Below are 144,179 nucleotides of genomic sequence, written 5' to 3'. Positions count from 1 at the left end.
ATTTTGTTTGTGTCCTAAAATAAAGAATAGAACAAAAGACATATAGATAGTAGCAAGGAAGGCAATGGAATTTATGAATGATGGGTTTGTCAATGTCAGTAGGGCAAGAACAAGAGCTACAGCACTACACTGCCACCCACAACACCCTGAGTGTTTCCAGAGTCCTCCATTCAGAGGAAGCCAGGATTCTTGTCTTTACTACAGAAAAACAACTCTAAAATGATCAGAGCTAGAATTTATTAAAAGAAATTGTAGCAAAGATTTAAACACAAGGGTGGATAGAGAGGTTCTCAAGTAAGAGACAAGACTCCCACTTCCACATATGTGGTTTCCTCAAAAGAAAGTTATGCTAAGTTGTCTATTCAAGACCCACACAAGTGGTGTGATGGGTTCTGAAGTTCTCCACTCAAAAGGATGCTAAGGAACTTAAATAAAATTATAGGCTGGATCCTGGAATACATCTGAATAGGACTGTGACCTACATCTAAATAGGACTACAGTGGAAGAGGAGAAATTCTAGCTCATGAAAGTTGCAGAGGAAGTTGAGAGTTTTCATTTTTGTAAACAAAATTTTATGATCTTTTTTTTGAAATGCCCTGAAAATTGCATATTAATACCTGGGGAATGTACAAGTTCCTTGTTTCTTAGCTGGAGAGAAGCTGCAAGCTGATGCCAGGGCCCTTTTCCTGTCCACATCCTGGTACTCTCTCTGCCTTTCTGTCACATTTCAGACTTCCTTCCAAGCAGGGACAGTTTATTAGAAGACAGGAGTAGGCACTGGGCCTGAGCAGCAGCTCAATACCACACTGCATTAAGATCTGGAGTTTCAGGGTTTGATATGTAGTGTTTGTGTGTGTATTCATGAGCCATGGCATGTGTGCAATTGAGAACATGGAGAAGTTGGTCCTTATCTCCCATCAATGACTGAGCTCGGAATGTCAGACCCAGTGGCAAATGTTTTTACCCAGGGTCATATCACTAGCACCCCTGCCCCTTTAATTTTTCAAGAGTTGGGAATTTATTTTTCTTTAGCATGGGCTTTTTTTATTTATGTTCACAAAGCGTGCTTTTCTGTGAAAAGTCCATGTGTTACATATACATATGTGTTCACAGGTCTTGTCTCCTTAGCATCTTAAACCCCACCCATGGCTTGTGTGCTTTTTGTACTATAACATGAGCCACAGGATGTCTGGCACACTCTGGAGAGCCAGCCTTTGCTATTCTTGCTTTCATATATTTTATTTCCGCAGTATTTTCCTAATGCTTTGTAGACACATTCCTTACCCTACTCTCTTGCCTCACGAGGGGTATGTATTTTACTTGGTGCTCCTGCCTCACCTTGTGTATATCTCTGTCTGTCTGTCTGTCTGACTGTCTTATTCCTTTATGCCATTAGGTGAGCAGTTTCTACAACAGATTTCCACTGCCACGAAAGTTCTCACTTCCACAAAGCCAGGGGAGGCAAGGACTATGTACTGAAATCTCCGAAATCACCAACAAAAATTAACAACTCATCCCCCATCCTTTAAATTGTTTCTGTCTGGTGTTTTGTCAGTGATAAAAGCTGATTATCACACCAATGAACCCTGAAGCTATGAGATACAAGTACTTTTGTGGGTATTATCACAAGAGCCTTGCCACACAGGCAGCTTTCCAGGAGAAAGGGTAAAGATGAAAAAGTACCCTACATGCTTACTGTATTACAACATCAAGACCTAGAGCTGCTATAAAGTAATTATTGCCTGATTAACAGATGCTGCTACTCGTATTTCTATAGGTGAATCACTTGTCTACTGTTTACCTCGTCACTATCAGCATCCTATGTTTCCTACACACTCTCACATGGGTAGTAAGTTTTAACATTGTACAGTGTTACTGTGGGATATCAAGAACTATTTGTACAGCTGGCAGAAAGGTCTAATCACTCAAACGATGTGAGCAAAAGTTATGTTTTCCTCTTGAAGAACCATCTCTATGAGAGTGTTCGTCCAAGACCCTTTCACCTCTGACTTTCCTTAGCCTAGTAATTAGGATTTATAGAAGAAATACTGCCTTGGAAAGTCAAACAAAAATTAAACAGGGCTTCAATGTGGGAGAAGCAGGATGAGTTTGGAACACTTGGCTAGATGAGTAACATTGGGGGTTTTGAGAGAGATAAGACAGTAGCCTGTTTCTGCAGGCTCCTTGGCTGGCTTTCTTATCTAAAATAACTGAAAGTGTCGATGTCCCTCACATTTCCTCCAAGATGGAATGTGTAATTTCCACATGGTTCCTACAGTCCTTGAATGTGAAAATCCAGGAATCCTATTACAGAGTCTCTCTGTAAGCAGGAAATCTGTTTAGCACCATGTTCATTTTATAAGGCATAATTTAAAATATCTGTTTGCAAATTAAAAGACTTTCCTACCACTAATTAAAACATACTCATTAGCTTTTGGCAGGCAACTGCTGTTCTTAATTTGAGAAAACAAATCTAGAAGAATGGTTTAGAAATATTTAAAGAGGAAAAAAGGACTTCACCAGATTAACTATACTCATGGGGTAAGAACACCAATTATGCATCAATCCTATTATATTAGCAATAACCTATTAGTAACTTAAAATAACACTTTTCTGACTATTTCCAGGTTTTAGATAGTCTGAGTTTGCTGGCTATTTTTCACTTGCTTAGAAATATGATGAGTTCTTTGGATCAAGGATCCCACTGACAGACAACAGATTTTTCTTCAGCTGTTAGGAGACATGTCATGCTACTAATTGGTATGCTATCTTTCTAGGGCACCCAAACTTTCTGAAATTATGGGACAATAGATCTCCAACTTTGAATCTTACAAACTATTGACATGGACCCTCTGAAAGTTAAAGTTTGATTTGACATAAAGTGGGTAAAGGTGCTCATTGCTTAGCTTGGCCACCTGAACTTGATCTTAGGGCTCTCGTGGTAGAAGGAGAGAATGGAAACTGAATCTCTGATATTTAAATGTGTTCCATGGCACATGTAAATTCATTAACACATACAAAGGAGAGAGAAAGAGAGACAGACAGAGAGACAGAGAATAAATGTAAACACTGAAAGTTGTGGTAATTGTGTCTCCATGAAATATTTAACTTATCAAAAATAAATGCTGCTTGTAAAAAAGGAAATATTTCAGTTATAAAAATAAAGTATGTATGGCTACAACTCTCATTTAAAAGGTTTTTTTTTATTATTATTTCATCTGAGCTATGAAATTCATCTCAGGAAAAGCCTATACTTTAAACTTCAAAATAGTAAAGTGAAAATAAACTCTTGAAATACATTTGCTTTGGAAGAAAAAAATGTATGTGTTTTTTAACCAATATGCTTTTCTTTAATTTAAATATCAGCCTTCAAGGATTATTTACAAATAGTTTCAGTATTCATTCATGCATTTCTGTGATTTCATTGTGAATAGTCCCCCACAGACTTATGTGTTTGAACACTTGGTCCCCAACTGGTGGTACTTTGAAAAAGTTGTATAGTTTAGGAGGTGGAGTCTCACTACATGGAGAAATTCACTGCAGGCTTTCTGAGTTCATATGTATTATGACCAGCCAGCTTCCTGCTCTTGCCAGCCTGCCTTGCCACCGTTGTGCCCTGTGTCCTCCAGAATTTATAGGGAAAAATAAAAGTTTAAGTTGCTTTATTAAGGAATTTTATAACAAAAGGTAAAGCAAATAAGAAAGATGTTAGCAATGAGAAATGGGTCAGTTGTTGTGATAAAGTTAAACTGTGGTTCTGGGCCTTTGGAACTAGTTTGTAGGAATAATGTGGAAGAGATAATGCTCGTCTGGAAAAACCCTAGCATACTGGAAGCAGAACTATGTAAGCCATTCTTTTGGGAGCTTAGAAGACAGGAATGAAAGAGAGAAATTCAGACATTGGGAAATTGGTTCCTGAGCTTCTAAATGGGGAGCAAGGACTCGATTTTGCTAGAGTCCACTGAGATTACATTCATTATATTAATGGCATTGGCAGAGAAGATTTCAAGGCATCTCACTGTTGTCTCTCTTGTGTAGTTATTAGTCATCACTCTTATGATGATCTACAAAGAGGAGGGGCATTCTGAGCTTTAGAGTCAAGGAACAAGAAAGAGATTCTAGAATTTCCCTCTGCAGCTATAGAATGGTACTGAAGCCAGGTGTATGTCAGGGGTGTCCCTGCATGAAGACTCAGAGAGTCTATTGCTAAAGCTATAGAGGTGAAGCCTAGATTTCACTGGAGACACCAAGATGTTCAAAATGCCATAGTCATGGGATACCTACCAAGGATAACTTAGAACCAGGTGTGAAACCAGCTCAAAAGAGAGAAGTGTTATGTAGTCAACAAAGCTGAAAGGAGTTGGAGTTCTGAAGAGTGCTTTGATATCTATCAGGCTTTGCGATGTAAAAGTTGGAGTTTACTCTGCTGGTTTTAGGTCTTGATTTGATGCAGTTTTTTTTCTGATTTTGCTCCTTTTCCTCCCATTTGGAGTGGTAATAAATATTATGTGGTATTGTATGCAGTACGTGATATGATTATTTTGATTTTACAGGGATTATAGTTAAGAGATTTACAAGAGTCTCAGAAGATACTCTGAATTTTGGACTTTTAAATGTGTTGAGACTCTTGTAGACTATAGAAACTATTGAAATTCAACTGAAAGCATTTTTATATTATTATGATTGGCTGCAAGTCTATGGGGTGAAGGAGTAGAACATGCTGGTTTGAATAAGAATGGCCCACAAAGGCTCATTTATGGAACAAATTCATCAACTGCCCCATTTAGATGCAGCCATGAAAAAAAAGACTATCAACTCGAGAGTTGGAAAGGCAGATATAGGGCAACAACTTGAATCTCCTAACTTACATCCTGTGGATTTCCATGTAGCACATTATGTACTAATAAATAACTATTAGATGAATGAAAAGCCATTGATTTAGGAGGATAAAGATGAATTTTGACCACTGGATTACTAAGACTTTATGAATGTCACAAAGCTCAAGAAAACTTGAGATGAAGCAAATTTAAGTCATGCCAAGAAAACACACACACATACCACATGTAGTCAAGTCACACATGCACACAAACCATATATATACATACCACAACTTCACACACATACACTATACATATACCAGGCACACATATGTACACCAAACTCAAACCACATATATACACACAGACACAGTATACAATATACCACACATATGCACACAAACATTCTTCCCATGATAAGAATGACCATAGCTTTTGTGGACCACTGGGGACTTTCTTTTAGAAGATAGACCTTTGTGTATATCTGTCTTCAAAATGCAATTGTAAGCTCCTTTGGTTTGAAAAATCATCATTGTTAACCTTTGTTCATCTCCATTTGCTAAACAAATGACCCCAAGAAAAGTGATACATTCATTCATTTCATAATAATAATGTGTGGGCTCTTTTGAATCTAGGCATTTAAACAGCATGGAATACTTCCATGTAGAGATAGGACAGAGACATCATTGGTTCTGTGACCCTCAGCAGAGACATGACATTTTAAAAACAGTGGCAGAACCAGGGAGTTTTCCTTTGATGATATCATTGAGAGTGTATAAAGCTAATATGATAAATCTGGCCTTGGCTTCACAAACAACAAATTTGGTCCGGCTCTAAATAGTGTTGAGTGTGTGGAAACCAGACACAGTTCTAATGGAAAGAACTATGGAATCCCATATCAGAATCACAGAAAAATGTTTCAGTTGTTGCCAGAAGATACACAATAGTGACTCAGAATTTATGAGTAGGTAAAGAGCAAAGGAGGTAAGAAGAGCAGATCTGGCCCTGGCTCTGTAGTCACATGGAAGTTACCTGACCTGGAGAACCTCTGCTGGGGACAATTGTAAAGCATGGCTGTCTTTGACATTCTTGCAAATCTTCATCATCATTCCTAGTGGCACTTTCCACTATGGTCCTGCCCTTTTTTGCCATAGGTTCAGGCCTGTTTCATTGCAGCTCCTTTATTGGACTCTAACCTCTGGTCTACAGACACCCAGCATGTGTTTATTGGAGTTTCCTAGTATCACAGGCAGCTATATGCTCAGCTCTGCATGCCTATCCACTTTGTCTTCCATCTTGTTCACAAGAGCTTCTCATCCCAGCTGACAAGAGTGTCCACAGCTTGATGACAGGATGTAGATGGGAATAAAGTGACACCAGATGGAACACCAAACAGAATTCCTTTCCCACAGGAGCTCCAGTTTAGTTTTACTCTGCTTGCTTTGCACCATTTACACTATCCCTGTACACTATTTACACTATCCCTGTACACCATTTACACTATCCCTGTACACCATTTACACTATCTCTTCCTTTTCTGTTGCCAGGCAAGATCAGCTAAGTGACCTCACTTAGTCATTTCTGCTGTAAGTCACTGAATATCCAAACATGGCCTTTTCATGTAGCTTAAACATTTCTAAACAGCTTTAAATTTTTTGGATAAAGGTAGATTAATTAAAAAGGAACAGAAGGATTGAGGATAAATAAAAGAACACAAAGCAAAAAAATAATGGTATTTCTCTCCTCCCTTGTGTCCACACAAATTTGTGATTATGTAATTGATAACCTTAGAATGAGGTCACTGTCATACATAATTTCACAGTCTTACTATATTCTTCAACTGGGACTTCCACATCAATCTGACACACTTGTTAATCTTTGGCAAACTCAGGAGAGGAGAGTCAGTTTCAACAAGAGTCTTAGCCAATGTATTTGTTTTTAGGTTGTCTGTGGTTGTTGTGTGTCTGTGTCTGTTTTTATGTCAATTCTCATACTCTGGAGTTTCAACTGTTTTTGAATTGACATTTTATTTTCAACCCACAAAAAGCTTTCCTTGGTATTTTAAGACCTGGAGTTGTTTTACCCATTGCAGAATTTAGATGTATTAGTGTTTTTTCAATTCACCTTCCGGCACTGATTGCACATAGTTCAGGTCTGCCTCACCTAAAGGAGCTCTTCTCTCTTACAAAGTGCTGCTTAGTCTCTCAGGACTGTGTTCAATTATGAAAGGGCCACCTGGGGGCAAACTGTTTTCTGGTCTTTTTCCACAGATGCTTGCCTGTGAGCCTTGCCTCTTTGGCACACTCTTACCCACAGTTAGTGGGCCCTTCATTGCATGTGTACAAATGGTTATGGCAGGGTGTTGGGGTGCTTGCTGTCTCTCTAATTGCTCAACTTTTTCTCTGGTATTGCAATTGATGTGTGTATTTACATACTTATCCAATCCAGTGTCTGTTTTGCTTCCTGTTATATGCATTGCTGGTGAGTCCTGATGCATCATTTCCTGTTGCGTCTTTGAAAACAGGCCTATTGAAACTTGTGTCCTAATTTAGTATCAGGTACAATGCTCAAATATGAAGCATATTTTCATACCTACAGAGGACAATCACTCACATTAATTACCACAGACTTGTTTTTACATAACCATAATTTTAATAGTTCTTAGGCTTATTCTTTTAGAAAATGACATGTGTTGTTTTCATAATTTTGATATAGATCTTGTTAACTTGAAAGATGCTAACCTAATTGCTCCACAAACACATAGATGTAAAAACTATTTTTACTGTACATGTATGTTTCCTAAAGCCCTACTTGTTCTTGGGTCTACTGCAGTTAACCTCATTTTATATTAGAGTTTATCTTTTCCTTCTTCTGGGAAGTGTGGTTGTAAATAAGATCTAGGCAGTGGTTCTGATTGGCTTAAGCACAAGAGCAGATTCCACTCATTGTGGGTCATTACTGACTTGAGGTTAAGAAAGCTATTAGAAGAGTCACAGGTAGACACCTAGGCTTTGGCATCAGAAAAGTCTTACTTTCTTCGGTAAATCTTTCATGATACTGTACATTAGGGTAGGAGATCTAAAATTGTTTTGCTGATTTTTCAGAGCTCTGCCAGCATTTAAGCTGACATCAAGAAGGGCTGACTGAGAAGACAGAAAGAACCTGGAGTCGTTTTTGTCACTCCTGGATCAGCCTTCACCTGAGCTCCAAGACTGGCCATATAATTTACTACTAAAACCTAGTTGTATTGCATTTCTCATTTAGAGAAGAGAGGAAAGACAGATGCTTATAGGTATAATGCTTACAGAATGGTATGGTAAGAACTGGCAAAGCATTAATATATAGAGTTTTATTAACCCTGACATGCTGAGTTGATTGGAATTGAGGTACTGTAGAACTTTGGGCAAGTTACCATGTTGTGGAAGTAAACAAAACGCTTCACTCTGGAGCCTAGTTGAATGAAACTTCTCCCCAGTTTGAGAACCAAGAATTTCAGAACAGTCAGCAACATTTGCTGTGAAGAGTGCTTATATAGAGACAGTATTTATTTTATATGGAGATATTTTCAAATAAGGATGCTAAAATTCAGTGAACTACTCTTCCCAGGTCTCTTCTGGGAACCTCAAGAACTAAATGTTTGTATCAACTTTAGTTAACAGTGCAGACATCCTGACTCCCTGTCCCCCTGTGACTAAAAGATTCTCCCTATCTGTGCATCCTGCCCATTGCATCTCAGGATCCATTCCACAATCTCTTTAGACTCCTAAGCATCTCTTTTTAAGCAATATTTCAGAACTCATCAAAATCATACAAATGAGTGTTCAAAAGGCCTTAATGAGAGACTCTCCTCTGAGAAGCCCACACCACATTTGGGGGTACTGCATTCTTTCCTTGAGTGCCTTTATTTTTATTAAGTTAAGAATATATTTTTGCCGGGCGTGGTGGCGCACGCCTTTAATCCCAGCACTCGGGAGGCAGAGGCAGGCGGATTTCTGAGTTCGAGGCCAGCCTGGTCTACAAAGTGAGTTCCAGGACAGCCAAGGCTACACAGAGAAACCCTGTCTCGAAAAACCAAAAAAAAAAAAAAAAAAAAAAAAAAAAAAAAGAATATATTTTTAATAAACTCCAGCTCTGCCTCATACTGGCTCATCCTGAAATTCTTTTCTGTGATAAAGTTGAATACTTAGCAGATTGCAGAGGATGCACCATGCAAATGGTTCTGTAGCATCTGGTCTGTATCAAAAGGCTATGGGCCTGGTAGTGAGCTCTTGTCCTTTCTCTGATGGTCACTGGTAGTTATCAAATTCCACTGGGGTATCTGTTGCTATCTACATCTTTGTAAGTTTTATAAACTATGACCATCAACAGAGCTTGAATTATCCCCATTTTTGGACACCACATATTTTTCCCATAAAGTGTCACAGTATCCCACAAACCTCAGTAAAGATTCAGTCTGTTCACAAGAAGCTATTATTTCTGTATGGTTGTCACGAATGCTGTGGGTTTGAAATGGATCAATCTTTCTTCTCTTTCAACTTTAAAAGTGATAAAAATCACCTGAAATTTGAACTGACTGGAAACTTTTCAGATAAAAATAGAAAACTTCTTGCCAGTCTCAAGTTTCCATTCTCCCTTCATCTCACCTCCACAGAAGCTGAGACGTTTTGAAGCCAAATGCTGTATTTTACTGGAAGAGGAATGAGGTTGAACAAACGAAATTATCTTTGAAAGTCTGGGAAGACACTTTTTTTTTTCCTGGAGAATCTTCTAGAATATATCCTGGGGTAGCTAAGTACCAGCCTTCAGTGGATGTAATATGCAATAATGTCTTCAGCTTGCCACTGGTGACAATGGTTCTGTGTTGTCTGCTCTCTATCAAAGGGCTCTACCTAGATCGGAAACTGAGCTGTTGTATTCTGTTCTGTTGATCACTGACACCAAATTCCACTGGGGTATCTGTCAGAAATGGAAGGAAGGGTAGGGTGCATGCCTCACTCCCCCCATACACATACATAGTGAGAGACACAGAGTCAGAGACAGATGACTGAGAGAGACAGAGAAACAGAGACACAGAAAGAGAAAGAGAGTCTAAAACAAAGCAACTAGAAATAAAACAGAAGCAAAAAAGAATGTGATGGGATACAATGGCAGGTACATGATGAGACTTTTCTGTGTACCTGTTTTTCTTGCCACAATTGCACTTTCTTGGTTTTTTTTTTTTTAACGATTAGTTATGTGCAAATGTGTGTTCCTGTGTATGGATTTGTGCATATGGGTATAGCTGTACGCAGAGACCAGAAAAGGGTGACAGACTCCATGGAACTGGAATTGCAGGCTCTTGGAAGCAGATCAACCTGTGTACTGGACACCATACTCTGGTTCTCTGTAGGAGCAGTACATATCCTCAACTACAAAGAAATCTCTTCATCCCATTGGTCAGAATTTTTAAGGCTGCAAAAATTAAGGCTAAATAAACTTTCTGTTCTGTAAAATTCTTGGCATCCTGTTGGAAAGTCAACTTTCTGGGAGAAAGGACCACAGCTATGCAGCAGACAAAGGCTTTTATGAAGGACTCCCCCTGTGTTGATAAGGCTTAGCAAATCTTCCTTGAACAGCAGGGTTCTTAATGGGATTATCTGGATTAATAATTAGCTGAGTCAAAGAATGGCTTCTTTTATCCTAATTAAAATAAAAAAAATAAAACTATCCCTCCACACATACCAGCTATAATATGCACAAGAGTTCATCTGGTAGGCATGGGAGAACTGTCCTTGGTGGCTTGGGTGTAAGAGAGCTGACTTAGTGATGTGGGCACAAGATGTCCAGGAGTACTGGCCACACCCCTCACAGGGAAGCTCTGGACCCAATGGTGTAGGTATAGGTTTGGGCATGGGAGAGCTGATTCATAGCTTTAAGATGGCCCACCTTAACATCTACTCCATCTATAAGCTGCTGGAGTTTGTAAAGGGACCTGTCCTACATATTCAAAGCTGCAGGATCTCCATGACATAGGGGAACAACAGGATACCCAAGAGGCCAGCAAGATTATTTTGGGAAGTTCTTTTGGGTTTTGTTTTGTTTTGTTTTGATTTGTTCTTTGTTCCTTTTCTTATTTTTCATTTTTTAAATTTTCTTTTGTAGGAAGGTTACAAGGGATGAGGATGAATATGGAAAGACTAGAAAATGAGTGGGATTAGGGTGTATGATGTAAAATTCCAAAAGATTCAATAAAAAATTATGTTAAAAATTTAAACCTGGGCAGAGCTGAGTCTCAGACCCCTGTGCACCTTCCCTGCCAGAGGAGAGCTTGCCTACAGTGAGTGCCCAGACCTCCAGGAGTAAAGTGAGCTCCTCATCTTCTGTCCTGGGTCTCTCAGAGGCCAGTCTGTGCAGGAAAGCACATGGGTTGCAGAAGCAGCAGAGCTTCTTGGACAGGGTCTCTTCGGGCTTTCATCCTCGGTTGGGAGGCAGAGCTGTGTCTCAGACCTCTGTGCACCTTCCCAGCCAGAGGAGAACTTAACTCCAGTGAGTGCCTGGACCCCCAGGAGTCTGGAGAGATCACAGTCTTTTGTCCTGGGTGTCTCAGAGGCCAGCCCACACAGGAGAGCTCCAGGTTTTAGAAGCCACAGAGCTTCTTGGACAGGGTCCCTTGGGGCCTTCAACCTCAGCCAGGAGGTAAACTCAATCCTCTGTGCACCTTCGGTGCCAGAGGAGAGCTTGCTTTCAGCTAGTGGTCAGAAAGAAAGTGATGTCCATGAACATACAAGAAGCCTACAGAACTCAAAATAGACTGGACCAGAAAAGAAGTTCCTCCTGACACATAATAATCAGAACAAAAATTTCACTAAATAAAGATAGAATATTAAAAGCAGTAAGGGCAAAAGGTCAAGTAACATATAAAGGCAGACCTATTAGAATTGTACCAGACTTCCCACCAGAGAATATGAAAGCCAAAAGATCCTGGATAGATGTTACACAGACCCTAAGAGAACACAAATGCCAGCCCAGGCTATTATACCCAGCAAAACTCTCAGAGATGGAGAAACCAAAGTATTCCATGAAAAAACCAAATTCATACAATATCTTTACACAAATCTAGCCCTTCAAGAGATAATAAATGGAAAATTCCAATATAAGGAGCGAAACTATGCTCTAGAACAAGCAAGAAAGTAATCTTTCCAAAAGCCTAAAAGAAGATAGCCACAAAAACAGAATCCCAACTCTAACAACAAAAATAACAGTAAGCAACAATCACTTCTCCTTAATATCTCTTAATATCAATGGACTCAATTCCCCAATAAAAAGAGAGGAACTAGAGAAAGTACCCAAGGAGCTAAAGGGGTTTGCTATAGGACTAACAACAGTATGAACTAACCAGTACCCCCCACCCCCAGAGCTATGTCCCTAGTTGCATATGTAGCAGATGATGGCCTAGTTGGCGATCAATGGGAGGAGAAGCTTTTAAATTGTGAAGATCATATGCCCCAGTACAGGGGAATGCTAGGGCCAGTAAGCAGGAGTAGGTGGGTTAGGGAGCAGGGCAGGGGAACAATATAGGGGATTTTGGGGATAGCATATGAAATGTAAATGAAGAAAATATCTAATAAAAAATAAGAAAAAAGACATAGACTAATAGACTGGCTACATAAACATTTTGCTGCACGCAAGAAACCCACCTCAGGGACAAAGATAGACACTATATCAGAGTAAAAGGCTGGAAAACCATGTTCCAAGCAAATGGTCTGAAGAAACAAGATGGAGTTTATAAAGGACCCTGACTAGTCAAAGCAACCCTAAGCAGAGAGATCACTGCTGGAAGTGTGTCACAGTACTGGATTTCAAGGTGTATTTTACAACCCAAATGTGGAAAACAGCATGTTACTGGTAGAAAGCAGACACGGAGACCAGTAGATTGGAAAGAAGCATCCAGAAATAAAAACTATGCACCTATAGTCACCTAATCTTGATTAATGTGTCAAATATATACACTGATAGAAATGGAATGTCTAGGACTGATGGTGCTTTGGATAAGGGAGTTCAACATGTAAAAGGATGGAAGTAGATCAATATCTCTTATCGTTCCTGAAAAATAATTTAAAAGAGATCAAATACCACAATGTTAGCCAGGAATTTTGAAACTGCTAGAAAAACTTAGGTAGCACACTTTGAGATACAGGTGAAGAAATAGCATTTCAGAGAAGTATTTTAATAGAATAGAGAATTGTAGAATTGATTGACAAGTGGTATCCCATGACTTTGTGTAGCTTACATACAGAAAAGAAATTAGCAGAGTGAAGAGATGGTTTACAGAGCAGTTGAAGATCTTTTCTAGCTAGTCATCACATAGGAGATTACTATGTACAATAATAAGGAACTTAAAGATTTAAATACCCAAACCAAATCATTAAACCAGGGAAAGAGTTTTTAAAGGAAGGAAAAAAAAGCAGTAAATGCATGAAACACTGTTCTCCATCATTAACAAGTAAGGAAATGTAAATTAAAATCATGCTGAGATTTCATTTTACCTCATTCAGAATGGCTGTCACCAAATAACCAGATATTAACAACACATTACACAGGAAGTGCAGAAATGTAAATTACTTTCTATCATTCTGAAATTAGCAAAGAGGGTTCTCCCCAAACTGAAACTTCAATACTATCTTGCTATATATACCTTTCCAGAATTAAAGAAATTCAAGCCAGCTCACTACAGAGATGGCTTCATGTCCATATCTAATGTTGCACTATTCATAATAGCCAAGATAAGAAACTGACACAGTCTAAGGCATCATGATCAAATTCATTTCCTCTGCCACCTAGAGAATGAAAACTCAGAAAAACAGAATCCAAATCTCAACAAGCAGCAGAGAGATCTTTTGCACTACAGGTAGAATCAGTAATTGAAGAAAGGTGTTAATGACATGCAGCAGACACACAGGGCAAAGACCCTCTGTAAAGCAGAGAGGGGGACTTGAAAATCTGAAAAATCCATCCTTTTCTCAGGTGCTGAGGATTAGATCCTCTGAGGAGCCTACCCCGAATTTAGGCTTGACTAGTCTCAAGAAAGCTAGGATGATTGAAAGATCTGAAATTGCTGTGTCATTCTGATCAGGTTTTGAACTTGCTGAGCCAGTCCATCAACAGGAGCCATGTTAGTGGAAGACAAAAGCAAACAAGTCCTTGTTTTAAGCTGCAAGGCTTTTACTTAGGTCAGGAGAGCAAGAAGGAAGTGTGCCATTTTAGAATTACAACACTCTTATTATCTAACCATGGTCCATCTCTCTGTCTGCCTACTAGGGAATCTTTGTAACTCCTAGTCTCTCAAAAAAATCTTATCGAGCCTTCAGTAGGTGAATAGATAAATTTCACACACACACACACGCACACACACACACACACACACGTACACACATGTACACACATACACACACACAAAAACAAAATAAACCAGGATTACAAAGATAAGAATTGCACTTGGAATGTGTGTATGTGTGCATCCTTTAGGAAGAAAGGTATTACCTGGAGTACTGGAAAGGTGGGAATAGGAGTGAGTCATGTGGGGAAAATAAAGAGAAGTTTTGCAAACTTTGTCTCATATGCAGAATATAAATAAGGGAAGCAGGAGGATGTGGGAACATGCAAAATAAGGGCAATACAATGATATATGTATATGAAAACATTATAATGAAAGCCATTATTTTGTTTGCTAATTAAAAATGCTATTCACAAAAATGGACAACGCAAAAAACGAATTATGGTGGACGGAAGAGTAGGTAGAACTATCATTTTGAGTACATTATGGTCTAAGGGAGCCATTAAAGGAACAAAGTAACAGTGATTGTTAAATAGTGAATATCAAAGGTAAGATGTTCAAGTGTCCCTAATAGCATAAATAAATGCTTGCATAAACACATATAACAGGGAGGATATGTGATCCTTTGTTGAATTCCAAGCACTGTGTAGATACTCTCGTCTTCAGTTTCCCCTTAGGTATGGACTGAAGCTGGTGATTTGTTTCCAGTGAAAAAAGAGAATGGAAATGGGAAAGTCATAACTGCACAGGAGAGAAATTGGCCTGACTCTTTATGGACTAATGAGAGTTACCATCCTCATCATAAGTCATGTCAAGTGAGTTATCATGGAGGAGTATTCCCTGTGCCCTGAGTTTGACAAGTCTTCTGCCTTTATATGTTTCTTGTCAAAAATTGCACAGTTCTAAATTAATCATGGAAAAATTCTTAGAAAAAGCCAAATTGAAGTAGATTATACAAAACATCTGCCCACTGCTATTCATGGATCAAGGCCATAACCATAACAACAGAAATATGAATAAAGTCTCCAAGATTAGAGCAGATTAACAGGATATAATTATTGACTGCAAGGTAACAGTTGGTTTGGAGCTACATATAATAAAAAGAAACTTCTTGGGCAAAGAAAAGGAATGGGGACTGTTGGGAGCATGAAGGTCCTTGTGCCCATGGATCTCCAAGGAGATCAGAATGTTACACACCTGATTGTCCTTCCAAAAGGAAGGACATAAAAAAACCTATTTGGTTCCCAGAAAGCTGGGAACTGGAGATCTGCATTACCTGTTTGGTCAGGCCATATCAAGCTCCTACAACCACTTACATTACCTGTATAGCTAGGGATACTCCAAGTGCCCACAATAAGGATCAGAGGTGAATGATTACCCAAATATATAGATAAAGATAAACTCTATGCTCTCTGTGTGATGAGACCAGGCCAGCTTCTTCCTTAGACCTTTAAGCATGTACAGGTAGGTTATCTCCAGAACCATCTTCTTGAAAGAAAATGTATGTTCTGAGCTGCATTTCAATGCAACTATGCTTCCTGTGTTTCCATGATTGTATTGCACCAGGAAACCTTTTTCCAGATTATATTCTGTTCAAATATACTGGCAACAAACCACCTAACATTAGACTCCCCAAAGTTTGATGCAGGTTGACAAAGTGAATCTGAATCAATTTTTTTTTCACCTCTACACATCCCTGTCTGCCTTGACATCTGCAGAGACCCCTGCATAAAAATCACATTAGCCAATTATAAAACTCAAATTTTTCCATAATTTAATTTTGAAAAGGTTGCAAATTCAAAATCCTATAAATAAAATTAGACCTAAAAAAGTTCTAGTAGTAATTCAGTAATTAAAAAGAAAGTGTTATGTACAAATATGACATATAATGATACAATCTATTATTTTTGTATCTTACTTGCATATATCTTCCCAATAAAAACATGGAGGTTCAGTTCATACTGTGATACATTTTGATTTAATGTCTCAAGTAACCATTTTCTTCTTGACTATAACTCTCAACTTTTTGTTTTGTTTTAGAGACAAGATTTCTCTATGTAGCTTTGACTATCCTGGAATTCTCCAGGTAGGACACACTAACATCAAACTCCCAGAGATCAGGATGCTTTTCCCTCCCAATTGAAGGAATTAAAAGTGTGTGCCACTATACCTAGCTAAACTACCTACCTGAAGTGGTTGGCAGATAGTCAGTACTGGCAGTGTACCAAATAGGGGGAAAGTCAGAAATGCCTGCGATTATCTAAATATTCAGTTTGTTATTTTGATGAACAAGAACTTTATTTAATTATGGCAGCTTAGTTTAAAATACACAACTAAATTTGTTGCAGACTGACATATATTAACTCATTAATACCCACTGACTGCTTTTTCCTCTTTACAGAAAGTGGCTATAGTCAGGACAGTCCTGAGGTCTTGTGGCCCAAGAAGGAACAGGTTGTACCATGTAACAGGTGACTGCAGTTATAGTTCCTGCTGTCTTATGAACATGAAGAACCTGAAGAGACACTAGACACAGAAGGTATAGATATCAATAAAGGTACATATGACTGTTTCAGGATTCAGTGAATTGATCCAAGTACTAATAGTTATAATGTGTCACATGTGACCTATGTTCTCCAAGCAACCAGGGAATGGAGCTGGTTAATGTAACCTCTCCATCCAGATGAACCTAGGTCTGTCCATTACCACCTTAAGGAGATAGAATCTTAGATGAGTTTAATCACTTCTCTGTGCTTTTCTTTATTCAACCATCAGGAGATGGATTAGTGTAGTATGAATATCAGAGTGTCGATGACTTGAAAGACAGCTTGGTGCCTGACACATAGGGATGATAGCTTTTATTATTTTGTACTATGTCTTGATTTATGTAACACAGTGTAGTCTTGAAAACCATTTTATCATATTGAGTCTTAAAAACAATGCACTTCATCTTACTTTGAAAACCAAATGTTAACCCTTTACACAGCAGCATTTTTGTTTGTTTGTTTGTTTGTTTGGTTGGTTGGTTGGTTTTTGGTTTTTGGTTTTTTTTTTTTTTTTTTTTTTTTTTTTTTTTTTTTTTTGAGACAGGGTTTCTCTGTGTAGCCCTGGCTGTCCTGGAACTCACTCTGTAAACCAGGCTGGCCTTGACCTTGGAAATCTGCCTGCCTCTGCCTCCCAAGTGCTGGGATCAAAGGCATGCACCACCACTGCTGGCTCAGCAGCATTTTTGTAATACTCATGTGGCTTTAGAAAGAATATCTTGTCATTTTTATCCATTCCTAAAAGACACCTCTGGTTTGAACATGTGATAGAGCATTCCAGCCCCTCTTCCTGAACAAAAATCATGGATTAACTTGGGGTTAACAGGTGTTTTACCCTTGAGTGTATGGGCATGTGGGAAAAGCTAGAAAGATAGAGATTCTAAATTGTGGCATCTATTAGTTAAGGATTGATCAGAAAATTTATTCAACTACATAACATGAGCTCAGACACTTTTCTATGAATTGACAAGCAGTTACAATTAAATCTATCATCAAATGAGGTCTTCAGCTTAAACTAGCATTTCAGATAGTCACTAGAGGTTCCAGACCATTTAATCTATGGTTCAGTTTGAGTCAAGTCTAATCTTGATTATGTCAGGTTGAATTCAGCAGCATAATTATGCTGGGTTTATGAAGGCCCATAGCTTCCATATGTTTTCACCATCATCTTCATAAGTGTTAAACTTAAGGTGCAGAACACAACAAAATAATAACATCTAAAATGACAACAGCAACAATGAGGAGGAGTTGACTGCTGACTCCCAGTTCCTTAGGGCAGCACTCAGACACTTCTTTAATTTACCTCCAGTGTAGGCCACTGGCTTTTCTCAAGATTAGAAGAGCAAATGCCTGGCTCTCTAAGCCAGGGCCTCAGTTTTAGAAGTGTTCTCAGGGAGCTTTTGGAAGCAGAAGCTGGCATATACCCAACCCAGGTTGGAACTCTTAAAAAAAAAACCCAAATATCAAGGAAGATATGTTGTTTCTAAGAGTTCAAGATAGCGAAGCTAAGCAGGATCATGTTAGTTGTCAGTAGCAGAAGTCAGACTCAGGAAGCTTTTTCTCATATGTGATATGTAGGTTACATATATGCATGTGTACACAGAACAAAAGAAAATAGAAAGGAAGCTATTTGGCAATAAAAAGGAACTGGCAGAAGAAAACGGGGAAGATGGAGGGTGATGGATCATGAACATGATCATTTGCATGAGATACTTAAGTAAAAGTGTCATAATTAAATTCATTTTGCACAGTGAGCATACATGCATATATCTTTTCAGAAAAACTGTTATATGGTCAATTAGGATGATATGGACACTGTAGCCACACTACTCACAATGGGCAAGAAATGGAAACAAATTTAGTGTTTATCAACTGAAGAATGTATAAAGTCAATTTGACACAAATAAACCCTGGAATGCTATTCAGCTATAAACAACAACAACAAAACCCCACCTTGTTGTTTGTAATGACCTAGATGGAGCTAGGGCTCATTATGTTAAGTGAAACAAACCAGGTACAGAAGAGCAAGCTCCATGAGATCTTGTTCCCAAGGAGAATCTTAAAGTGTTGATCTCATAGGACTGGAGAAGGGAGTACATCTGGAAAAGCATGGGTAGAGAATGCAGTGAGAGATATGTCTACAAAGGCCACCTTGTGTACTGCTGCTCAGCAAGTGACTACAGAATGTGGAAATTGAGTGTTTCAAAAGTGGAAAGATAGAATTTAGAATGTTTCAGCATAAAGAAATGTTCAGCTTTTGAAGAGATGGGTACATTTATTCTGATTTGAACTCATACTGTGTACTCATACAGCCAAACACCACACTGGGACCCATAAAAACATATAGTTTTATTTGCCAGCCAAACATTTTTTAAATTTTTTGAAAAGTGGAAAATATAAGTAACTTTAATCTCTCTGAACATATTCATAATATAGTATATAAATGTATGCATTATGAAGTAGTAAGAACAGTTATTTCCAAGTGATGAACTTTAGGAAGACATATTTTCTTATTACATCCCATATTATCATTTTCATATTCTAGAAGATTCGATATCCCTAGTGTTTTGTTGATATTGTTTTATTGAGAGGGAGTTTGTTACACATCTCATGCAAGCTGGCTTTCAACTTACTATATTATAGCCCAGGTTGATATTGAACTCAAGATTCTCTTGGGCAGCCCACACTTTTTTTTTCAGCCCACATTTGTTATACCTTCAGCTTAAAAAAATTACTGTACATTTTTAATTACATGCATGTATGTGTGTCTGTGCAGGTGGTATAAATATGTGAGGGTAAGTGGCTACAAAGGCCAGAAGTATTACATCTCGCTGGAGCTGGAGTTACATGTGGACGAGAGCCACTAGGCATGAGTGCTGTGAATTGAACTCATCTGCAAGAACAGAAAATACTGGAAACTACTGAGCCATGTCTCCAACTCTTTCCTCAAAATTTTAAACACTGATCTTATTGTCATTTTGCTTTATTCATTTGGGAGCAAATTCATCAGCACATCCAGTTTTCTGCCATAATATGGACCATGTTGCATGATGACTGGGTCTCTCTCTAAGAGGTTTCTGGTGTCTCTAGGGCTTCTGTTGCTATGTGTAGAGATGGCTGCTGAGATTTCCCTAGCAAATTCACTTGAGTGCATCTCTGGTTACACAGGGGCCTGTCCTAATGATGAGGCTTTTCTTGCTCTTTGAGGGGTAGAAGAAAAAATCCTCATGTACAAGCCTGGTGAGAATTTCTAAAGCTATTTATCAAAGGCAAGATCTTGGACCTACAAACTGAGCCCATCTGTACTGGGAATGACTGAAACCGAACTGAGAATGCCCCTTATTTATTTCAAACGCTCTACTCTTAAAAGCAATATTCTGATTGATTATTAGGAACTTTGAGCCCTGAGGGAAATTCTCAATGAATCTGGGACAGAGGATAGAGTAAGAGTACAGTGTGAATAAATGCAGGGCATGCAGATAATTACAGTGTTCTAGTGATCACAACACTCTCCTCTTTAGCTATCTAGCAGGTCCATTCATTTATCATTTTGTCTCTTTGTCCATATACCTACATGGATATGCTATACTTACTTCTCAAGCATCCATCCTGTCCAGAAGTCGGAGGTAGACTGATTTAAAAAACTAAAGATGCTCCTGAAAGCTAAGGATGACACAGACAGGCAGATGTGGTGTTGAAGGCATGGAGGGGTCAATTGCATTTTCTACTACTTTTCTCGATTGCTACAGTGAAACCTTCCAAATGCCCCATGGTTAATGATCAGTTACACAGCTTTCTGGATTGGCCTTAGTGAGATAACTGAGTCTGTGAAGAAAATAGTCATTTTCTTCTCAAGGTCTTGGAGACAGAGGATCCAAGAGCAAGGTGCTGACAACTCTAGCTTACAAGGTCTCTGATGCTCCTTATAGATGGCCACTTCTTCCCTCTGCATGCCTCTTTACTTTGTGAAGGCAACTGCCAGGTCCAAGGCCCTATTTTCCCTTAATTGGTGACTTCAAGTCTCTGTTTCTCAATATAATCACATGAGCTGCTACCGTCCAGGTTTCCATCAATAACCCCTGAGAGTCACAATTCACCCCACAATATACAGCAGCAGTTGTCCAGAATGATCTGAAAAAACAAAAAAATAAAGCCATGTACATGCTGTTGCCTATTAGAATATTAGAAACAAGGCTATGCCCTCTGCCACTGCTAAACAGAGAAATCTGAACTCCCCCAGTCAGTCACCCACAAGGAGAGACCATTGTTCTTGCCTGGGGCCCCTTTAGTCTCCCAATTGCACCTCATATGCATGGGAGCACAGCTTGTGCCATGGTGTCAGAGAAGGTTTCTCAATAATTACCTGAATCCCTTGTATAGCTCTTGGTCTCTGTGTCTGCCACTTGTCTCCTACAAAGCTAGGCAGACAGCAAAAGAGCATGGGAGATAGAAGAGGCACAGAGCCTAGGTGGTTGGGAGTTACACCTGACCCTGAGTTCAGATGACTCTGAAACGGTTTCAGGATTTGCTCTCAAACATGTTTGTGAAATGAAAATAAGTGTTGGGAAGAGAGGCCCCTTGGTCTTGCAAACTTTATATGCTCCAGTACAGGGGAATGCCAGGGCCAAGAAGTGGGAGTGGGTGGGTAGGGAAGCAGGGTGAGGGGAGTGTATAGGGAACTTTCAGGATAGCATTGAAATGTAAATAAAAAAATATCTAATAAAAAAAGAAAAAGAAAATAAGTGTGGCAACTAATTGATAGGAAATCAGAACTCAAGCAATGTAAAATGGTGAAAGGAGTCTCGGACAATCCTTAAATATGAGAAAACTTTAAAGGTGGAGAATAAATCTACACTTCCCCTTTTGAAAGTATGCAACAAGTTTGAGTGGTTTATCTACTTAGACCAGTACTGTACCCACAGTAAATTAGATACAGCTAGCTCTGTTATTATAAGGGGAGCTGTTATTAGAGGGTAAGTGTGCCCTGGCATCCCATTCTGTGAAAGGCAAGATGTGCTGCCCTTGCTAGAGAAAACATCCAAGCATCCAGAGGGTGTTGCTGCATTTGCCCACCACACATGGAAATGTTCTCAGTGGGGAGTGACCTGACTACTGCCAAGCAATATATTGATTATACCTTTGTTGATACCCTAGATAAAACCTGAGAATCCAGGGTTGTCATTCTCATAGGTTAGAGTTAAAAATACTTTTTTAAAACTGCCACTACTTTTTAGTATAGTTTAAAATTCAAGAATTAATAAAACTAAAAGTGCCTTAAGTAGGTGCTATGGCATTGATAGAGTAAAGCTATTTGTGCACAGCTGGCCAGACTTCAACAGTGCATGCTCCCTCCTGATCTCCCTGGGATGTTTTCTGGCTCTTATTTTACTCATCTGTAAAGTGAGCCAAGGAATACTATATACTCTTGAGGGTATAGAGATCCTTGTCCTCATAGATAAGCCCAAATAAAACAAAAATATTAAATATGCAGGTGGTTAATAGCTTGGTAACCTTTGCATTATCTATATGACCAAGAGCACATTAGCTCTTCTCCCAGAACCTTAAGATGCTGCATGCAGTTAATCTATAAAATCCATCTTTAGGGAAGAGGGCACATGTACTTTACAAAGAGTCTCAATGTAGTCATGTGTAAAATTTTACTGTGCACACAGGACTGAGTTAATTATCCTAGGGAAACTTTTCTCAAATTTATGCTTAATTATGGCTAAAATTCTCTGCTCAGTGTCAGACTTTTGAAGTTTGTTCAACTAGCTTTTGAGTTGTGCTGAAGTGCATTTCCTTCTTGCCTCAAGCAGATCACTATTCTGTGGGTTCTGATGTTTGCAGATATTTTTCCCCAACATATACACAATATACTTAGTAGTAAATGTAAGAACTAAGGACAAAAGAAACAAGACTTTGTACTAGGCACAAGAAATGTCTTATAGAGAATATGGGAGTCAGTTGTCTTTATTTGTGACTTATCCATGGATCCCTCTGTCCATATTTAAGCTTGAAGATACCAGTCTTGTTGATGGTAAAGTGGTGGAAATGTCAATCTGGTTTGTCTCTGTAGAACTGCCCTGCAGGCAGTACCTTCCTGAGATCATCTTTCTTTCTATTTTACATTCTGTCTAGTGATAGTATCTGACTCCTCAGACATTCTGTTAACAGGCAAGGGTGTCTGTGGAATGAAAGGCTGTGACAGAAGACCTGCATCTTTTCTGCAGAGGGAATGCAGATGATCCCAAGGAATCTGTGAGTGAAACCATCTAACTCCTAAGAACCACTCTAATTCCTACAATCAATGGCATTAACTCAAAGGACAGCTTAGTATTGGCTTAGTCAGTAGCCAGTTTTCTGATTTCCTCTGTTTTATAGATGCTTAAGAAATATGCTCAAGAGAGTATAAGGGTTTGGTTTGAGCCCCAGGGAAAGCTGCAATGTGCTGTTCAAGGCAACTTCTTAGGTAAGATCTGGAGACTGGCTGTCATTCAGTGTCTGCATACGTGCAAGAAGAAAACAAATGCACTGACCTTTTTCTTTTTTACTAGTAAGTTGCAGAACATTTGCCAGACTTGAAAGGGATATACATCATGAAGTTGATTAACTCACTGCTAGCACTGAACTTGGGGACAGCTTTTAAAAAACAATTATGAATTTCCTTAGAAATCCCAGTCTCAAACTTAGAGCACCACTGAGCAGAATTGTTGTTCAATGTGATTATTCTCTAGTGCCTCACCAATTTTTTTCCTGGCTTTTGAAACTCAGTTGTGTAATATAAATATGGAGATAGAAAGGAAGCAATGAACTGAGAGAGGGGAAAGTGGGAGGAGGGAGTGAAAGTGAGAGAGAAATAGAATAGAGAGGAAGAGAGAGGGAGAGAAGAGGATGAGAGGAGAGAGGAGGCTGGGAAAGCAAGAAACTCCTGGTTTCTTTGATGCTGAAGAAGTTCCATCAATACATTATCAAAATATATTAGAGTTCTCTCTTCACTGTCACTACTCTGAAAAAATGGAACTCTCTGTCCGTTTTGTAGACTTGAAAGACTAAAACATAACGTTCTTGAGCTAAAAGAAAAATATTGTAGATCCTGGATGGGTCTTTGAATGCATTCTGGACCAATTCGAACTGCAGCATACAGATCTTCCTTTCTTGGGTTCTGTTTCATAACAGACCTGTGGGAGTTGAGCTTGCCCCTGTATTAGTTTGCTTTTAATTGTTTATTTTTATTGTTGTTCATCAAAACAACATGAGCAGAAGGACCTTGGGGAGGAAAGAGTTTAAAGATCGACCCACAGGAAATTTAAAAACAGATGTGAATCCCCAAAGCTTCAAGGCTTTCAATTTCTGTATCTGTGAACTGGGCAGATAAGACTCTTCCCAGGACTCTCAACCGCAACACTGTAGGAAGTCTGCCTTCAGAAACTGAAGAGTGATAAGCAGAATCTCCCATTTCATCCCTCTGCCAGTAAGCCAAGAGACCGACTGTCTAAAAGACACATCAATAAGAAAAATGCAGGGCACTCTACACTGCTGTATGCTTGGTGATATCAGAGCAAGAATTACTGTGGGGAATCAGATACAGACATGAAAAAGAACACTGCTCACCCTGCAGACTATACAGAGTGATTACAATTTGTCCAAGTAGTACTGGAAGGCCTATCTTCCATTATGTAAGTTTTTATCACTTTTAAATGTGTTCTAGTTGAGTTGGCATGTTTTATGATTTGCTTTGCTTCAGAGATAAGCACATTGTCAAAGATTAGATTAAAATTCCAGGGGCATTTTTTTTTTTTAATTTAAAAGGTGGAGGTTGAGAGAAATCACAGACTTTCCAGTACTTTAAATATTACTATTTAATGTATTAGAACTTCAGATGCTCTGTGACTAGGACAATAATATGGAAGTGAATTTCAAAAGTCTTCCTGTTGTTCACTGTGAACAGGAACTCCTGCAGAGCAGTGGGAAATGAGACACAGATATAGGGTCAAGACTTCAGGTTCTCAGGTAGCAACTCTTCCACTCATCACCTCCATACACTGTTCGCCTAGTGGGTGGACATCGTAAGCTCTAGCAATGGGGTCATTTCCCTTCTGTTCTGTCACAAATAGACATGCTAATCTATTACTTTAGTTGTTTTATTTGATTTTTATTACCTAACAATCCTCTATTCAATTCATGGACATGTAAATTAATGTTTTTCTTTTTGGAGTACGGAAGACACTATAATCTGACAATCTACATAGAGACATCACGGAGGGGAGTTCCTGTTAACCTGTGGTATATCTCTCAATTCTACATGAGGAATTGCAAACCAAATGTGTGGTTATTTAACTGTTTTTCATTTCTTCAAGTATAGTATGTGACTCTTCTCACCAAGTCCTCAGAGACCTTTCCTTTATAAGACCATTTATTGGACTAATGGATTGGCCACGAGGAAAATAACCTTTCATTATTAAGAGCATGAAGATGAACTTGGAAGGAATGATCTGGAATGGATTATCTTATCCACCTCTGGAAGATTTTCCAAAATGAATGTGACTCATACATACAGATAAACACACAATTCTTTGTTAAATTTTCAAAACTGTTAGAGCTAAACCTTTATTGCCTCTTTCCAGTTAGCACTTACACTGCATTTTAGCATTGTCCTCCAGGCGGCGCTGTCTCCTCAGTATGGGTCTAACTGTCTCCAAACCAAAGGCAATGCAGGCCATCTGACTTTAGTCTCCCTGGATACAGCAGTTCTAGGCCCACAACCCAAGTCTCACATCTGAGAGTTATCTTTGTGTTTTGGCTAGACTTCTTGGGATGGCTAAAGACGGTGTGAGCACACAGTGACCACTGCTCTGAGTGTCTTATTGATTTTTTCAGCAGGCCTTTCAACAGACTATGGTTACAGTCAGCACTCCAGGGCTTCAAGGGGATGAAACTGAGCGTTGTCATCCTGAAGACAGTATCTTGTAGGTTAGATAGGGCCCTGTGCCTCACCTGGGGCACTCTAACTTCTTTCCTCGGGGGGCCTTATACACAGAAGTTCCCCTCTGGTTTTAAATGGAATGGTCATGTAATTTTCTGTAAAATAATGTGCCGGAGGAACCAGCCACCTTGTGTAGTTGTGTCTGTGGCAGAATGGCAGGACATGAATGTATGTCATGTGCAGAAGCATGCAATTGTCAAAACCCTCAAAACTTAATATTGGTGCGTATGCTATGCTTTCCAAAATATAGAAGTATCTCATAGGGTTTCAGAAGCATTAGTTAAGATAACTTAGAAAACTACTAGTGCATAGTAAGTGTTCCATAAGTGGCATGGGATAACAGATTATCACATTCTTCAGTCTGAAGTCACCATAGGGTTGGGACTTGTATCTTACTCTCTACCTTCACTTCCACATCTTTGTCCCTATGCTCCCCTGGCTTTGACCCTTCATGCTTACTTGACACATTCATCCTAAAGCAAGCAAGCAAGCAAGCAAGCAAGCAAGCAAGCAAGCAAGCAAGCAAGCAAACAAACAAGGCCATCACTCCTCATTACAGAAGTCAAAATGTGCTTCCAGTATCTCTGCCCATAGTTGAGACAGACTATCTCCTTTGTGTGGCACATATGCAGGAGTATATAGTAACAAAATTCATTCAACTTCCTGTTGGTCATCTTAATCATGTAAACTCTGCATTTGTAAACCAACTTGAAAGGATTATCAATGAAATACCTCTATTTAGAAAAGACCTGGTTCACTGGGCAGTGGTGGCACACACCTTTAATCCCAGCACTTGGGAGGCAGAGGCAGGTGGATTTCTGAGTTCGAGGCCAGGCAGGTCTACAGAGTGAGTTCCAGCACAGCCAGGGCTACACAGAGAAACCCTGTCTTGAAAAAAACAAACCAAACCAAACAAAACAAAACAGAAAAGACTTGGTTCAAATTCAAGCTCTGATGGCTGGCTGTTGACTGGACCTCTGTTTTATATGCACAGGGCAGTGTTCCCTTTTTCCTCTGGTGGTGAGAGGTATGGACAGTAGCCATATCACTATAGCCACACAGTATTTCCGCAGAGGAAGTGCTTGCCTCCTCCCCAAGCCTAACTATTTCTGTATTCACCACACATTCCTGCCCACCAAAAGGCAATCAGGAGGATAAGATTCATGACATTTTTTACTTTCCCATTTCATCCATCACAGAGTAGAAGCGTGTTTTGTTTTTTCTTGCTAGACCTACCCATTTTGAAAAGTAGATGCTTGTCAGCAGACATTCTAATACACTCAAGTCTTCGAGAAATGCATCTGTATAAACATCTTGGCTAGCTAAATCTGGCAGATTCTTAACTGATCAACAATTTAGCTCTGGCTCCCCAGACTGCAATGAGGCTGAATGACACATCATCTTTTAATGAGATAGTATTACTGTCACAGGGCTGTCTGTTTTACTTCAGTACAAGCGCACTGACTATATTGTGTCTTAACCAATAAGGTACACTGTTTTCCATGGTTCAAAGTTAAGCTTTTATTCAGTTTTAAATTAAAAAAATAAATTTCATTATTAAATAGTGAGATGGGTCTAACTAATGTTCAGAGAGTTTGTTACTCAGGAACCAGGGGTCACAATTAATGGGGGGAGATCACCTAAACTAAAATTATTAGTGTTGTTTGTGTAAAGTTCAACAGTGGCATGATTCCAAAGAAACTAAAATACAGTTTTAAATGTGTACAATGAAGGGAGAAATGAATCACTTATTTTACTACAAACAGAAGCTCCCTTCCCAGTGCCAGCCAGCATGGTTACTATACCACAGTGCTAATGTCATCAGGCTCATCTGCCTTCTTTTGCCTGCTTGGCAGGGATTTCAAGTATTCAAGGTGTCTCCGGGCATCCTCCTGATTCTGCCTCACATAGTACACCACATAAGAGATCACCATGGTGAACCAGCCAAACATGGTGACGAGCATGGCATAGTCAGTAGTCTTTTTAGGGAGGTTACAAAGGTCAGCGTCATTGGCAGCATTGAGGAAAGGTCTCCCAGCATGCTCATCCAACACTGATGTCTTGCAAATCACATTGTGTGCTGTCTCATGATTGGATGCCATGCTCCTGAGAACTTGCTGGAGAGTACAGTCACAATGCCATGGGTTGTTAGCAATCCTAGCCCTAGCCTTCAGATTATTGAAGGCATTTTTGTGCACACTTTGAATCCTGTTGTCAGACAAATCCAGGGTCTGCAGGGTTTCTGCTACTCCTTTGAATGCATGCTCGTCAATAAACTCGATGCCGTTTTTGGACAGGTTAAGAACTCTCAGTTGATGGAGGTCCTTAAAAATCTCATTGGGGATGGATGTGATCTGATTGGAGTCCAAATACAGCAAAACTGTTTCAGGAGGGAGATCTCTGGGTATTTCCTTGAGATTTGCATTGCTACAGGTGACATTTAATCCCCCAGAGGAAGAGCAAAGGCAGCCCTTGGGACACATACTGGCAGAATGAAAACACAGTATCATCAGTACAAAGCTTTGGAGGAGGAGACACATGGAGAGGGAGCGGGACAGCCACAGGTCGACCAGATTCATCCTGGAACCTCTGCATAATCACGAGTCCATTCCTCATTCACTCCAAGTGTTGCATGTGTTCTGCCCCTGACCACACTCTGGATTTCCTTCCTGGGTGGTTCAAAAGGATGCAGCTAGCACACAGCCTTCTTCATTATTCCTGTCCTTGCTTGGGAACCTAAAGGAAAGGAAAGCAGATGCAATTAGCTTTTCTGTGAGGAGACATGCATGGCAATTAAAAAGTGCCCTCAGGAGTCTGCCTAAAGTAGGGGCAAGAAGGTGAGGTAGGCAGGTAATTTCCATCAAGGCCACTGGGAATTTCCTGTGTAATGGGAATCTCCAACTGAAAGTCCCAAGGCTGGGGAGAGGACTCAACAGAGGCCAACATTTCCATATCCCTTTACCTTGTTTTCAGCCAGGGCAGAATTAGAACAAACTTCTACGATCTCTTCTACTCCTCTCCTGGACCCTTCTAAGGCAATAAAATTTAATTGTGCCTTTTATGCTTCCTACAGTACCAGAGGCATTATGCAAGCCAGTCCTTCATGTGGGCAGAAAGGAGAACTGATACCTGTATTTCAAGGCTAATAATCACAGACAGAAATGTCTGTTGTGGGCTTTCAGAAGATATTCAATGTAGAATATTGTCTCTAAAGAAACATCTGACTTAAGAAGTGGGCAGTGCTTCGGAGCTTCCCTGCACAATATTGCCTAAGGCAAACCAACAAAAGCCTTTACAGGAATGGCTTACTTCCCAGGCTCCCAAGACTATACTGTGCCTGGGAGGATGCTCACAGTGTATCCTAAAGGATTCTCTGTCTGTTTCCTAAACAACACATATTCAGCTCAATTGAAACAGGGCAAATGGCTTTAAGGCTTTTTATATAACAGAAGATAATTAAGAAATACTGGCTTCTAGGACATCCATAATAGGATATTTATTCTTTTGCAGATGCACACACACACACACACACACACATACATGCATGCACAGGCAAATGCACACACATATGTGTGTACACATACGTGTCATATATGTTTATATATAGTATTATATACTGTGTGTGATTAACACACATATGTTTATATATAGTATAAACAAACATATGCACACACATGCACACACACAGACACACCCATTTTATTGTTAGTAACAGCCATGGAAATTACTCAATAGATGATTTTCTTTCATATATGTATTATATATTGTATATGTATGCACACATACATATACACACACACTGTTGGTTTTGAAAAGAGGTGTGGGAATTTCAAAAGTAAGTGGTACTAGCAGTATTATACAGTTTCCTCAACAGCAGAGAGCAGAGGAGAGAACAAAAGCCAGCATATAGAACTACCCTATGATAGTAGTTTACAGAGGGGTGAATGGATCTTAGAGAGACTATGTGAATTGTCTAAGGTCACATAGCCTGTAGGAGTAAAGCCAGAAATCCTGCCAGGACCTTTGCTCTGACTCATCCATCTCACCTCTTTTTCTACAGCCCCCACAGCTTCCTCCACTCCCATCTGCTCTAGGAGTGCAGGCAGGCTCCACAGAATATCGCCTTTGAACTTCTCAACATTATTATGTTGCAACTAGAACCTCTATGCTCTGGGTCTTGCTCTTTGTTGAAAACCTCACTGAGCTCAACTGAGGGGCCCCTGAATGGTGAAGAAGCCACACTTGACTTCAGACCTTTTCTTTCAGGATCCAGGGAACACTCTCAGCAGAGAGCAGCAAATAGCTTCTTAAGTGAGCAACAAATGACTGTGTGAATGTATCTTTTATAAAGATCCCAGATGGATAAATTCATAGACAAATGACTGCAAATGTTACCAAACTCCCAGAAAAGATGATTAATGTGATCTGGAAACATAATGAACTGAGTTGTTAATCATGAGAAAATTCGCTTAACAACAGAAGAGTGGTGTGGATGTGCTTTTGGAGTCCTGCATGCTTACAGTGTCAGAAAGTAAGAAGGAAGGAGCCCAGACACACTGGGCAATGGGCAAGTTCATGCTTTCCTTGAATCCATCAAACACCAGAACACATAAAGGAAGGCTACTCAGATGCACCGATCCCTCTGCCAATAGCTGGTTTCATTTGTGGTCACGAATCCTTGCCTCCCTCCCATATACACCTCTGAAACTACACTGTGACATTTATTAGTCTCTAATATCTATCTGTATGGGAGAGAAACCAAAAGAACAGGGAAAGGAGGGGCATGCAGACAAACATACGGGGGCCCAGAATTACAGACTAGGGATGACAGGAGGGGAAAAGATAAGAGAGTTTGTTTGGTGAAACTAGAGGAAGTCCACATCAACCAGGTGACTTCCTTCAACTCTGTCTCAGATACAGATTAACTGAAAGGTGGCAAACTCTGCAGGGCCTTCTTGCGTTTTTCTTAATTTGATTGCTTTCTGAATATATGTGTTCCCTAATTCAGAGTATAAGTTTCTTGAGGATATGGAGTGGTGCCTTTCTTATGTGGGAATAACAATAAATAGTGTACAAGCACTGTGTGGTCCAGCTTTAGTCTTTGTTAGCATTATTCGACCCCTTTAAATATCATTCTTTGTTATTGATTCAATATTACAAAGGCATTTAATTATGAAGTTGATTTGAGAATTATATGAGGTAATCGATCGGCAGTAAGAGTGCAGTACTTGTCAGTTATAGTTATTATCACCCTTCTTGGATGTGTGCCCATTATCTACATGGTGACTGGCACATGGGAAGATATAAATACTGTCACTGAGTGAAGCAAGGTGATTTTTAACTAAAAAACCATCTCATTAAATATCTATTGGTTCTACATGCTAATGTAGCAATCCTTGGAAACACTGTGAGTACTGGCACTAAGGAGATGGAAGAATGGATCTTTCCTCAATAGACTCCTCTAGACTTGGTCATGGTTTCTCGAGAATTACCATTCCAATATTGATGGTCACACATAAGAAACAATTCTGAAACACACTGAACACACTGACATTTCAGCAGAAGATTGCCCTCCATCTTGAGATAGGATCCTTTGTCTCCTAATGATCTATCCATGGATGGAACATCTGCTAGGTAATTAACACAGAACATCTCTTTCTTTCAGAGATGTTGGCTCCAAATAAGTGTCTCATTTTCTAACTGTGATATTTAAAAACTGAAGAACAAAGCCATTTGAGGTTGCCTAAATGGCTCAGCTACTGCAACTTGGTTTACTACCCCCATCTGGGATATAGTGACAAGAGATTCAGGATGTGGAGAGCTGCCATAGCCTGAAAATTTAAGAACTCTGATGACTCATGTGTTGAAATCTAATACTAACACAAAGGTAACATAAACATGTCTGTAGAAAAGTGATCTCTGTTGTGTAGCATTAGCACCCCTGTAAGCATGACTAGAGAAATTCTTGTCTCTGCATTCCATGAGGACACATACCAAGTACCATCTTTGAACCAGGAAATGAGTCTCCACTATATGCAAATCATTTTGAGACTTTGATCTTGGATTTTCCAGAACCATGATAAGTCAATATTTATTAAGTCACTAGAAAAAATGGACTAGTATACTGTTCAGGAGATACACACAACAGCTCAAATATCCAATCAAAGTGAGATAATTTTCACAAATGGGGGTGGAAGGGGTGTGATGCTGATTAACTGCTTCCGAATGATTGCCAGCATGGCCTGGCCTTAATATAGTGTACAAATGGACAACAACTGGAGAACAGACGATTCTCCAAGAAAGAGGAAAATATTCTCTCATTGGTTATCTCCCACAAGAACAGTGTTAACAGGAGCATAGAAACATGACTCAACCCCAGGTCTATTTTGAATTAGCTTTCCATATAAAGGCAGAGAGAAAATAAGCTGCAGTGGTAGAGACAAGGATACCAGACTGACATCAAAATGAAAGTTCTTAAGAGAAGGGCTGGGGTTACAGAGGGATAGCATGGCCAGCATCACCAGATACCAGCTGTCTATGAAATAGACCTGAATTCACTGACAATACTTTTAACAAGCACCTTTCCTCACTCAAAAATCCTCCTATGAAGGCCCTAATTCACTGGACTCCATTGTCTTTATTCATGTCTCCCCTTGCTCATGTCAAACAGGTATCCACAATATTTCCAAATGTGGTGTGTAGGTATGACCTACTGTCCTCATGCTTTCCTCACATTTTCTAGCAACATATACCTCTGAGCTACAAATTGAATGTGGAGATTCGGTGATGGCCGTCAAACACTCTTTCCAAAATTATAGAAACTAAGTCTACTTAGGAGACAGAGACAGTTCACTCAGCAGCAGAATGACAGTCATTGTCTTGTTCTTGATTTCTTTCTTTTTTGTTTTCGTTTTCAAGACAGGGTTTATCTGTGTAGACCTTGACCGTCTTGGAACTCACTCTGTAGACCAGGCTGGCCTCAAACTCAGAAATCCTCCTGTCTCTGCCTCCCAAGTGCTGGGATTAAAGGTGTGCGCCACCACACCCGGTTATTTCTTTCTTTTTGTGATTGAGGGATAGACAGGACCATTGAGAAATGCTAAGCTAGGTATCAGTAACCCTGTGGGCCACAGAATGGACCATTGCAGAAAAGACAGATGTACTAACTCCATTCTGAATATATCAGCTACTACCCAGAAGGATTTGTTTAAAAGGCAAAATATTACAAAACAAGAAAACTTTAAACTCAAAGTCTGTATCAAAACACTGGGAGAAATATCTCACAATTATATACATTGATAATTTTTATGTGTCAGAAAGTAAGAGCATACATATAAAATATATACCATATATATGCATATATAGTATATATGTATATATACACATATACAAAATTCATATATGTACACATAAATGTGTATATGTACATATGTGTGTGTGTGTGTGTGTGTGTGTGTATGATATGCCATTTAAACCATAGGATATCAACACCAGTAAAGCAAATTTAAGTTGAAACATCTATGACCTTTTCTAAAAGTAGAAAGAACATTTAATGTCAACATACATGAAAAGAGCAACATGTTCTCAGCCCCTCGAATGCAGAGAGCAGTACACTTTTTCCACAACCAGTTTCACCCCAAACTTAGAGATAATCTTTGCTGATGTAATGATAGCAAAAGATCATCTCCTTAAGTATGTTGGTAAAGAAGCTCCTTACAGTGGAATCACACATATGTGCAATGCTTATAAAAGGGATAAATATGCAAATGGAGCATACACTTACAATGCTTCTGCAGGCACAGGCAATTTCCAAAATGAATAAGAACTTGAAGCAGATAGTGGGTTCAAGAGGCTACCAGAAGGAAAGACTATACATTGCCTACTTCTGTATAGACTACAATTCTTATGGCATAAAACTACTATTATAAACACTGAAAAGATAGTAATACAAGGATACCATGGAGTAGCATAAAACTAACCCAATTCTGCTCATCTGCAAGTAACTGTTCTCCCCAGACAAGTACTGGACTATGGCAGCTCAGAGGACAAAGGCAGATCACATTTCAGGATAAGAGATTGAAACATAAATGAATAATATACAAAATATTTTCTCTAGTTTTTGTACCTGCCTGCTATCCAGGGTCCGGGACAGAAAGCTACATGTGCACACGACCCAGCAGCTCCAGAGGATGTCCAAGTTTGCTCAGACCAGAATCAGGTCCAGTGGACTCTGTGAAGGCTCAGATAGAGTCCTTTATTGTCTTCACACGTGCACACTTGCCTCTTTGTGTTTGCCCAATGCCGGGGCTAGTGGCTGGCTCGCTGGCTATGTGAAAGAATTCCAAATGGAGAATCCTCACTTATTCTTGTTTGCAGGGCTTCCAGTTACCAAGTCTAAAGTTCATCAACTGCATCTTTTCAAAGCTAGATTTCTAAGAAAAAAAATTTTTTGTATAGCCATGCTCAATATGACTGCATATTCAATTTTGAAAAGAGTATACATAATATATATCGTAATCTATTTAATTTCTAGATTAAAAAAAACTGATAGTGATGAACAGATTGCTTCAGGACCTTATTTTGCATTACTGGGATCATATTTGCAGATCATTTCCATCAATGTGTTCTCCTATGAATTTTACTTTCATCCTATTCACAACCACACACATCACAGGAAGGTGCAGGGAAGGCATCATCTGAGGAATCTGAAAATAAAATTGTACTTTGCAGCCTTCAGCTTCATCCAGCGATCCCCCAGATCTAGCACAAACCATTAGCTCTTTCCATTGCTATCACCTGCACCCTGACATCCATCGCTGGTGTAAACTGCATTTCCACGGTATTTTCCCAGGTCACATGACTACCTTTTTGAAACAGAGCAAAAGTCATTATCCTCAGCGGCCTGTACCCAGATTTTCCTTGCTCCGTCTCTTGTCATGCCAGGTTAAAGTGACCCGATTCAGGCCATCCCACTAATAAGAAGCCATAATGATTCCTTTCCACTCCTAACAGCCTCCTTTCCCAGCCGCTACACTCATTACACAGACAAAACCTGAGTTTCACAATCATAGACCACTTCATATTCAACTAACAGTATATGGTTATAGAGAAAGAAGCTACCAGAAACTATCACAGCTGAAAATCTCTACAGTGTGGAGTTGCCTCCCTGATTTCAAAACCAATAATGAAGCTCTGGGTTGAGGTCAAGCCAAGAGCTCATAATAATGACAGCTGGGACCGATTCTTCCACAAGGCACCAATCCTCCCTGAGACCGACGACTCTCCTGCAGTATCCCGATAGACACTCACTATCACATTCTGCATCATGGCTACATACTTATTGCGATTACTAGACTACAGGATCTCAGTGTATACTCAGTGTATTGCCCATTTTTACATTATTTACATTAGTATAAAAATTATTGAAAGGAATTTGGATCTGTTCTCTTTCATCAATCACAGCTAATGTTTCATACTTATTACATACCTGGCAATTGTTTAGAAATGCATCCATGTAACAGGGTGGTAAAAATTAAGTTCTGACCAGGGTTCTGGTAAAATGGATGTAGAATTCCCAAATAAGAAGGTAAGTTACTATATGGTACTTGACTAGAATATGCTATTGTATCTAACATTTCCTAACATACTTTAATAATGAAAAAGGTCCAAAGGCACTTTTTCATCATCTTCTCCAAGGGGGGTCTTTTACATGACCCTTGGAGTGGAGTGAAAGAGAGTCATCAAGAATCAGAGCCAGCCAATGTGCTGTTTGAAGGTTGAGTAAGCTGTTCTTCAGTGTGTAAACATGGATGAGAAACTGGTTCCTATGGATCAGATATGGTTACTGAAGGCAAAGATATCCTCTGAACCAGAACAGATAATATATAGTTTCTAATATAAAATTACTACTAACAAGAAAATAAGGGAGGATGCTGAATGCTAACAAAGGAGTATCTTAGATTTAGAGGTAGGAACATCTGGAATTAATATGGCCCTAGAATAATGGAACCATAGATGTCATGGAACCATGTCATGGAAGAGTCTTAGGAGGGAATCATCAGGTTAAGTGACCATGAATCTTTCCATCTATTTGTACTTTGAAGCAAAGCTTACATCTCACCTGACCTGGGACTGAAGTGAACAGAACAGAGGAGGAAACAATCCCCACGTTCTCTCTTAGCCTGAAACGAAAGAACGTAGAGGAAAATTGGATATATGATTTAATGTTATGATTAATCTTCTGGAATAAATTTCTACTTTGATTTAAATTAGGTTTTCTACTTAATTTGATAATCTTAACTTAGGCTAATCATGAAACTATGGGTCTGAATGATGTTCTCATTAAGAGACTGGGAACAGTCAAAGAAAAAGAGATTAAGAGGATACTGGGGAAGAAAGAGGAATGGCATTTTCTCAGGGAGGCACAAACATCCTCACAACACTCAAGGAGCAGTTAAGACACTGGGAGAACAGACTAAGGCTTCAAAGACTACAGCCTGTTCATGGTACATCTACTCAGGGTCAGAAGCAGAATCTTAAGTCCAGCTTTTTAGGCTTAGTGAAGCACAACACTGTAGCACACTTAATTAATAATTCTAAAGAAGTTTCCTTCTCATATAACTCCACTAAAATGGAAACACCAGCCTAGATGCATTTTGTTATAACACAAACTTCTCTGTGATGTAAAAATGATGGCAGTATAGGAGGAGAGAAGAAGCCTTTGAGGACAGAAGTTAGACAACAAAATGTGACCCAGGACCTTACATCACCGACACTGTCGGCACAGAACTCATGCCCCTGAATTACCCAAGTTAAAACCTGGACCCAGAAGTCAGGAAGGAAAGAACTGGGAACCTAATTTCCCTTGACAGAATCTGGATCCCCAAAGATCCTTGATAGCCTCCAGATAAAACCTGGACTTCAAGGTGTTTCCAGGTAAGAATTTAGGCTCCAGATGTTCTCAGGGCAGAAACTAGGCCCACAATATCTCCAGGACAGATCTAGATGACCTCTCATATGCACTTGCTTTGTTCTTTTTTTTTTTCTTTCTCACTTCCAGTGGTGAGAGTTTATTAAAAATAAAAAAAAAAAGTGCTGGATTTTAATGCCAAACCAGCTCTCCATGAATCTTCTGACAGAGTCAGGTAAAACTGAGACTACAAGGCCTCAACTTCTCTTGCAAGGTCCCATAGTTCACCCTGACATCACAGTGGCATGAACCCACTGTGGAACAGCTTTTTTCCTGCGTAAAACCTACATCACGAATGCATCTTCTGCTGGATGGTCTTAAGTCTACTTGATACAAGGTATAATCATCAGAGAGGCGGAAGCCTCAATTGAAAAAAAAAATTCTTCCATAAGATACAGCTGTAGGGTATTTTCTTAGTTAGTGATTGGTGGGGAGAGGGAGGGCCCAGCCCACTTTGAGTGATGCCATTGCTGGGCTCATAGTCCTGGGTTCTATTAGAAGGTAGGCTGATAAAACCATGAAGGGCAAGCCAAGAAGCAGGGCCTCCTCCATGGTCTTTGCTTCAGCTCCTGTCTCCATGTTCCTGCCTTGTTTGAGTTACTGTCCTGACTTCCTTCAATAATCAAGTAAGATGCAGATCTATAAGCCAAAAAAACCCGGCTCCTTTCCAACTTGCTATTAGTCACAGTTTCAGCACAGCAACAGAGACCCCAACTAGGACACATTTCTAAGTGAACACTTGAGATACTAAGCAAAAAATGGCACTTCTGAACATTTTGTCGCAGTCCTACATGATCTAATGGTCACAATATCCCCAAAGGATTTCAGAGTTCTTCTTGTTCATGAATTCACTGTAAAAATAAATAAATAAAGACTTGAAGACTCTTCTGGTTTTCAGCCAAAAACTTTTCCTGCTGTGGGTTCAGAGAACAGGGTAAATATATCCTCATATCTTGACTAATATCCATAATTACTAGAGAGCATGCCATAAATTTCTGAGATTAAGTGAGAACCATCCACCTTGGCTTCTCTCTGCTTCTCTGTTATTATCTCTCAGCATGTGCTTATACATTTACAGAACTGAGAGCTTTGGAAACTTTTAAAATATAACCTCCATAAATTCAGCTCTCCAAGTCTCACCAGCCTGCAGATTGCTTGAAGGTCGTCTTTACAAAGCGCTATCTTACACTGGATTCAGATTTAGCTCTGTGTTCATGATAGATTTTTACTTTCTAAAAACTTTTTATCCTTCTTAACCCTATCCCATACGTATTTTATATTAAAATGATAATAGTCATTGGCTTGGGCGGGAAAACACCAGATTGAGACAAACCAAGGTCTAACAAGATTCAAATCTCAGCTTTACAAGGAGCAGTGTCCAGGGGTTTAGCAAGTCACATATTTTACACTTCAGATGTTTCGGAACATCCCAATATACCAAGGATAAACCAAAACATCAATAACATACACCCATTGTGCCATCATAGTTCTCAGGATATTGAACTAAATTCAAGGGAAATACATTTCCAGAAGCTTTTGGTCAAAAAAGATAATTTTCTGTATTGAACTGCAGTAGTTGAGACAAAACAAATCAAATGTCTTTATTGGGGAATGTAAATTATTTTCTCATACATAAAGGAAATGGCTTTTACCTTATTTTGACAAGGGATACATGTCAGACAAACTCATGACCTGGCTGCAACTCAGATGAAAGAATCACACTGATACTGACTGGAGGCATTGTAGAGTGAATGGTTATGGAAGGAAAACAAACACAAAATAACACAAAGGCAACCAAAGCAATAGCAACAGCAAGACAGCACACCTAACTTCCAGTCATTTAAAATTTAAACTTTGCTACTTTCTCATCTTTCCACACCACATTCATTGTGTACTCTAAAACCCTAATGTTTTGGACAAAAGAGGAGTTCAAGGCCTTCCTCATCTACAATCTGATGTTGAAGTGACCTTGGACTACAAACCCTGTTTAAAAACAGAACAAAGCAATGACCACAGTGCTTTAGCTGGTCCTGATGGACATATGGATGCAGAACTGCAATCTCAATTACTTCTGGATGCCAAGGCAGAAAGGTCACAAGTTTAAGGTCACCTCAGGCTATAGAATGGGTACAAGGCCAGCCTGGGAAAGTTAAGGAGACTCTGAAATTAGAAGGTAAAATAGAGCTGTGCACATAGCTCAGACGGCTTGCCTAGCGCTCAGCATCATTCTTTATTGAACCAACTAATAAGATGACAAAATATGGTAAAGTCAAAAAGAGCATTTGCATTAGAATGGTTTTGCATCTAACTGTTTTGTCCCACCACAGCAGTTATTAGTGATTTAGAGTACTTTGCTAGTTAATAGTTTTGTGATGTTTAGGGTGCCCTACTTAACAGTTCAATTCAGCATCTCTTTCTGTGAAATGAGTTGAGAAACACATTTCTAATGCATATCCCTCCTACTGTAATAGTCATGCTTCTTATATGGCCTTAGGTTTCTTCATATCTAGAAGTAGAGTCTTGAATCTACTTGGCTAGACTTGCTTTTGGCTACACTAGTAGGAAGCAGTAAGGAGGTAATAGGTCTGGTTGGAGTCCCTCTGAAATGACTTCTATACCCTTGCTTTTCTTCTGAGGACCCAGTCAACACACATTAGCATATTCCAAGGGGCCTGCTACTTGATGGGAGGCCACATAATATGGAAGCCAACTGTTTCACCTAAGGTATTCAAACTTGAGCCAGCCCTGATCCATACTTAGGAATTGCAGCCTGGTTTATCAAAGGCAATTATTTAATCTTTAGCTTACCACTCTGAATGAGGCGATGAGACTGAAAGAACTAATCTACCCACACCTGTGAACATGGCAAGTGCCTTGTGGGGTCTTTATTAAGTAGATAATAGAGACACATGATTTTACCAATTAAATAGCATGATTTACCAATTAAATATTCGGTCCTTACCCCATGCCTGACTGGTACTTGTTTAACATCAACTACTAAGCTCCTTAACAAAGTGGGACAGAGGGCTCATTCAAAATGCTGTCATTACTCCATGCTGAAAGACACCAGCAGTTCCACTGTCATTAGAAAATAAATTACTTAATGCTATTTGCTAACCATCACAGTCAATAATATTCTGGGTTGTTATGGTAACCTCTGAGCAGTCCAGAAAACCTGACACATAAATGAAAGATATTCATACAATCTGAAGGTCAGACTTGAATAACAAATTGAAATACTGTTTGCTTATGTTTCCTGGATATCTAAAACAATGAGGAATGTGGAAATATACACCTTGTGTGGGTCTGGAGCTGGGAGCAGGGATTTGGAAGTCAGACTGAGTCTAAACCCCAGATTCTTCACTAGACTTACCTTGATTGCCCTGTGTGTGAACAGAAAGCCCCAGAAGCCCTTACTGCTTTGACCTTTTATAGAGATAAAGCAAGATTATTTAGGTAAGACACCTGAACAGAATCTGGCTCTAGTCTGTAGATGACAATTCTGACTTATGTGCCTTTGTTGAGCTGTTTTTTATTTCCAGTTCGATCTTTGAAAAAAGGAGCCTATGTTTCTCTCCAGTTCCCAGAACCACCCCCAAAACAGAGTAATGTCAAAGGAAGCAAAGGTTATAGAAATTCAGTGGAAATTTAAGCATCATGTCTTGGAGATTCTGTGGTACACAAGTGCAATAAATAACAAGTCATTATTTCAGGACACTATGTTACTATGTGTCTTATATGGAGTCCCATCAGGCACTAACCAGAGCTCTGTGTTCATTACCCTGAAAATCCATGCAGTGCTCTCCCTATTGGACTTCAGTTATTTCCTTTCCATGAGCCTTATCTAGAACTGTGGCCTTTCTTATATTCTTCCTGAATCACCCAAAATGATATACTGAGATGGAAACCTGTTCCTGACCTCAGCTGGAGATGTGTAGGGAACTCCCACTTCTCAGCTTATCCATACACCACCTGTTCTTTCCTAACCAGGAACTCACAAATCTGGGGAGAGGCAGGGAAGTGGATGAGGGCCTGGGATGGAGGCGAGCTCCGTGAGTGGTGAGTAAAAAGGAAACCGAGAAGACTCCAGGACCATCTCATACCCAAAGCAGCCCTGTTAGCTGGACACCTTTCATCATATTGAACTGACAACCTCACATCTACCAGCAGAAGCACCTGTCACAGAACTGTCACCAGCATCCCTGTAACAACCCTTTGATTTCACACTCACTTTCTTTTTATTAAGCACCTGCAATGTGCGTTTTAAAAACCTACTTTCTCCATGATTGCATGCAGGATCATGGGAGTTCAAAGCCAACCTCACAGGTCCCATTTTGTAGTCTATATTTTCAAAGCAGCTGACTGTCCTTAAAGAGAATCCCATGTGTCAACCATTTGACTAATAACCTCAGAAAAGGCATTCACACAGAACAGGTGCTGTCATTGGGTTTTGGTTCTGAAGGGTGAGTCCCAGACAGCTGCATCTGCTTACCTATGATTGCAGTGGGCCCACGAAGCAGTCAGTGTTTAGGTCAGTGACTTGGATCTAGTTTAGAATACTCTTTCTCTCCATGCTGCATCTTTATTTTCTCAGTTAAACATACAATTTTCCTACCCTAAGCAGTCTTTCACTAAAGAAAAATCCCCCAAATCAAACAAGCTAATGTTATCTGAGATTACTGTCTTCTATGTCCCGTGCAGTGCCTGAAAGCTGTACTTGGAAATACACCTCCCTGAGTTGGCATGATTTTCCTCTGGGAAGTACCCGGAAAAATTAACAGCTACCGAGGGACTGAGCTTTATCAACAACATGCCAAATAATACTTTCCGAGGTCCTTTAATTGTCTTCAAGAAGGAGAAAGATGTTCCCTGTCTTCTTTTCAGAACTAACAGAACAGTTCTTTTGACACCCTTTTCTAAATTTCATTGCTTGTAGTAGTTTCACAGAAATAGCAGAAGAAGGGAAGGACAGAGAGCTACTAATTGAGAGCCATCCCTCATGAAATTATAATCAAAGAAACACAGTGAGCCTAGCCCACAAGGAAATGGAGGAGGTGGGGTCTAGTTCATGGAGGCTGATATCTGGCTGCATGGGAATTTACAGCATCTTGTTCTGGAATGACCATTTCCTATCCAATAGCCTTTCTGCCTCTCTGGGACAGACTCCTTTGCTGCCTCACCTGTTGATTGACTCACAAAGGTTCAGTCAACATAAGGATACAGAATGCCAACAGCTAACATACCAACCCAGTTTTTCTATACAGTCAGCCCGCACATAGGTTTGGGCAGGTATCTTATTTTTACTGAGTCAAAGATAGTGAGAGCCAGCATCTGGCATGGTCTCCCAGATTCCCTCATTACAAACACAGGGCTGAGGGTCACAACCCACTGAGTGCCTCTTTTCATTTCACTATTTTGAGCACAACAGTTCCTAAAGTTACAGATGGGAGGTTTGGAGAAAGTAGAGCAAGACATCCACACATGGTCCAGATAGCAGATCATCTGAATATCACAGCTGTGGGTATCCCCAGCTGTGCTCAAGTTGAGCTGCTCAGTGAAGGATGGAGTGGCTGAAAACAGGGCAGAACATCTCCTGAACCTCAAATGCTCATGGGTAGAGCTGGTCTTCGATGTTACTCAAGGCTGACTTCAGCCTCATCTGAGCTGTGTGCAGTCCACAGGGAAACAAATGAAGAAGGGAAGAACAGAGATTCACTAACTGGGAGTAGTTCCTCATAAGCTTAGGTTCAAAACAAAAAGAGAAGACCCAAGACACTGTTAAATGGAGTTTGTTAAAGTAGTCAGGTCAGAAGCCACTCGAGGTTCCCCTCTTCAGCAGGAAGTCAGGTGATATCAATACATCGGTACTGATTCTGCTGTCTATATACACTGTCCCCAACCCTTGCCTACAGGCCTTGCCTACAAGTTTCAGGAATACACACACTGGAAACATGGAGGCAAAACACTCACAGGGAGTGAAATGCAAGGAGAGATGGACCTATAAAAGGATTGTTTTCTCTTTTCATTGTGTTTGGAGAGAAAGAATTCATCATGGATCCTGGGCATGTAGAGCAACTACATCTACAGTGTTCCCATGCCCAGCTGCTGGATCCCCTGGGGTCAGCATCTCTGGACAAACTAAAATATCTGGCACTTGCCTGTGACAGGAAAACTGGGGCTCTGGTCACATGGATAGCTGATACTTGCCAAACAGAATCAGTTCGCAACAGATAAGCATGAGTGGCAGCAAAAGCCACACTTGCAGCTCCACTGCCAGAAGCGTACAGGAGCTGGAAAGCAGACTCCAGGCAGTGATTATGGGGGTGAGCTGGGGACAGCCATTGCCTTCTGCTGGTGCTGGCAAGTTGTTCACTCCAAGGATGAGCTTTTCCCCAGCACAGGGGAACAGCATTATTTTCTGTGATCTTCTATTTAAAATATGTGCCTGCTCCCCTCTCCAGTGGATCTTTCTTGGCTGGCCAGAAAAGGGGAGATGTTATGATGGTTGGAAGATGTGGGCATATTTGTGAACATTCATTGTCTTGTTTTTTGGCTTACACTGCAAAGTCACAATCCATCATTAAGAGAAGTCAAGGCAGGAAGTCAAGGCAGGAAGTATCAGGAAGCAAGGACTGTGGGTGAATGCTATATTCTGACTCACTCAGACTTGCTCCCAAGGTCACGCTCAGCTTCCTTCCTTATGTAAGGCCCAGGGACAGCTGCTAGGAATGGCACTGCCCACATTGGGCTAAGCCCTCTATACCAATCATCAAAACAAATTCTGACCTAGACCTTCCCCCAACTGAGACTCCCTCACATGACTCTAGGCTCTGTCAAATATGCAGCTGAAGCTACTATGATATTCATCCCACTATTATTAATCTTCGATGATTTAAATGCTCATTAGTATATAGTAAATATGCATAAAGTCAGCTTCATCCAAACATATAACATACATTCATCATATTCACCCCCACTGCCCTATCTTGTTTCCCAGACTTAGAACAGCCATGTCATTCTTACAGGGGTGACAGCAGCACCCAAGTGAGTCTTTTTTGAAATGGCTACCAAGAAAGCTTCAAAGAGATATCTTTACAGAAACAAAGCAAGAAAGAAGTTGCCAAGGATCTTTGTGGAGACTGCAGAGAAGCTGTCTGCTTGTGTGGCTGCTCTGCTCAGTAACCAGGGATGGATGAGATAAGGCTGCACTGGGTGGTAGTGTCAAGGCCAGGTTTTTGACTACTTTAGCTGTTGATTTTCTCACCCTTTCCCATCTGTCTCCTTGGTGGTCCCTGGCCATTTTCCCCAGTCATTATCACTAGTACCAGAAGGGAGGACAAGGAAATGAAGAGTGATGAGATTCAAATGAGTCAATTCAGCCACTGGTAAGCTGCTCATCTCCCAGTACACACAGGGAGGAGGCTGCAGTAGGTTTCTAGTCTCTATGTTATTCCCATCCGTCTCCTGTGCTGCCAGGCAATCTTGAGTGGGCTGTATGGAAATGATCTGTAGGATAAAAGAAGAAAGAGGGAGTTCTCTCACCCAAAAGCTTCTTCAAAGAGTGGTGTTATGCTCTGAGCAGCATGTCACAAAGAACAGCCACTGGAATCTTATGTTAATGAGATTAACGCATGTTTAAAAGAACCCATGTTTGGATGAACAGAATCTCATCAACACTAGAGGATGAGAAATGTGAGCCCTGATTATCACAGCAGCAAGAAGATGTGTGAAATTTTCACAATGACCAGACCAAGAAAAGAATCTTGAAGGCAGAAGCAAGCAACACCACGTTAAATCATTACAAGGTTGGAAAATGAGAGAAGACGAAGTAAGATTTTAAACCACTGTACTGTCACTGATACTTGTGGGCTGCTACCTGGGGAAGACAAAATCACTTTCTTTTCTTCAGGCTTGGTGTGGGGAGCAAAATGAGATTGGTCAGTATTCTCCTGCTTGCTCTTTCATGATAGCCAATGTTGGGTACCACTTGTATAAGTAGGTACTCCTGCAATGAGGGCCTGACAACACTGGAAGGACTGGAAACATTTCTGTCCTGTTGGCTTCACTGAGCCTCCAGGAGCAGCTACAGCCAATGATTGGCAATCAAAGGTGAAAAGACCTGGCCATCTCAGCCCTGGTAGACTATTCTAAATCTTGAGCTGTTGTGAATTGGTCTGGGTCTGTCATATGGCTGCATCAAAGCCACTGCCCTCTCTCCAGTCCTATCCACCACAGGTGTCAGTCAGTCTTTGGGGCACTTCCCAGTAAACTTCCTGAATGAAAATAATTCAGATGGTCTATATTCTAAACAGGCAACTGTTCATTTATACACCATACTGCAATGAATCCAGCTCATGGGTTTCTTCTGAGTTTAAGATTTATATTATATTATATTATATTAGTATTTGTCACAAAAAGAGAGACTCTGCTACACATCAAAAACAAGCATGCAACGTAGGAATGGGGTGGCCTCGGGACAGAAGAAGGCTAGGAGTTATGGAGAAGGGGATTGAGTAAGCATTTTGAGCTTCTGGTAATATTAAAAAAGCAAAGTCAAAGTTATCCTAAGAATCTAGATTACTAAGAAGCAACAGCTACATCATCATTAATGTAAAATGGAACCTATAGTAGGCCAGAATATTGGGGAAAGTAGAAGTAAGGGGATGGGTATGATATTAGAAGACCCTATTCTGTCAGTGAGCCGATGACTGTTCTTTTTGACTAAGCCTAAGAATATGATATTCTCTAAGGCAGCTATTGGTAATAGACATTTTGTAAACGCTTGCCACCAGAGGAAGACATTGTAACTGAGAAGCTGACTTGCCCCATTGAGCATTCTATGTCTGAGCATACTACGCCACTGTATCACTTGAATGGCACCATGTTTAGACTCCAGACTCAAAGAAATAAAGATTTGTGAGCATAATGCCTTTGCGAATTACTTTGTAGAAAATTTCCATTAATTGATATGCCTAAGTTGAGGGAGGGATGGCTTAAAATAGTATATGCAGTAAGGTGCTTATAAATGCAACAAACAGAGATACATTTGGCTTGATGCACCCTGTCTGTGTCCCAGCTCTTGAAAAGAAGCATCCCGAGAGTGTGTCCCGTGTGGCTGGTGTCCTAGCATCACCACACTCCTCTAAGATGACCAAAGCACCATTCTCTGATTTTCTAGGACGCTGGAGAACCATCCCTCTCTACTCTTCTTGCTATAATCATGTAAACCCCTGGGCTAATGAGCTGTGCCCATAACTGTGTCAGCTTTAAGCCCTCCCTCAAATTAACATGTACTTTTCCCAGTCTCCCTAAGTCAGGTTGTCACTGAGAAGTACAGGTCTCCATACTGGGAAATTACAGGAATGACAAATGAAGTTCCCTCTTTGGAGAGATTGCAATTTAGAGCTCATTACCACTGCACTGTGAAATCTACTTTCACTGTCACAATCCTGCAAACTTCTTCTGCAAATAAAGGGAGAGAGACTCAGAGCCATGCCAGGCTTTGTCCATGTCACAGGCTACTGAGATGGACATCACCTTTGAAAGCAATGTGGGTGGAGTACTCACTGCAGGAAACAAGAAGAGTCAAGGCCAAGAGAGGTGAACTGGAGCTTTTAAAAGATCCTCATATGTGTGGGGACAGAGTAGCAAAGCCGCCCCTGGGGGAGTTCTCTGGAATGCAGAATGAGACAGGAGCTCATTCTGAACCTGGATCTTCCCTAGTGAAAGCTGTGGCTTCAATGTCTGTCATCTGATAAATCCTTGTTAAAGTGCAACTACTATTGTAGCAGCATGAAGATGAGGAACTCTGGAGCACCAAAGCCTCCTGCCACCTAATGGCACAGCACTAAAGACTCTCAGCAGACACTAGAGTCTTGGCCTTCTTAGCCTTTAGGGTTTCTTGAAGGAAATCTCTGTTCACAATATGCCATTTGGTAATTTCTGTTACAGCTACATAAAACATGCTGCCAAGAGAGGGACTTTTCACCAAGCCTGCAAGATTTGGAAACAATGGACCAGACAGTACCAACAAGAGACAGAAGAGGGGTGGTGACATGTATTGTGTTAAGTCAAGGCTGCAACATTTTACTCCTATCTGCTAGATTCCCAATCCTGTGTGATCCTTTGATGTCCAATAAATTAAAAATGACTCGATTACCTGAGAACCAGCTGGGCACAGCAGTTCTGTATAATCTGCTTGGACACTCTTAGTAACAAAATAGTCTTCACAGACAGACCTAAAATGTTCTCAACTTTGTTTTCAAGACAGGGGATGCTTCCAAGAAATTGTTGGCAAGCCATGGTCGTGAGTGAATTACTTGAGCAAATCATCTAAATTGGACGATTGACCAACAGAAATGAGATGGATCCATGGCAGCGCAATCAGCTGGAAGGATCCAAGAAAATATTAAGAAGAATGATCTGTGGACTGACAGTCAGACTCTGTCTCACACCAAGATTCACCAGACAAAATGCACTGAAGTGAGAACAGAGGTTTATTCCTGAAAGAATCTGGTGGCATGCCATAGCCCAGCTCTGCCCCAGCAGGTAAAGGAGCAGTGTGGAATAGAGATCAGACTAGGCTGTTTATCTTGGACTTGAAAAGACAGATGGCCAGTGGGCTGGACAGGGTGGTGGGGTGGCCATTTTTTTTTAGTAGGAGGGATTTCAGAATTGGAGTCTTGGATTAGATTCACTTCTTAATAGAAATGACAGTCATCCCTAAACACTGTAACTTTACTCATTCACGACCCTCCTACTCCATGTTGGACTCAAACACTGAAAATATCCTTATGTGTTCAGGAATCTTGTGGCTCAACTCCATGTGCATTCCCTAAGACCCTATGTACAGTTGCAAAGACCATGAAAGGGCTTAGGCCTGACTGATAGGTCTGGACCATCATAGTGCAGTTACAGGATGCAAGGTTTTTCAGTATCTGGAAAGCCCTCATCACAGAGTAGTCAACATATTGGAAGCCATGCTGTTGAAACGCCATCTTGAAGTGTGTCATGTCCACAGCACACTCACTTCCCTTCACTTGACTTTTGAAGTTAGGAGGCAGGGCACACAGGGACACACACAAATCAACATAAAACAAAACAAAACAAACTAAGCAAATCCTACATACTTTCCTAGCTTTGCTTTTCTGATATGACTTCACTGTCTCCCCTTCCGAAATAGTATCCTGGAAGTCATAACATGTCCTAATAATGTCTAGAAAACAAAAGTTCTCAAAGTCTGATGAAGTAGTACCTGCAGATTCATGAGTTCTAGGACAGCTTGAGCTGCATAATGAGTACTATCTTAGAACAAAAAGAAAAAGACAAAAAAAAAATCTTCAAGCTATGCTTCCAGGGCTACAGACCTAAATAAATGAAGTTGGGATTGCTTCTGCCTGTCAGTCATTTATGCCACACTTTCTTGAGTAGACAGATATGAGTGCCAATATCTCAGTTCTTGCATTATTTTGTGTAAATACACTGGAAAACTGAAATAGGAAACACAAAGCTAACAAAGGTAGATGGAAGCCAGTGCTCTGACACTGAAGTGCTGCAGTATATGATGGTCAATGAATGGCAAGGAAGGAACCCTACTCTGGGGTATAGCATTGTCAAGTGAGGCTCTGAAGAAAATGACACTTATGTTGGCTGTGTTGTGTCATGGTGAAGGACTGCATCTTCAAATATTTGTTCCTGTTTGTCCAGGTGGCAACTGTCTTTCCAATGGCATTTGGCTAAAAAAACAGTGCTTTAGCCCATAGCAGGACTTCCCGGATTGAAATAAATAGCTCTTCCCATGAAGAAAAAGGGAAAGGGAAATGTGATTTTCCAAGTAACCAAGAGAAGTGATAGGAAGTACCAGAGACGACCTTTTCACAGCAGACACTATGATGTGCATGGGATGGGAGGAGGACTTCAGTGAACCTGAACATTTTCTAGGACAGAGTAGTTGCAATGCAGTACTGGCTATATGCAAAGGGGCTTCTATCCTAGACAAGGTGTCAGAAAGCACAATGAACACAAAATAATCAAGTTGGGCAAGGCAAAGGACTGGGATAAAGCAGTGTGAGATTTTTTTTTTTTTTTGGCTATAGTGTAGAATGGATCTAGTTAACCACTAATCTGGCAAATACACTACATATACTGATTTATTAAACAAATCACTTTATTTAAACATTCAAAAACCTTCATTTGTTTCATAAACACTTTTATTTACACCAAGGCCATCAACCATCTGGTGCTTCTCCTACCAGGCATAGGCACTAAAGCTACCACAGCATTAAGAAGAACAATTGTAACTATTGTGGTCAATGCTAACGGAGTGTTATTCACAAAGGACTTTGTGTTCTTTGCTGACACATCTACCTATTGTACTTTCAGGTCACCACAAAAGTCCAAACCATTAGCCTCAGTCCTTTTAATATCTGAGGAAATCAAGGCTCAGAAAGCCTTCTGATATCAGTTGTAAAGCCTGGTATGCACTGTTGCCTCTTGCAAAGGAGACACAATAGATTTGCCGCAGGAAGCTGGGAGGAAAAGGGGTTTCATATGTTACTGTTACGATGCCATTAAAAGAAATGTAATTTAGTCTTAGTTTTCCAATCAATTGTTCTGTTACAACTACATAGTTGATACATTTTCCTTATAAAATCTATACTTATATTAGTTTGTTAATGAAATATAGTGTGTTCCCACAGAATTGGCATCATGGTTAGTTAAAAAGACTTTCATAAAAAAATGAAAGATAAATTAAAAACAATCAAGCACACATCAATGGGAAACGAATGGGCTCACCTCCCTCCCTTCTTGCCTTTCTCATTCTCCCAGGAACTGTTTTCCTGGTTAGGGTTTCTGTTGCTATGATAAAAAACAAAAACAAAAACACAACCATGACCATAAGAAAGTTGTGGAGCAAAGGGTTTATTTGTCTTAATCTTCCATATTTTAGTCCACCATTGCAGTAAGTTAATATAGGAAATCAAACAGGGAAGAAAACTGGAGGCAGGAGCTGATACACAAGTCATGGAGGCATGCCTGCTCCCTATATCTTGTTCAGCCTGTTTTCCTTTAAAATTCAGGACACTATGGACTGGGTCCTCCTTCATCAATTACTAAGGGAATGCCCTACAGCTGGATCTTATTGATGCATTATCTCAACTGAAGGTCCCTCCTTTCAGATGAGCCAGAGTGTCAAGTTGTTGTAAAACTAGCCAGCACAGCCATCTTTTTTAGCATATAAGCAACCAAATAAATACTAGAGAAAATAAACATGTTTCTTCTTCTCTGTCCAATATCAACTTTAGTCTTTAACTTCAAATCCAGAGGCTAACAACAAAATAGAAAAGAAAGCCACACCCACACAAGGGTGGTTCTTTAAAATACTCATAAATCTCTGTTTGAGGACATGTCAAAACAGTTTCCCACTGTGAGGCAGGCAATACCATGCTTTATCATATTTTTAAAACCATTAACAATCCACAGGGAAGAGCCAGTTATAGTTTTTTCCTAGGAATTTGACAATACAACCAGCTTCTCTACATTACTCATGGCTTCTGCAGTGTGTAAGAAGGGGCCAGAAGTGCATTAGTTGTACGTTCCAGAGGGAAGCTGCACGTGTGGCATGTGCAACAGAGAGGCTCACCAGATCACAGAAGAAACTTACAACCACCTTTCATGGTGGCAAAAAAGCAAGTGAGCTGTGAAGTCATATTTTAAGTGTCCATCAAGGAGTTCCCAATTCCTGACTTGACATAGACTTGGAAACAAAGTAGAATTCTCTTCCAGTGGAAGTGTGAAGCTAAGGTAAAGGTTCCTTCCTGGCTCCATAGACACACGAGGATCAAATGCAGAACTTATCAGGACTCCCAAGCACACAGTGAGACTTGAATTCTATACTTAATATTTTCTTTCTCGATGAATTTTCAAGGAGGAAATTAATGCCAGGGGCTTTGAGAAAATAAGCAAAAGTTATTACCTTTGGGTTCACAGACATAGTAAAATGCTGACTGGGGCAAGAACCAGGAGATTCATATCTTTGTGAAATTTTCTGAGGATTAATTTCAGTTAATAGTAGAGGTTTGTATTTCCCTCTCTTGGTTTTAAAAAACCAATAAGATAGGCTTAATTATCAATCATACTTGATACTTCTTTCTATAAAAACAAAATTGACCTTGTGGGCCTGCAACTGCTGGTTAGCACCAGTGCAATTTCCAGCAAGTTATTTTCTCTCTGTTGCTCAGCCATTTTACATGCAATAGTTGTCCCTTCCTTGAGGTTCACAATCATCATAGTTTCTGTTTGCCATAGGTCTAGCACTCAGGACAGTGGACCAGGTGGACCAGAAAAGGCCTCTATACTATCTGGAAATTTCAAACTTCTCTTGCAAAGGAGACCATCCTCACAGAGAACAGAACAGCCAGGATTGATAGATCCACAGAGCAGCTCTTTTTTTTTCTGAAGACAGTTAGACAGAATGGCATGAAGCTGCCCACTGTATGTTGTAACTCACAGTGGAAATATAAAGAACTGCCTTGCATGCTGGATTGTGTCAGGAGCATGCTAACCTGCTATGTGGGTCCTGAATCCTTAGGGCTGGGCCATGCTTCTCCTTTCAGGTGCCTGGCTTGGGAGATAGTCTGGTGGACAGTCTTGCTGCTTTTTTTTCTTAAATAAGTGATTTTAGATGATGGCCCCCCAAAATGATGTTGTCCAATTCAGTAGAAGGTTGGGTAGAGACAAGACTATGTGAATGGAGACCTAGAGAACAGGAGGATACGCCATGTGACTAATGTAGAACTGAGGCACCTGAAATACTGACAGGGCATATCACTGTCACTTAGCCACAGGCATATATCTCTGCACTGTAGAGAAAGTCTCCATGAGATAGAATGTTCACCTGAGCAAGCATCAGTGGCTCCATTCATTCAGCCAACTGTATTCATTGATATTTGAAGCTCACTATATGCAAGATGCTAAGAAGCATGGGTGCAGAATAAACAAAACAGAGGCCAATCTCCACAGCAGTGACTACACATTACACAAGGGAGCCACTGCCTATTATTTGGCAACTAATTCCTAAATACTAGTGACAACAAGGGGTCATGGGCAGAAGGAGTGATCCCAGCACTCACTCCCAAACAGTCTCTGCCAGATGCTGTGATTCTAGGCAGATGACCTAATGGCTCTAATATTTTGCAAATTATCTATAAAATGACAGCAAGACTGCATGGTCTTTCATGTCTTTTTCAGCCTGCTTCTCTTAATAAATAAAATACTAAGAAGGCACTTTCTTGTTCTGACAAAGACATTGATAAGGTTATAGAAAGCAGTTGCTTACCACCACTTAACACTGGGATTTCTCTCTCTCTCAGGAGCTTTGAATTGCTTAAGAAGTTCCCAGATCATGTGAACTAACAAGGAGTCCATTCATAAACAGATCATCAAAGACAGTGGCCCTCCTGAGAAGAAAGTTTACTAGTGTCTAGTCACTGATGTGCAGATTGGCCTCTGTGGTATTTATTCTGCATCCATCTTTCTTAGGATCTAGCACATAGTGGGCTCCAAATATCAATGAATGAAGTTGGCTGGATGACTGGAGCCGCTGATGTTTTCTCAGGTGAACATTCTATCTCATTTCTTTACACTGTGGTTACGTGACAGTGCCATGCCCTGTCACAGTCTCAGTCTTAGTTTAGTCACATGGTGTGTCTTCCTGTCCCCTAGGTGTCCTTCATATGATCTTATCTGGGTGGGTTGATATTAAACTCCATTAAGTCATTATGTGAAAAGCAAGCTCCTATGTTCTTTAGCTCTTTTGGGAGCACATGCCCGTGTGTGTACACCTGTGCACACACCTGCCATGGCACACATATGAAGGTCAGAGGATAGTTTTGAGGAGCCATTTTTTCCTTTATGTGTGTCCTTGGGCTTAGACTCAAATCATTAAGCTGATGACAAGTATCTAGCTACTTTGACAGCATTTTTTAGCACTATAGTTAAAGATAGTCATGTGGAAGTTGTAATTGGGTGGTTATACATGGAAGAAGTGTATAGGACAGACCTTATTACTTTCTAAGATGTGAAAGAAAGCCTGGGACAAGATTTATTTTTTAAAATAAGTTCAGTCAAAATATGCAAATCCGAGGTTTGCCAACTCCCTAGAAGCTGACTGATATTTTACAGCTCCCTCCACTGTTCCTTTAACAATTTATTTTCATTAAACTTAACAAGGAATGAGAAGTAACCCTGAGTGAGTTTACTCTAGGGTAGACTGACTCACCCTGAAATTCATCAGGCACTTTCTTTATTGTCCTTTCATTGATGAGGCCATAAGGTGCAGCAGAGACCTAGGAGGAGGAGAAGCAGGAAGCTGGGACTTATTCCTCCCCAAGGATTGCTTACTAACTCCTGTCTTCCCTAACCTGCTAAGCAGCAGTGCCGGCACCTGGCACCTTAGAGAGTCTTAGAAATGCACACTCACAGGCTCCCACGCCAAGATTTCTGGAGTCACTCAGGCTAGGCCTCTTTTGTTGGCAGAAGGGGGAAAGGTGGTGAGTGAACAGCAGGCACCATGGTTCTGGGATCTCAACTCACACCCTCCCTTTCTCAGCCACCCAATCTCTCCTTCTGAAAATGTTTTCTTATGTCTCATTCTTGCCAGGCATTGTTCTCAATAGAGGGAGTAGTCTGGCAGACCATGTATCTCTCCTCAGGAAGCTCTGTACACATATGCCTTGATGTGAGAGAGTAGCAGGCACTTCATATAGGAATTATAGCAGTGTTGAATACACAGAGGTAAAGAGTTGACGGTATGAAGGTTTGTGAAGGATGGATGGAACAATGCTTGGGCAAAGGCCACAGAGGGCCCCAATGCTGTAAGTCACCTCTACTTTTAGGAAAGCACAAGAAGTTTGTGGTCAGCCACAGTGAAGGATAACAGCAAAGAGAGCTGTGGACAGTCTTCTTTAAGGGACCTATGGGAGTTGCTAAGCAACACACTTCCTTTCCTTTGCTTAGAGAGAAGCCTGTTCTGGATCTCAGGCAATGCCAAGAGTTCCCCATCACTGGCTTCCCTACAGAAACAGTGGTTTTGAGAGAGTTCCCCTGCCCAAGGACTCTGCACCACCCAGCTCCAATGTCTGGAAGACTGGGTAAGTAAAGGGAAGATACCAGCAGTCTAAACTATGGGTGCCCAAAGCAAACTAGCCTCTGCTGTGACTGGTGAACCATTTTATCACTGCCATGCTTGGTGCAGGATAGCAGTCTGGGCAGGAAGAAAGTCCACTCACTCAGTATTGATGATCTGACTTCTCCAGATGGATTTTCACTTTCTCCTCAATACTTCATTTTTCTGCTGGGAAGAAACCCTAACTCTCCTTTCCAGAAAGCCTTTATTTCCTCTTTGATCTCATAGGCTTTTGTTCTTACCTCCAACAGAATATGAATTGGGAACTGCACAACCTTCAAAGGCTAATTGCTGTCTGGTTGTGTGCTCCTGTAACTTCATGGCCCGTGGTGGGGTGTTTCCTATCCTTCTCCCGAAGCGGCTTCTCCTGCGGCTCTGGGCAGCACCTATTCTCTAGTGTTGAATGGAGATGGTCTTCACTTTTAAGAATCTTTGCTTGCCCACCAGCTCTATCAGTAGTTCAGTTTCTGCCATGAATGAGAAGATGGCTCATGAAGCAGTGCTCTGGAATTTGGGCATTATCTCTTGTCTCATCTCTGTAGCATTGGAACAGGGCTGCTCCTGGCATCCCCTGACCACTGGCACACCACTAGTCTGCTGTAACTCACACAGCTGCTCTTTCTCACAGTCACCCTCTAGACTGGGGTAGGACAGAGGTGAGAGGGCCTGCACCCTAACAGCCATATCAATTCCATGACAGGCAAATGCTTGCACAGAACAGTAGCCACTGGCTGGGCTCCCGTCGAGGTCAATAGTTCTGTCTGTATATCTCACAGCCCTAGGGGTGAAATATTTTCCATATCACTTATTTCCGGCCAGAGGCAAGCACGACCTCCATATGCTCTTGTGTATTGTTGTGTAGTGATCCTGTTTTCAAGTACTTGATACACGTTATTTTTTCTGACAGCTCAGCAGTCCCACAAGGAAAGCAGCATGGCTGTCATTTCCATGGGGAACTGAAGAGCACTGATGAGTTATCTCCGTGATTCTCCTCAAGGCACCAGATCAGAAAAGCTTTCTCTCTGACCCTGAGGTGAGTGTATGACCCTTGGTCTAGTGACATTTCTCTTTAACAGTGAAATCTCACCAGACTTCTGCATTTCCTGTGTTATATTGTGGCTGTGAAGTCTAACCATTTCTGGAGTTCACTGCTAGCCAGTGAGTATAATCAGTGGACCTTTGGACTCTCATTTTCCAAAGCATACTGCTGTGCATTTTTTGTCCTGAGCACTAACCATTTAAAAATAAATAAATAAACCAAGAACAGAGGGGAAGTCACATTATACATTGCCAAAGGCCACTATTACTTCATAAAATCAGAGACATGTTTGATCATAAAGAATAGAACGCCATTTAAAATAATAGCTGGCTTTCCATGAAGAAGCATCAAAGTATCTTATATCATCATCTTACATCAGAGAAACAAAAAAGCTAGAGTGATACTCCCTTATTATGATTTTGTACATAATTAACTTATAAAAGTCTGAATCTAAGTATTTGTATATACATATGTTCAATTGCATATGTGTTCAACAATGTAAGAAAAGCGGTTATACCAGTTAATCTCACTTTTTATCAATAACATTGTCAAACTCCCAGTTTCACACCATTTAGCAAAAATGGAAATAACACTTGCTGGGGCTTCTTCACACAGCTTGGAATATTCTGAGCAAACTGAAGAAGTTGAGAATTAATTGTTTCCATGCTACCAGCAATCTCCCACCCTCTTTCTGGAGCTCCAGAGAGACCGTGGGTAGCTGGCAGACTGTGTGTCTGGGTGAAGGGAAGGACTGTCCTAGGCAGGGAATTGTGGCACTGAAAGTCACTGCTAGGACCAGGGCTGATGTCACAAGCCTGACCCAGCCCACAAGCTGAAGGCATCTCTTAAAAGAATTCCAGATATTGACATGCAGACCCAGTTTTAAAACCACAGACATAGGCTGGAGGTGTGGTTTATGTTAGAGCAGCTGCTTAAGATTCAATCCCGGAAAAAATATGTATATATATATACACACACACACATAGACACACAAACACACATCCTATAAAGCAGGAGAAATTGTTCAGTGGATAAGAACGCTTGCAGCTCAAGGCTGACAACCAGAGTTTGACCCCTATAACCCATGTAAAGGTGAACTGTTATCCTGTGACCTCCACACTTGGGCTGTAGCACATGCATGTATATACACACAAATAAATAAGTGCAATTTAGAAAATAAAGTAAAAAATTTGCTAAGGTAAGAACTATAGACTATGTACTGCCAAGTCTCAATGTTTTGATTTTATTGCTTTAGAAGAAAGACTGTCAGTCCTCAGCTCTGAGTTCTTAGTACAGACATCGAGACTTATGGAGTTAAAATAAGGTCAGAATAACCAAGGGGGAACCACTACTGTGCTTCACAGATAAAGGTCTAAACTAGCTACTGTCTGGAGATGTATTGTCCTTTCTAATTGTGTGCTTAGGGGAAATGTTGATGGCTGAGTCCTAGGACCCAACATAGGGAGAACACCATAAAATGCATCTCTCTGATTTTCAACGTATTTAAGCACCTTCCATTTGAGAGACATCCAAGAAGAGGGAAGTTGGACAGAAGAGTGTCAGGGAAACTGCTGATCGAGAAGGGAGACCCTGGGGGAACAGCTTATGAATTAGGGAAGACAAGGAAGGAACAAGAATAAGCCCATTCTTGAGAAATCTTGAGAAGCTCTAAGAGGGTTGAGGAACTTGTGGGATATTTTAGGCTGTGATTTCTTGTAGGTATTTCTAAATTCATACAACCGTCTATATTATTCATGATAGATAGAAGGTGTGTCTTGTGTTCTAGGTCCAGCGATTGCATCTTGATACTTCTCAGAGAGCTGTTTGAGTTGTTGGCCACAGAAACACCCAAACTAGCCAGGCTGTTGGCAAGGTTACTGGCTGCCCTATATAAAATGATGATAAGGCTGTCTTGCTGAGAACAACACCTATGTGACTCACTGGGCACAAAGAGCCTTCACTTCTACTGATGAGTGTTCCTGGTACTGGAAGGTTTTGTGTATACTACCAGAAGACAAAGGTAAACACCAACCCAAATACCAACTCTACAATTTAAGATGGTGACCTGCCTGCAAGGTATATTGGTGTAATAGTGGCACAGAAGCTGTGAGATTAACCAAGAACTATTGAAATGGAATTAAAGCCTAGTCAATGAGATGGGACTCATGCCTGACCCTGACCTGGTAGCCAAGAACCTAAGCCTAGATGAACAGGAGACCTAAGCGGGGGTGGGGGGGTGGGGAGGTTAGATAATACTTTTCTAAAGGAATATAGCAGTAAAATGACTCCCAGTAACCCTGTGCTGGGCAATGTGCAGAAATTGAAAGACACTGGAATTCTCAGTCCTATATAGGATTCCATAAAATCTCCCCTTTAAGGCTCAGGGAACTCTGCAGAAGAGGAAGCAGAAAGACTGTAAGACCCAGCAGCGATGGAATATGCCCCTTAGCAGTGTTTCAAGACACAGGAAGTTTGATGTTGTGTCAACATGCACAGGGCCTGCACAGGTCTAATCCAGTCAGGGTCTCAGTTCTGAGAAGGGAAGTCAACACCTTCACCATCTCTAATCCCCTTCAATTAATAATCACCCATGAAGGAAAAATTAGTATTTCCAATTGAGGTTCTCGAGGTATACAAACAGTTTAAATGTAGGTCACATAACCAGTAGTAGAAGGCCAACAAAAATTAACTTATGGTACTTTTGAAGGGCTTTTGTTTTTTGTCTCCATGTTTTGTCTGGGCAAGTCTTTTTTTTTTTTTTTTTTTTCTTATAGGCCTTTTTATATATTATGCTTGTGTATTTTGTTTGTATGGGTTTTTGGTGTGTGCAATGTGTGTCTCAACATCTATATGTATTTTTAATTCCCTTTTGGCTCTTTTTCCCCCTGTTTTATTTGAGTTTTATTTAACTTTATATTTATTGTTATTATTATTATTACTATTATTAATTATAGATGCCTACTTGTATTCTAATGAGAGAGAAAAAGAACGGGTGTGGATTTGAGTAGATAGGGAACCAGGAAGGATATGAGATGATTTGGAAGAAGAGCAACTGTAATCAGAATGTATTGTATGGAAAAACTCCATTTTCAACTAAGAAAAAGAATACAATTTTTTAGGAAAAAAGTACTAAGACAGTCTGAAAACTTTGAAATTGTTTAAATGTGACCTTTGTGCAAACCATGATTACTTGCCTAGACAGCAGAGCTCTATTTGCATTATGTGAATGTAATCCCTGAGAGTAATCTCACAGAGCAATGCTGACATTTGCCAAAGTCAGGTTTTCAGTCCCAGTTGCTGTGAGCATGGACTAACAAGGGGGGAGGATGGACTTTTAAATAGTAAGAAAGCCTAGCTCACCACCTGGCATCCTCAGGCGATCACATACAGCTGCTCTGGCAGAATGCTGAAAGGTCTGTTGTGCCCCAAAATTTCCCCTGTGCCCCAAAGGGTGTGCTATAGAGTTGTGTGTGAAGAGTTAGTGACATTTTACTAGAAAACAATCAAATACATTACTTTTCCAAATCTTAAGCAATTACTTGGACAGTTACTCTGGTTTTAGCAATAGATTTGGAGCCATGACTAAAATTGCCTACAATAAATTTGATATTTTTGGGTTTTTTTGTTTGTTTGTTTTTGTGTGTGTGTGTGTGTGTGTTTTTTTTTTTTTTTTTTTTTTTTTGGTAACAAAAATGATACTGCCAGGGTACCAGCAGGGAACAAGGTTTTGAATACAATCTGCTAGAAAGTAGCTGATAGAGAAATGCTCATTTTCAAGTTTGGTGGTTCACACAGTGCTGTCAGCAAACTGGGGGATCTGCTGCTCTCGGTAACTTACAATTAATTATCTTAAGATTACTAGAAATAGTGCTCATATCTCAGCTATTTTCAAGCACTTAAGAACTGATGTAGCGCTCTTCCGGTCAGAAAAGCACCTGAGCAGCTGGGGCGCAGGGTCTGCTGACACTCGCCAACTGCCCACAACACCCTCCACAGGATCTTAAGACTTCTGGTGAGTGGAGCACAGCTTCTGCTCCAATTCAATTGCGCGGGACCTGAGACTGCATTAGTTAGGGAAGCAGAAACTGGCCTGAGTAGGGCCACAGGCCTCACCCGGCTGGATCAGCGCCAGGGTAGCAGGAGCGCAGGGTTGCCTGACACCCGCCAGCTACCCACGACCCCCGCCGCAGGATTTTGGGACTGCTGGTGAGTGGAACACAGCTTCTGCTCCAGTCCAATCACACGGGACCTGAGACTGCTCTGGTTGGGGAGAGAGAAATCCGGCCTACATAGGGCCACAACCCTCTTCCGGTCAGAAAAGCACCTGAGCAGCTGGGGCTCAGGGTCTGCTGACACTCGCCAACTGCCCACAACACCCGCCACAGGATCTTAAGACTTCTGGTGAGTGGAGCACAGCTTCTGCTCCAATCCAATTGCGCGGGACCTGAGACTGCATTAGTTAGGGAAGCAGAAACTGGCCTGAGTAGGACCACAGGCCTCATCCGGCTGGATCAGCGCCGGGGTAGCGGGAGCGCAGGGTTGCCTGACACCCGCCAGCTACCCACGACCCCCGCCTCAGGATTTTGGGACTGCTGGTGAGTGGAACACAGCTTCTGCTCCAATCCAATTGCGCGGGACCTGAGACTGCATTAGTTAGGGAAGCAGAAACTGGCCTGAGTAGGGCCACAGGCCTCACCCGGCCAGATCAGCACCAGGGTAGCGGGAGCGCAGGGTTGCCTGACACCCGCCAGCTACCCACGACCCCCGCCGCAGGATTTTGGGACTGCTGGTGAGTGGAACACAGCTTCTGCTCCAGTCCAATCACGCGGGACCTGAGATTGCTCTGGTTGGGGAGAGAGAAATCCGGCCTACATAGGGCCACAACCCTCTTCCGGTCAGAAAAGCACTGGGGCAGCTGGGGCGCAGGGTCGGCTGACACTCACCAGCTACCCACGACACCCACCACAGGATCTTAAGACTTCTGGAGAGTGGAACACAGCTTCTGCTCCAATCCAATTGCACGCGGGACCAGAGACTGCATTAGTTAGGGAAGCAGAAAAACGGCCTGAGTAGGACCACAGGCCTCTTCCGGCTGGACCAGCACCGGGGTACCGTCAGCTACCCACGACCCCCTCCGCAGGATTTAGAGACTGCTGGTGAGTGGAACACAGCTTCTGCTCCAATCTTTAAATAGTGACAACGATAACAACTAACCCCAGAGATTACCAGATGGCGAAAGGTAAACGTAATAATCTTACTAACAGAAACCAAGACCACTCACCATCATCAGAACCCAGCACCCCCACTTCACCCAGTCCAGGGCACCCCAACACACCGGAAAAGCTAGACACGGATTTAAAAGCATATCTCCTGATGATGATAGAGGACTTCAAGAAGGACGTTAATAACACACTTAAAGAAATGCAGGAGAACACTGCTAAAAAGGAAGAAGACAATAAAGAGGAAGCACAAAAATCCCTTAAAGAATTGCAGGAGAACACTGCTAAAGAGTTACAAATCCTTAAAGAAAAACATGATAACATAATCAAACAGGTAGAAGTCCTCACAGAAAAACAGGAAAACACATCCAAACAGATGATGGAAATGAACAAAACCATACTAAACCTAAAAAGGGAAGTAGACACAATAAAGAAAACCCAAAATGAGGCAACACTGGAGATAGAAACCCTAGGAAAGAAATCTGGAACCATAGATACGAGCATCAGCAACAGAATACAAGAGATGGAAGAGAGAATCTCAGGTGCAGAAGATTCCATAGAGAACATCGGCACAACAATCAAGGAAAATGGAAAATGCAAAAAGATCCTAACTCAAAACATCCAAGAAATACAGGACATAATGAGAAGACCAAACCTACGGATAATAGGAGTGGATGAGAATGAAGATTTTCAACTCAAAGGACCAGCAAACATCTTCAACAAAATTATAGAAGAAAACTTCCCAAATCTAAAGAAAGAGATGCCCATGAACATACAAGAAGCCTACAGAACTCCAAATAGACTGGATCAGAAAAGAAATACCTCCCGACACATAATAATCAGAGCAACAAATGCTCTAAATAAAGATAGAATACTAAAAGCAGTAAGAGAAAAAGGCCAAGTAACATATAAAGGCAAGCCTATCAGAATTACACCAGACTTTTCACCAGAGACTATGAAAGCCAGAAGATCCTGGACAGATGTTATACAGACACTAAAAGAACACAAATTCCAGCCCAGGCTACTATACCCAGCCAAACTCTCAATTAACATAGATGGAGAAACCAAAGTATTCCACGACAAAACCAAATTCACACATTATATCTCCACGAATCCAGCCCTTCAAAGGATAATAACAGAAAAAAACCAATACAAGGACAGGAACCACGCCCTAGAAACAACAAGAAGGTAATCCCTCAACAAACCTAAAAGAAGACAGCCACAAGAACAAAATGCCAACTTTAACATCAAAAATAACAGGAAACACCAATTTCTTTTCCTTAATATCTCTTAATATCAATGGACTCAACTCCCCAATAAAAAGACATAGACTAACAAACTGGCTACACAAACAAGACCCAAAATTTTGCTGCTTACAGGAAACTCATCTCAGAGAAAAGGATAGACACTACCTCAGAATGAAAGGCTGGAAAACAATTCTCCAAGCAAATGGCATGAAGAAACAAGCTGGAGTAGCCATTCTAATATCTGATAAGATTGACTTCCAACCCAAAGTCATTAAAAAAGACAGGGAGGGACACTTCATACTCATCAAAGGTAAAATCCTCCAAGAGGAACTATCAATTCTGAATATGTATGCTCCAAATACAAAGGCAGCCACATTCATTAAAGAAACTTTAGTAAAGCTCAAAGCACACATTGCACCTCATACAATAATAGTGGGAGACTTCAACACACCACTTTCACCAATGGACAGATCATGGAAACAGAAACTAAACAGGGACACAGTGAAACTAAGAGAAATTATGAATCAAATGGATCTGGCAGATATCTACAGAACATTCTATCCTAAAACAAAAGGATATACCTTCTTCTCAGCACCTCATGGTACCTTCTCCAAAATTGACCACATAATTGGTCACAAAGCAGGCCTCAACAGATACAAAAATATTGAAATTGTCCCATGCATCCTATCAGATCACCATGGACTAAGGCTGATCTTCAATAACAAAATAAATAATAGAAAGCCAACCTTCACGTGGAAACTGAACAACACTCTTCTCAATGATACCTTGGTCAAGGAAGGAATAAAGAAAGAAATTAAGGACTTTTTAGAGTTCAATGAAAATGAAGCCACAACATACCCAAACTTATGGGACGCAATGAAAGCATTTCTAAGAGGAAAACTCATAGCTCTGAGTGCCTCTAAAAGGAAACTAGAGAGAGCACACATTAGCAGCTTGACAACACACCTAAAAGCACTAGAACAAAAGGAAGCAAATTCACCCAAGAGGAGTAGACGGCAGGAAATAATCAAACTCAGGGGTGAAATCAACCAAGTGGAAACAAGAAAAACTATTCAAAGAATCAACCAATCAAGGAGCTGGTTCTTTGAGAAAATCAACAAGATAGATAAACCCTTAGCCAGACTCACTAGAGGGCACAGGGAAAGCATCCTAATTAACAAAATCAGAAATGAAAAAGGAGACATAACAACAGATCCTGAAGACATCCAAAACACCATCAGATCCTTCTACCAAAGGCTATACTCAACAAAACTGGAGAACCTGGATGAAATGGAGAAGTTCCTAGACAGATACCAGGTACCAAAGTTGAATCAAGATCAGGTTAATGATCTAAACAGCCCTATATCCCCCAAAGAAATAGAAGCAGTCATTAATAGTCTCCCAACTAAAAAAAGCCCAGGACCAGATGGGTTTAGTGCAGAGTTCTATCAGACCTTCAAAGAAGATCTAATCCCAGTTCTTCACAAACTATTCCACAAAATAGAAACAGAAGGTACTCTACCCAACTCATTCTATGAAGCCACAATTACTCTGATACCTAAACCACAAAAAGACCCAACAAAGATAGAAAACTTCAGACCAATATCCCTTATGAATATTGATGCAAAAATCCTCAATAAAGTTCTTGCTAACCGAATCCAAGAACACATCAAAACAATCATCCATCCTGACCAAGTAGGTTTCATCCCAGGGATGCAGGGATGGTTCAATATACGGAAATCCATCAACGTAATCCAGTATATAAACAAACTCAAAGACAAAAACCACATGGTCATCTCCTTAGATGCGGAAAAAGCATTTGACAAGATCCAACACCCATTCATGATAAAAGTCTTGGAAAGATCAGGAATTCAAGGCCCATACCTAAACATGATAAAAGCAATCTACAGCAAACCAGTAGCCAACATCAAAGTAAATGGTCAGAAGCTTGAAGCAATCCCTCTAAAATCAGGGACTAGACAAGGCTGTCCACTTTCTCCATACCTATTCAACATTGTACTTGAAGTCCTAGCCAGAGCAATTCGACAACAAAAGGAGATCAAAGGGATACAAATTGGAAAAGATGAAGTCAAAATATCACTCTTTGCAGATGATATGATAGTATATATAAGTGACCCTAAAAATTCCACCAGAGAACTCCTAAACCTGATAAACAGCTTCGGTGAAGTAGCTGGATATAAAATTAACTCAAACAAATCAATGGCCTTTCTCTACACAAAGAATAAACAGGCTGAGAAAGAAATTAGGGAAACAACACCCTTCTCAATAGTCACAAATAATATAAAATATCTTGGCGTGACTCTAACTAAGGAAGTGAAAGATCTGTATAATAAAAACTTCAAGTCTCTGAAGAAAGAAATTATAGAAGATCTCAGAAGATGGAAAGATCTCCCATGCTCATGGATTGGCAGGATCAACATTGTAAAAATGGCTATCTTGCCAAAAGCAATCTACAGATTCAATGCAATCCCCATCAAAATTCCAAATCAATTCTTCAACGAATTAGAAAGTGCAATCTGCAAATTCATCTGGAATAACAAAAAACCTAGGATAGCAAAAACTCTTCTCAAGGATAAAAGAACCTCTGGAGGAATCACCATGCCGGACCTAAAGCTCTACTACAGAGCAATTGTGATAAAAACTGCATGGTACTGGTATAGTGACAGACAAATAGACCAATGGAATAGAATTGAAGACCCAGAAATGAACCCACACACCTATGGTCACTTGATCTTCGACAAGGGAGCTAAAACCATCCAGTGGAAGAAAGACAGCATTTTCAACAAATGGTGCTGGCACAACTGGTTTTTAACATGTAGAAGAATGCGAATCGATCCATTCCTATCTCCTTGTACTAAGGTCAAGTCTAAGTGGATCAAGGAACTTCACATAAAACCAGAGACACTGAAACTTATAGAGGAGAAAGTGGGGAAAAGCCTTGAAGATATGGGCACAGGGGAAAAATTCCTGAATAGAACAGTAATGGCTTGTGCTGTAAGATCGAGAATTGACAAGTGGGACCTCATGAAACTACAAAGCTTCTGCAAGGCTAAAGACACCATCAATAAGACAAAAAAACCACCAACAGATTGGGAAAGGATCTTCACCTATCCTAAATCAGATAAGGGACTAATATCCAATATATATAAAGAACTCAAGAAGGTGGACTCCAGAAAGTCAAATAACCCCATTAAAAAATGGGGCTCAGAACTGAACAAAGAATTCTCACCTGAGGAATACCGAATGGCAGAGAAGCACCTGAAAAAATGTTCAACATCCTTAATCATCAGGGAAATGCAAATCAAAACAACCCTGAGATTCCACCTCACACCAGTCAGAATGGCTAAGATCAAAAATTCAGGTGACAGCAGATGCTGGCGAGGATGTGGAGAAAGAGGAACACTCCTCCATTGTTGGTGGGATTGCAAGCTTGTACAACCACTCTGGAAATCAGTCTGGCGGTTCCTCAGAAAATTGGACATAGTACTACCGGAGGATCCAGCAATACCTCTCCTGGGCATATATCCAGAAGATGTCCCAACCGGTAAAAAGGACACATGCTCCACTATGTTCATAGCAGCCCTATTTATAATAGCCAGAAGCTGGAAAGAACCCAGATGTCCCTCAACAGAGGAATGGATACAGAAATTATGGTACATTTACACAATGGAGTACTACTCAGCTATTAAAAAGAATGAATTTATGAAATTCCTAGCCAAATGGATGGACCTGGAAGGCATCATCTTGAGTGAAGTAACACAATCACAAAAGAACTCACACAATATGTATTCATTGATAAGTGGATATTAGCCCAAAACTTAGGATACCCAAGATATAAGATACAATTTGCTAAACGCATGAAACTCAAGAAGAATGAAGACCAAAGTGTGGACACTGTGCACCTTCTTAGAATTGGGAACAAAACACCCAGGGAAGGAGCTACAGAGACAAAGTTCGTAGCTGTGATGAAAGGATGGACCATTTAGAGACTGCTGTATCCAGGGATCCGTCCCATAATCAGCTTCTAAACGCTGACACCATTGCATACACTAGCAAGATCTTGCTGAAAGGACCCAAATATAGCTGTCTCTTGTGAGACGATGCCGGGGCCTAGCAAACACAGGAGTGGATGTTCACAGTCAGCTATTGGATGTATCACAGGGCTCCCAATGGAGAAGCTAGAGAAAGTACCCAAGGAGCTAAAGGGATCTGCAACCCTATTGTTGGAACAACATGATGTACTAACCGGAACCCTGGAGCTCTTGTCTCTAGCTGCATATGTATCGAAAATGGCCTAGTCGGCCATCAATGGAAAGAGAGGCCCATTGGACTTGCAAACTTTATATGCCCCAATATAGGGGAATGCCAGGGCCAAAAGAATGGGAATGGGTGGGTAGGGAAGTGGGGGGCGCTATGGGGGACTTTTGGGATAGTATTGGAAATGTAATTGAGGAAATTATGTAATAAAAATATATATATATAAAAAAAAAAAGAACTGATGTAGCCTCTGAGATTAAATTAAGAAAAATCTATACCAGCCTGCCATAAACAGCTTGTCACCCCTATAGAAGATGGCACTGCCAGTGGGCCACATCTTATCATTAAAATGATGATCCCTACCCCTAATCTTTGACCTTTACCTCTGGCAGATTACCTTCTGAAAAAGCTATTCTTGATCTGGAAAAACAACATAATGGGTAAGCAATCTCTCTGGAGACATGGGAGCCTAAGTTCAGATCTCCAGCATCCATGTAAAAGCTGGCCATAGAGACATGTGGGTGTCTCAGAGTTGATAGCTAGCCAAAATGGTAAGCTACATGCTCTGTCTAAAACAATAAGGTGGAGAACACTGGAGGGAGATGCCCAGTGTTAATCTCTCGCCACCACAGGACAGTGCATCCACACACACACCACACAAATAAATACTCTCTTCAGAATGATTTTATACACACAAAAAATTTACCCAGTTTTAATTTTTGTTGTTCTTTTGTTTTTGATACTGTGTAGTCCAGACTGGCTTCAAATTTAATGATTCAAAATGAATGAGGAGTCTTAGCTCATCAATGCAAGGACTACAGGTGTATATCATTGCCCCTTGCTTTTAATGCTAATCTTAAAGGATTCTTTTAACATTGCCTTAGGATATATGTGTCTAGGCACACAGACACACACAAACACACACACAGACACACACACACAGACACACACATATGTATAAGTAAACACATAGTCGATAGTTATTTATAATAAAATATGTATTTTACACAATATTTTTATTTATGTATATGTGTATTTGATATTTATATTTGATATTTATAGATGATTCTTCCTGTGACTTTAAACCTAGATAAAGAATGGCTTGCTTGCTTCACTAGAACAAATGGGTATTTGGTTAGATCAATGGTGGACAACAATGTGCCTCATCTAATTGAAGCTGGAATCAGGAGGAGGTAGGACACACAGATCACTATTTATGAAGGGATTTACAATGGTCTTGGCAATGAGTTCTTGATAACTTCTCTGGGTTTTTAAGTTCTTCAGACTAAATAGATGGCACATTAAAATATGTAGCATTTTTATTGTTAGCCTTCCTGGCAGCTTACTGCTGAAGAAGGAGGTCAATGCCAGGTTTCAGATGTAAAAGTATGCATTTTAAGAGTCATCTGAGAGTATAGAGGCCTCAGTAAGATCTACCAAATACTCTTGAGTATGTTTCACCTGTGAAGTTCAACATCTTAATCTGAGAAATGAGTCTAGACTTGCCTATTCTATCTATAAAAAATTAATTTTGTAAGACATATAAGGAAATGAGCTACACCAATCTCTCCCAGTGTTAAACACACCATTATACAAATTGCATGTATGTGGGACCACACAGTGACTCAAATAACTAGGTGCCAAGATGCTCAGTGGAAGCTCTTTGCATGGAACAATACAACCATTGATGGTTACTGAGCTCTCACTGTGTGATGCTGTCACACAGAACGTGTCATGAGCATTGCCGCTTCTCCCTGTCCCAGCCTGCAGGTGCATGCTGCCTCTCACTCTCCAGTCCAACGATTGTCTCTCTACCCTGATGACAGTGACACACAAGGGGTCATACAATACACCCCAGATGCATATCTGGCGTGCTTCCTCACTAGACAGCGAGAGAACAATGACTTTTGCATTTAGTCAATTACAGCCTAAACATGGTAATGACTCTGATATTTTTATAACAAATGCTGCGCTGCATGAGCCTACCAACCACTTGGGAATATCATTTACTCTCTTGGATTAAAACACAAACATCAAGCAAAAATATTTTCCTAGTGAGTCAGTAGGATGTAAGCAGGATGATGAAGAAGTTATGTCCTTGGAGCCACAACACACTGTATTCTTCACTGCAGGGCCCATCCTCTTTGCACACACTGTACGGAAACCACAGGTGTGAAAGGTCAAGTGCACTGTTCAGGGACCTGCTGCCAGTCCCTTGCAGTTGAAAGGCAAAGGACTAAATGTTATTTCTTCACACCTAGGCACCCACTGGGAAACATACAGATTCTCCTAAGCAACCCTAGAATTTTCTGGGATTTTCTGGGATTAAAGTCCAAATTCACTAGCACAGCACACCAGATAAAAGGAAATGGACCAGAGTAGAGAAATAAAAAGTGTGTGGTTCTAAACTCAGTCTGGTAAGGAAGACGTGATGGACAGTAATTGAAATAACTTAAAAATAAAGCATGTGTCCTCTCAGAGGATCTGGGTTGGACCCCTGGCACCCACAAAGAGCCTCACAATCCTCAGAGTTCCCCTTCCAAAGGACCAGATGCCTGCTTCTGCCCTTTGCATGCACTGTGTGCATATGCACACTGGCAAAATACCCGTATGCTTAAAATAAAAACAAAGCTTAAAATTTTTCATAAAATGGGACAGAGAAGGGAAGAATGTTTTATCAAGCTCCTGGAAATGTCATTAAGTTTGGAAAGCAATGGGATGGCTAAGAATAGTTCTTCCCCACAGATTACAACTGAACTTAACCTGGCTAAACAAGATCAAATCAAAATAACCTGAAACAATCACCATGAAACAGCCTCCCCTTACACACCCAATTATGAAAAAGAAGTCATTTTTTACTATATGTGCATTAAGAAAGATTCAACTGTGGGGAAGAAGTAATGAAGTGTGAAGTAGTTTGATTATAATGGCAGTGGGAAGTCTCTTATTTTCCAAGTTGCTGACTTGTTCTCTAACACAACAGATTTTTCTACCAAGAGAGTAAATCTCAAAGAGAGGAGTAAAGAGATTAGCATACTAGACCCCAGCTACCTGATTCTCAGTGCCATTCTGGGGATAAAAATACATACTCATCATCTTACCTTAGAAACATTCATAAATGAAGAGAATGTTTATGTCCTGATATAATGATGCCAGTTCAAGTTTGTTAACGTAACTGTGGAAGGAAGATCACCCCATGACAGGAGCAATCTTCTCCACCTCAGCAAAGGAGTTAGAGAGGAAAGGCTAAGGGGACCAGATCTTCTGTAAGAAGCTGGCACATCACAAGAAGGACATGGGGTGGTGGTTTGAATGAGAATGGTTCCCACAGGCTAATATGCTTGAACACTTGGTCCCCAACTGGTTAAACTCCATAGGAAAGATCAGGTGGTATGGCCTTATTGGAGATGGACCAGGATGTAAGTTTTCTGCTATTGCCCCCGTGTCATGGTTGCCTCTCGCTGCCATTCTTCCCACCATGATGATCATGGACTAACCCTCTGAAACTGTAAACAAATTCAAATGTTTCCTTTTATAAGTTGCCTTGATCATGATGTCCCTTCCCACCAACAGAACAGTAACAAAAGATACACAGAAAATGTGGTTCCTCCACCAGTCACCCATTCTACCACCACATTTCTGCTTTCATTTCTGCAAAGAGGAGGCCTCTTTAGTTTCTCCGTGGATCTTCATGTCTATCATGAGTGATTTGAATTCATTCAATGTTCCTCAGTTGAAAAAGAAAACAACCAGTGGTATAACCTACACAACATTCAGGACTTTCTTTTTAAATATATTTACACACTTACTAATATCAACACAAACAGTTTTGCGTGTCTACCTAGTGTTGCCTATAGTGGGACACACTGGCACAAGTGCTAAGGAGATAAATTCTAGTGTGCATGTGGACCTCTGTTGGAGACCATAACACTTAGGGTAGTTCAACTGCTGGAAGGAAAAAAACAAAACAAAACAAAACAAAACAAAACAAACCTTCCATTTACAGTAGACAACCTAACAACAAATAGTTTCAGAAGGAACTTCAGTATGTCATCCTGAATATATTTGTAGTTCTTGTGTGCTGGAAAAAAAATTAAGAGTCACCCATCAAGACAGCAATTGTTTACCACTGGTTGTAACATTTTGCGTTAATTATTTGTTTTCTGTGTTACTCAAATTTTCTATGATAATAATTTATCCATTTCAAAAAGAAAAAAATCACAAAAGACTTAATGGACAATCCCAACACCCCTGGATCAGGAAATCCTAGTTTTCTGGAAACCTAAACTTCTAGGCTCTTGTCAAATGTTTTGATGTCTTCCTGAAGACTTTCCTGTGGACTGGTGGAGCCTAGGCATTTGTATAAATGACACCACATAAAAGATAAGTTTCAGATGTTGATACAGAACACAGCCTTCACCATCAAGGGACTAAGAGATTATTTACTCAAGAGCGAAATATGAGTGACTATTGCCTGGGAAAACATTTATATTAGCGCAAACACCATATCCAATGAGGTAAGCATTCAATGAAGTTTTAGTACTAACAGAACATAGAAAGTCATACATTAAGACATTTTTCAAATACATTGTTGGGAACACCAGGTATGTAAGTTTGAGCAAAACAGAGAACCCTTTGCTATAGGCCTCAGATACTGATTTTATTCTAAAGTATTGATGAGGTAGGAGTTAGTGATCTGATAATGCAGCCCAAAGTTCCACAGAATAGTCATAAGGAAGTTATGCCAGACATAGAGGTGAGCAAGAAAAAGCTTAGAGTCTAAATATAGTCTAGGAAGAATTATTAGGCCCCGGATCTGCAATATTCCAACCACTTCAAATCACTCAAGTTCTAGTCAACCTTGAAGAAGGTCCAATGTGCGGTTTCTTCTTTCTATAAATGTTCTTTCTACTGGCCAGGATAACAGTATTTCCAATGCAGAAATTCCAGACACATCCCCCGATGTCTTCATCCCTGATTTTATGGCACCCACGTACTCCTTTAGTAACTTTCTCTGCTCTGCCTTGGCCTTTATAGGCCTTGTCATTAGGACCTATTGGAAATGTCCATTTCTAAGAACACACGCTATAGCAGAAGGTTCTCTAGTTCTCATACATCTCATTTATTTCTAGGAAAAACAGCTTAATACTATATGCACTCATAGCATAGACTATACAAAAGTGCAAAACTGTTATTCAAAACACTTAACTGTAATGTAGACATGTTCTCATTATTACATGTAGAGAATAGCATATGCAAAACTTGAAGATAGTTCCAAATAAGTCAGAATTGATGGTACCCTGAAAGTTTTCTATAATTCACTAATCTCTGCCTGTATGCTTAAGGAGTTATTGAACAACACTGCCAGAGTGCACACTGCCTCCATCTGTCTGATAAGAGGTGCTCCACTGCTGGCATTTTCCATTATGCTACACAGTTCCCTTTCAACTTAGAAGTGTCCTAGAACAAAGGTTTGGCTTATGAAAGAGAAAAAATAGGTTGCACTTGCAGGAATTTTATTTTCATAAAAGAAATGGCATATTCTCCTCTTGTTTCATTTGGTTATTGGAATACAGAGATGATGCCTAGAGCTTCAGCAGCTTCTCCAGGTCATAAGGATGGTGAGGGTCATATTTTTAGCATGGTAGAACACTGAAATAGAGAGGTCCAGGTCCTTCAATCATTTCTGTAGCTTTTAAGTTCACTGTGTAAAGCCTCAACAGTGCCTGCTTTGAATTTGCAGATGCAGGGAAGATTTTTTCCAACTTTCCACTTGCAGCCAACCAATCATAACAGATGTAGAACTTTGGGAACTGCCAGATCATTTAGCAGGATCCATCATTACAATCTTTATTAAACTTCACATACCAATCTAGTCCATGTCTACCAAATATTAGTGATCCTTAGTAATCCATTTAGAAGGTTCCATCTGTATCACACCTAATCTTTCATCAAGGATGAAAAGCTATAGGCTTGGGCAAATCACTCTAGTAGGGGTGGTTCTCTCAACAGTGGATTTTTTTTTTTTGAATTTCAACACATTTATTTCTGTGGAAACTTTAAACTACTAATTTTTTTCTTTTTTTATTAGATATTTTCTTCATTTACATTTCAAATGCTATCCCAAAAGTCCCCTATATCCTCCCCCCTGCTCCCCTACTCACCCACTCCCACTTCTTGGCCCTGGCATTCCCCTGTACTGGGGCATATAATGTTTGCTAGACCAAGGGGCCTCTCTTCCCAATGATGGCTAACTAGGCCATCTTCTGATACATATGTAGCTAGGGACACGAGTTCTGGGGGTACTGACTTGTGCATATTGTTGTTACACCTATAGAGTTGCAGACCAACAGTAGATCTTTATTAACAGTTAAAAACAAATCATTGAGAGATAATTTTCCAGAATTCAGAGAGGTTAGGCTTTTACTACATAACAATGATTTCTTATGTTTAATTGTGTTAGCAGAAGTGGTTAATGTACACAATTTCTCTTTTTAGCCCAATTCCAATTTTTAGTGAAAATACAAAAGTTGGTATATTAATTTTAAAACAGCAATTTCTGTTTTACAGAATATCTGACTAGTATTTCTACAATCTGTTGACATCATGATACCAGTGATGTTGACAGATCAGAAGATGTGGAGACAGGATTGGGGAAGTGTAAGCACTAATATGACAGAATCCCAGAAAAGAAAGTCACATCAACGGGGGTGTGGCTCAGCTGAATAGTATTTCTCACTCAGCTGACGGTAATCAGCTAGCATTGCTAAACTGTGGCAAGCAACCTGACTACAGTGTGCCATGAATCATGGGGATGGACAAGGAAACAAAAAAAGCTCTGGCTCCATCTTCACAACATCATTATACAGCTAAGCAAATTGTAAATAAAAGGGGAGAGTGTGATATGTATTGCCAAATGGCTGGGAGGATTGTTATGTGAGGAAGGGAGCTCTGATCCAATAGTGGGAATGAGGTGAATGGCAATATCCTTCTTTCAAATGGAACTTTCTATATCCCACTAATGTTTTATTCTTCTAGAGAGTCCCTTTTGTATATGTGTACTTATACCTCAATAAGAAGGAATCCATTCCTCTGTAATGAATGTTCATAACCTGGAATTGCTGTTTCTAAGTCCCTTTTTCCCTCCACCACCAGCTTTCTATTGGTTGGCGTTCAGCTATTCTTCAGTTGCTCTATATTCTTCCTAGAAGCAGTTTAACTGTTTTCTTCTAATTTTAACGAATCGGTGACCCAAACGGTGCTTCTATCCTCCAGAAGCAGCTGGTGGCTAAGGACAGAGGCCTTGGCTTCTCCATGGTTCTCCTTCCCATGCTTTACACATAGTTGCTTCTCTGGAGCTCTCTGTTTGCTGATTTTGAATTAAGAAGCAAGGAGTAAGTAAAAAGCATTTTCATGAGTTTTGAATGATTTATGCCATTTGGAAATGCTCCAGTGTGATGTCAAACATAGTCACTGCTCTAAGCTTTTGCTTACTCATGTTTGTGTCAAGGCACTAAGTCAGACAGTTTTTCTAGTACACAAGCTACTTTGGCAACTATCAGATGCCACAAGGGGCAACAGGGGCACATTCATAAAACTGCCAGCACAGAAAGAAACTGTCTTTCAAAAGATAAAAGAGAAATGTATATTTAAATCATTTTATTTATTCGAAAATGCTTCAGGACTGACTATATCCCCATGACTGTCAAGGTGTAAATCTCCTTTCTTTGCAAATTATGTTTTGTAAATCAACAAATTATTTTTTTATTTCAGTTCTTTTCTGTTCATTCAGTGAATTTTAGTGTCTGATTATTTTCTTTTTACTGTATATGTAATGCCTCAACCCTCCTTTCTATACTTGTCAATACTAAATTCATGTCTTTTCTGAGAGAGTAACATTTTGAAGTTTGTTTTAGTAGATTACAATAGAAGAGAACACAGGACGTGTCAATTGGCAAGAAAAAGATACTCACAAGACACAGCAACAGAGCCACCAGGAAGTGTTTTTAGCAGAACTGAGAGAGGAAGGTTGCAAGAAAGCAAGAATGACAAGAAGGATGCTTTGGTGTGTGCAATTTTAATCTCAACAAAATGAAGTTTGATTTAGAAGTTGTAGCTAGAGATAAGCTGGTTCTTCAAATTGGTATCTAGCCATGTAATAGAAAACGGGACTGACAGGTGATTTTATACTCTTTCCATCACTGTGATGATATCTAAATAAAGGGCATTCTGGTGTGATTTCACTCCCAGCTGCCCGCACCCAGGTGTTTATCAGAGTGGTCCTCAATGACCTTTCTCCTTAAACCACATCTTCAAAGGCAATAAGCCACAGATAGCAACATTAACATCACCAGCAAATTTGTTAGCAATATAATCTCATGAACTCTGTTCTGATCTCTTTGACTCTCTGGGGATGAGAGAACTGTCTTAATTAACTTTAACTATCAACTGAACATAACATGGAGCTCTAAAAATGTAATCATAATTGAAGGATTTCTCTACTAGCCTGGATTCCTCACTAGCCTGGGATTGCATATATTTGGGGTTGTCTTGATTGCTATTTGAGGTAAAATGGCTTACTTCTGTATAGGTCACCATTCCCTAGGCAGGTGGTTCTGAGCCATATAGAGATCTAGCTATACACAAGGCTGCAAGCAAGCCAACAAAGGGTGTTCCTCCATGTAACACTCCTTATATGGAGTGTCCTCCATGTAACCTGTAGCCAAATAAACTCTTTCCTTCTGCCTTGGAGTTCTTGTCCTGATTTCCCTCAGAGATGAACTCATAACCTGAAGTAAATGCATTCTTCTCTAATGTTGCTTCTGGTCAAGGTGTTTGTCACAGAATGGAACTACAGGGGTGCCCAATAGTCTGAATAAAAGTTTGTGCCTTTTATGTCCAATATCCCCTGGACTTTGAGGCCTAAAGACATGCACATGTGACAGTCATGTGATGTGACTGGTTGTACAAACTGAGGGGTGGGACACTGTCATACCAACGTTGATGGATCTAAGAATATTAACACTCCATCTGCCTCCCACTGCAGGCTGCCAAAGGTGGCCTCTGAAGAAGATCCAACATTCTGCGAAAAGGTGAGCCAAAATTACTTTCTGTGAGCTTCAGTTCTACCCTTCTGTTGGGTTTCTTTCCCTTTGTCTCATTCCTTACACCATTTCTAGCTCACAGGACCATTTCCCAGTCAGCTCAGGGTTTTCTTCTAGGAGACTATGTAAAAATATCTCCTTTGTTGAAAACTTGCTGGTGATCTGCCATTCTACTCATAATGGCTGCTAGACACCCAGCACTGCAGGAGAGGCTGAGAACAGGACAGCCAAGAGGATCCCCTGTTCCCTTGGCAAAATCACAGTCAGGAGCAGACACAGTGATGGGAAGGCATGTGCACAGGTTTGATATTCTCAAGAGTGGTCTGATAATATGTGCCCTAGTTTCTAGGACGAAGCATAGGTCAAGCTAACTACCAAGTATGAATGGAGGTTAGTCAGTGTATGAAAAGCAAACAGAATATGTCAGCAAAAAAAACGTAAAATATGGGAGTAAAAGACAGAAATTTCAAGAGGAATTTGATATCAATAGAATGTGCTGTTTAGGGTTTGTTAGCAACACAAATTTAGACACAAACTTAAATTTCCAAGGAGAGGAAATCACAGTTGAGAAGTTTCCTCTATTAGACAGGCCTGTAGGCATATCTGTAGAGCATTTTCTTGACCACTAATTGATAGGAGAGGGCCCAGTGTTACTCTTTCCTCCAAGCAGGTAAGCCTGGAACCATCTAAGAAAGCAAGCTGAGCAAGCCAGTATGAAGCAAGCCAGTAAGCAGCAATCTTCCAGTTCTGCCTCCAGACTCCAGTCTTGAGTTCTTATATTGGCTTTCTTTGATGCTGAACTGTAACCTGTAGCCAAAATAAACCCTTTACTTACCCAAGTTGCTTTTAGGTCATTGTTTTATCACAGCAACAAGAAACAAACCTAGAACAAATGGTATGGGAGTGAGGAACTCAGGAGACCCAGGATGGGTTTGGCTTTAATATGATATCAGGTTCCGGTGGAAGAAGGCATATGAAGAAGCTGAAATTCCACAGCTCTATAATTCTAGTAGAGATATTTTCTCCTTTGGGCAGTGGTATACACTGACAAGTTTTAAACATAGCCTTTCTGACTGTGCTCTTAGAAAAACCCTCTATGTTGGATGTGATGGTGCATGCTTGCTATCTTAGCACTTAAGAAATTATAGAGGTAGAAGGACCCAGAGATTGAGTCCAGCCTGAATCTCATAGATACAAACCTGGTATTCAAGCAAATATAATCCCTTTGCCGCCCCCCCCCCCCCCCAGATCAAGGGCAACTTAGGGAACAGGCTCTGATGTGTGAAGTCCCAAGTCCATTCCCAACATCACAAAGAGCAGAGGAGTGAGAGGAAGAGAAAGAAGGAAGGAAGGAGGCCTGTTAGTTTGATAAACTAGTGTGGAGGCTATCAACAGAGAAATCAGGTAAATGGTATGGTGATAGTCCCAACTGGACATCATAGGATCCGACTGAGAGGAGCAGGAACTCCAGGGAGTAGTGAAACCAGCAAGAACCAAGACAATCCCCAGGACATAAGTATCCACTTTGCTCTCAAGAACTTTAGATATTCACTCAAGTCACAGAATGAAGAAGGCCAGCATGATGTTAGAGTGTTAATGGAATATTGGACTGAATACCAGAAAGGCAGGAGAAAAGGCAAGGCCAGGGGCTAGACTGCACAGTGCTCACAACCATTAACATTTCCATTTTGCTCTTTTAGGGCATGGACTAAAATGGGCACACTGCGAATCACTGTCCCACTTCACAAAACTAAACACTGACATCCTAAAATTAAAATGTCTATGGAAAACTTCATCCATGCTGCAAGTTGCACAGAGCTCCAATTAGCACTAATGTAGAATACTCAATCAACAAAATCCCCAGGCGCGATTAATACCTGAGTCCTTTCAGTTAATCACGACTCATGTATAATTATTTTAAATGAAACCTTTCTGATTTTTTTTCAGTACTATTTAAGCAAATTAATAAAATTCTAAGTTATAAGAGAACTAGATGTAGAGACATGCAAATGTTTACCAGACAGATAAACATTAAATTAAACTGTATTTTTGTTTTGCAGGTTGGTGAAAACATAATTGGCAAGGCAAATAATCCCAACTTCACTGTTTTGTTATGGCAAACATGACACTTACCTCCAGCTCAGGAATAATATTCTGAAATGTTCACATTTCTCAAAAGCAGAACTCAATCAAAGCCAAAAGCTGATGGGAAATGAGTAATTCCATGAGAAGAGCTTGCAAAATGTTTTATTGATGCCTTTCCTTATCAAATGGCTGGTAGCACAACCCAGTAACTTCTGACTGTCCGAGCTTGTTACACTGGGAGATGGGACAGCAAGGTCCAACTAGCACAGCTACCCAGCAGTCCTTTTGCCAGGTCTTCAGTTTCATCAATCAAAGAAGTGACCCAACACAGAAGATGCACATCTTTCCTTGCTGCCATCCTCTTGCTCCATTTAACTTGCTAGGTTTAGAACTCTAGATGGAAGAAGTGACAACCAGTGAAGATTCAACTAGTGCTTAGACTTCAGAAGGCAAGGGAGCTAAGAACTGGGCCTTCCATTTGCTGATTACCCTAAGGAAAGGTTACTTTGTCTGTTGAAGAAGCAACTGGGTCAGTGAGAACAGGAGGCTTTGACTGGAATCAGGGGAGTATCAGGATCAAAATATCCACTTTCCTACCAAGAGACTAAGACAGTCACTCAAACAGTAGAAAGAATGGTGTTAAAATAGACATGCACAAATACCCAACATGTGTGATCCTCAGTCTATAATCTATTTATCTCTTTGTCATCTAGCCATGTCTCTTTAGTTATGTTTATCTAGTATCTACCTGCTAACTTCCATCTATCTATCCAGCAATCCATCCATTATCCATCTTTCTTTTCCTCTCCTTCCCTTCCTCCTTCTTTCTGTCTCTGTATGTCTCTCTGTCTCTGTCTCTCTTTCTCTATCTGTCTTTCTGTCTCTGTCTCTGTCTCTGTCTCTCTATATCTATATCTATATCTATATCTATATCTATATCTATATCTATATCTATATCTATATCTATATCTAAATCTAAATCTATATCTATATCTATCCATATGGATAGATATACCTTTGTCCTAGTTTGAAGCTAGTCTTCTCCTGTTTGACTTTGGAACAAGATGTAGAACTCTCAGCTCCTCCTGCACCATGCCTGCCTGGACACTGCCATGCTCCCACATTGATGATAATGGACTAAATCTCTGAACCTGTAAGACAGCCCCAATTAAATGTTCTCCTTATAAGCATTGCCTTCTTCATGGTGTCTGTTCATAGCAGCAAAACCCTAACTAAGACAATATAAATGCATATGCATATATAATGTGTCTGTGTGTTTCCATTATTTCCATATGTAAGTTATTCATCAACTATGTATCCATCTGTCATCTATCTTCTGTCTATCACTGGTAGGCAGAAAGGAAGCATGGAAAAACCGTGTGAATTAGGTAGGCATAAGATCTGTTTGGTAGAGAATACAGAGTTTGGACAGGAAACTATCAGGTATATCAGGAGTGAGAAGCAGCTACTGGGTGAGTGAGGTTACATGATGGAGCAGAGCAGTTAAACAGCTGTTCATTACTAAGTCCAGCAACCAGTTTACTTCCATATATAACAGACAAGATGATGTTATCAAACAAGGACTTTGTATTAAAATATTCAGATTTCTGAATTTGGGGCACAAGTAGGGCATGTCCACGTCTAAGGACAGTAAATGAAGGTTATGGTGTAACCTATTGTCTGTTATGGTGTATAGGAAAAAGTGACAGAACAGATTAACATTAATAGCTAGAAATAAAGATGACCCAATTAGAGAAAGGTGAAAGCAACCTCCACTAAAAGGTCTAAAATTCATATTTCTTTAATGGTGAGGCTAATAAGACTGAATTTTGGAACAAAAAAGTGAATGCTAAGGACTTAGGGTAAACCATATTCTTGGGGTAGGGGGAGGAAATTAGGATTCTCTATCCTCGGGTTTTCTAGAAGTTTCTAGGGTATTCTGAGAATACAGCCTTCTTTCAGGTTTTCTGAGTAAGTATTATCCATTTGAGCCATTATGGGTTTCCTGAAATTCCAGACTTTAAAAGCCTGTAATAGATACCAGCTTGACCATTGAACTTGAGCTGAAATAATCAAACAAGATCATGAAATAAACATCAGAAATCAAGGAAAGTGGTATTAATGGCATGGTAGCTCAGGTAATATTATAGATTTTCTGTCTCTTGAAGCATGCATGGGCCTATCACCATAAGTGCCTGACACTGTGCACACAGTCATGGTTGCATCACTTGAATAGTGAAGAACTGGGGTACAGAAATGCATTGAGCTGAGGCTGGTTAGGCTGCCTGCCATAATTCACTAGATGTGAGATCATGTGGCCATAACATGGATGCAGCAGAAAACTGAAGTGAGTTTTGAGGATGGCCTGGGAACTTAGACTGCCCATAGATCCCTGCTGATAATAAAAACCGGCACACACTGATTTATTATCCTGAGACAGGACCTCATTTTATAGCCCAGCTTCTGCCTTCCTAAGGATTATGATTACAAGGATGATATTTACAAGCTCAGTGCAAATATGGTCTTAAGAGAGGAACCATTTAGGTCCACACCAAGAGCCATACTTACTGTGTGCAAGACCCTTGGTATGTGAGTGTGCATGAATAAGCAGCACACACATGGCTCATGTGCATGCATGTGTGAACACTGAAGAGATGCTAATCTACACACCTCTTAAGTTATTTCTTGTCACTGGTTTGAAGGTCACTAATAATCTATTTAGAATGTTTTCATATTGGTTCATTTTCTAATGAAAATTGTTGGAGTGTTTGTAGTGCTGTGTAGATTAATGGTAAATCAAAGATAAAACTTTTTTCCTGAAAGTTAACATTGACAGTTTGTTTTGTGGAAAGATATTTTCTATGTGCCATTCTGTGATTGTCTTCTCCATCAAAGGCTCCTGAAATAGATACTGCTTGTATCTACATTGTAAAGTTAAAATGTAAAGTATTGAGGAAGAAAGGGAACCCATTGGTTTCCATATTGCTGAGTTCAGACACAGGCATCCTTGGCCAGCATGCTCTCCCCTTGGTGTCCATGCCTCCTGTTGCTGTCTATATGTTCTACACAACAGCAGCTTGTAACCAAAACCACAGGGACCCTCCTATTTTATTTAACTTTTTTTTCTATTACAATTCCAGTGAAGTTAACCATGCTTTGGAAGACACAGTGTACATTTTCTCCACTCTGTCTGACAGAGGCTACTTCAAAAGTTTAAGTGAGCAACACTGTTATGGAAGCCAAGTACAGAAATGATGGTGCTATCAACTGCCACTTTCCTCTCCCTAAATCAGTTTTTTAAAATGTTACTGAGCTACACACAAAAACCCATTCCAATTGCATTCTGTTTTGAATTCATAATTTACATAACTCACAGTAACATTTATTTAAGAATGATGATGGTCTGTGGTCCAAAGAAAACAAAATGTGATCTATTTAAAGCGAATGAAACAGAACAAAGGAGTGCTTTAAAAGACTTGTGCTTTTCTCCAGTGACTTTCTGACAGAGAAAGAGATCATTCTGTGGTCAGGAGGCTTTATGATCTCAATTCTTTAGCTTAGTATTAATATATTTTTGTTTTGTTTTGTTTTTCGAGACGGGGTTTCTCTGTGTATTTCTGGCTGTCCTGGAACTCACTCTGTAGACCAGGCTGGCCTCGAACTCAGAAATCTGCCTGCCTCTGCCTCCGGAGTGCTGGGATTAAAGGTGTGTGCCACGACCGCCCAGCAGCTTAGTATTATTCAGCTTAGTATTTTTACTGTATTATTTTTCCTTTATTCCTGAGATCATATATGTATACAATGAAACATGATTATATTTATTCTCTATCTCCCCCTCCACTATCACTAAGTTTCTCCCAATAGTCCCCTCCCAGCCCCATGCCTTTATTTATTTATTTATATTTATATAACTCAAGTCCAGTTAGAGATGCCAATGTGTGTATGTGTATGATGTGGGAGCTGTGCTGAGCATGTGGAATCTACCAGCACAGAGCGAGGAGGCAGTCTTATGCCCCATCTCATCCCTTACTGAGGAAATCGTGGCAGTTGATAGCTGCTAGGAGAAGGAAGATCTTGGTGGGTTGAGGGGTGGGGGTTGAGATGGTGTTAAACAGTGTCTCATGTAGTTGAGACTGATTTGAAATTCTCACCCTTATTATTTAGCTGAGAATGACCTTGAGTTCTTGACTGCTCCTGCTTTCCAAGTGCTGGGATCACAGATGGTTGCCACCACACCCAACCACAGCCTCCTTCGTTCTTTCACTGGACAGAGTATTCAATGGTGAGGAAATCTGTATCTCATCTTCTGATAAAATTTAGAGGGGGTAGAATCTACAGGCCTGACACTCTTACAAATGTGAGAGCTTTTGCAGAGAGAACACTTGTGGGGAGAGAAACAGCAGAATCATGCTCTAAATTTGAGTATGAAATACTAGGGTGAAATGGCTTTCATCATGAAACACCTAGGATCTAAATACAGGCATGGAGAGATTCATTTCAACCCAGATGAGAAAACCCTTCCCAGAACAAACTAGAGGAAATACTCCTTCACAATACATGAATGAATAAAACCAGCTGATGGATCTTTTATTGGAGTTAAACCTCCGCAAAACATCCTATCTTCAGACCTAAACAAAACAAATTCAAACAGGTTTTGTTTGGTTGGGTCATTTAAATAATATTTCAGGTTAAAATAATTCTCCCTGAAAATGTCACAAAAATTTGGAAATAGAAACTAACATAGCATTCATTAGATACTTAGACATTGCTATTCAAATTATCTCAGCATTAACCCAGTGTATTAGCCACGGACTTCTATCTTGATCCCAGGCTTTCTCTGTATATTATTTATAGAATTTCTCCTGGATTGTGTTATTTCAACTCCTCAACAATCTTGAGAGGTTTTCAGAGCACTGCAAAGCGCATTTCTCAGTTGGTAAATGAAGACCAAAAGATTTACTAAAAGATAAAGGCTAGTGGAAGGATCCCTTAAAAGCTGTAAGTAGGTGAATGTGGGAGTTTCCTATGCAAACCAGGGAAGATGCATCACATAACAGAGAGAGCTAGTGTGCTGACTGAAGTGAACTTGATCTGGAGAATGTATTTAGCCTCTATGTAACTCCGTTTCTCTTCTGCAGAGGAGACCACACGGGGATCTGCTTTATATGATTTCTGTGAGCATCTAAAGGAGCTAACACTGGTATGCAGGCGGGCAAACAGTAAGCATAGTACAAGTAGTATTAATGGTAATGTTTGTGCAGTGTGGCCTAGGCATGTAATCCCAACCGCTTGGGAAGCTGGATCAGGGAGATCATACCTTCAAAACCAGCCTGGGCTACAGAGTGAGTTCAAAGCTAGTCTGAGCAAACTTGTGAGACCCTGTCTTAAAATAAGTATAATAAATAACTAAGTCACTGGGTTTCAGCTCTATGATGAAACATTGACCTAGCAGGTAGAAGGCCCTAGGTTTGCTTCCTATCACTGATAAAGGAAAAAAGAAAGTAACGAGAAGAAAGAAATCTATTTGCAATGATGTTCCTAATAGGTCTATCCCACCACCACAAGAGGAAAAGCTCCTGCCCCGCCCCATTGCACCTTTCCATGGTCAGGGCAAACACAGACGTGGATGTGAGACCACTTAAGGTCCACTTATCCTCAATAGCCTAGAGGAGGCACTAGGTAAAGACAATGTAGACTGGAAAAACAAAATGCTCTCTCCTGATTGCAACTTTTGGTTAGTCTTGTGAGTGCAGCTTGGTTATTTTCTACAGACATATATTATCTGAAAGTGTTTTGTATAAAGATAAGTGATTAGTAAAATTGGGACCTGTCTCAGAAGTTCCCTGAACCCAGGATATTGGAGGCTGGACTACCAACAGCCTCAGAAACCTGGGTGGAGCCACCAGTGTCTCTCTCTCTTTCTCTCTCTCTCTCTTTTTTTTTAAATCTCAGGTGAGTCCTGTGCACATGAAAGCTTGTAAACCACACTATTACATCTGTGCAGGTACTTTGGTTGTGAATTGTGTTTTATTGAGTTAATCTTATAAATGATGACACTGCCAGTTGGTTGATCAGGAGGTAGTCAAGATTATCTTGATCTAGTCTGCCCCGGGTGCAACACAGGAGATAGTGTAATCAATGTAGCAAGTCTCCTCCTGATTTTCTATAATCTTTCTTATTATCTACTTACTAAAGCTTAGAAAGGCAGACACACCCTTACCTGAAACAACTGGAATATGGGTGGCATTCTGCTCTACTATATGCCTGTCAACTCACAACCATACTGGTACAAAAACATACTGAAAGCCAAGGCCAAACAACCATCCTCTAATGAGTAGCTCAGAAGGCAACCTCAAAGCCAATGTGGGCCCCAGCTAGAACTGAGAAGCACCAAGTAACCCTAGCCAAAGGAAAAAGAACAAAAGGAGCTAGTTTAATGAATTGCTCTAATTCTGGAACTCCTCAAGGCATGAAGCAGGAATGAGTCTGCTTAAATTACTAACACCATCAACTCAGAGAAATGACTTAGCAAATATGGAGGTGGAATGAGACAGCTGAGGTTAAGCCTCATCTGAAGGAGAGATACACTGGATGGGGGAGCAAATCATTATGCTCTGAAGCCACCACACCCTGCTGATAGCCAGAGAGCAGGTTCACACATTGAACTGACTTGACCTATAGATAGAGCAAGGACTTGGATACTTGTTTGACATCTCTTGCTTTTCATTGTTTCTTTCAGGCCTGTTTTTCTTACAAACCAGACCCTATGAAGAAGGCACCACCAAAACTTTTATTCTGAAATTCAAGCTGTTCAACTCCCAGTGCTTGGATGAGTGAGCTGATTTACAAAGCTACACAATGGCAAAAGTTAGAATCTAAGCTTAGCTTCTCTCTCCTAGTCTCGGACTATGTGTCTGGCATACTAAGAACTTGTTTGCTTTACCAAGCACAAGGCATTTCGCTCCAATTTTGATCTTACATCAGTCTGGAATAGAAAGCAACAGGCCCTCTTGATTGTGGTTTCAGATGGGCACACTGCAAACGCTTTTCTAATGAGTGTCTGATATTCCATCTTCAGATTTCTATTCACTGTGCCTTTCCTTTACTTCTCTGGTTGGGATGCTTTCAAGAATCCATTGTTTTTCTTTTCTTCATTTGTTTTCTTTTGGCCTGCCTTATAAATAACTTTAACTATGTGACTGAATTCTGGCCAATGAAATGGTAACTGAAGGCAAGGATGTCAATGTCTCTTCTGAGACTTGGTCCCTGGGAATCCCCTAACCTGGTCTGCTGGGCATCTCCATCAGTGGATGTACTGATGGCAACTAACATGCAGTCAGCTGAGTTCTTAAAAGAAAGTTCTTAAAAGAAAGATCTTGATTGGTGCCTTGAGAGGATTTAGAATCACCAGAGCAATAAGTTTCTGGGCTTATCTAAGAAGGAATATCTAGAGTAGGTTAATTGAGTGTGGACAGCATCATTTCATGTCTGGGGTCCCAGACTTGATAAAAAGGGGGAAATGAGCTTAGCTCAGACATTCATCGATCTCTTTCTTGACTGTGGTTGCAATGTGACTGCCTCCTGCTCCTATATTGTCCTTTTACTGCCATGATCATATCTCCTGGAAATATAAGACAAAATAAATCCTCCCTTCCCCAGCAGAGCAAAGTCTGCAATAATCCCCACTCCATCACCTGCCTCAAACACCCTCAGATAATCATGTCACCAACATTTATACTGTATTGAGCCATTCTGTGTTTGGACTAACTTGACATTAAACTATTAGCTGTAATGCATGCCCACTCTTCATGTCACCTTTTGGGACAGGAGCAGCAGCAACAACAACAGCAGTAGCAATATGCCTCTTGCTTTGTTTTACAGAGATTATCAATTCCATCCTGCAGTGATTCTTTAGGGTGTTCATAAATCATTGAGCCAAAAATCATCTGGGGAAACGAACAGCCAGGAAGAGTACTGTGGGGGAGGAAGTATAAAAGGAGATGAGGCTTTTGCAGTCAAACAAAGCTCAGTTTGAGATTTAGCTCCATTGTGAATTGGTTACACAAACCTTGACCACTCCCCCAACCTCTCTAAGTCATGGTCTCTTCATCTGTAAAGTACAAAGTTTGGTTCATTTACATTCAAAGCAAATACATTTCATCAAGCCAGGAGGGGCTGCCCTTTTCCATAGGCAGAATAAAAAGAGATGGCTCCATCTGAAAGCATGTTAGAGATGGGCTGTTGTGATTTTTGTCAGGTTCTGCAATCACACCTCCTGCATTTATGTTAGCATTCAAGTTGACAGGAGGCTAACTCTGCTCACATTCTCAGGGCAACTCCAACAAAATGCCCATCGTCCCCATTCAGGGATCTGACAGGGTCCTCACCACCTGCCTGTGAGCTGCCATTGCTACTACCCCCTCTTTTCGCCCTCAGGACTTATCCCCATTGGTGTTGTTTTGTTTCAACACCATTTACTGATTTCCTTTTTCCACACAAGGACAGCACCTCAGATACAGGATAAATAGCAATTATCCAAGGAACCACTCTGACTTGGTTCACCCTGGTATTGGTTTCAAAAATTGAACTTCTACTTATGAAAAAAGCTATAGCTTTCTGCTTAAGGAGATACTTAGTAGATAGAAAGATGGACACATAGACAGGGAGCTCTACATAGATACATTTAAGTAAAAATCAGCAAGTCCATTTAAAGAAGCAACCCAGGAACACTATACAAACCTCTGGAGATAGCAACACAATGACTCCAGTTAGGAAATGTCCATTTAAAGAAAGGTACCAGGGAATGCTACACAAAGCCCCCGGAGAGGGCAATATAATGGCTCAAGTTAGGGAGCTTACACTTTTTGCTTTCTTTCTGGGATTTTTCGCAATGAACATTGAGCAAACAATTGCTCCTTTCCTGTGCAGATGCCTGATAAAAGTGCCCATAAGATCTGAGTGTCTGGGTATTTCAGGGCCCTCGGGAGGCATACTGCTTCTCTCTGATATTCAGCCTGCTCTCCCTCAGGCCCCTCGGCCACAGTTATAATGAGCTTTGACCCTCTTTTGCATCTTCTGTTTTCTCTGCCAACAGAGTCCATTTTACTCCCTGCTTGTCCTTTGCCATTCCTCGTTTCTATGAAGTGCTTCTGTGACAGATTGGCATCTTTCTTCAAGGTTTACTGCACCATACCTTATTTGTAGCCAAGCATCTGAACCTTCTGGAAAAATTTTAAACCATCAATGCCATATTCCCTGCTTGGAAATTCTGACTTAATTTGTATGGACTGTAGCTTGGAATATAGATGTGCTAAATCTTTGAGCAATGTGTGAGTGCTTTTGCTATCCACACCAGACTCCTCCCTAAACCGTAGCTATTGCTGTCCACCTCTGCTTTGTTTGACTTGCTTCAGATGACACAGCAGCCGGGAAATACAGGAGTATCCACTTTAGGATTCTTTATAAAACCATCCCAGTATTGTTCAAGGACAACCAATCTTGGAGTGATTTTAAATCATCATTTCATTCTATTATTGTGCAGGTTATTAGAAATAGCCTGGGAACAGAAGAGCTTCCCAGAAATTCTGCCAGGCTCTGGATTTCTCTCCCCATCTAGGAAATGCAGGCTATTTTAAGTTGTTAATTAGTCATGGAAAAAAATAGAGCCATCTGGTGCCACCAGGTATGGACACTATAAGCATAAGCATTCTCTTCACTGCCCATATAATATGACTCATCTCTTCAGAAACTAAATGCGGTGACTTCAATGTGGCCTCTCTTTGTAGCTTTACATTCCTCAGCACAGGATAGGTTCAGTTAGCTCTTTGCAATAGATAGTTCTTAGATGGTTAATAACCTAGAACCTGGCTTTGAACTGGTATCAGAGAAACCACTTGAGACCATGAAACAGACATCACAGCCAAGGGGGTCTAAGAACCTCTGGTTATCATCTGTGGTGTTCCCATATCGTCCCATAGTGTTGGCTGTGTAGACTGAGGGGTTTCAGTGTGTTCCTGCTGTAAGCTTACCTCCCAAACGAGGCAGCTGCCATGGCCCTCCTACATCTCCTCAGCCTACAGAAGCTCTCCCGCCTCTCCTCTGCCTTCATTTTCTTTCCCAGCTCCAGGGTGCCATTCCTTGGCTTCTGTCTCCCACCCAACTTCACAGCTATGACGTGACACCTAACGTTTCTCAGCAGCATATGGTGCCAAGAACAGGTGCCAAAGCAGAGACTGTGAGAAAAGGAGAGGCTGCCACAGAGGGTGGGGTTCTCTTGCCATCCTCAGCAGGGACAGAGCCTCAGCTGGCCATACTACTGGAGTTCCCAGGGTATATACAGATTTCTCTGGGCTTCTGCTACCTCAGCTGGCTGTTTTCTTCTCGTAGTCCAGGAGGTGCTGCAGGATCACATACTATTCCAGCAACCTTGGCTCCGCTTACCTCTATCCAGCACAGCATGGCAGGAGGCCATACCCTAAAAGCCTGTGAGAGTGAAAGTGGACTCTGAAGCCAGATCTAGGTTCAACCTTCAACCTCTGGTAATTGTTGGTAATAGGACCTAAGTACCTTATAGTGTGGTAATGTGGCATTGTCAGAGTACAAATCAAATGTTCTAACTGTAGTTAATTCTTTTTGTTTTGTTCTTGCTTGCCCCCCCCCCACTGCCTTCCTCCTTGCTTTGCTCTTCTCTTGTTGCACCCCTTTCTGCTTTCATGTCCCTTGTGTTCCATTACCTATGTTTTTCTCCTCCCCACTGGTAAGGATTTTGCATCTCCTCTTAGGATGCCTGTGATGCCTAATTTTTGTCAACTTGTCACCTGAGAAGAGGAAACCTTAACTAAGGATTTGTCTTCATCAGACTGACCTCTAATAGGTATGGCCTGGCTGTTTCTTGACTAATGATTGATGTGGGAGGGCCAAGCCTACTACAGGTTATGCCTCCCCTGGGCAGGTGATCAGAAGTTAGATTAAAAAAAAAAACAAAAAAAACAAAAACAAGATAAAAGCAGGCTGAACAAGCTAGTGAGAGTAACCCACTGTGCAGTATTCCTACACACTTCTAGTCCCTCCCTACCTTGAACTTTTTTCTTTACTTCCTCTGATGATAGACAATAGAGTGTAAGCTAAAACAAATCATTTCCTGGTTATGGTTTAATCTGCACAACAAGACCCTAATCAAGATAGCCCCTTTCACTATTTCCATGTCCTACATATACACAGCACAAATGAATACACACACACACACACACACACACACACAATATTGCTATATGAGAAAATACGACATTTGTCTATCAATGGCCTATTTTGCCTAACACAATGATCACAGTTTCATTTTTCTTTGATGCTGAATAAAATCCCTGGTCTATCAACAGATTAAATGGACACCCTCCTTTAGAATCAAGGTAATGCTGTGGCCCACAAAAAGCTCATCACATGCTCCCCACTCCAGTTTAACCCCAGGTCTCTTCAGAACTTAGTGACCCTTCTTTGGCTCCCTCAGTTGCTTCTCTCATGTCATCCTGACTGAGAACTGCCTTCAAGCCATACACTTTTGTGGACGTTGAAGAACAGAGCACCTATAGCATATTACATGACCCTCAAAGCTCAGAGCCCAGTGATCGTCTGAATGATGAGGGAGATGTACCAAGTATGAGACATCACCTTAGACATGTGGCTATTTTTAAACCAACATTGAAATAGAAAACAGCACTATAAGGACTATGGAATAAGGTAGAAAACACTGAAGCGAATGTAAAAGGCAGGTGTTACAGTCACCAGGCATAGTTAACAGAAACTTCTATACTAGTTGCTATCCTAGGCCAGAAAAGGATGGAATAGTATGGGACACTTGAGGGCCAAAAGAGGAGAATTTCCTGAGCAGAGGCCCCACCAGAGATGGAGGGAAGCACAAGGAAAGCATCATGAAGTAAGGCCATCACGCTCATGGATCTGGTGGCAATGGGGAGTGGTGAGGCAAGAGGAGGGGGCCATGCAGGAGCAGTTTTGAATGCAGGCATGAATGACGAAGAAGCTTGTTCTCCCAGGTGACAGAAGAACATGTCCATCAAGATCTCCTGTCACAAAACTGAAACTCCGGAGCTTGCATCTATTTTTATTTTGAGAAATAAAACAAGAAGGGTCTGGTAAAAATAGGCACTCAGTTGGCATCTAGGAATGTTTTCTTCTTTTCATTCATGTAGTTTTTCTTCTTAAAAGATTCTGAGTTAAAGCCTCCCCAAGAAACAGCATGCAGAAGAAATCAGGAGGGTCAAGGTGTTGCTGTGAGCTTCAGATTGCAAATGGTGCTTTCTCCATGAGCACATCAGAAGCTTCCCAGCTCTCCACACTAGGGAAACGACTGTTCAGGCCAGTCTAAGATTCTGGGAGATGATTTTTTCCATTTGCAACAGCCCAGCATTGTGTTGGATGGTACAGAACAAAAGCAGTGCCCTGAACAACCTGAACCCTGTCCTCCTCTTCTGATTATTTTTCATGATTATATAAGTGGCTCGCATCAGAAACATCCCTGAAAACTGTGTGTTAATCCTCTGGGAGAAGGATATTTTCTGGATGTCCTCTATATATTACTCCAATAGTGTTCTTCTCAAATGTAGTGCTTCCCCACAAAGCATTTCAATTTTTATTCATAAGGTGCTTTAATGGAGCAATGCATACTCTTGGAAGCTGAGACAGACAGGTTATTCATTATCTCTGTCCTGGGTTGCTCTATCCAAAGGCATACTTCACAGGACAAACTTGGTGTTGCATATTTAAGACAGACAAATTAAAACTGAAAAATGCTTCCATAATAATATTATGACTAAGAGTATTTGGGCTCTACACACTTTCTCAGTGGCTGAGAACAGTCCCAGGAAGGTGCCTTCTGGGGCAGTTGCAAAGAAACCCCATATCCTGTCCATGTCTGCAGGATTTTGGTTCTCTCAAGAAGGAAAAACAGAAAAGCAGATAGAAGCAGTCTTAGCTTCAGGAAATGAGGAGAACACAGTTTTAGAGCTCAAAGTAATTTCCCCAGATTCAAAGCCTTGTTCCATTTTCTTAAGCTGGGTATGTTCATTTCCTCTGAAATGAAAGAACGTCTTTTCAATCCTTATGAAAATGGGGGCAAAGGGGGTGGGCTGGAAATATCAGCACCTTATCTGCAAGGTATCAGGGAGCAAGAGCTTCATAACACCTAACATCAACGCTCTCTACCTAATTCAGTTTCTACCAGGATAGTTTCACACATCTAAAAATCCACCTCTTTCTAAGCATCATGAATAATGAATTGAGATTTCTGAAACCCCCTATCTCTTCCTCCTCAATTTAAATCAAGCCTCTTTCAGAGCCAACACACTCTCTATACTGATTGAAGGATGAGAAGGTTATAAATAGGAAAGGTTAAAAACTTTCCACATAGGTAAGCAGAGGAAGAAAATTACATAGAGCATCTCCAAGCTAGACGTTTTCAGCATCAAGTGCCACTCATCACAGCACCATTGTCTTGCAGAGGTACAATAAACCAAAGCCACCAAGATTCCACTGTGCAAGCCTCTATGTTTCTTAATTCTGCGACAAGATGTCATTTTCCTGAAGCCAATCTTGTTGCATTTAAGCTGCACCTCGTGGCTTAACTCTGAACAAAGTTTCTACATGCTTTGGGCAGTGTTTAAATGCTGTGTATTCCACAGGACCAAAACCAGTGCTCCCGAGTTGTGGCTAAATAGCAGGTTCTATGCTTCTCCTGCTTCAAATTTCCCACAGCAGCATAACCCAGAGTGACAGGAGCATTACATCTCTAGAGTGGTGCATAACACTATGAGAATATAGAAGAGATACTTGAGGCTGGAACAAAGGAAAAGGTTCTTCACAGCAATGTGGCAGAGGTTAATAAAGTGCAGTGTTCACGGTATTTAAAATTTGCCAAGTGATCACAGAGACTTTGTGCTATTTGATCCCAACAGTGTGAATGTGGGCTGTCCTATTTCTAACAGAGTCTGCCTAAGTTCTTTACTGAGTGTTTAGTATATGCAGCATTTAGTATATGTGTTTCGTATAGTGGGATGCGGGTGGCACAAGGCATTTGCTCTGATGGAACTCAGGGTTGAGACAAAAAAGACAATGAACATCAAACATAGACATTCAGAAAGGCTATGAAGAAAATTCACAAGGGAAAAGCACTAAATAGTTGAGAACTGTGGGGTGGTGCTGTTGTTGTAGTGACTTCTGAGCTAAAACCCAGAAAATTGAACAGCAAGGGTGGGGCAGTCCATCAGAGACAGGGGCATGGTGCACAAGCAGGAAGTATGTATACATCAGAGAGGTAGTGCAGGCTCTCTTCATAGACTGCTGCAGGGGAGCGGAGTCTGGTGGGAAGAGACAGTTGAGACAAGGAATCATGATGGAGGAGAAGAATGTCACCTTGTATGTGTACAGGGGCTGCCATGGGTCAGGCTTTCAGCCAGGCTCATGGCCTGATGGTCAGGTCTAGCCTATGATACTGCATACTACTTCTAAGCCCTGCTACCTGGAGCCCACACAGTTAACCCAGCTAGAAGCAAGGGACACAGAAGGAGAGGGACACTGAATCGTACACAGTTTCTCCTCCCCAATCTCCACATGAGGGGTAAGCAGTTTGCCTGGGTTTCAAAGCTGGAATTCTCTTCACTACAAAGAGGCATTGCTTCTGTTCTTTGTCCTTGGTGGCCTCCTGGCTGGAGTTCGATCACGGGCTCCACACTCTGGGGGAAACACGAGCACTGCAGATAGAATATAATTACTGGAACAAACTGGAAAGGTGACTGAAGAAAAGATAAAATATATCTAATGCCTTCAGGAAAGGAGTCCAAATGGATTTGATGAGCATCACAAGGAGAATGAAGTGTCAGTTTTCCCCCAGTTTTCCACCCTGCTTGGACACAAACTGAAATTGCTTTAGAAACCTGTCACATCGAATTAGCTAAAGTAGATAGCAATTTAGAGGCATGCCAGGGAGGGTGGCAGTACTGAGGACTGACATGGCGTCCTGGAGCTTCTTCCAGGGGCTCTAACTCATTCTTCTACTTGTCAGTATGAGATGGGATTCCCAGGGGATCAGCATCTTTGGAGACATGCAGGCCTGTGCTATAAGGGTTAAAGGGCAAGGACAACACATGCATCTGTCAGAGAGAAAAAGAATAAGTGTGTAGTTTTCAGTTTGGTCCAACCTGTAATCATGTGACACAGGCTGAAAGCACAGACCTGTGTTGATCCATCAGACCAGGGAGATATAGATGAGGGGAGGTTTGACATTAGGTAAAAGGCATGAAAATAAGAGGCTCCCAAGTCAGTGGCTGGGCGTTCCCTCAAAAGACAGGCTTGCTCTGATCTTCATTCAGTTTTGTTTTCTTTAAAATGCTTAGAAGTATTTGAAGTCTCCCATCTACGTACTGATGTGTCTGGCTACCTTCTCTCACTCAAACTCAAAAATGCAGACTACTACAGGTTGAATGTGAACTGCCTTACCCCAGCACTGAGAACAAAACTTGTGCACAGTGACCATTCTAAAGATTCCCGGGAGGAATAGCAAATTCACAAACCCATGAAGACAACAGCACAGTCTGAGTTGTAATGTTGGCATCCTTGATTAGTGGTAACAAGCAATGCCTTCACCCACTGAAACTGAAACAGTCAAAACTGTCCTCAGCTCCAGGGACCAGAGTCCACATTGGTGGGCAATCACTCCTTTGTAGTGAGATCTTGTATGTGGAGTAGTTAGCTCAAAGCCTTGGCAGGTCATGGAATGGTAGAGACATGTTCGTCTGGTGGTTCATTTTATTTTATGCATCTCAACACCTGTTCCTTTCTCCATACTGTTTTTAGACTTTTGGATTTATGTGTAAGACATTCCAAACTCAAAATGATTTGATAGTTTTCACTTCTTTCTGAAATGTCTTAAGTCTAAGTCTGAAGAAAGATTGCAATAATAAAAAAAAAAAAGAATGTTCCAAATTGGTTCTTCATACCCTATCAAATTCTGTCTTCGAAGTATATGTGTATGTACTTATTTATATATGTATGTATGTATGCATGTTTGTATGTATGAATCTGTATATATACTTAAACATGCATATCTGTATGTATTTTGTGTAGACTATAAATGCATATTTGTTATGTGCTGTATATATGTCTATGATTGTATCTATGCCTATATACATATGTGACTGTGGATCATGTGCACATTATTTCACATGTACCTATAGACAGGCAAAATCTGTGTAAGAGTTATGTGGGTATGTATCCTGTAACTGCACTATTAGAATCTGAGTTGGGTACATGCATGTACTTTGTACTTGCAACATGAAGCACTGAAGATGAGAATATGATCTATCATGATATTATTATATTAAGGAAGACTAATGTTTATAACTATCCTGTTTTCCAGTAAGCAATTCAATTCTCAAATCCCCTTAAGACTTCTATAATGGGCCTCATGGCCCTTTATCTTCATTGGGCATCGTGAAGGATCACATGATGATTCTGTGTTACTGTCTCTTCGGTCTCCTTTCATTTGAATTGGTCCACCCCCCCCCCTTTCTTTTGTGTACTTTGTAACATTGACATCTCTGTAAAATCCAGGGCCCATTGTTTTACATAATTTCTTTTCATTTTAATCTGCCTGCTTGTTTCCTCTAATTATATTCAGGTTAAACTCTAACATTCTAAGAACCCAAAACAATTAATCAGAAGTAAGTGTGAATTAAGTCAGGCTCCCAAAAGGACATTTAAAATAAGTTATCAAACAAATGAAGATTATAGATGCTTGACAGGTGTCAGGTGTCACCGGAAAAGTGGTCTCTTCTGAACTCGGCAGAACAAATGCCTCATCAGCAAGGTTAAGTTAGTACTTCCCACATATCAGTTACTCTACACAGCACTTTACTGTGTCACATTCTACCTGTACTGTTGCTAATAAACTCTCTTTCCAAAACTACATTCTCTTACATTATTAGCCAAGAAAATAAGGTTAACATAAATTATTTTTCAGTGTTTGCTGTATTCTTCTTATTACCATGAAATGGTCATAAGAAATGTAAATATGCACAAAAATTTACCCATGTGAAATATCTTCAAATAGCACAGTGGTATGCTAGGGTACACTGAATGGAAGATGGTTACATTTCTTAGGTGATGTGTATGAACAGGTGTGAATCTTAGCTGGCAAAATGGCCGTCTGTATGGATGTATGTATGGACACTGGAGGTGGAAAGATGACTCAGTGAGTGAAAGGTCCCTACTGGCATGCCCAAGGATTTGAGGTCATCCCCAGAACCCACATGGTGGAAGGAAAACACTGATTCTTAGAGGTTTCCCTCTGTGTTCCACATGTCACCATGCTACATACATATGCCTCCCCCTGTTTTCTCCTCCAAAATATTGTAAAGTGAAAATAAGATGTGTGTATAGCCTTTTGTAGTAGGAGCTGATGAATTTATGAAATTCTTAGGCAAATGGATGGATCTGGAGGATATCATCCTGAGTGAAGTAACCCAATCACAAAAGAATACACATGATATGCACTCACTGATAAGCGGATATTAGCCCAGAAACTTGGAATACCCAAGATACAATTTGCAAAACACATGAAACTCAAGAAGGAAGACCAAAGTGTGGATATTTTGTTCCTCCTTAGAATGGGGAACAAAATACCCATGGAAAGAGTTACAGAGACAAAGTTCAGAGCTGAGATGGAAGGAAGGACCATCCAGAGACTGCCCTACCTGGGGATCTACTCCATTTACAACCGCCAAACCCAGACACTATTACATATGCCAGAAAAATTTTGCTGACAGGACACTGATATAGCTGTCTCTCATGAGGCTATGCCAGTGCCTGGCAAATAAAGAAGTGGATGCTCACAGTTATCTATAGGATGGAACACAGGTCCCCTAATGAAGGAGCTAGAGAAAGTACCCAAGGAGCTAAAGGGGTCTGCAACCTTATAGGAGGAACAACAATATGAACTAACCAGTATCTGCCCCCCCCCCCGCCCCAACCCAGAGCTGTGTCTCTAGTTGCTTATGTAGCAGAGGATGGCCTAGTCAGCCATCAATGGGAGGAGAGGCCCTTACGAAGATTATATGCCCCAGTACAGGGGAATGCCAGGGCCAGGAAGCAGGAGTGGGTGGGTTGGGGAGCAGGGCGGGGAGAGGGTGTAGGGGACTTTCAGGAAAGCATTTAAAATGTAAATGAAGAAAATATCTAATAGAAAATAAAGCATGACATGATAAACCTGTTTAAAAAAAGAATAAAATTTCTGGGTAAGGGGACAGCAGAAATCAGAACAATGTGAAGCAATAAAATATGGATTAAAAAAATAAGATGTGTGAACAAAAAATGGTGCTAGGTTTTCAGGTCTAAGGGGATTGCATCTCAACAAACAAGACCATAACTTCTATGACACACAGCTGCTGCCTACATTCCCCTGATACGATGGCATTCTCATTCATTTCCTAATCCAGCTAAGATTGAAAAGTCTCAAGGAAATGCTTCTAAGGAAAACTATGACAGAAATGGTATTCCTGTGTCTGCCAGGGATCACTCTTCAGACATGTCATGGATTTCCTGTCATTCTATACACTCTATACTTACCATGGCTGTGTTGACCAGAATTGCACAGTTACTGGTTGACTTGACTGCTCCCAGAAACTGTTCCTTGTGAATCTGACTATAAAGTGCTCACAGCTTTGGAACTAAACATTCCTCCCTTCCCATCTCAGTTCAACCTCATTGTCAGGACATCTGCTTGACTTGGGAATGGTAGCAGAATGCTACCATTTCTATATCCTGTTACTCACTTGTCAGGACACCCCAGAGACCCTATCTCTCATTGTGTATCCTGTAGGTGACTAACTTTCATCCATCTCTTTCTCCTTCCCTGTGCATATGCCATGATATATGCCCTCGTTTTCCTGTGCCTGTTTTCTTGCAAGTATTCATTAGAGAGTCTTGAATCTTCCTTACGTGGATGTGACAGCATGATGAACATGTGGGGCTGGAGAGATGGCAGAGTGGTTCAGAGCAACTACTGTTCTTGCAGAGGACTCTAGTTAAGTTCTCAGCACCCATGTCAGGTGGTTTATAACTGCCTATAAGTCCAACTCCTCTCCTATGTCTCTGACTTCTGCAGGTACATGCACATTTGTACACATAGCCGCACACAGATACATAAGTAAATCTTTAAAAACATGATGAACACAGAAGCATATATGTCTCCAGTCATCCTTTGTTACATCAGACAGGAGTAAAATGTACACAGTCATGCCCAGCTCCTCTACACAGTGTGTTTTTGAAAAAATATAATCCTTTTCACATGAATTTAATAATATTTTGTATTGTTATTTTAACAAATTAATAAACATTTCTTAGTGTTAATTATTATTATGGTTACCATGGTTAACCACATAAACCAAGACTATTTGGGGACTTCTACTCTGTAAAGATTGAATATCTGGGTTTCTGATATAAAAAAAAAAACTGAGGGAATTCCTACTTATACAAGTATAAGAGTAATTTTTAAAGAGAATACTTATTTAATCAAGTTACTCCTTGATTGTAAACCATTCATATGCTTAAGGCAGTGGACACAGTATTTGACAAGACCCTGAGCACCATGCATTACTGGGAACAACACCTGGCTTACCATCTTATTCCTCTCCCCAAGATTTTCCATGCTCTTTTCTATTATATCTAGTCCATGGCTCTAGGAGAACAGCAGGGCTCCACATTGTACTGAAACAGCTGCATGGATTGGAGGCTCTATAGGGTGTTGGCCTGGATACATTGATCATTGCAGTGTGCTCATCTGAGTATGTGATGAGTAGATCTCTGGTGATCTGCCCATGAAATGTGGCTCTGCATTGACCAAGGCATGTGGGATGGTGACTCTTCTATTGACTTTAGCATATGGACCATGGGTTCCAGGTTAGATAAGTCTGACTGAGTCTTGGAAGGGTTTCACTAGGAAGGCACTCTCTGTGGGACAAATACTGCCACTCCTTCAGAGATGTTTGTTCAATGAGCACAGAAGTGGTCCCACAGCTCTCCCAGATCCTCCTAGGTCTGCATTCTCAGTGCCTGAGTCACATAACTCCAAGGCCAAGATCTCGGGTTTCTTTTTGCCATCGAGGCTGCTAAAGAAGAGGATTTAGTTCTCATTCTCAGGTTCTCAACAGCCTTGACTTCTCCCTCTGAATCCTCTGACTTATTCTCTGATCTGAGCTAGTCTAGAATAATTTTAGGCCTATTATCCATCACAGGCTACATTGTCCATTGGTCTCTAGCTGTTCAGTTATGATCCCTGATCTTGTCCTTGATCCCCAAGCTAACCCTTTCTAGGTCTTTGCACTCTGTATATCTCCCACAGTTGTGAAGTGTCTGACTCAGCAATTATTACATTATTCCCTATCATTCACAAGGCTCTGTTCCCCTGCTCAGACCTTAATTTGTCTCAAGTCTCCAGTGTTCTTTCTCAGATCTATGTTTGGCAGAACACCAAATGCATCTTTTCTGAACCAAGCCAGAGCCCTTTCAGTCATTTGCTTGTTTTTACTCAACTTCCAACCCAAGTGGATATGACTCACATCTTCATATTCCCAAGACACATAGCATACCCATGTGGCTATCCATCTACAATGATCTTAGTCTTAGTTTTCCATGGGCTTCTCTATTTTGTGTGCATGCAAACATCTCATAAGCCCTATGTTGATACTCCAGTACCATAGCTGGATGACCTGAACAGAGAGCAAGTATAGTAAACACCATGTTTCCTTTGGGATGAAGCACATTCTAGGAGTGGAGAGAGAAGATGAAAACAAAACTAGGGCTGGTGAATCCAGGTTATAAATGGTGATACAAATATATAATTCCAGCTCTGTCATCTTTTAGAAAGTTGAGGCAGGAGGATTTTTAATGGAGGCTAGCCTGTGTGAGCCCTTCCCCAGAACAACATCAACACACACACAAAAAAACTTCTTTCCAAGTTGAGAATCTACATAAAATGATCAACTTTGAGGTGGCTAGGTATAAGAATTACAGAGAGTGTTTGCTCAAATCAAGGCACTTGCAATATTCATATCTAGTTGGATTGGGCAAATCATGAACAAGGTCTTCAAAACACTTCTTGAGAGACACTGCCATAGGGGTAGTGCTTAAAGGTAGAGTTCTTAAATCAAGATCTTCTAGATCACTTTAAGGGAGAGTTTGGGCTGCAGGGAGAACATAACAACTTGGGTTTTTATTTCTAGCACACATCTTCAGAATCGAAGGTGCCTGGACTATGAGCTCTTTAGAGCAACTCACAGAAGGAAAATGATTTTTTTTTTCTTCATAGGAAAAGAAGCATGAATTTTCTTCCTTGATCTATCTCTACCTTAACTCATTCTTGAATTTTCTGCCCATGCAGCAGAGAGCACTGGGTACTCAGGATACAAATAATGAATAGTCATGAGGAAATGTCCTTCAGGGCCCAAATAAAAGAGAGATGATGGAAGGTTTAAGGAAAATAGTTGGCTCACAAGAACATTAAAAAAGAAAATCAGAGAATGGCTAAGATCCATGAAAACGATGTCATGATTCTGAACCACGAGCACTCACACTGTGCCTATGGACCTTCCCCAACAGTTCCCACAGAGAGCTTAGAGCTCTGTTGTCTGTTGGGGTGTTGGACTACTGAGCACTTACAATATGGCTAGTGTAAATGGATGAAAAATGCTTAATTTTATGTAACTGTGATTAAAATAAATTAAAAATATTTTTCACTATTGGAATATATTTAAATATGTAGGAGAGAATCTGACTTTCAATACATCTTTCATATATTTTATGAAATATAGAAAGAAACCAAATATTTCTGACGAAAATTTAGAGCATTTAGTATTATGTAAAGGCAAAAATGTAGACTATTTCTTAGAGACAATGTGAATAAAACTCAATAAAGTTTAATTTGGTTGTTTGTAGAATTATTTTGATGTATTGAGATAAATATTATTGAAATTAATTACATATTTTTCTTACTGGCTTAGTGTGGTATAGTGCTTAGTTTTTGTTAACTTTACAAAAGATAGAGACATTTGAGACAAAGGGACCCTCAACTCAGAAGATGGTCTTCAGATGCCTATATGTAAGTTTGTTGAACATTTTCTTAAATAATGATTGATGTAGGAGGATGCCGAACATTGGGAGTAGAGCAACTCTGAGCAGGTTGCACTGAGTTATATACAAAAGCAGACTGAGCAAGCCATGAGGCACAAGCCAGTAGGCAGGACTCCTCCCTAACCTCTGAAGTTGCTGTTTCTAGGCTTCAGCCTTGAGTTCCTCCCCTGACTTCCCTTCTTGACAGAGTGTATGCTGAAATAAACCCTTTCTTTTCCAAGTGGCTAATGGGTTAAAGGGTTTATCAGAGCAAAAGAAATGCTAAGAAAATTTTAAATTATGCAAATGATAGTAATAATGAATTTCTGTTAAACAATTCAACATTATCCTAGACCACATAGAATGTGAATATTGAAGGCTGGGCATGACAACACATATTTATAAACCTAGCTATGAGGAGGCTGATATAGGATGATTGTGAGTTCTAGGCCAGCTTGGGCTACATAGAAAGACTTTGTCTTGTAAAACAAAAACATACAAATGTACGAGTATTCAATGATATTATTGAGTATTTTGAAGAAATCGTAGACCATTATGCTAGAGAGCAATGAGCATACTTCTCTACAGTAGTCACTCTGGAGGATTTATCAGCTGACTCCAAAGATACCATCTTCTGCAAAAGAAATCCTAGATGAACTTTGTCCATCTAGCCCTACCTATTATAGAGAACCTGTATCAGTGTATGAATCATTTGGAAAAGAATCTGAGGGCTTCATTTCCCACTCTAATACCCTGGTCATTTCCATACTCAACATCCTTATCACAAATAGGATCTGCATACTCCAAACACCACCTTTACTCCAAAGAAACTGAAGAATAGCACAATAATGGCCTCACATGTGCCTGTGATGAAGGGTCCAGGACTGAGGTCTCTCAAACTCCTGAACATGGTGTCACCACAGGGTCACAGAAAGTTGAAAACAAAGTTGGGGCCCTCAGGCTGAGGAAGATCATGACCTCAGGGCCAGGGAAATGGGAACTCTGGCTTAGCTCCTTGGTGATTGTCCTTAGCTTGATGGTGATTGTCTGGGGCACAAAGGGCCTTCTGCAGGAGGCTTGGTAGTTAAAGTCCTTCCTCATGCTTCTTCCCACAACAGTTCTTGATGAAAGAGACAGTCCTTGATCACAAACTATTTATTGGTTGTTCATATAGGAAAATGGATGCATAGCACCTTCTCAGGGTGTACCAGAGATTAAATATCTTTTGCAGGGAGGAATGTCTTAGAAAGGAAGCTTATTAGCTAAACCCTTAGGGGCATCTAGATAATTCATTAGCATGGAGAGCTCTGTTCTGGGCGATGTGACTATAAGGCATGTTTTCTATTTATAAAGTATAGTGCGTGTTTCAGGCCTGGAATCTGGTAGGGAGCATAGAGCCACCTACTGTCTAAGGTGGGTACCTAGGTGCTGGGAACTCTGGACCCACTCAATCTTACCATGTTTCCTAGCACTCTCCATGATTCCATATTTTGTATCAGTAGTGTTGACACTTGGGAGGCTGAGGAGGGAAGACTATGAGTTAGAGATCAGCCTGGGTTACATAGTTGCTATGTGTAATACACACACACACACTCACACCTCTTATGTGGAGGTTCAAGCAGATTGCTCATGGGGAAGAACTATGGCTAAGATCCCTACATTAGATAACCTGTGACTGGAAGCATCTTAGTCTATACAGTCAACTTCTCCACCTGACCCTAGTCACAATCATTGTGAAGCTTTCTCCTCCAACTTAAACTGGTGGAAGGAAGTTTATCATGACTATTTGTACAGAGGGACAAAAAAGGAAGGTAATGGACTTTATTTTTTTATTAGATGTTTTCTTCATTTACATTTCAAATGCTATCCCCTTTTCTAGTTTCCTCTCCAAAAATCCACTATACCCTCCCTCCTCCCCCTGTTCCCCAACCCACCCACTCCCACTTCCTGGCCCTGGCATTCCCCTATACTGGGGCATAGAATCTTTGCAAGACCAAGGGTCTCTCCTCCTATTAATGGCCGACTAGGCCGTCCTTTGCTACATATACAGCTAGAGACATGAGCTCTGGGGGTATTGGTTAGTTCATATTGGAGCTCGACTTTTAAAAGAAAGTCTAATTAAAAGACCATCTGGAGCTAATGTGGACTATGAGGTGTTAAAGGGTGGGAAGCTAACACCACTTTCCTAGTAGCTCAGTAAATCATGGAAATTTGTCCAGCAAACAAGTGACTCTTCTACCTTCAGCAAGAAAAATGAATTCATCTTCCCTGTTACAACTAAAATGACTTCTCTCAGCTACTGAACACACCTCTGTAGTGCTCTCCTGGCAGACAGCAAAGTGTCGCTTGCACAGTAGGTACAGATTTATGAGATAGAAGTATATGTTGGGGACTTACATAGTAGAACACTATTGTCCAATAGATAGAAATAAACCTGACTAAAACCAGCATTATTGACGTTAGAATTTTTTTCTTATTTTAGCACCAAGACAGAGAGAGAGAGAGAGAGAGAGAGAGAGAGAGAGAAGGTTAGAGATAGATTCAGCCTACTATTTAATATTGTCTGTATGTTTCTCTATTCCACAACTGGAATGCTGTTACCTAAGCATGTCAGACTCTTCTAACCACACACCCACAACTGCTGAACTCAGTTGCACCCAAAGTGATTAAAGAGGAAGCAGATCTTGAGGAAATCACATCTCTGTTGTCAAGTAGCAAGCCCCATGGAATGAATTCCCTACAGTTTCTGAGTCACTTCTTATAGCAAGCGATAATTCTACAGCTACCATTTTGTCAGAAAATCATACTTGCTGTTGCAGCCCAATCATTGTACCTGAGACAGGCCCTGATGATACCAGGTTTCTAAGACTGTGAAAGGAAGGATCAGATATTTTTATATCTGTAAGCTCAAGAAGACCAGGATTTGGCAACCCATCATCCAAACTTGAAAGCTCTCTTCTGAGAAGAGTTAGTTACAGGAGATCTTGATGAAATCATCGCTAATGCTTAGACACAGTTCCTCGTTGCATGCTGGGTAAATAGGAAAGCATGCTGACTGCATTTATTTTACTATCATTATGTTTCCATGGGATGAGCCAGTTAAAAAAGCAGAGCTCATTAACATCTTGGGGTGGTGTGTGTGTGTGTGTGTGTGTGTGTGTGTACATCCCGAAGAAGATTCAATTTATCTTTCTTTCAAATTACCATTGCAGAAATTCTTTAACCCTGAATGAATTGAATTCAAACTATCCAATTCAATTATTCAATTAGTACTATTAAAGATCTACTGTGGGTCAGACTGTACGTAGTTTACCCTAGATAAAGAAACAGGTACCAGAGACTTGAATTATTTTGCCTATTTAATGCAGAATTTTCTATTCCATCTGAGTTCAACACATTCAGTATCACCAGTATTGAGGCTATGTGTCATGTTAGAGGGATGCCCAGGTTTCCCTGGGGATCAGGACTTTACAGTGGTCATAGAGACAGCTGAGGAAGATCTACAAAGACAAATGATACTTTAGTCCTTAGGATCGAGATTGCTTAGGCTTTGGGTGCCCAGGGGTTAGGTTCAGGTGAGCTCCTGAAGCAATGGGGTTAAAGCATTTTAAAATGGAGCTCTTGTTAGTCAGGTATCCCTGTTTCAAGGCTTGCCTGATTCTTTGAAACTGCCTGTGACCAAGTTGAATTCAGAAACACATATACAAATAAGAATAACAGGAACCAGGCATCAGCGTGGTTGATGGTAAAATAAACCTGGATTTCTCACAAATTCATAATCATGGATTTCTTTTAACCTAGTGATGTGAAATGGGTTAAAACATGATGGATGGGGTGTAGGTATCTGTCTCCTAACAATGTCAGAGCCATTATCTACTGAGCTTAGCACCTCAACTAGAAATAACTAAGCTCTTGCAGGGTTTGATGTTCTCCTTAAAATCTTGCATGATCAAAATTAGACTAGAATGGAAACAGATCAAGATCGAGGAATGACAAAGCCAAATTCAGGCTGACATCACCCGGACTGATACTTGGTGTAAATGAGTCCTGAACAGAGAAAGGAGCTGCTCCCTTCCTTCCTGGAAGAAGCTGGCTGAACTCTCACAGGGGCTCAGTGGCACCTGTCGCATTTCTGCAGCACAATCAGCCAGAGACTTCTGGTTGTATCTCTAGCACCAAGACTTCCAACATGCAAAGTCAGGTTCTGTGGAGTGTTATGCACAGAAGGAATCAGGAACCACATCTATGGATCTCTTCACTGCTGGAAATTAGGAGGCATGTTCAGGCATTTGGAAATCTTGGAATGACTGAGCTCTTTTGAGTATATTCTGGGTCTGCAGCTGTTACAGCACACAGGGACCTGTGGATTATACCAACACTTGTCTGATTTACATAGGCTTGACTTCTATCATCCAATGACTTCTCATAGTGAGGTACAGAAGGCAAGAAATATGGTAAGCATTTGGCAAAAAGTGATGCTTAGAGCATACAGGACTCACCTGTGCTCACAAATACTGACACATTCAAAAGGAGGAACTTCAGTTGCATATATTAGCACCTTTAAGCAGGTTTAGAATATGCTTCTTCTCTGTGGGGGGAGTCTGAATACAGCCTGAACGTGTTTTCTTTCTTGCATTTTTATTCTTTGCAGTCACAAAAGGCCTCACTGCTTAGCCCAAGCCATCCTTAAGTTCAAGATCCTCCTAGCTCAGCTTCTCAGTGCTGAAAATGACAGTCACATACTGCCCTGTAGGCTTTCATGTCCACTTTAGCTGGATGAGTCCAACCACTGCACTGAGGAGCTCACACACAGCCTTGGTTTTTGACTGTGCTTGGGAAAGCTGAAGCCCTGCCCTGGCTGGGTGCAGTCACAGACAACAGGAGGCAGCAACTTCTTTCCTGGAGCCTCAAAGCCCCAAGTAGATTAAATCTTCCTCCTCTAGAACCACAGGCTCTAGGTCAAAATCCTCATAGGTGTTCATCTACTCCCCACTATGCCTCTGCTAATATGTTGCCCCATTTGTCTTTACGTCTTCATGGGCTCCTATGGTCATCTTTTGGAGTCAGTCTAACTGCCTCAGATTCTAGGAAGTCAATTTTGATAACTCTGAAAGAGACAACAAGCTTTGTTCAGAGGCCTGGAACATTTTCTTGTGCTTCTTTCATCTGTTTATCTTTGTTTTTATTTCATGCTTACAGGTGGTGTGTGTGTGTGTGTGTGTGTGTGTGTGTGTGTGTGTGTGTGTGTGTATGTGTGTGTGTGTGTGTGTGTGTGTGTGACACATGCAGTACCCATGGGGTTCTGAAGTGGCTAATGGATCCTCCAGAACTTAACTTATGTATAGTTCTGAGCTATAATGTGAATGCTAAGAACTTGAATCCACGTCAAGTGCAACAAATACTCAATTCGGAGGTCACCTCTCCAGCCCTGTTAATCTCTTTGCACACAATCAGCTATCAATGCAATGTTCTGATTGATGTCAATAACAATGTCTCAAGTATTGTTTGTCAGGTTCTACACACTGTAGAAAACACATAACATACATAATTCTCTCAAGTCTCTCAACTGCTTATTTTTCTATTCATTTCACATAGAGAAAACTGAGACATACTGAAGACAGAAGATAACCCAGTCACTCAGTTGGCTGTTAAGCAGCAGAAGAGGTACTTGGTCTGATTAGCTCTAGATGGATGGACAAATATGTAGGTAAATAAAAGTCCCACATTGAGACAACAAGGAGGGAGGGAGGGATGTAACGAACAGCAAACCTTTGAGAACAAGATGGTTAAAGTGGAGCAGAGTTGTGGTGTTTTCAGGGAAATTTCACAACTAGATTCCCGGGCAAGTACCTCCTTTGTAGTCTAAATACTCACCCCATTGACTTTAAAATACAACATGGAGCTGGAGAGAAGAATGGAAACAACTGTCAGTACAGACAAGCCCTGGCCTAGAGGTTCTTAGAGCATGTCAAGGACCATGATAGATAAAGATATAGGGAACAGCGAATGAAGGACTGAGAGGCCATCCTTGAGATGAAACCCTCCTGTGTACAACCAGATCGAATCTAATTTTTTTGTCGAGAGTAACAGAGTTGTCTACAAGATGTGTTCTCACACAGTCCAATTTCAGGAAACCCTTGTCTACCCTACCTTTTGTCTGCATAGACAATCTACAAGGAACAGTGACCTGCTACACCCTTACCCATCATCATACCCTTCCCCATCCTGCTCTTTTGCCACCCAGCTCTTGTACGTCTGAAGCTTCCACTGCCTTCTGCTAATTCTAGGAAAAATGTTCCAAGCTTATTGTCTGTCAAGATTTCAGGATGTTTGCCCACCATGGTTGGATTTGTGTGAACCTGTGAGTGTGAAGCAGCTCACATAGGAAGTTAGTACATGGGTTATTGTTGAGGTTTGGTCTGTTATTATGTATTGTAGTGTTAAGTTTTGGCCCCCAATGTGTGGTTGCCTCCAGGGAAAGGAAAATCCTCACACACAAGTGATGCTGTGTTACCTTGCTCCTTAATTTAAAACTATTGGTTGAATAAAGATATCTATAGCCTATAGTTGGGCAGAAGAGTGGTAGGCAGAGTTTTGGTACCTGGGATTGGAGAGAGAAAGAGAGAGACAAGGGGGAGGAAGAAGAAGGAGGAGGAGGAGGGGGAGAAAGGAGAAAGGAGAAAGGAGGAGAAGGAGAAGGAGAAGGAGGAGGAGAAGAAGAGGGAGGTGAAGAGGGAGGTGAAGAGAAAGAAGACACCAAGGGATAAGTGAATTGTGAGAACATGGCCAAGAGAGCTGGACAGTCAGAGTATGAGTGGCCTAGGCAGAACATGACAAGTCATATCTCATGGATATTGGTAGGGAAGAAGAAAAATAGCATAGATGGTAGATATCACCCCAGCTCAAGTGCTAGTTAAGGCTGATTTTAAATATAAAGGTTGTGTGTCTTTTATGTGGGAACCAAATGACCAAAGGTAGGGTAGAAACCTCTGATTGAGATGAAATATTTACTACAATAGATTAGAAATGTCAAGACACACCCATAGACATTACAGTCCATGCTATTGAGGGCCTTTAAGGATGTGAGTCCCCAGTGTCCTCTCACTGAGCGTCTCATGCCTTATGCCTGCCTAATGGCAGCATACAATCAGGAAAAAGAACCTACATACCCATGAAGACTATTTTCTTGCTGAGATGTGGCCACTGCTCTCTAAGCCAAAGGTATCCTTATTAACTTGGTTTTCTACTAAGCAGGTTCTATTTTACCAGCCAGAGCAAACAAAACTGTGCATCTCAGGAGTGGGACATTTAGTCATTGTCCCCAATGCAGGATGATGAGAGCCATTTGTTTAAGAAACACACCATGACTGCAGTCTACTGTGCATCCCCTAGCTTGGGAGTTCTTCAGATCCTGGACTTTTTCCATGGGCTTCTAAGGACCTGCCTATATTCTGGAAGTTTCCTAATAGAATGTGCTTAGGGAATGGAAGCAAGCTTTTCAAAACCACTAAAAGTTTTGCTGCAAGGGAAACATGCTGGAGAGGAAGTTAACACTTCTAAGAGGCAGTATAGTCTCACTTAAAGTTATACTGGCCAAGGCCATGGGGATTCTATCCAAAAGGGCTACTGCTGTGAGGCAAAGTGCGGCCTGTGCACATCCCAACATGACCACAGGTGAATTGGGGCAGCTGCTCTCAGAAGCTCTTTTTTTTTCCAGGCCTTGGTATAGTATCCCATGGCCTGGCAGTGGTTCTGATGTGGGACATTCTTTTAGATAACAGTCTTCTTCTTTTTTCAACATTCTTAATGCCTATGAATAAGAAAGAAAAAGCAATTGCTTGGTGTGAAGAAATGAAAATTGGTCTAAGAACAGTTTTTTAGCTAAAGCAGCTATGAGGCCTCACTAAAGTTCACCTCAACTTATACCTGACAGCTTGGAGAAAGAAGCACAGTCCTCATTTTCCAAAGATTACCCCAAACACAGTGGTCACCCTACTTCAATTTTCTTAGGTAGCCATACACTTGCAAGACCAACAAAATCCCTGAGGCCAGTACATGAACTTTAATACACAAAAGTCACAATTCTTATTTGTTAACTTTCCATCATAATGTAGCATTCCATTCTCATGCTGACACAGAGCCCATGGGAACTGGCAGAGCTAGGGTCCTGTCCCCAGCACAGGTAAGACATGTTCATACCGCAGTGTGGTTATCTCAAAGTAGCACCTACACTCACTGCTAGGTGGAAATGTCAACACCTAGCCCAACCGCTGAGATGACATTAATGCACACATTCTATAGGAGCCATAGATGAGAGCAACAGCAGCTGGAGGGAATCTAATGTATAATCTTACACATAGAATACACAATACATTGAAACGTATTATTCCAGGGCCTTACAGCTTCATCTGATCGCCAAGGGCACTGTGGCACAAATGGCAGTAAGAGGCCAGGGCTACAGACAGGGGAGGAGCAGTAATGACTTGTTCTGGCATATGAGAAAGAGACATGGCGCTCTGAGTGGATAAAGACTTTTAGGAGTTCCTTAGCTTAACTTTTTGTAATGTTCATCACTTCAGGATACAAACATCACACTCCTTTTATCTCCTTGTTTTTCCCTTTGTTTTTGGGTTTGGGAGTGATACTAGATGTCACCCTCTTGTTGTAAGACTCCCTCTTTTGCCTGGTTTCAGTTGCCTGTGTTCTCTCTTTCAGTTTCTCTCCAACCTGCCTTCTCTGCTGATCTTGCCTCTCACCTGGCCTTCCTTCGACTGCTGGCCACTTACCGCCCTCTGTAGGGTGTGCAGCAGAAGCTTTGATAGCAGACAGACTCCATTACTCCATTTCAAACAATATTCATTTTACTGACTGCTAATGGGAGGTGTTTCTGGGACACAGCTAGGAGAACAGATAGGTCATCCCAATAAATGTCAAGACAAAGCTTAACAGGAAGATGAAAGCTTAACTTGTGAGATGAATGAAAACCATCCTGCTGGTTAATCCCCAGCAATGGTCTGATGTAGGGCATCCCAGAGGCCTGACCAGGATCTTCTTCCTGCCCAAATTCCCAGCCAAGCATATTGCTTAGTCACTGTGGGCAGGGAAACCTGGGGGCAGGCCTGGACAAGGCCTGGTCCTCTAAGTCAGAAGTGTAGTTAGAGAAGTCAGAGTGAGAGCAAGGGAGAAGCCTCACAGTGTTAGCTTTAAATAAACATATAGTGCACTGTCATGCTGGCCTTGTTCTTACCTACAGACATGCCCTGTTTCTCCTAGTAACATATTGTTGAGAATACCTATCCTATCAGTAACCCAAGGAAGAAAGGAAAGCAGGAAAGAGGGAGGTGGGGAGAAAGTGAGGGAGAGGGGGAGGGAAAGAATAAGTAGAAAGGAAAGAAAAAGAAGATGCTAGCCTATATTTAAACACAGTGCACTATCAAGTTTGCTCCATGGTATTGAAAATAGTTTGAGAAACATTTTAATAACACTTGTTTTCTTTCCTTCTTAACAAAAGGCACAGAAATACTTTTAAACACTGAGTATAGTGACATTTGCAAGGGACAAGTATCAATAGTTTAAAAGTTTAGATTGGAATGAAATGATTAATGTTGTAACCTTTCCTAATCTGCTTATCCCTCTAAGACAAAAATCCATTCTTATGACACTAGTTCTATTTCAAGGACTTATTCATTTGATCATGAAGAATTGTAAGGGGGTTTCTATTAATTTACCACTTTGAGGAAATACCACTGACTCAAGAGAAGACTCCAGACTTCACTCTCACAGAAAATGACCATGTTACATGGCTCAAGAAAAGACTCCAGATTTCACACTGTCACAAGAAATGGCCTTGTCACATGCTGAACTGAGATGCATTAATAGCTAGGGCTTGGCAAAGAGTACTCAAAAGTTGATGGCCATCTCCAATCTAAAAGTCGATCTATCCTGCATTATCAAAAAAATGTTTAGAGTCACAATATACATATAAAATAGGGTGCTAACATTTTACTACATAGACAACTCAAATGTGGACATGCTTTAAGATAGAATATAATGGTTTAAGGCAGAATTAATGAGGAGAGAGCTTCGTTGGTTCTACTTGATATTTTCATGTTGTTTGTTTATTTGTTTCACTTATGGAATTCTCTCAAGTCTCTTTGTCTTTCTTTCTTCCTTCCTTCCTTCCTTTCTTTCTTTCTTTCTTTCTTTCTTTCTTTCTTTCTTTTTTTTCTCTCTTCCTTTCTTTCTTCCTCTCTTCCTTTCATTCTTCCTCTCTTCCTTTCATTCTTTCTTTTTTTAGATGAGGTTTGTAGCTCTGATTATCCTGGATGTTCCTTTGTAGACCTGGCTGGCCTTGAACTCAGAGATTCACCTTCCTCTGCCTCTGAGTCTACCACCACCACTCAGATTTAGATTCTGTTTTGGCTTCTCTTGCTATTAAAAATCTAAGTTGTATGCTCTGGAATTTAATTACTTATTTTTAAATATCAATCTAAAATTAAAATAATATATAGTCAAACTGTGTAGAACATAAACATATACTGTCAATGTGATCTAAAAGAAGTGTTCATTTTTCCTTGTGGTTACTCTCACAGTTGCTTAGTTTTTCTATTGTCTACATTTATAAAGTTATGTTTATAGGATTTAAATGTGCTTGGAGAATTGTGATAGCTTCCTATGTGCCACTTCATAGGATACCACATAGGTGCCCATTGAGTAAGAAATTGGATATGGACCACAGGGTGAGACTGAGCAGCTACCTCCCATCTTCTCTGAAAAGCCTGGAATCTAGGATGAGAATGTTCACCCAGCTTCTTTGTCTCAGAACAGAGAGCATTTCTGGTCATGTTGTAGCAGTGGATTTCAAGGGCACAACTTATTCTCCTACTCCTTACCTGCTCTGTCGTAACAAATCCAGTGTCTTCACCTTGATTCAGTCCCATTTTGGAGACAAACTGATTGGTTATGGTCCTCCCTGAACAATGTGTCAGGTGTATGAATTTCTCTAATTACATTAAAATTATGATTCACTCTGATGAACTCTCTAAAATGTGAATGCAAGTCCTTGAGGGCTCCGGGACCCTATGATTTTCCAAGCAGACTCAGAACAAGCAGGTGAAAGTGGATAGATAGAAAGGATGAACAAGCCTCTGACATAGCCCTTGCTTTTGGAGTTGCTGTCAGCCAGAGCTTTCCCAGCAGGCCTTACCTTTTCCCCCTCTCCCAGTGACTACCCAGAAAATCTGTGCTGGTATGAAACCAAACTGGGGGTGGCATAAGAGTCACATGGTGTCCAAGTTCACTTGTAATCAGTGCCATCCTGCTTGGGATGAGAAACGGACTCTTACCACTCTACAGTTGAATTTTTTCTTACTTTGTCTTCAATAGGATGTCATCCTAGAGCGATGACCTCAGAGCAAAGAGATGAAATACCCCTAACACCCAGAATCGCAATCCACAAAACTTCTTAGAGGGCTACAGAATCTCTAGTGGCTGGGAAGTACTCTCTGTGGAAGGAGCTTAGTGAGTGGAGAAGTATTTGATTCCTAGGCACATCAGCAAACTTAGAATTATGCCAGTGCTGAGGTCTAATGCAGTAGATATCAGGGAGAGAAGTCCACCAATGCCTTTGGCTGAGTAAATAATATATCCTGCATTTTCTCAACTTTAGCAAATGATTGTAAGCAGGATAAAACAGAACTATTCAAACTCGATAAGACTTTTCAGAAATGGCTGATAATCCATTTAATCTTATTTAGAATCATTGAAGGTTTGCATGGTTAGTTGATTTTTGTTGCTTTGAAGGCTTATAAGTAGTCTACTGCGTTTGTATTGCCAGAGCCAGGTTTGTGGTGACTTGTTCATTGTTTGCTCCTTAATCAGGTAATGCTGATTAAAGGGATTTTTATGGAAAAGTAAGAAAAACTACCTTTTTTTAAAAAAATAAGGAAGTCATTTTCCTTCAGTATTTTTAAGATGCTGAATAACATCAGAAGTAGGCATGCATTTATATATAAGCAAATTTCACTGAACCCAGGCATCAAAGACAATGGTTCCCACATTACTAATCTGCTGCCTCACTGAGGGGCCGTACTCAATGCCAATGGGCCTCCTCAGGAGAGGCAGCAGGCTCTGCCTTCCCAGTTAGTGCTATGTCCTCATCCATCCCCCAGAAGGACATTCTCCTACTATTCCAAATGCCTTTTGAGCACAAAGCAGATCACACACAGGTCTCCAGCTCTGTCTTTTCCTGAATTAAAAAACAATCTGCTAACAGGTTGAAAGGAAACGCTCAACAACAACAGCTGGCTTCTTAGACTGGGTTCCAGTGCACTCCAAGAGACTCTGATTCTGGAGACAAGCAACATTGGCCCCCATACCCTAGCTTCTACTGGCATGTATCCCTGGACGTAGACTAAAGCAGAAGGGGCCTCATTCACTCACCTCTCCCCCGTGGACAGCCTTTCCTACAAAATCTGCTTATGAGTTTGAGGCACATAGCTTTCCCACTATAGGAACCAGCCCTTCTATGTACTGGCTTTCTCCATGATTTTGTTCCCACTGATACAGTCATATAGGATCACTTTCATGGCTATTGTGTCAATTAAAGGTAACACAAGCACATGCAATACCCATAATAGCATCTGGTCCTGTATGCAGAACCAACCCAACCAATGTTAGAAGGCACTGCTATCACTCCAGTCTCCCTCACAAGGCTCAACTACTGGCCTAAGCCATTCAGAGAGGTTTTGACTCATTCTCTCAAATTCCCATGAGATTCTACCCTATTTCCTCAAAAAGCAGGAGAGCACAAATCCAGGTTAGAAACTCCCAGAAACCTGTCAGAGTGGTTGAAGTCTGGGGTCCTACCTCAGATATCCGGGTATATTAGAAGAAGCTGTGTGCTGTCACTTGCAAGGAGGTCTGGCTGGTGAAGGCATGGTCACCTTTTGTGCCCCAGAAATGCATCAGAAGCTTGTGTGGAGGGTATCCCCATTCTTGGTTGTACAGCTTTCTGTTTTGAAGCAAGGAGCTAGCTGCCCCAGGTATGCCTGGGTGTGGGAGTGACCGTGATAGAATCCCCCCAAGGGCCTTGGTAGTACACCTCTCTTCTAGAAGGCTCTGACTAAACAGCCTAACCAAATGATTCCAATTCTGCTTTTCCCCAGTTAGAGCAGAATAGGGGAGACAATCACAGAGCAACCTAGGAGAGATTATTCTATTAAAAGCCAGAATATGAGAAGTTTATGCAAGGAGAACCTGGGAACTGTCCATAGCCCTACACCAGCACAGCCACCAAATGCTTCCCCACTGGACTAGGTAAGAACTAGAGACATGCAGGGCTCTCAATCAAAAGTGTTCCTGGATATGGGGTGAAGAGAACTATGTGCCTCTTCTCCCATACATGGTGATGTGTTCCCCACCAGGGAAGAGGGGAGGGGTTTAGAGATAAAAAGAGAGAGAGAGAGGACACCCTTTCTTTACAATACGCACACTAGGTCTCTTCCCAAAAGTGGTCTTGAAGACCAAATGGCTTTGGTGCAAAGGTGGATCTCTGCATCTACCAAACCATCAGAAACAACCAGGATGATATATCTGGGGAGTTTGTAAGTTTATAGACCCACCTCTGATTCCAGATACCAGGCCGAGAAGCTAGGTCTTCCCTCACTGGAGGAGCTGTGCACACCCCCTTCTTCTGTCTCTCCACACATCCTCCAGCTCTAAGCTAAAGATCTTTCCTAACACAGCTAAGGGCTCCCCCCCCCCCCCGCTCCCTTCTCTGCTCAGCCTAGGTGCAAACCTTGAAGCCTCAAGGGGAAGCTGTCTCCCAGATCAGCCTCTGCCCTGGATTCTTGTCTGGATTGTTGGGACCCCAGCCTATCTGCTCTCACCTGGGGACTCGCCTTATTTTCTCACACATATACCCCTAGGGATCAGGCCAAAAGTCCCCTTCCCATTCCGGAATATAGACATCCTTAACGCCCTAGTGCTGTCAGAGAAGGTGGGCGTAGATTTACCAACCCGGTGGTGGAGATGAAGGGGTGTAGGAGCAAGCGGGTGCTGGAGAGGAGAGGGGCCGTGATCCTCTTGGAGCCAGGGACAGCGTCCTCGGTCCATTATCTGAACATTCAGTCACCGCCCAAGATGCCAACGCATTCAGAACAGAGCCGAGAGGTTTGTTTGTTCCTGGCGAGGGAGCTCTTTCTAACCTAGGCAGAAGCAGCTAGCCTTCTGAAATACCCCGGGGCAGGAATCCCAGGGCTGCTTCCCACCTCCGGACTTCTCAGGTACCTAGCCCCTCTTCCTGGGCTCTCACCCGGGCCAGCGCCCCCACCCCCAAACAGACTTCCATCTCTTTTCCAAATCCTCTTCAGCGGCCACGCTGAGGTGCCCCTTCGCCTACATTATCAGAGCCTTTCCACCCCCCTCACCCATTGGCAGATCTCATCCTCTGCTGCCTCAGGCAACCTCAAGAGGGATCTTTTCCTCCCAAAATCACTTACTTCACCCATCCAGATCAGCACTTGCATTTCCCATAGCACATAACCATAACCGAAAGCCACTCTGAGGATTTTTATTATCGACTTGGGGGTGGCAGGATCCAGCGATCTGACCCTCACCGCTCTTGATGAAGACATTTAACAGTGGCATTAAGTTCCACCTCTCCTGGTTAGCCCTACCCCTTCCCATCTGCGACAGGCAAGAGAAGCACTACTAGATCCTAAGCCCTTGCCTCTGAATCCGGAGCTGTGGGAAGCAAAGAGTCGAACTGCAAGAACACAGTGAGAGAAATGGGCAGATGCCTTAAGGCTAGGGGAGCTGGGGGAAGGGCGCACGCGAGAACTGAACAGATACCGCACCAGGTGAGAACCATGAAGGGAGGGTCACAAAAGTTTGCAGACTGCTGCAAGGCACCTGGTTGCACAAGAGCGAAAAGGGTCGACTTCCCTTCTCCAGGCAGGGTCTCTCCAAAGATCTGTGTCAAAGAGACCTGGAGGTTTGGCTCCACTCGGCTCAGAACTGCGGGTGACCGTTCTCTGCTTCCCAGAGAGATGGCCTAAGCACCCTGACTGGGAGCTGAGCCCGCGCTCTGCATAAAGCAACAGGCGGCTGCACCTTACCTTGCGCCAGTCCTGGGTTGGGATGGCTGCTCCATCCTCGTGGCGCAGGGAGGAGGCGTTTGATGCATAAGCCTAGGGGTGTGCGTGCTGCTAGCTCCAGCCGACTGCAAACTGGACTACCCTCCCTGACCCGGCCCGCCGGCCGGGCTCCGCTCCGGAGCGACCGCCGCGGCGGCGTGAATGCGCTGTGGCCGGGGCGCAGGACGCAGGCGGTGCGTGGCGCGGCTGGCGTCTTTGCGCGCTGCCACCGAGTGAGGGTGCGGCCCCGGGCTGCCGTGTGGGGCACGACTTGGCTTTTACTGCTGCGGCGGCCGCTGCAGACCCTGTGCGGGGCGCCGGAACCTCACTGGAGGAGGAGACAAAGATGCGAGGGAGGCAGAAAGCTACTCGCCAACGGGCAGGCGGCTCAGTCACTAGAGGGGACTCGCCTCCAAACCTGGACTGGGGATGGAGGAGGGGCGAGGCTTCAGGGACGAGCTAGAGCGAGTGAACGTGACTGGTGGAGCTGGCTATCACCTAACTGGCACTGCTCTTCTGCCTCATAGCTGGAGATCCTGAATAAGGAGGGGAGGGGTTTCATTCAGCCTTTGCTGAAGAAGCAGAGCTGAGCTAGGAATATTAGTTAGCCTCCTCCTCCTCTCCTGCATCCTCTTGCCCAGTTCCAGGACATGTTGCTATGGCCCCATTCTTTCTTCCATTTCCTGACTACTGAGACCAGAGGGAACTGTTTAGCTTAGGTCCATTGCTGTCAACGGGGAAAAAAACAAACATTTTAAATTAATTAAAAATGACTTATTGGGTGCACAGGGCAAGAGTCAGGCACACTGCAGCTAGCAGCTAGAACCCATACCAGATGGGGATTCACCAGAAAGTCTTTATCATTTGGTGACCTCTATCAAGCATATTAAAGCTTGTAACATCTCCCCATTTGCAATGATGCTGTTTTATGCAGGTTTAGAAGTATGCTGGGTCTGGCCACATTACAAAACTGTAAACCACTGAGTCCCCCAGCAGCTGTGATTTGTCTAACAGCTCCATATTATACACCTTTATATTCTATGACTTGTATTTCTAACATTTCACAATATGACTTTATTAGTCTGGATTTGAATTGTCATCACTTTTCAATACTTTTAAACTGAGAAATTAGGACCTACAAATAAATATATATGAATAGCAGGTATGTAATTTGGTCTAATTATTCAAAGGAAAACTTGGCATTCTCATTGAAAGTATAAAATTTGTCTGTAATACTGTGCCAGTGATTCTACTTCTTACAAGTCAGGAAATAACTGAGAACATACACAACATTTATCTGTAGAGATGCTCATTAGGCTGCTGCATAAGCAATGGAAGGTTGGAAGAGAGTACAAGATGAACAGTGAAACATTTCATAGGAATACACGATAAAATATCACATATTGAACTGTTATAGATGACCTCCGCCGTGGGTGATCGGTGTAAGTTTATCTAAAGAGTTCCAGAGCTCAAGATGACACACGACATAATCTCACAGAGCTGGCTTGCATCCAAGTCTTTCCAACTGTTGATTATGCTATCCTACATTTGAATCTTTGGTCGATGCTGTGTTTTAAGTGAAATAGCATTTGTGGAGCACTCACCTCTTAGTAATGTCCATAAGGCATAAATTTGGTTAAACTTAAGACAAATGTCTGACTATGGCTCAGATAACCTATACAGTAGCTTTCTGGTTTGGTTGGTTTGTCAAGTTGTCAACTTGACTTGCTGAATGTTGGTATCACCCATGCTATAAAAAGGATAAATGACAGGCCCTAGAGTTTGTCACCTCTGCTATAAACTTAGATTTGTTTTGTAGCAACCAGAAATCAAGTCCAGCTCAGCAAAGTATGTTCTTTAATATGAGGAGCTGATTGGTTGTGTCCTCTGCTTCTGCTGACATCCGATTAAAAGAATGAAACAGGAGAAAGATAGCTTCTTGGAAGCCCTACTTATGATCTAATTAGTGAGTCAGAGAAGGGACTTAGCATCTCTGACCTTCATGCTCAACTTCATGGCCTTTCTGCTTCAGAGGTAAATGGCATTTACTGATGTTTTTTCTTTAACTTCCTTTAGAAATGGAGTGAGTTGTTTCACATTCAGTATGTCATAGAAACCTTTGCATATAGAAGAAATTCCTTCAGTTATGCCCTGCATTCTCAACTGAAGCATCTCTACAATAGTTCGATGCCTTCCTCTCAAGTGGGGCTACGTTTCTCAAATTCGGATTGGTGCCTGCAGCCCTGATGCCTATAGAATGTTTTAAAATTAAGATATGTAGATGTTGATCTCACAAAACCTTTGCTCAAGGCATTCCAGGTAATAGCAAGCCACTGCAAAGTAGTCTAAAGCTGGAATTTTGGCAAGGAGGCCCCTATAGAGCATACTCACCACTGGGCTTACCCTCAATCAAAGAAAGCCTGGCCTGTGCCTAGCCTTGAGAGCTGGGGAGCTGGTGGTTATCCCATGCATGAATTTCTCCAGAAATGCTGTGTATTTCTCATGGCCAGTGACTTGGTTCACATGGAGAGGGAGGTCCAAATGCAAGGGAGACTTTTCCTTAATAATGAACACCTGATGAACAGTTCTAGAATAATGGTTCTGGAATGTAAGTGGTACAGGCATATCCAGTCTTTATAAAATGTAATACATTTTAGTCCAGAAAGTATCAACACACAAACAAGAGAACAACCTAATCATTTGAATGATGTTGACAAGTGAGTCAACTTTTTTTCCAAGTATGGGGCTAATTTTGTGAAAAATTGGATTGCTAGTTAATTAAATATATTAACAATATTATATAATTGATTTTAATAGTGATTTTAGATGGTAAAGACTGAATTCATCAAGATGGTGTTAAGTGCCTCTGAGGTTTAGTTCACCCCCTGTCTTCTCATAAATACCTCTTGCTTTCTGCCAATCAGTTCACCTCCCCATGACTTGCAGGTCAGGTCCATGCAGAGAGTATATGCTTGCTGCAAATTTATTGAAAAGATGAATAATTCAAACCCCCTTGACTTTCTTATCTCCAAAACAGCAACATCATTTCTGAGCTGCTCCATAGGGAAGCTAATTAATTCTCTGAAACTGGGAAATATTTTGAAGTTCCAAGGTACTTTAAAAGCACTCAAGAACACTAACATGTGCAATAAAGACAGTATTATTATTTCCCTGGCATATAAATGGCAAGTAATTCTCTATTAATGTCTTTTTCTGAATATACTCAACACATTATACAATACACATTAATGTGTTGCTGGCTCATTTCTCTTGGGGACACCTTATGTGGACTGAATAAGATGTGGTCTCTTCTAGCTCTGTTGTTTGCTCACTTCTTCAGTGTTGAGACCTTCCATTTATGTGTGGGGATGTGGGAAAAAAAAGGACCACTCCTCCATTGTTGGTGAAATTGCCAGCTGGTACAGCTACTCTGGAAAACAACTTTGAGCATCCTCAGAAAATTGGACATAGGATTACCTAAGGACCAAGCTATACTACTCTTGTGCATATACTCCAAAATGCTCTAACATATAACAAGGACACATGCTCCACTATGTTCATAGCAGCCTTATTTATAATAGCCAAAAGTTAGTAAAAACCCAGATGTCCTTTGACAGAGGAATGGGGTACTACTCAGCTATTTAAAAAATGACTTCATGAAATCTTAGACAAATGTATGGTAGTAGAATATATCATCCTGAGAGCAGTAACCCAATCACTAAAGAACACACATGGTCTGCACTCACTGATAAGTGCACATTAGCCCAAAAGCTTGGAATACCCAAGATACAATTCACAGACCACATGAAGCTCAAGAAGAAGGACGACCAAAATGTGGGAACTTCAGACCTTCTTAGAAAGGGGAACAAAAATACTCAAGGAAGGAAATATGGAGACAAAGTGTGAAGCAGAGATTGAAGGAAAGGTCATCCAGAGACAGCCCCACCTGGAAATCCATCCCATATACAGTCACCAAACCCTGACACTACTGTGGATGCCAAGAAGTGCATGCTAACAGGAGTCTGATACAGCTGACTCCTGAGAGGCTCTGCCAGAGTCTGACAAATACAGAGGTGGATGCTTGCAGCCAACCATTGGATTGAGCAGGAATCCCCAATGGAGGAGTTAGAGAAAGGACTGAAGGAGCTAGAGGGGTTTTCAACCCCATAGGAAGAACAACAATATCAACCAACCAGACCCCCAAGAGCTCCCAGGGGCTAAACCACCAACCAAGGAGTACACATGGAGGGACCCATGGCTACTGCCACACATGTAGCAGAGAATGGCCTTTTCTGGCATCAAGGGAAGGAGAGGCCCTTGGTCCTGTGAAGGCTTGATTCCTGAGTGTTGGCGAATTCGAGGGTGGGGAGACGGGAATGGGTGAGTAGGGGAACGGCCCCATAGAAGCAGGGTTAGGAGATAGAGGTTTTCCAGGGATGGGACGAAGCTGGGAAGGGGGGTGGGGTAATGTTTGAAATATAAATAAAGAAAATATCCAATAAAAAATAACATGAAAAAACAATTAAATAAAATATGTCCAAATTTGAAAAAGAGAGAGAGAGAAAGAAAAGAAATTCTTTCTAGAGAAGGTCTGTTTAAAAGTTAGATAGGACATTAACACAGTTGCTTTGTTAGGGGGTTTTTGTCTCCTGAAGTCGATAGGTCATCAAATAATGGAAATGGAACCTCAGTTTCTAGAGATAAAAACTGTACCTTGAATGTGAAATTCAGGAGCATAGCAGGTGTTGTACTAAATGAAACCTTTCTGAGAAGAGAGACCTGGGTCACTTGCCCTATAATATGACAACTGGAAGAACATTTTGCATGTTTTATGTGTTCTCATTTAGAGAGTTAATGTGTCTGCTTGTACCTCCCTTGCACTCCCATTAGAAGTAATAGAAACTACTACTGCTAACTCATTCCATAAACCAGTTGCTACTGCACTGACGCATCCTCAGAGCCTCATTCAGCTTCTTATCAGCACTTTGGATGTGGCTGGGCATCTATGGATCCAAGAGGGCTTGTTCTCATACATCAAATAGTTTGCTCTAGGGCACTCATGTTCTTTTTGCTGTGATCATGATTTGATATTAAATGTCTCCAGAATGTTTTTTCTCTGTATTGTGACACAGTCTCCTTAATGTATTTCACCAAAGGGCAGAAATCTGTTCTGGGTAGTGAACCCTCATCATCCCTAAAGTAACTAGTTTTCTTCCTTTATGTTTCTTACTACCCAACTAAGAATTTACCAAACTGCTTGAATCCACAACCTTATCCCAACAGTCTACTTATGAGATAACCTGAGCATCTCTCTGATCTACTTAGTCTTAATCCCAATGGAAAGAGTCAGATTGCTATGTGCTTTTAAAGAAGAGGCCAATATTTATGAATTTCTCCCTTTAGTAAATGGGTCATAAGATTCAGAGTGCCCAGTTCATGCGTTGGACTTCCCTCCTAAGAATGTCTTAGTGAGTGAACAGACAATCAGCTTACCTCAAAGATCCCAGATCACAATTTTGATAAGGCTCAAATACACCAGGAGTGATATTTTTTATCTCTGTCAAAATTTGGTCCACATGACTCATAATGGTGAAAAGGTAGAAACTACCCAAATACTGACCAACTGGGAGAAAGACCAAATATATCTGTGCAGTAGAATGTTGTTTGGGCAGGCAAACGATTGAAGTTAATTTACTATTTCAAATAGTCTGGTAGAGAGGCTGTTTGAATGGTGCTATTTTATTCATGATAAAAATGATCTTGCCCTGGAATTTAATCTGACTGTTCAGTGGCCCCTCCACTTTAACTGGTAAGGCCTTGAAGGATCTTTCGTTTTTCTAGCGTCCTCTTCCATCATTAACACATCTTTTCTCTGAATTAAAGCTTCTGAGTTTTTAATTCTTCATTCATTCATTCATCCATTTATTCACTTATTTCTGCTTCTAAGCTTTTGAATCTTCTCCTATATGTTATTTTTATATGACTGGAACATTTAAAAGTATTTTATTTATTTTAATTAATTTACTCTTTAACAATGTCTAACATGTATATATTCTGGTTATACTCACTAACCCTCACTCTATTGTTCTTCTCTCATACCTACTAACCCTCCCAAACAAATCTCTATCTACTCCATACCATTTTGTTTTGCTTTTCTTTGTGACCCACTGGGTTTTATCAGGGTTACTTGTGTGGGAATGGGTGTGATCCTATCTGCTTCTCATGAGTAGCTTGCCAGTGCTTACAGATGACTTTCTACAGACTCCCAACTGTCCTCAACTCTTATTAGCTAACCTGGATGAGGTGGATCCTGAAAGGACCCTCCAATCTATGACTGAATGTTCAAACAACAGTTGTTTATGAATGCTATGTCTCACCATTTTCTTCTCTATCACTCAGCTCTTACATGTTTTTCCATCCACTCTTCTGTGATATTCTCTGAACCTTGGAAGTGTGATATGGGTATTTTGACTGCTTAATAGTCTCTTTTGCTCATCAACTTTACTAGCTACAAGTCTTCATAGTAACTCCATTCACTACAAAGAGAAACGTCTGTGACAAAGGCTGATGATCAGACTAATCTATGGTTATAAACACTGATATTTAGAAGGCAGTTTGATAACAAGTTCTTTCAGCCTATTGCTTTTGACCTCCCCAGTCATGGCATTTGGCCAGATCCACCACATCTTGTATACAGTTCTTTCCAAAGGGTTCCAATTAGAAATCAGTTGATTACCTCCATAACAGCTATGCCACTACTGTAAAGAAGGTACATCTTGCCTTCTTTACAGTAGTAAAGTTGTTATCATCACATGCAGACTCTAAAGTTGGGAAAATCATCACTGATCTTTTATTTTCCCACTGTCCATATAACAATTCTGGAGAAAGCTTTTCAGCTCCGTTCCAGCATGCTTCTTTGTATTTTACAGTAAAGTGTGTATTGTTTTCATCTATAGGATCTTACTTTTTAGTTCTTGGTGCAGCCAAAAGCAATGATCATGGTTCCCACACCAAGAAATGATGCATGGTTAGGATGGCAAGTATGCTAGTTACCTTGATTGAACATCCCATTTGTATAGATGTTTTCTACCATACTGTGCCCCAACTACATATACTTATTAAACATAGAAATATATTTTAAAAATATGAAGCCCATGAATGAACTTTGAAAGTAACAAAGATTGCATACTATATGACTCCATCATATAAAAGAACTATAACAGTGGGGTCTGTAAAGCCACAAGTACATTTGTGGTTGCTTGGGGTTTGGCTTTGGGTTAAAGTTCCGCTTAAAGGGATGGCTGTGTTCTAGGATCACCTAGAGTGTCACCTGTAGTGATCTGTTGGTATACTAAAAGTCACAGAAACATAAGCAAAGCTATGGTGGGTGGTTATATTCATGTGATGGCAAAGTTAATATTAAGACAGATGAAGACTCTACTGTCTTCAGATTCTCTCCCTCTCAAACTACATAGGAATCCAGGAGTATAGGCTAAAAGCACCTCAGTATTTCTTCCTTAGGTCTCCCTTATCCACCATGTCTCCTTGTTATTCTTCACATGGAGATTCAGACCTACAGTGTCTTTTTGGAGTTTCAGTGATAAATTAATATCTTTATCCTTACCTTTTAGTAGAACAAGCAAACTCAGTTAAAATGCCAGAGATTTTCAAGGAATGGAACAAAGAAAGCAGAATGACAGGAATGAAAGACACTGAAAAAGTCCTCACTGGCAGTAATTTATTCTTGTTACTTCTGCATACCATCAACGATGTTTGCATCTTCATCAAGGTACTGCAGACATACCACTATTGCTCTATGCCTGTGCATGAACTCTGGCTGAGGCAGGCTGCCCTTCCTCCCTCTGTCATGCTTAGGGAAGCCAGCACAATATTCCTGCTAGTTGGTCTGGAGTCAGTTCAGTATTTAATTATAGGGTTGATTTCCTTCTTTTGTACTAATGTTTTCTCCACCCACTCAGAGTGTTTGAAGGATCTTACAAAGAACCTTTCTGGCCGATCACATTTCACTGTAAGAACCCAAGGGCATGAGGAAAGAGCTCTCCATACATTACAGGATGGGATTTCAGTCTTTTGTTCTAAATGTAAGGGACATGGGAAGCCCTAGGGAAGCCATAGAACTTCCCAAACATTAGTTTTCTCTGCTGAAAAACAAGAGAATTGTGCCATTGTCTCCAAAGCTCATTTTAGAATAGGTATTCCCCAAACAGGTTTGATAATCTTCAAACACAAGCCTCTGTTTAGGTTTGCAGACCAGAAGCTGACAAAGACAATAGCGTAGTGTACTAGTCAGCGTCCTATATCTTGTTGGCTAATGAAGTCTCATTTGCATAGCTTATTGCTGGGACATTAGCCCTTGAGATAGCTCTGTGTTCTGAGATCATTTTCCTCCAAGAGAGTTAGCAAGCATATAAACAGAAGGCTACAGTGAGGGACCCCAAAACATGAACCTTAGTGATGTACTGTTGGGAAACCCACACAGATGCCTGCCTGGGTGGTGTGTTCTATCAGGATATTCCACACAGACATTCCCTCCAAGGTGGGCCTGTTAGTTCATTCAAAATATTCACACAGATAACTGATCCATCATGATTCTATGTGGAGTACTGTCCCAGGCATTTCCTTCCAATAACCATTTCAGTTAGGTTCCTAGACTTGAGTTAGTTTTCATATCTCTAAAGATGGCATTGTCTGTGTTCCATTTATATATTTCCAACATAGCAATTATGAGACTAGATAGAGTTTTCATGGTAATCTTTAACATAATTACCTGAAACTATTGACCATGAGTTGCATTTCCATCTCTCAATAACCAAAACAAATTATGGTGGTTTGAATATGCTTGTCCCAGGGAGTGGCACTATTAGGAGGTATGGCCTTGTTGGAGGAAGTGTGTCACTGTGGAAATAAGCTTTAAGACCCTCATCCCAGCTGTTTGGAAGCCAGTCTTTTCCTAGTGGCCTTCAGATAATGATGTAGAACTCTCAGCTTCTCCTGCACCATGTCTGCTTGGCTGCTGCCATGCTACTGCCTTGATGATAATGGACTAAACCTCTGAACCTGTAAGCCAGGCCCGATGAAGTTTTGTCCTTGTAAGAGTTGCCTTGGTCATGGTGTCTCTTCACAGGAGTAAAACCCTAACTAAGACATAGATGCCCAAAATGCCTAAAAAAGGAAGTGAAAGGGCATCTATGAAGTAAAGTATATTAATATGTATGCACTTGTAGTTTTTGCTAAAAGGCTCATATTGGGATTTAGAAGATAAGAAAGTAAATAATATACAGGATGAATCGGGCAGAATAATAAAAGCAATGAGAGAATGGGCAGATAAGTTAGTAACAAAAATTATACATATTGAAAAGTCAATAAACCAGAAAAACTGGTCTGTGTAGAAACTAATTTATAGACAATTGATGAAGCATCTATCTGGTGAACTGGACTGGAAATGTAGATGTTGCATATGAGGCAGGGGAATCATGGAATCATGAGCTGAAGAGATATTGAAAGGAATTTTTAAATACGTAAATTGTATTCACAGATTGTAGAAAAGTGTTATTGATTCTCTCAAATATTCAAGAATGTGAGTGCATGGTAGAGCTAAGAGCTTATCAGGGAGGTTGCGGGAGAAGGTCAAGATAGAGTTTGAACAAGGTATGTCTCCTTCATGTTTGTAGGCTAGACATCTCTGCCTGTGAACTTGGGATGGATGGAAGATGTCTGTGGAAGGATGCAGATGATGAGACCATTAAAAACTCAACTGTTATGGACAGTCTTTTTCAAATTATTGTTATTATTATTATTATTGTGTGTATTTTATTATTCCGTAGTATCTGACCACCCTCTCTATTAAAAATCATACTTAATGTTGTCACTTATGGTACAGTATACACATAGCACCATAGAAACTAGCCATGGAGTTAGCCCTTACTACTGCATGAATGTCTGAAGGATAGGTACCATCAACTATCCTTCTATCCTGCATCAATTATCCTGTCTACTGCTGCATGTCCATTTTTACCTATCATTAAGCTTCACAAAAACTTAAGTTACTTAAAAATTAAACATTTAAAAGTTTGTTGACAAAACAATAAACATGAAAATTTTTTCTATTACCTTGGCCAATAAAAAATTTAGAATTTCTAGTTACTAGGCACACAGGACTCTAAAGTATGCTATACCTTGCCTGCTTTGGGCTACAAATATATTCTATTTTCTTGTGATACCACCTTTACAGGAAGAGTTCTTGCTGACCCCATATGCTTGATGGCTTTGGGGTCTTCTTTCCAGGGCTTCACATAGCTGCTGTCTTCCTAAGGCTAAATTGCCTATTTGGCAGTAGAATAATGAAAGTCATTTCAAGGTTGCTTCTGTCAAAGCCACCAGGTCCAGCATTCTGGGGACTGCTCTGTATATAAAGTGCTTAATTGAAATTAATCAATGCTACAAATCAATTCAGGATTTATCATCAAACACTGTTTTCTGAACAAGACCAGGAAAGAAATCCCTGGTCTCATAGAACTCAGGAACACCACGAAGTGGAAGCTTCATTCTGCCCTCCTCATTGTTGAGCAGAATATTCTGATTTTTTTCCTCTCATATATGAATAACTGATACCATGGCATAATACATTTATTAGAAAGGAAGGATTGAGGGAACATGGCTTTTGTTTGCTTCTTTGTGTTTAGTACCAAGAAGAGCCCACAGCATCAAGATGAGATTGGATAGGTTCATTTTCAAACCAATTATGTTTGAATTTGGAAGTGTGGAGTGTTCTCAGACTGCATAGAAAACCCAAATTGCCCTTCAACTTGATGACTGTGGACTTCAAATTCTAGTCTCCCAATAACATTCTAAATTCACTGAAGACTGCTTACAAAATCATACTTTAAAAAGACTCACGTCTATTTGGGGGGCCTAAACATGACCAATAAGTAAAGATATTTCTCTGAGTCATATACAGAAGGAGACATATCCAATTACTTTTATTCATGTAAGACATAATTAATGATCTGATTAAGGGACAAAAATTAGACTGTTTTGTACTGATGATATGAGTAAACTAAACAGGAATGTTGAAGGAGAGAAACTTCTTTCCCTTTAACTGTGATGCACACTTGGAGTCTGACAGCACCTTACTTACCTGGAGTCTGGCTTCATGCCAATGAGACAATTTCTCCCTCTAGGTAGAAGTCCATACATCTCAAAAGGTTTACCACACTCCTTTTGATCATCAGGAAGTACATGATATCACCTCTTTCTATACTTTCTTGAGCTCTGACTTACTGTTCCTCCTCTTGCTTTCTGAATCTAACCTGGAGATGGAGATGAAATAAAAGAACCATTGTATGGTCTCACAAGCATATACATAGCACTTGTATCTGTGTACTCCATGAATTTGTGAGTTATCTTCCATAGACTTAGAGTCCACAGCAGGAAAGTTTTGTGAAAGTAGTTGGTTAGGTGTGCTCTCAGAAGGGAAATGTAGGAAGCAGAATCAGGAAAGAGAAGGAATCTAAGTAGAGATGCAATCTTAATTGAAGTGTTTTCCATCCTGAAATATAAGGTGTGGCAGAAAACTTTTCTTCTAAAGGGAAAGGAGGCAGCCCTGGCCTTTGTCTGCTCAGTAGAGTAGGATGTACACCCATCATGACTTCATTGGCAATAAACTCTTATCCCATACTGTTTTACAACAGCCAGAGGCTGCAGCAATCTATATTCACCAGCAGAAGTGTGATGATGTGTCCCGCTTCACAGGTGAGAGAGACTGGGGCATGGCATCATCTGTATTTCCTCTGGCTTACTGATCTCAAAGACTCATGGATCACAGTTATAGCCATTTTTAATACTCCAATCACTCTCTCAAAGAGTTGCTACTTGGCACAGCATTATTTACAGTGCCTTGAACATCATGGTTGGCATCTTGAATTTGTTTTGAGGAAGTTCTTGTACTACAAGGCAATGTGTATAGAGCATTTGCAACCCAAATAACACCTTCTCCTTGAAAGCTCTGAGTGCTTTATGAAGAAGAAGCATTTTAACAAGTCTCAAGGAACAGTGAAAGGGCTCAAGCAAGATGGTAAAACATCTGATCTAACGATGAGAAGATGTTGTTTTATTACCAACTTTGAATAATAATTAAATGAAGCCATTTCAGAAAATCCCTCAGAAATTGTATTTGCATTTATATATTTTTTCCACTTAGTTTTTATTTATGTCCCTGAAAACACATGATCTTGCACAGTTTTTTCAACCTCAGCATATTCACATTTGAGGCTGAAAAAATTTTAAGCTGTGTTCTACATTGTAGTGTATTTAACAGAATCCCCAGTGGATTTCAGTGGTCTGTGTACCTGTTCTGCCCTTACACTATCTATTGGAAGTTCAACTCATTCTGGCTGAGAAGCTAAAGGTTTTTCTGGTGACTGCAAAGGGCTTCCATAGTTCTACCTTGACTGTGTTCAGTTATCCTAATCCTTGATCTCCTATTCTGTGGAATGGCAAGATACTTGCCCAGAGGGCTTCTCTGCTGTTTTGACTAGTTAGTTCTTAGAAGGGGACATTGCTCATTTTAGTCTCCTGTCTTTGTTTCTGCTGATTAGAAAGGGCTACTTTATAGACAAAAGATAATGGTGTTCAGTCTTACAGAGAGACTGACATAGACCATGTTGTACAACTTAAATTCAAGCTTACACACACACAGACACACACACACACACACACACACACACACACGCAAACACACACTCTTATGGTTTTGTAAATTTATTCCATTTTATTTCATGTTTTTCTGGGTCTTGATTTGAACTGCCCATGATATGAATGGAAAGACAACACCTTCCTCTCTGTGATCAGTGTCTCTGAGGTCATAGTTCATCACAGGAAGAATTCTACATGTACGAGTGGAAGGAAGACTCCAGTCTGGAGCTGATGAATTAGACTGGAATGCTTCTCTGTGTGATAACTGAAAAACATTCCACTGTTTTTCTTAGATTCTATAAGGAAATTGTATTAGGTATTCAAGACTTTTCACAATGCTTAACTATGTGAGACTCTGGTAAGACACTGTGAATTCCCTACTGGACAGATGCCATTGCTCCCAATGCATAATTGAGAATCCCCTTTGAGAAGGCCTGTTTATCAAAAGCAACAATGAACGATGGTTTGAAGTTCACACCAAAATAGTCTATAGGAAAAGAGAATAGCTTTGTGAAGTATGGCATAGACAGCTGTGACTTGAAAGGCACACAGAGAAGTATCCCAGTCTGAATCATTATCTCCTGGCTGGTTTCTTCCACTCCTGCATGTAGAATTCTTCCTGTCCTGAACTATGAAATCAGAGACACAGATCATAGAGGGGAAGGTGATGCCTCTGTTTTCCCATTTATATCATGGGCAGTTCAAATCAAGACCCAGAAAAACATGGAATAAATTTACAAAACCACAAGAAAGCTCAGTATTATTCTTGCCATTAATATTGTAAAGATTTTTCTCAAATAGTAAATATTATATTTGCCAAAAAAATATCTTCTTCTGTCTCTTATATAAGGTGCAGATTACTCTGAATTCTCTCCTCTTCTGAAAAGTATCTGAATAAGTGATCTTGATCCTAAAATGAAGAGTTCATGACCAAGAGTGGAAATTCTATCTGCACTCTGGACATGTGATGGGCATCTCTATTGCCAGACTCTGCTTTCTCTTTCCTCTGGAGGAGAGGTTGGAAGACCTTTTCTCTATAGGCCACACAGATGGGAAATATGTTAGGTATTTTACACAATGAGATCTCTCCTAAAAAAATCTACCATTATGATTCAAAAGTCACCATCCAAAAAAGACACTGACATAGCTACATCCTAATAAAATCTCATTCACAAAAATAGGTAACAGGCAAGATTTGGTTTTCATTCAATAGTTTATCAACAGTACAATTTAGGATCTTCTTTTTCGTGTCTACCTACTTCGCTGGCAGTTATCTCTGTTGTAATAGTGCTTGTAAACCAGCACCTTGCCAGAAGTTAGATAACATTGCTGCCATGTAGATGAAGTTTCATTTTGGCACTGTGGTCTGAATAACTTGGCTTACACAAAAGTGGGTTATCCCATTACGTATGTCAAGTAATTGTTTGGAAAAATGGCAAGACAATAAATTCTTTGGCTAGTTGTAGAAATTACACAGTTGATGAATTCTAATTCAAGGATGAATTCTAGAGAGCAGTATCTAGACATGCTTAAGACTATGGCATCTCACATTTTTTAACCCAGAAATGTTCCTGTCCAAAGGAAAGAAAGGGATCAAAAATGGAAGAGAAACTGATGGAAAGGCCATCCAGAGACCACCTTACCTAGGGATCCATCTGAAGACACCAAACCCTGACACTATTCTGATGCTGAGAAGTGCTTGCTGACAGGAGCCTGGTATGGCTGCTCCCTAAGAGATTCTACCTGCATTTGATCAATACAGATGCAGATACAGACAACCATTTGACTGAGCCCAGTGACCTCAATGGAAGAGCTAGAAGAACTGAAGGAGCTAAAAGGGATTACATAGGAAGAACAATATCAATTAACTGGACCACAAAGAACCTCCAGAGACTAGACCAACAACCAGAAAGTATTCATGGAGTGGTCCCTGGCTCAAGATACATATGTAGCAGAGGATGGCCTTTCCTGACATCAGTGGGCAAGGAGGCCCTTGGTTCTGTGGAGGCTCGATGCCCCAGCGAATGGGGATAGTGAGTCAGGAGTGGATGAGAGGATGGAGGAGCACCCTCATAGACACCATGTGGAAGGGGGAGGAGGGATGGGATAAGAGATTTGTAGAGGGATAATTGGGAAGGGAGATATCATTTGAAATACAAACAAATAAAATGACTAATAAAAGAAAAAAAAGATGAAGCACTGAGAAGTTCTGGATCTGAGAGTAACAGCTCAGGATTCCCAGAATAGTCCTCTCCCTTCACCTTGCCTCCAATCCCAGTTTTCCTAGAGTTTGAATAAAATACTTTTATAATCCTGTATCTTTGAGTCGGAGGCAACTCTGATATCTTCTTTCTCAGCTAGTGGAAGGGTCTTCTCATCTGGTTGTACTTTTAACAGAAAGACCAATAGCTAAAGAGCAGATGCCTGCATCTATTTCTTAATCTCACTTTCTTTTACCAACAGATATACCTGACCTTAACTATTTATAACCACACTCTCCTTCTAGAAACTTCCTTCCTTTGTGGTTTCTAAATTCTTCCTCTCACTTGGCTCACTAGTTCAATTGTGTGGCTCTTTACCTTTGTATGTACCATGCCTGTGTATTAGGGCCTGGGCTCAAGGCTTTCCCACAAGTTCATTCCAATAATTCTCAGCCTTTCTCTGACTTTGACACCACCAACCCACTCATGATTGAAAAAATCTATGTCCCAAACTCTCTAATCAACCAATCAACCACTGCAAGCTCTGCTATAAAGGGACAGAACATTCGACAAAATAAAGACTCATGAAAGAGAAATAAATCCTAAACCCATCTGTGATGGTTTGTATATCCTTGGACCAGGGAGTGGCACCATCTGGAGGTGTGGCCTTGTTGCAATGGGTGTGAACTGTCAGAATGGGTGTGTCACTGTGGGTGTGGGCATAAGATCCTCACCCTAGTTGCCTGGAAGTCAGTCTTCCACTAGCAGCCTTTGGACGAAGACGTAGAACTCTCAGCTCTGCCTGCACCATGCCTGCCTGGATGCTGTCATGTTCCCACCTTGATGATAATAGACTGAACCTCTGAACCTGTAAGCCAGCCCCAATTAAATGTTGTCTTTTTATAAGACTTGCCTTGGTCATGGTGTCGATTCACAGCAGTAAAACCCTAACTAAGACACCATCAATAGTTGCGGTAGACTAAATGTGTATGTTCCATATTCACAGGCTAAAACTATAAGCCCTCATATGATGCCACTGGGTGGGGTGGGGGTGGGGCAAGGGCATCAGGAGGTAGACCACAGGAGTAGCATACTTTGATGTTGTAAGGACATGATTGCTGCCTATGAAGAAGGAGGTCCTCACAAAATGTTGAATCTGCAGGTAGCGTGATCTTCCAGAACTATGAGAAATGAATTATCTTCTTTATAAACTACCATGTTTTTGCTTTCTTATAGCAGCCTAATTGGGTCAAGTCAATAGCAAACAGAAGAAGAAGGAACCTGGATTTAGAAGGATTGTGGTTGTAACACATGTTGAATGGCCAAGAAACTAACAGAAATTTACTATAAGGCTCCAAATATGTCTTAGGTATGTTCATAGCAATATGTCTCTGAGTAGCTGCATTCTGTGAGTTCCTGTGTTGTCTGTCAGAAAGTTGCAGCATTAGTTGTTGGTGGGTGTGGCTCACATCAGAGTATTGTTGCCGTTCTTTGAATATGTATGTATCTGAGATCTCTTATTTTTGTGTGGCCTGATGTGGGTAAGACCACCTCCTGCATCCTAGTGCTTCATACTATACAGATGCAAACTTATTCCCAGGCTCACATTATTTCTTAATGTGTTGATATTATGGGGACAAATTCAGGGTTTTATAGTTCTTTTTCAATGTCATAAGCAAAGCAGTGTACTTATGCTTCTGTGGCTCTCAGCTTCAGAATGTGCTGAGGAATGATTAAATGGGAAGAGCAGCAAGGCTTGCTTCATAGTACTGTGAGACTGGAATGCATATGGTAGTCAGCACAGCATCCAACCTACATGTTTAATAAGCAGTAGCTTGAATCAATATTACTGTGATCAGCATCAGGCTAGCAGAGCTTTTCCAAGCTGAACAACTGGAGTTCTCTACCTTTTACCTCAGTTACTTTAATTTAGTGGAAGTGACTCTTACTCAGTACCTTCTGCATCTAAAACAATAGCAAGAGAGATGCTCAGCTACATAGGCTCAACTCGAGAGATGGTGTGTATTACTAACTCCACTTCAATGCCAATTGTCACAATGGCATGAAGTGTACAACAGGAAGGATGGCAGGAATTGGAACAGATTTAAATGAATGCTGTGGGAGATCTTTGGATAATCTGTATCTTATGGGTCTCCAGAAGGTAAGAGAGGTTTCAGTATGTATTATAAGAGGTGTAAGTTGGGGTGATGGTGTTTTGTTCATCTATTATCCCCATTGCCATTAATAAAGCATGGCATCATTTGGGGCACTAATCTGTGATATTTGCCTGTCTATTTACAGGTATAATTTAAATGCAGATTCCAAATCCTTTGAGGTACTTCATGTGTAATTTCTGCCTTGTGGTTTTGGTGAGCCTCCTATAGGTTTGAGGTGTGTGTGTGTGTGTGTGTGTGTGTGTGTGTGTGGTGGGGGCTTTATGTGCATGAGTGCCTATGTGTGCTCGCTATTGCAATAATATATTTTAAAGCTATGCATATTGTTCAGTTTAGTAGTGCACAGACTGTCCTATTCAGCAGGCATTTCCTGAATGTCAAGAAAGTGCCAAATTCTGTGATACCTAAAGATGACAATGTATGAATTATCTACATTAAAACAATATATGATCAACCTGCAAGAAGCCTGAGAGAACTAGTACAGGCATTAGATGGAGTAGCTGATACTTATATGACAAAGTGAGAATGTGAGAACTCTAGTGGGACCATAAAGCAGTCAGCAAAAGCACAAGTAACAAAGCCAGTAACATCCAAGGACAGTCTTGGAGATTTGAGGAAAGACTCACGTATCATTTATCAGATGACAGCTAAAATCTTAATCATACAAATAACATATAAATCGATAGCAAAAATAAAGGCCTGGTCCAAAGGCAGGCAAAGAACTCAAAATTTTTTTCAAAATTTTAAAAAGCAGCATGCCTAAAGAAATGTCTAGCATCTTCAATTGACAAGGAAATGTAGATTAGAACCATGCTGATCTATCATCCCTGACCTTAGTTGGAATGGCTAAAAGGAAAAAGGCAAGACATAAGAAGCACTGGAGAGGATACAGAACCAAGGGAGTGAAAACTGTTGTATGTAAATCAATGCTGTCATTATGTAAAGAAATTTTAATACTTTTGGAAAGCTAAAAATAGACCTACTATGTAACTCAATTGGTGAGCATACACCCATTAGGAAGTTGAAGTCAGTATGTCTAAAAGATATCAATACTGCTATATTCATGGCAGATCTATCTACCACACACAGCCCAAAGAAATGGCCTACATGGCTTTCGACATGTGTACATGCACACATCATGCATGCAAAAAAACATTCCATGAGCTGTTCAACTCAGTTAAGAAGGGCTATACTTACATTGGTAGCATGGATTATCTGAGAGGAAATTGTGCTAAACGAAACAGGTCAGGACTAGTAAAACAAATACTGTGTTCTCTTCTCACAGAAGTGATGAGCCTACATAGGCTAAAACATAGAGAGCACAGAACAGGTGATACAAGGGACTGAAGGCTTGGAAATCAGAGAGCTGTGTGCTAATGGCATATCTATTCATTTAGATATGAGGTAACAAAGTTCTCAAGATCTGTAGCACAACACAATGTTAATGACAATTAACTCTCTGCTTTACATTTATCCAGTGAGTAGGTTCTAAGTGATCTCATCCAGAAAGCTAATGAAAGGAACTGATGGCCAGTGTACTTAGCTCGTGTGGAGAAATAATTACAAGAGGGAATCATGTATCCAAATGTCATGACAAATGCTGTCAAGAATACCTCCACAAAAGGGACTCTAGCCTCCCTCAGCCTTGAAGCAGGCTGATCCAGACTTTGACCTTGCTGCCACTAAGAAGGGTGGAGCCTTCCGACCTAGATGGCTCTATTATTCTGTCCCCTGCCACTGCTCTCCTCCAAGACACTGCTACCTGCTGAGAGGCTCCTGAGATATTCCTGAGGAACAACCTATCCTGCATGTCACCTGCAGGCTGGCTCCAGACACCAAGAATGGACTGGTTGGGGGTGGGGTGGGGGTGGGGGTAGGGGAGGGATGGGCTTTCCCCCTTATAAGCACGGTCTCTTAGTAAACTTACAGGCCTTGAACAGGAACGTTGTCTTGGTCTCCATTAATTTCTCTCGAAGTCTAAGTCCCTTTCAGGCCCAGCGTGCCTCCCAGGTGTACCTGGTTCATGTAGGCCGCGGGCTGGCATACAACAGGACTCCACAGGAAGACCAACAGAGTCAAATAAACTGGACCATATGGGGGCTCTGAGAGACTGAACCACTAACCAAAGAGCATGCATGGGCTAGACCTAGCACCCACCCCCATACACGTAGGTAACAATTGTGCAGTTTGGTCTTCATGTGGGTCCTCCAACAACTGGAGTGGAGGCTGTCCCTGAATCTGTTGTCTGCCTGTGAATCGCATTACTTTGTCTGGCCTCACTGGGAGAGGGTGTGCAGTAACTTGATGTGTCAGGCTTGGTGATATCCAGGGAACACATCCCTCTTCTCAGAGTAGGAGGGGAGGGGGTAATGGGGGATCTTTGTGAGGGGATACTAGAATAGGGAGGCTGATACTGCAATATAAAGTGAATAAATAAATTAAATTAAAATACCTCTATAATACTGAGAAAATACACAAAGAGACAAAAGGGAATATCTTTGTCCCACAGCGTGGAACATCTCTCTGGGACTAGCACAACTTTGTGTAGCCTCCATGGATCCCATGGCTAAGGAATTTTGGGGAAAATAAGTAAGTTCCTTTGCCCAGTTGCTGATTGGTGTGGACTCAATTCCATGAGAACTGCAACAAACCTCTAGGAATTTAGCAAACTCCCCTATCTGGAGTTCCAGTTTGAGAAATTAGAGATAGCAGCCCAAAAATGTTGCATGAAATTCGAAGCTTGAGAGAATTGGAGCAGCCATCGCAGACTCGTGAGTCCTGATTAGGAACGTGGTTATTAGGAAACATCTTGTCCAAGACCAGCATGGAGGTGGCACTGATGCCTTTTCTCTATACAGAAGCTTTTTCACTCTCAGCAGCATCTTGCCACTTGGAAATCTCAATTTACTTTCCATTTGGTGAAATCAAACTGACAAGATTACATTCCTCTTCATATATGATCAGCATTCTGTGTGCTTGCATGCACAAAGAGCATGTATGGGACACAGCAGTGGGGGTAGGGATGGGAGTGGGCTTTATCCGTCTGTTGATGGAAGCTTAGGCTGTTTCCCAATTATAGTGTTTCTTGAGCTTCTGGAAGTTCTACTTTCAACTCACATAATTATTTTTTAATTTTGAGGACTCTCCATACTTTTTTTCCATAATGTCTGTGTTATGCCCACTAGATTCCTATCTGTATTCTAGATGCAGATAGAAAGTTGTTCGTTAACACTTAGACTAATCTTATGCATCCATAGCTTACTCCTGAGGGATGGAACACTGAAACACAAGGCAACCGCCATGAGGGGTGTGTATGGGTTCATCTATCCAAATTTAATCATCTCTTTCTGTGATGGGTATAGTGAGGTGATGTTTGTATTTTTGGAGAAATTTAGGGCTCATGGAGTTAAGGAATGTGTCTAGTATGCTGCAGTCATAGCTGGCAAGTGATGTTTCCTGGTCTGCTGGCTTCTAACTTGCACTAAGCACCACACTATGTTAGTTAACTGCTGTTGTATAACAAATAGCCATAACTCTTACCAGATTAAAATGACATGCTGATGACCTCTCTCACACATCAGAAGCTGTGTAAACATGCTGCTCTGGGATGGAAACATCATGAAGCTTCCCAGAAGAAAATCAGTAGCCATTTACAGAACCCCAGGAAGCTCTGCCTCTCAGTACCTATGCCTGTTCACAGTAAAATGGTGATTTCACAGAGAGAATTAGGAGAGGGAGAGAGAACAGGAGAGAGAAATGTTGGGGTAAAAAAAGTGGGGAAGGATGGAGACAGACAGACAGTCAGAAAGACAGAGACAAAGACAGAAAGACAAAGGCCAAGACAGAGTTGCAGCCTAGGGTCAAAAGATACTGATTTAAAGGAATCTCACAGCTTCCTTGGTCAAGATCTCCTCCTTAGCCGGGCGGTGGTGGCGCACGCCTTTAATCCCAGCACTTGGGAGGCAGAGGCAGGTGGATTTCTGAGTTCGAGGCCAGCCTGGTCTATAAAGTGAGTTCCAGGACAGCCAGGGCTATACAGAGAAACCCTGTCTCGAAAAACCAAAAAAAAAAAAAAAAAAAAAAAAAAAAAAGATCTCCTCCTTAATCTGACATACCTGAGTTCAAAATGTCCAGCATAGGTTTTGTTCCTTGTTTTTTCATTTTCTTAACACAGATACCACAGAAATGAAAGAGAGGAATACATAAAATTAATTCTGCTTGTATCTTTCCATCCAAGTGCTTTGCACAACTCTGTCTGGTCAGGGTATAATGTATAATCCAGAGAGAGAGAGAGAGAGAGAGAGAGAGAGAGAGAGAGAGAGTGATCTAGCGCTTGGGCACAGAAAACTCAATGAAGAGAGAAAGCAAAGAAATGAACTATAAATGTTGGAATCATTTCACACTACACAAATAATAAAGTCCTGCTGTTCCTCACATGGATTCATACCCACAATTGCACTTGACCCTTTTTAAAATAGCAATAGGAGACTAGAGTGTTTCTAAGACAGGAGTGTCATCTTAGTTTTCAACATGAATAACTACAGTGATGAAGCCTGTTGGGGGGGAGGTGTGAAGCACTAGACATGGAATCTAAGCAGGAAATTGGCAGGGGCCTTTGCCTGGAGTTATAGAAAAATGTTGTTTATTCATTCATTCTTCTAAGTCACACACATAAAACCTTTATTATTAGCATTTTGGGGAAGTATAAAAATACAGAGTGCAGGCCTTGTTCTACAGAAATGTGATGGTATATATTGCTTTTTACAGATTTAGTAGACCAACATGGTTTCCAAGTATATCCATCCTTGTGCTAAATATCCATGTGTCAAGCACTGTGTAAGAGTTTGCTGTGGTAACAGCTGATAGAAGCAGGATTTGTTTTCCCAGTCCCACCATCTGTAGAATCAGGTCTGATGTGGATCTAGATAAGTACGGGGAGAAAGAAACAGAGGTGGAAATGGAAAAAAAAAAAAGCCTCTCTTTACTGGCTTCAATTTTTTACTTTCTTTTTTTTCTCCCATTCCCCAGTAATTCTACTTAGGAGGTCCAAATTCAAAACTCACCAGAGAAATGGAAACTGCAGGAAACACATGGCAGGTGCCCAAGGGATTGCTCCTTGAAGTTAGTAGGGGTAAGTCCTGTTTATGGCAAAATGGAGAATAAACTCTCTCCACCATGGCACCTTGTAGCATGTATATCACTCTTTCATGTCAGAGAAATTCAGAGTGATGAAAAGCTCTCCAAGTTATTATTGGAAGTGGAGGAGTAGGAGTTTGCAGCTGGACCTGATGAGTCTAGGGCATGTGCTCTGACTCTTGCAGTCTGAGGTTTCTGCACTGGAGAGTGTGGTGCTTCAGGGGCTAAGCATTGGCTCTGGAACCAAGTGTTCAGAGTCAATTTCTCACTCCAAGCCACAAGGAGTTGTGTGACATTGGACACTGTGAGTGCTAGTTTCCTTAATTATAAACTAGGGCTAAGAAACATACCTTACTTTATAAGGACAGGGCAGCCATCCCTGAGTGGATATATGCAGAAATGAGATAATGCGAATGAAACTCAATGCTATTCCACTGCAGTGAGCTTCAGGAGAGATAATGAAAGACATTTTCTAATATGAGGGGAATGCAATTTGCTTCTACTAGCATACTGCCTAGGGCAACCAGCACAATGCTCCCAGCACTGATTTGAATCCTAAGCTGTAAAGTCCCTGCAAGTACAACAGTTGCTTCATGGGACAGGAAGCCCTAGCAACCAGAGGTTCCAAGATTGCAGTCTCAGTCTGACAGTAAAAAGGAGAAACCTGGGGTGCTGGTGGCTTCTGGTTTAGGAAAAGTCTCTGGCCAGAACTCTTGCTGTCAGCATGTTATCAAATATTTATGATGGTAACATTCAGGTACATTTCTACTGAAGTATGCCTTGAACATTGATATATATATATATATATATATATATATATATATATATATATATATATCTGTGTGTGTGTGTGTATAAAATAGTCATCTTTTTGCCTTTCTATTTACCTATTCACTGCTAGTGCAGTGGCCTTGAGGCAGTTATAGAATCTCCATAACTTCCTATTCTCAAAGATATACTGATTGAGTCCTCTCAAATGCCGTTGCCAATATGAAGATAATGTCAACATTACATGTAAGAAAGAGACAATAGAGACTCAGTAAACTTTGCTAACTCTGGCATTGTGACTGGTATGTTGTATTGCAATATACTAATATTGATTCCCTTACATAGAACTCAACTCTACTAGATTGAATGGTGTATAGAGATAGGGCAGGAGATAACCTACATGTGGGTTCAATTTGATGTGACCAGAGCTGCTTTGAGCCATAATCACCAAGATAGCCAACTCTTGCCAGTTTTTCCATGTAGTTTCTCAGCAAACTATAAATAGATAAAAGTCATTACAGTGGTGGGTGAAGTCTTGCTTCTGGGATATGAGTGACAATGATGTCAGCTGAAAACGAGCTATATACATTTCAGCCAGGTTGATATCAGTTTTTCTCTAACCCATAAGCCTGCACCTTTTATGACCCAAATTACAAAGACCCCACTGGATCTCTTTAAAATCCCAGGTTTATCTGTCCTCATTTTTCAGTTTCATGGCACCTTGGGACTAATCCTCATGCATTAAGATTGTACTTTTATAAGATACCTGTAACAGTAGAATATTAGTCTTTAACCTGTGGGTCACCACCCCAGGTTCAAAAATATTTTCACAGGGTTTGCCTAAAACCACCAAGACACAAATATTTCCATTATGTTTCACAACATTAGCAAAATTATAGGTATAAAGTAGCAACTAATATTTCAAGGTTTAGGGTCACCATAACATGAGTTAACTGTGTAAGAGTTGTAGCATTAGGGAGGTTGAGAACTACTGCTGTGGCAGACTAAGAATAAATGAACACGGAAAAGCCAGCTAGTGATCTCAGTCAATTAAAGTAAGGAACATGCATGTCAGGAACACTTTCTGACCAAGAAAACCGAACTGAAATACAAAGGATTCAGAACTGATTGCCAGACAAGAAAGACTCATGACCTCCATACCTGCAAAGAGACAAGTTTCAGAGAGAGACCCTGTGTCATCAATAGCTACCATAAACAATGTTTTGAGAAAACTTCAGAAGACTGTAGAAATTTCAGCTCCTGAAAGGGCTGCCCAGCCAGGGTTATTTCATTGGTCCTCATCATTTTACTATCATAAGTCTTGAAGAAATAGACAACCCAGCAACTAGTTCTATCTAATGCAAAAGAGGTGAATAGACCTGGTGATCTTGTAGAGGGATTGCTATGAATACTAAGGAGTTATGAGTATGTTTGGGACAAACACATGACATTTTCAGACAATGAAAATTTTGCTTTGTGTCCTGGCTTGTTGTCATAAACAAACTAGCTGTGTAAGTCAGATAGTTGGTTTCTTTGTTGAATGGGCTAGCAGACAGTCTCTGTGTTGCCCACCTTGGTATCACAAAGTTAGGTCAGTAAAGGTCTTATATTATACATGGTCTTTTCTTGAATGTTTTCAGTTAGTGTGGTGTAAATTGGAAACACAAAGAAAGGAGACCAGATAATAGTTCACAATGATAGCTGTGGAGGACAAGTGATGGTGTGGCACATCAATGGTGGCAGTGGAGCACTAGTGGTGGCCATGGAGCACCAATGATGATGACAGTGGTGCACCAGTGGTGGTTACAGCCATTCAGTCAAAAGCCCAAACTGTGAAAGCAGCAAGGCAACTAACTGGCTGCTCAACAGATGGAAAAATCAGCCAAAGGGTGGGTGCCCAGGTGTCTATGGCAGGAAGAGGACAGTGGATTAGAGGAATAACTAAACAAGGCAGATGGCTGTAACAGTAGTGACACAGAGAAAAGAAAATCCAAACCCTAGTGGCCAGAAAATCCCAGAGAGCTACAAAGCCTGAAGGACTGATGGTATCAGACACCTTTCGACAAGAACTCTGATTCTGGCTGCTATTAAGGGTTTGGGAAATTTCTATACCTATGCCCCTACAAAAGCTGGGTCATTTGTAGAATGAAGCATAGGTCAATACCTGAGGTCTTAATGAGGATTATAGTACTAGAGGCAGTCTCCTGAATCTGCTATCTTATACTGAAGGATATAGAAGTTGTCTAGGCACTTGAAGAGCTTCTCCCTGCATACTTGTGACTTCTATCTGCGTTAACAAAAGAGTGCTGTCAGCTGATTGGCAGCAGAATAAAGGAAAATCCTTGAAAAGGTTTAGAGATGTTTACACCTTTGAAGTGTCTTTCTGTCTATATTGAAGATGAGAATTTACAGGTGCAGAAAGGGTTTCTAGGTATCAGAAGGAGGGAAACTGTTATAGCCCAGGTGACAAGGATGGAGGTCTGACTGAAGAAAAGTGCTTAGTGTTGAGAGAAAAGAAGTCATTGGTGGACCCTTTAGAAAGCAGTATTGTGCTTGATAACTGAATCAGGACTCTGAGATGATGGTGGTGTGATATAGCAGATACACCACAGGTGATGTCTTCTCTTCTTTGGATTTGACTGGCCGTATTCTCCCAGACTCCCTCGCCATTTCAACTGCTTCCAATGGTTCAGAACTTCAGGGCATAGAAGTCACACTTTGAAACTTTGTCCTTATTAAGGTTGTAAATATGGCAAATAGACTAAAGAAAGAAAAGCCAAGTTATGTCTTATTCTCAATACTTAGTGATATTGCACAGTTGAAAACTCTTTAGAAGAAACTCAAGTGCAATGAGAATGACACTTTCAAAATTCATCCAACAGAATCCAGGAACCCAAGAGGAAGTTTGTAAGGTTCAAGAATTATCACATATTCTTGCTTGTAGTTAGTATTTAAGTGAAGTAAGAAAGTTATGAGCCAAGCAAATGTCTGAATCTTAGATCATTTCTCAGTATTTCTGGGAAAAAATTCTCCTTGGCCCCAGGTTATCCAAGAAACTCCCTATAAATTATTAACTACTGTTAGTATCCTCAGTTGTCCCACAGAGATAGGGCTGCATTGATAAAGACACGATGCACTCAGAGAGAAGTATGTATCCATCACAGTAGAATCCCTGCCCTTTCCTGTATGATCAATGGGTGTTATATCATACTGCCATATCCAGGAAATTATTCTAGTCACCTTAGCTCCTTGATTCAGATGACAATAACAGTTAGGTACAAGCAGGAAACAGCTAGTGAGCTAGCTCATATCATGTTGAAAATGACTAGAAGCAAATTATCTAACTAGAACCTGAAATAGCTTGTTAGTCTCAAATCTTAGAAGATTAATTTGAGATAGAGTGTGCACTGTTTCCTGCCTATTGAACATCTTAAATGATCAGGCAGCAAGACACTGAAATTCCACTGATTGGGTGAGGCTTTATGATAAAGACATATACCAGGAAATGGAAAAATGGAGCTCCGTTTAGGGAGGTGGAAGGAGATATCTACAAAGGACAAGGATAAAATAACAATAAGGGTGTCTGCAAAGTCATAGTAAATGACTCTTAGCTATCTACAAAAAACCTATAATGCACATAAGTCTGGGTATAAATAAATACATGCATATGGTTCAAATGGAATTTCCTTAATGAGTGTACTGGCTATTTTTGTGTCAACTTGACACAGCTGGAGTTATCACAGAGAAAGGAGCTTCAGTTGAGGAAATGCCTCCATGAGATCCAACTGTAAGGCATTTTCTCAATTAGTGATCAAGGGGGAAAGGCCCCTTGTGGGTGGGACCATCCCTGGGCTGGTAGTCTTGGGTTCTATAAGAGAGTAGGCTGAGCAAGCCAGGAGAGGCAAGCCAGTAAAGAACATCCCTCCATGGCCTCTGTATCAGCTCCTGCTCCCTGACCTGTCTGAGTTCCAGTCCTGACTTCCTTTGGTGATGAACAGCAGCATGGAAGTGTAAGCCGAATAAACCCTTTCCTCCCCAACTTGCTTCTTGGTCATGGTGTTTGTGCAGGAATAGAAACCCTGACTAAGACAAATTGGTACCAGCAGAGTGGGGTATTCCTGTGACAACCTGACCATGTTTTGGGGAGGACTGTGGAAGGACTTTGGAACTTTGGGCTTGAAGATCTATTCATTGTTAAGAGCTCTGTCAGATGTTGTGTAGGAGCTTGGAAGATAATGCTGAGAACAGTGCAGAAGATGGAGACCTGGTTTGTGAAATTTCAGAGGGAAAATTAAAGACTCTCTTCAGGGCCATTGCTGTTTTTATTGTGAAGATTTTGTAGTTCTGGTTAGCTGGGGCTGAAGAATCAGCTGTGATTAACAAGATACCAGAACTACTAAAGCAAAAACTTTGCATTACTGGGACTATTGATGCTGGTTAGCTGGAGCTAAGAAATTAGCGGTGATTAAGAAGAGACCAGCATCGTGAGGTGACATCTTCTGGGAAGTGTTTTCTGAAAGCACAAAGAGGCTGTGTTCCAGAGATAGGCAAGGTTGTACTCCTTCTGCAGTGGGACTTGGTAATGTGTAAGGGTCACCCAGGTGGTACTGGTTTTGAAGGCATGAAGGGGTCACACAGCTGCTCAGGCTCGGCACTGTGAGAGGCCATGGAAGGCCATTGGTGAAGGTGTAGCCCCAGTTGTAATTGAAGGCCCAGCACTGAAGGGGTCATGCAGTGTTTTGGAGATACCAGTACCACGAGATGACCACCAAGAGCAGCAGCAGCAGTGGAGTACAGGCATCTGGAGCCCAGAGAACGACATGTGTGCTACAAAGGGCATGGCTGGAGAAGTGACCCAAGCCCTTGGAGGAGGCCAGAAGATCGTGAGTTGGATCCCAGACGTTGGACGGTTGGAGATTGATTTTTGCTTTGATTGTGACTGTGCCCTGATATTTTCCCTCTTGAAGGAAGAAACTGTTTTAGTGGAGCCCACAGTTAAGAGACTTTTAATTGTAAAAAGACTTTGGATTTTAAAAGAGATGGATATTTTAAAGAGATTGAAAATTTAAGAATATGTAAAGACTGTGGGACTTTTAAAGTTATTTAGATCTTGGGGATGAATAAGAATGTAAGGGTTGAGGCTTACTAGTGATGTGTCTGTGTGTCAAGTTGACAAGGGGTCAATTGTACTGGCTATTTTTGTGTCAACTTGACACAGCTGGAGTTATCACAGAGAAAGGAGCTTCAGTTGAGGAAATGCCTCCATGAGATCCAACTGTAAGGCATTTTCTCAATTAGTGATCAAGGGGGAAAGGCCCCTTGTGGGTGGGACCATCCCTGGGCTGGTAGTCTTGGGTTCTATAAGAGAGTAGGCTGAGCAAGCCAGGAGAGGCAAGCCAGTAAAGAACATCCCTCCATGGCCTCTGTATCAGCTCCTGCTCCCTGACCTGTCTGAGTTCCAGTCCTGACTTCCTTTGGTGATGAACAGCAGCATGGAAGTGTAAGCCGAATAAACCCTTTCCTCCCCAACTTGCTTCTTGGTCATGGTGTTTGTGCAGGAATAGAAACCCTGACTAAGACAATGAGGCTAACAATTATCCCTTGAAGAGCTAAAGACCATGTGATAAAATGATCAATACTGGGATGGGAAACCTTTCTTTGAACTGTTGTCCAAAAGACTTCTCCAAAATTGCAGATCTGTTCTTGCCTTTGGTTGCTCACAGAGGTAAGTCCCTATTGCTGAAGATGCAACAGACTTCAGATGCATGGCCTCAACTGACCTGAGTTCCTCCCCCTGAGGACTAGCTTTCCTAGTACCAGAAGGCACCATACAAACTTCCAAAAGAAGGAGACAAACAGCAACCATCCCAAGCTACAATGTCTATTAACCACAGCAATGACCAGCATGGCATGACAACCCTATGTGTACCAGTTGTGACTAAAAGCTCTTCAGTCAGACCTAAGATCTGTCCATCATGAGGGAAATCATGTCTGATACTAGAAACCTATCCAACTACCCAGGGTAAATGAAGTCATGGATCCTGAAGGAGTAATTACAACTACTTTACTAAACCAGCATAACCCCTAACTAACTACATTCTAAACGTATGTCCTTATATTTTCATCCTTCAAAATACCTACAGCCAATCAAACTGTAGAGTTGTGGAATTCAATACCAATGGGCAGATACATCTGCAAAACCCTCTTGAAACTTAGGTTCAAAGAACATTGTGGAAGAGCAGCAAAAAGATTCAAAGAGCCAGAGGATCATTGATTGTGTGTGTGTGTGTGTGTGTGAGATTCTATCTCCTAGTAATATCTGAAGCTACATCCATAAGTCTCATCAACATGACTACCTAAATATGATCTGGACAAGGACAACAGTAGAGATGCCAAAGGAAAGAAGGAAAGACCACACCAGGCATCAACCCTATACAAAGAACTACTGGTACCTAAGAAAAACCAACAATGGGAAAAATAGTTTTCCCTGGGGAAGAACACAAATTGGTAATGCAATATCAAGTGGTCAGCTCTGAAAATACAGACACCAGTAACATACAGAGTAAGCAAATTATATTTGGGAGTGTGTGTGTGTGTGTGTGTATGGGAGCCTTGTAGGAAGGTTTGGAGGAAGAACTAGGAAGGGAGAAAATGATACAATTTTAATCTCAAAGGAAATATGAATTTTCAAAAAATGGAGACAAGAAAATGAATGTAACCAAATGACATTGGCAGAGTATGTTAACATTTAGCAGTGGAACCGGTGAAGGCCTGAAACCCGAGCCTTCTTTTGTTTCTAAGAATAATGTCCTGTGTTCCTTTTATGATGACTTATACTGAACACTCAATACAGAAAAGGAAGAGAAATGGGGTTCTGCAAACAGGTCCATGAGTCTTTATTGCTGAGTGGACTAATCCTGCAGCCAGATGTTTCTGCCAGAATGCAAACTGTTTTGATCAAGAGGAGGGAAGGGCACATACAGGAGTGACTGTCCTTTCAGGAAAACTAAGAGTTCCACCCTTCAAAACTATTTTGAAAAAGTAGGCATTTCTCCTTCCTTCATTTCAGTGTGCTAATTTCTTCCAAATGGCTGTCA

General features: G+C 40.9%; 1 protein-coding gene across 3 annotated transcripts; it reads right to left on the bottom strand.

Annotated features, from left to right (window-relative positions):
• Positions 1 to 26,365: 26,365 nt before the first annotated feature.
• On the bottom strand, positions 26,366 to 114,554 carry Lrrc3b (leucine rich repeat containing 3B). 3 transcript variants are annotated; one of them, XM_085828352.1, is made up of 3 exons: positions 114,072 to 114,554; positions 33,782 to 34,088; positions 26,366 to 28,392 (listed from the first exon to the last, which is right to left on the bottom strand). In XM_085828352.1, the coding sequence occupies exon 3, from the start codon at positions 28,233 to 28,235 to the stop codon at positions 27,456 to 27,458; it is 780 nt and encodes a 259-aa protein (XP_085684478.1). In that variant the 5' UTR covers positions 28,236 to 28,392; positions 33,782 to 34,088; positions 114,072 to 114,554; the 3' UTR covers positions 26,366 to 27,455. The 3 variants fall into 3 exon arrangements, with proteins under 3 accessions (XP_085684478.1, XP_085684477.1, XP_021038127.1); XM_085828351.1 differs by lacking the exon at positions 114,072 to 114,554 and adding an exon at positions 41,118 to 41,389; XM_021182468.3 differs by lacking the exon at positions 33,782 to 34,088 and having other exon boundaries at positions 114,072 to 114,553.
• Positions 114,555 to 144,179: the final 29,625 nt, after the last annotated feature.

This window comes from Mus caroli, unplaced genomic scaffold (genome assembly GCF_978045245.1).
Source record: "Mus caroli unplaced genomic scaffold, Mus_caroli_1 scaffold_12, whole genome shotgun sequence".
NCBI lineage: Eukaryota > Metazoa > Chordata > Mammalia > Rodentia > Muridae > Mus > Mus caroli.
Note: the sequence above shows the minus strand (reverse complement) of the source record. Positions and strands in the feature narration are given on the sequence as shown.

Bases quoted from the DNA above. Each gene is read 5' to 3' on its own strand.
- Lrrc3b (XM_085828352.1), bottom strand. From the start codon at position 28,235: ATGAATCTGGTCGACCTGTGGCTGTCCCGCTCCCTCTCCATGTGTCTC.